General features: G+C 38.1%; 1 protein-coding gene across 4 annotated transcripts; it reads left to right on the forward strand.

Annotated features, from left to right (window-relative positions):
* The first annotated feature begins 19,456 nt into the window (after positions 1 to 19,456).
* On the forward strand, positions 19,457 to 92,719 carry Zyg11b (zyg-11 family member B, cell cycle regulator). Of its 4 annotated transcripts, none has more exons than XM_078026259.1 (15): positions 19,457 to 19,689; positions 41,164 to 41,329; positions 46,325 to 47,079; positions 53,245 to 53,385; positions 55,995 to 56,171; positions 61,851 to 61,915; positions 68,765 to 68,864; positions 69,115 to 69,165; positions 71,183 to 71,344; positions 71,455 to 71,502; positions 74,157 to 74,354; positions 74,476 to 74,528; positions 76,668 to 76,765; positions 78,932 to 78,978; positions 87,255 to 87,394. In XM_078026259.1, exons 1-14 carry the CDS (start codon positions 19,660 to 19,662, stop codon positions 78,952 to 78,954), a joined length of 2,067 nt encoding a protein of 688 aa, XP_077882385.1. In that variant the 5' UTR covers positions 19,457 to 19,659; the 3' UTR covers positions 78,955 to 78,978; positions 87,255 to 87,394. The 4 variants fall into 4 exon arrangements, with proteins under 4 accessions (XP_077882385.1, XP_040144615.1, XP_077882386.1 ...); XM_078026260.1 differs by lacking the exon at positions 78,932 to 78,978 and adding an exon at positions 24,298 to 24,365 and having other exon boundaries at positions 19,458 to 19,689; positions 87,255 to 92,719; XM_013358952.4 differs by lacking the exon at positions 78,932 to 78,978 and having other exon boundaries at positions 19,458 to 19,689; positions 87,255 to 92,719.
* The last annotated feature ends 9,541 nt before the right edge of the window (positions 92,720 to 102,260 follow it).

Genomic DNA, 102,260 nt, shown 5'->3' on the forward strand with positions numbered 1-102,260 from the left:
TTTGAAGATCGGAGACCCTCGGCCTTGGGTAGGATGGCGATAGAAGTCGCCTGCCCTTTGGGCTGTGGGCCAGTCTATCTCCCAAACCCGGCAGCCTGCAGACCTCTCTCGCTGCCTTACTCCCCCACCCTACGCCGAGACTAGGAAAGATTGTTGTGACAGCTGCCATCTCCGCTCAGACTCACGTTTCAAGCGGTGATTACACGTCACATAATCCTCACAAGACCTGCCTGGCCTGGAGCCAGCGCAAAGCATTCAGAAACAGGACTCAATGCAACCTGAATTTCTGCCTGTCTCTGAGGCTTGGGGCCATTCTTTAAAATGGAAAGGACCCTGCTCTCCGAACAAAAGGACTGAGGTCTGGAGAGGAAAGGGCTTTTTCCAGGGCACACCGGAGTTAGTGACAAAGCACGAACTCTCCTCTCAAGGCAGAAAGTTGGGTGGTAATGAAGCCAGATTTACAGATAGGTAGTTAGTGTAGTTAGGTAAATCGGGTCTAATATAGAGTAAGATAAGGAAGATGAGACCATTTTGGAGAATGGAGTCCAGGAAACCAGAGCAGCACCTGGGGACATTGAATTGTTAAAGTCCCCAAGGCCCAGAACCCATCCTATGGAACTGTTAATGAAACAGCTCCCAGCAAGCTGGGAGGTGCTAATCAAACTACCCCAAGTGCTTCCTGCCCAGATTACTTCTCCAGTCCATCTCTCTCCCACCTTTTGGCCTTCCCACCTGCATTCTATCACTGCAAGATAAAAGGAAACAAAGGACATGAATGTGGGAAAACTAAAAGACCTTAGCTATAAAAAAGGGAAGACCTCCCCCTTCCATGGATTCTGCTTTTCGCCTTTGGGTTCCCCTTCTTCCTCTAGGGAGAAGTCTTTTCTGCTATCCTTTAATAAAGGCTTCCACTTTCCACTCTACACTTGCCTTGGGGTGCTTCTCTGGTGTTATACTTCAGCATTCAGGGAAGCAAGGACTTGTCACTAGTAAACAGCGGTAACAGTAACTTTTCCAATTTTATCTTTGCCTCTTTCTGAGAAATACTCTCCAGGTTGCTTGTTTCCTTAGTATAGGAGATAGTCAATTTTACAAGGGACTGAGGATGTAGCTCAGTGGTACAGTGCTTGCAAAGCGTATATGAGGCCCTGGGTTGAATTGCCAATCCCATAGGAAAAAAAGAAAAAAGAAATTAAAAAAGAAAGAAAAGAAAAATGTGTTGTGGGAAATTGGGAATTGGAAAAGTTGTGTTACTTTTCTGTTCTCAATTTTCTTATCTGTTAATCTCCATTCTCTTCACTTTATAGGAATAAATGAGAAATTGGGAAGGTGGTTAGTATAGAGTGGTTTGGAGCCCTACAATCTGTTTTTAACAAGCTCTCCAGGTAATTCTGTTCATGTTTAAGTTTGTGAACTACTGGTATGCAAAGGTTAAGACCATTGGGTATGGGATCACACAATCCAGGTTTCTAGAAGTATCTTGGTTCTGCATTTTACTATTTAGAAGATCTCAAGTAAAGCATTTCACCTACCTGATCCTTAGTTTACGGATCTGTGAAATGGAAGTAAAGGGTGTATCTCCCCAAAAAGGTTGTTTTTTCATTCATGTGACAAAATTTTTTGAGTGTCTATTACGTGGAAGCACTCTTCTAGGTTCTAAGGATACATCAGTGAACAAGACAGACAAAAAAAAAAAAAAAAATCCCTGCCCTTGCCAGGTGTGGTGGTGCATGCCTATACTCCTAGCAGCTCAGGAGGCTGAGGCAGGAGGATCCTGAGTTCAAAGCCAGCCTGGACATTCAGCAAGGTCCTGGGCAACTCAGCAAGATCGTATCTCTAAATAAAATATATTTTTAAAAATAGGGCTAAGGATGTGGTTCAGTGGTCAAGCACCCCTGGGTTAAATCCCTAGTAACAAAAGAAAAAACAAAAACAAACAAAAAACCCTGCCCTTAGGTAGTATAGATTCTAATGAGATTTTTAAATATTAATTAAGATAATTATAATAATTATATATAAAACAATACAACATTGGCATATATCAAGCACTAAGCAAACAGGAGTTATCATTAATGATAGGGATAAGATTTTTGTTTTTGTTTTTGAACAGGGGATTGAACATGGGGGTGCTCAACCATTGAGTCATATCCTCAGCTCTTTTTTATATTTTTATTTAGAGACAGGTCTTGCTGAATTGCTTATTGCCTTGCTAAGTTGCTGAGGCTAGCTTTGGGGACAGGACTTACAAACAAAAAAACGCTTTGTTACACTAAACTGTGAGCTCTCTGGGATCTGCCTCTGATTCGTACCTGTGCCATCAGAATCTAATGAATCTAACATAGGACCTGGTGTAGAATTAGGGCTTGACAAATATTTGATGAATGTATGTACAAAAGTCAGAGATTAATATTAATAGCTTGGAGGGAGTGGGCATGGGGGTACACACTATTCATGAAATCATATGTGTACCTAGGGTAATGTGTACATTACCCTAGGTACACATATGATGGGATGTACATCATTAATGGGATGTACATCATTACCCTAGCCTAGGTACACATATGATTTCATGAATAGTGTGACCTTACTTTGGGTACAACCCGAGAAATCAAAATTTGTACTCCATTTGTGTACAATGAATCGAAGAGCATTCTGTTGTCATGTATAACTGATTAGAACAAATAAATAAATTTTTAAAAATGTTAATATCTCTCTGCATTCTCTATAATCTGTCTTTAAAGCTGACAACTAAACAATAAGCCACAAACTACAATAAGACTTCTCCCCCTACATTTGTATATTTCACTCCTTTGATTTGTTGAAAGGTAACTTTGCCATCATTCACATGTTGTGACAGGTCTGAAATGTAGTTGGTGCAGGGTAAATCTGTGTTAAATGAATAAATGAGCACCTGAAGCAGCATAGAAATATGCCAGAAATAGCATTGAAATAGGGGCCAGAGGTTTCAATTGTAATAACTCCTCTTCTGTCAGTTCTACAGTGTGTGGCTTTGGCTAGATCCATTCTTTTTCAGATCCTCAGTCTCCTAATCTGTAAAATAGGCCTTATACTCTCTACCTCACTCCAAAGCTGGGAGGAGATAGACCAACCTTAATACTTGAGATTTTTTGTTTTTATTTCTTTTTGCAGTGCTGGGGCTTATAATCGAACCCTGAATAATCTGGGGTTGGGGGGAGGGAACATGCTAGAAAGTACTTTTTCACTGAGCTACACCCCAGCCTCAATACCTAAGTTGTGTGTATGTGTGTGTAAGTGTGTGTGTGTTTTGGTACTGTGGGTTGAATCCAGGGATGTCACTGAGCTACATCCAGCCCATTTTATTTTTAATTTTGATACAGGGTCTCATTGAGTTGCTGAGGCTGGTCTTGAACTTGTGATCTTCCTGCCTTAGTTTCCCAAGTGTCTAGAACTCCAGGCCTGTACCACCATGCTTCGCTTCCAGTACCTAAGTTGTAAGGATGCTTCCCCCAACCATAGCCTGTGTTGTCTTATCTCTCAGGAGCAATTGTTGAAAGTAGTAAAGGAGATACAGTAGGAATCTCTCTTCACACTGAAAAGATTTTGGAAATCATCAACAACTCCTTCATTTTTATGGTATGCTGGTCCCAACAATGAAAGGCACTTTCGTTTCTAAAATGCAGAGTTGTGTCATCCCCATTTGGAAACCAGTGGCTACACAATGTGCACATACTTAGCTCAGCATGCAAGGCCCTCCCCTCTAATCCCAGCAGGATCACTTGATACTTTCCCTCCTGTCCTAAAACCCATCGTCTAATTCACTTTACTCCTGTGAACTCCTCAGGCTGCTTTCTCTGGGGCTGTCCTCCCCACTTCCCTCTAGCCTCAGCTCAGACCCTCAAACTCAGTCCTTATCTAAAATGCCTTCCTCAATTTTACAGGTTGACTGTGGGCTGTGGTTAGCTGGCAGTGATCACATCTGCCTCCTGAAGCACTGCAGTCATTGCCTATTTTCTTTTCTTTCCTCCATCCCTCCACTTTTTGTGGTACTAGAGATTGAACCCAGGGCCTAGAACATGGTAGGCAAATGCTTTGCCACTGACCTACATGCCCAGCCCTTTTTTTATTTTTTATTTTTGAGACAGGGTAACTAGGATTATAGACCTGCACCATTGTGGCTGGCTAATACCTGTTTACATTATAAACCTGTTACATTATCTGTTTTATTAATACCTTTTACATTATCTGTTTTATCAGACTTTGAATTCCTTAAGCATAGGAACCAGGTTTGATTTATTTATTTGCCTCCCAGGTTTTAACACCTTGCCAGACACTTTGTAAGTGCTCAATTTATCCCATGTGGCTAATGATTTCTAAACATGTCTTCCAGGGCTGCATTTTCAGTTTGTAAAATCCCAGAGTGTAGGGACTTGTTATTCTCTTCCTTCTCCATCTCACTCTTGAGATCCTAGTGCCTGAGTACAATAGGGATTTGTTCACCACCCAAGCTGACTGGTTCGGTTTGTGATTGCAGCCATTCCCACAATGTGTGGGAGTAGGGGGTGGGGGACCTTTTACTGCAGCATGCTCAGGGAAGTCCAAAAGACCCAACTGGATTGCAAAACCTAGGGCAGGGAAGGGATCAGGTTTCAGGGTAAATTATCTGGAGTCTGGGCTGAGATTTAGTGCCTTCTAAAAAAGCTCACAAGGTTTCAAGCTGTGACTCCAAGTCTATTCCTGAAGCCTCTCGCCTGTACACAGGGACTATTACAGGTAGGTGTTTAGCACATGGGCAAAAATGAATAAATTAATTTGGACTTCTAAATGTAACCAAAAACTGACTGTCAGAAAAAAGCACTTGTGCCTGAAGGGAGTTGTAACCAAATGTGACATAGCATTAAAAATGAAGTATAAACTCTTTACCTTTGTCTATGAACCCTGCAGTAATCTGCCCCAGCCTGCCTTTCCAGCTTCCTTTCCCCTCCCAAACACACTGTATTTGTAGACCCAGAACATATCAGCTGGTTTCATGCTCCACTGCCTTCACACAAGTGGTTCTCTCTACATAGAATGTTCTTTCCTGTTCTAGGAAGTTAGGTAATTCTTCCTTCATATTCAAAGCCCAGGTCAAGTCATACCTCTCCTGGGAAACCTGCTCATGATTCCTCTGTGCTCCAGTAGGCACTATGGTTTTTGTTTTTTTTTTTTTTTTTTTTTTTTGTGTGTGTGTGTGTGTGTGTGTGGTGTTGGGGATGCAAGCCAAGGCCATGTGCTGCACCCCCATCATAGCCATTCTTTGTTGTTTTTGGAGCACTTAACCATTGAGCCAAATCCCCCAGCTCTTTCTGTTTTGAAACAAGGTCTCACTAAATTGCTTAGGGCCTTGCTATATTGCTGAGGTTGGCTTTGAACTTGAAATCCTCCTGTCTCAGCCTCTCAGGTAGCTAGGATTGCAAGTGAACACCTCACCTGGCTAGTCATATTCTTTTTATATTGCCTGTCTTTTCACTCATTAGACTTGATTGAGCACCTTGAGGGCAGAGACTGGATCATAGTCACTTTGTAGTATACAGCCTGACACAAAGGAGAGGTATTGGGTACATAATTCAGTAGAAAGAGTATAGAATAAAAGACTTATCATTAGTTAGGGAATTTGTTACCAATAGAATTTCTAGTGTAGGAAAACCCTCAGTTATATTTGTTGGATAATAAATCATTTACAAGTGTATAACTTCCCAGGAAAGGGCTAGAATAGTAAATAGATGACAAGTAAGGATGCCTGGGAAATTTGAATTTTACCCCACTCCATACATACATGTGTGGCAGATGCATGATTTGTTAGACTATACAGAAGGGTACCCTGGAAATAAAACCCCAAGAAAATATGCATGTAAATTGCTAGATCTGAGTCAGTTGTCAGATCTGGGAGTTAATGTAATTCTCTAATGTGGGGCAAATCACTCCTCTCTCTAAGCTGCAGTTTTCTCATCTGTAAAATGAAGATTATAATGTCTTACTTGCAGGATTGGCAGGAGGATCTTATAATAATAGCTAATCTTTATTTAACAGTTTCATCACCTCAGTCCTGTTCTAAGAACTTGCTGTATAAATATATAGAAACTCAGTCCTTGGTGGACCTCTCTGAAATAAAGTTATTACATAAATTTTTATTTTTTATTTTTTTATATTTTTAAAAATATTTATTTATTTATTTTTAGGTATAAATGGACACAACTCAATGCCTTTATATTTATGTGGTGCTGAGAATCAAACCCGGGTCCTGCTCGTGCTAGGCGAGCACTCTACCGCTGAGCCACAACCCCAGCCCCTACATAAATTTTATAGATAAAGAAATAGCCATTTAGTAGAGCTGTATATAGAGCTGAATATCATGGTGCAGGCCTGTAATCATTGTGACTTGAGAGCCTAAGGAGGAGGATCTCAAATTTGAGGTCAGCCTGATCAATTTAGCAAAAGCCTGACTCAAAAAGGACTGGGGATGTAGTCTAATGGTAAAGAGCCCCTAGGTTCAATCCCCAGTACCACCAAAAAAAAAAAAAAAGAAAAGAAAAAGAAAGAAAAAAGGAAGAATCAGAGATACAGAAATGTCATATAGTTTTATTCTATGGTCCTGTGAGTCAAAAATGTAGAGCTGGGAGTGAAATCTAAGCAGATTGGCTTGCTCCAGAGTCCAGATAGGCTTACTCTTAACAAGTACTATAGTCTATTGCCTACTATAAGATAATTATGTGAAAGGGAAGGAGTCCCCTTAACAGTGCATAACAAATATTGAGAATGATAATTCATCAGTGATGCACTCTTCAGCTACTAGGAAGGCTGAGGCAGGAGGACCCCAAGTTCAAAGCCAGCCTCAGCAACTTAATGAGGCCCTAAACAACTTAGCAAGTCCGTGTCTCTAAAAATAAAAAGGCCAGGGATGTGGCTCACTGGTAAAGTACCCCTGGGTTCAATCCCCAGTGTATCTGTCTGTCTGTCTGTCTGTCTGTCTGTCTCTCTCTCTCTCTCTCTCTCTCTCACACACACACACACACACACACACACACACACACACACACACCATCATTCAGTACCTAAAGTTTGATGAGATGAAACAAAATGGGTTAATATTAAGAGTTAAGTATTGTCTTCCATTCTTTTTTAGAATGCCTTACCTTTCAACTATTATGTTCTTTTTTGATTGGTTTTCTGTCTGAGGTCTGAGCTATTTTAAGATGCCTAAAGGTAAACTGGCTTTGCTTTCTCCCAGGAAACTGGAACAAGTCTTAGCACTGGAGCCAGAGGGCATTTGAGGGACACCAGGATACTATGAAATTAATTCCTTCCAGTTAGGCCATGTTCTAGGCGCTGTCAAGGCTCTCAGGCTCTTCACAGCCTAGGTGGGGAGAAAAACAAAAGGGAAAACAATAGAATCTATAAAAGAAAGCTCATAAAGGATGACTAATTTACCAATTACCAAAGAGTAATTGATCAGGAAAGGCTTTCAGAGGAGGTCACACATGAATGTAGTATTAAAGGGCAAGAGGAAGGTAGTGGAAGAAGGTAAGAAAGGGTTTATTGGCAAAGGGAATGCCATAAGCAAATACACAGAGGCTTGAAATAGCACATGTATTCTAAGAGCTATGAGTAATTCGTATAGCTTCAGCAGAACAGAAAAATATGGAGCGAAAGCATTGATGACCAAAACATAGACAGAGGCCAGATGGGGAAGTGACTCAATTGTTAAATTCAGAATTTGGACCTTGTCCTGTAGGAGATAATACACCCAAACAGGGCTGTAATGGTTACAAAGATAATTTTGATAGCAAAAGTGTGTTAAATTAAAGGCTTGAGACTGGAAATAGCTTTTAAATGCATTAAAAGACTTAACATGATTAGTCATTAGGGAAATGTAAATTAAAACTTTAATGAGATACCACTTCACACACCCACTGTGATGACAATAAAAAAGGTGCTGGTTGAGGATATAGCTTAGTGGTAGAGCGCTTGCTTTGCATGTGAGAGGTCCTCACTACTAAAAAAAAAAAAAAAAAAAATGGGCCCAGTGTGTGTAGTGCACACCTGTAATCCCAGGGACTCCAGAGGCTGAGGCAGGAGGATTACAAGTTGGAGGCCAGCATCAGCAAATTAGTCAGGCCCTAAGCAAGTTAGTGAGACCGTATCACAAAATAAAAAATAAAAAGGGCTGGGGGTGTGGCTCAGTGGTTAAGTACTCCTGGATTCAATCCCTGATACCAAAAAAAAAAAGGAAAATTGAAGAGCTCAAACAGCAGAGAGTTCAGAGAGCTGAATGGGTCACTGAGGTGAAGTTGAAGTCACCCATGTTGTCATAGGGTTACAATAGCCCAGTAGATCTCAAACTTTAAGGCTGACCAGAATCACTTGGAAACCTTATTAAAACACAGGTTTAGGGGCCCACACCAAGTTTCTGATTCAGCTCATCTTTTTTTTTTTTTTTTTTTTTTTTTTAAAGAGAGAGTGAGAAATAGAGCGGCAGAGAGAGAGAGAATTTTTAATATTTATTTTTTAGTTTTCGGCAGACACAACATCTTTGTTTGTATGTGGTGCTGAGGATCGAACCCGGGCCGCACGCATGCCAGGCGAGCGCGCTACCACTTGAGCCACATCCCCAGCCCATCAGCTCATCTTGATGACCCAAGCATTTGCTTTTCTGCTGATGGTGTGGGGACCACACCTTGACAATTGCTATAGTAAAGACTGGGTCAGGTGCCAAGATCTTCTATGAATGTGTTTAGTTGATGACAGCAATGAAGAGGGGGAAACACCGACTTCAAATAATTTACTTAAAATTCAACCCTGACACTTGGAACACTTGGATGCTTCCACTTGATGGTCAGTTCACCTGATGGTCAGTTCTTTGTCCACCTTAGGCACACACTTCTCCCTACGCCATACCAGAAGTTTTGTCAGTCTTCCTCTGTCCTCCTTGGTCTAAAGTCTTCAACTCTGTGTCCTGGAGTTTTGGTTCCTTGTTTTATAGACTACACTGCACCTTGATGTTTGAGTCAGAAATAGCTGGAAGAAACTATTTTAAACTCAGCAACTTCAGGGGAAACAGCAGAGGGTAATGCCAAACTGCTTTCTACCCCCAGAGACTTCACTATGTGCTAAGGGAGTGAAGAAGGGAAAAGGAAAAGATAACAAGAGAGGTCACTTATTAAATGAAAATAGCAGACATATTTCTCAACGAATCTTTTTCACTAAAAGCATGCTTTGTGCCCTTATGTAATTCTCTGAAACACAGTTTACAAGCTTTAGAAATTAATCTTATCTATTTACTCTAAAAGTCAGGCAAATAGGGGAAGGACTTGTAACTTGTAATAAAAGACAAAGCAGAGCATGGTAAAATGTAATCTTACTGGTGACCTTTCCTCAGACTTTTTAGTCACATAAGAAGGCTTGGCATTATCTCTGTATAAAACTCTGTGTCCATTGTTCCTTTTTTCATCAAGACAGACAATTACTTAATTGATTTTATTTTTTGTACCTAGGATTGAATCCAGGGGCCCAGGGATATTTAACCACCGAGCTACATCCCAGCCTTTTTAATTAATTAATTAATTTTTTTGGTACTAGGGACTGAACTCAGGGGTGTTTGACCACTGAGCCACATCCCCAGCCCTATTTTGTATTTTATTTAGAGATAGGGTCTCACTGAGTTGCTTAGCACCTCAATGTTGCTGAGGCTGGTTTTGAACTCACAATCTTCCTGGCTCAGCCTCCTGAGCTGCTGGGTTTACGGGTGTATGCTACCACACCTGACCTTAACTGATTTTTTTTTATATAATTTTATTTTAATTATTGATTTTTTAAAAATATTTATTTATTTTTTTTAGTTATCGGCGGACACAACATCTTTGTTTGTACGTGGTGCTGAGGATTGAACCCGGGCCGCACGCATACCAGGCCAGCGCACTACCGCTTGAGCCACATCCCCAGCCCTTAATTATTGATTTTTATGTGGTGCTGAGGATTGAACCCAATGCCTCATGTGTGCTAGGAAAGTGCTCTACCATTGAGCTACAGCTACAGCCCACCTTAATTGATGATGTTTAAATCATGTTTCTCGTCTTAGGCACTGGGGATAGAACCCAGTGCCTCATTTATGCTAAGCAAACACTCTACTGTTGAGCAACACCCCCAACCTGGAAACAAAATGTGTGCATGTGCCCACCCATTGAAGATGTGCCGGGGATTGAACCTAGGACTAAGCCAGGGCTTACCCACAAAGTTATACCCCCAATTCCCTTGGAGACTTAATTTTTTATTCCATAGTCAGGATTTCTCACCAGCTCCTCCATAAGGTTTTGGAGCCATCATGTGAACAGAATTTCCCATGCACACTCTAATTTCTCATAATTCTTGCAGTCCGTGCTAAATATTTCCTATTTCTTGCTAATGATGGAGGTATAGGTACCTTGGGAGGATCATCCATTTGAGGCCAGCTTGGACAATTTAGTGAGACCTTGTCTCTGGGAGAAAAAAAAAAGTTTACATTATAACGGGTAGACAATTCGGAGGTCAACCCTCCTGACCACTTACACACTCAGGACATGTTACAGACAATCTAACTGAGCTCCAGAGAAAGGAATGATTTGCCCAAGGACCCAGAATCTCAGGATTCCAAATTCTTGAAAGGTCACCAAATCCTACCCACTCTCCACCCCATGTCAGAACCTGGAGTTGTAATTTAATCCTTCTGACTCCTGATTATTCTGAGATAGTATACTTGTGTCTCAGAAGCAGTCTACAGAGGTATAAAATAATTTTGGTTTTTGTTTGTTTCTCAAATTATTCTCACGTGTCTTCTGGAATCTAATAGAAGAGACTAGGAAGGAAAAAATACAGTAAGAGAATGGCTCTCCAAATATCTTCCTGGATCAGCATCATCAGCATCTCCTGGGAACATGATAGTAATGCAAAATCTAGGACCCAAACCCAAATCCAATGGCTTACAAACTCTGGGGGAGGGATATAGTAAGTTCAACGGGTGGTTCTGATAGCTTCTAAAATTTCTGACGCATCACAGTAAAAAGTTAATTTTGCATTAGAAAGATCCTTTATTCATTTGATTTTTTCCTATCCTAGAGAGAATTCCAGTCCCCTGCAAGGCTGTAAGGGAGTGGAATGAGTTCTGATATTAGATTTTTCTCTTCCACCACTGACTTGTGAAGTTTCCTTTCTCTCAGCCTGTGTTTTCTGATCAAATGGAATAATAACACCTCTATCATCCCAGGGAATTGTTGTGAGGCTGGCGGTAGACTGCTTTCTAAAAAATGTCTGTGTAAATTTGAGAGGGATTGCTAGAATTGGTATCTGATGCTGCTTTCAGCCCTTAAAAATCCAGGTCTAATTGCCTGGTGCAGTGGCATGTGTTTGTAGTCCTCATGCCTTGGGAGCCTGAGGCAGGAGCATTGCCATATCCCAGGCCAGTCTTAGCAATTCAGTGGGCCCAAAACAACTTAGTGAGTTCTTGTCTCAAAATAAAAAGCACTGGGGATGTAGTGCAGTGGTAAATTGCCCCTGGGTTCAATTCCCAGTGAGGAGAAAAAAAAAAAAAATCCTATGCTACTGCCTCAGAACAGCCAGCCCATGAATTGGGGGTAGTTCTTTTTGGACACTTGGGCTCTGATGTGGTTTGATGCAGCTCAGCACCTCAAGCTCAGGGAGTGATAGCTGAAATTTCATTGTACTCTCAAAGTTCATGTTCCCCCTTATTAAATTGTTAAGGAGAAACTCATTTATTTTTCACTGGGGTGTTTTTCATTATCCAACAGAGTTCACAAAAGACAGTAGTTCTTCAGAATGTTCCCTCCCTTGAAGTTTCAGGGCACTGAATAGTAAAAATTACAGGAAATCCTGTCTTTCCCCATTTAACTTTTATGAACAAACTGCCTTTTAGAATAGGAATCAACAAGTATCAGATCCAAATTCTTTTTTTCTTTTTTTAATATTTATTTTTTTTAGTTTTAGGTGGACACAATATCTTTATTTTGTTTTTATGTGGTGTTGAGAATCGAACCCAGTGCCTCATGCATGCTAGGCGAGTGCGCTACACTTGAGCCACATCCCTAGCCCCGAGTCCCTATTTTTCATATCCCTAACATTTTGTCAGTCAGCTTCTTTTAGCACCTCTCTGGTGATCAGGAACTTAAACCTCATAAGCAGCCCATTCCATGGGGGAGAACTCTCTCTCATTCTTAGAATGTTCTTCATTTGTTGAATTGAAATCTACTCTCCTGTTACTCTCTTCATAATCACAAATCTTATCATTTAAGCATATAAAGAACTCCTTCAAATTCTGAAAACTGGCTTTTTGGAGAAATAAATTATAATCCATGAATATCCGAGATTTGCTCTTGATTATAATTAGATCAATAGGGCTGGGGATGTGGCTCAAGCAGTAGCGCGCTCGCCTGGCATGCGTGCGGCCCGGGTTCGATCCTCAGCACCACATACAAACAAAGATGCTGTGTCCGCCAAATACTGAAAAATAAATATTAAAGTTCTCTCTCTCTCTCCCTCTTTCTCACTCTCTCTCACTCTTTCTTTAAAAAAAAAAAAAATAATTAGATCAATAGCAGGAATTTGAAAGGACATAAGAGCACATTTTTTTTTAAGAGATTTTATTTGGATACCCAATTTCTTTCTTTCTTTTTTTAAAGAGACAGAGAGAGAGAGAGAGAGAGAGAGAGAGAGAGAGAGAGAGAGAGAGAGAGAGAATTTTATTTTTTAGTTTATCGGCAGACACAACATCTTTGTTTGTATGTGGTGCTGAGGATCGAACCTGGGCGGCATGCATGCCAGGCGAGCGCACTACCGCTTGAGCCACATCCCCAGCCCCACACATTTTTTTTTAATATATATATATATATTTTAGTTGTTGACGGACTTTTATTTTCACTTATTTGTATGTAGTGCTGAGAATCAAACCCAGTGTCTCACGCATGCTTAGGCAAGCGCGCTACTGCTGAGCCACAACCCCAGCCCCAAGAGCACATTTTTTAATCAGTGCATTATAGTTATACATAATGGTAGGATTATGTACTATAATCATACACCATTTATCATTGAATTTAAGTTAAATATATGCTTACTCTGAATCTTTTCTCACAAAATTGAGTTTATTCTAGGTGCAATGGCACTCACCTAAACTTGCCTCGGTGTGCTTCTCTGGTGTTATTCTTCAAGATTGGGGAAGGAAAGACTCGTCACCGGTCAACAGCGGTAACAGATGGACACAATAATTTTATTTTATTTGTTTGTATTTTTATGTGGTGCTGGGGATCAAACACATGCTAGGCAAGCGCTCTACCACTGAGCCACAACCCCAGCCCCTTATTTTATTTTTTGAGGTAGAGTCTGGCTAAATTGCCCATGCTGGCTTCACACTCACCAAGACTAGCCTCAAACTTGTGATTCTCCTGCCTCAGTCTGAGTCTCCAGGCATGCATGTACCACTGCACCAGGCTCTTTTTCTTTCTTTTTTTTTTAACTTTTTTATTTTTTATTTTTTAAAATATTTTTTCTTTAGTTGTAGATGAACACAATGATTTAATTTAATTTATTTATTTACATGCAGTACTGAGGATCGAACCCAGTGCCTCACATGTGAGAGGCAGGCGCTCTACCACTGAGCCACAGTCCCAGCCCAACTTTGTTTTATTTATTAATTAATTTAATTAATTAATTAATTAATTTATTTAATTTAATTTATTTATGTGGTGCTGAAGATCCGAATCCAGCGCCTCACACATGCTAGGCAAGTACTCTACCACTGAGTTACAAACCCAGCCCTCTCATTCTATTTTTTTTTAATCACTGCAGAGTATGCATTATATGGTTGCATTGATATTGATTGGAGGTGTGGCTCTTTGGTAGACTGCATGTGGAGGTCCCCAGTACCTCAATAAAACCTCCAAACCATTTAAGTTGTGTCCAATCTTTTGATATTTTAAATAAATATCATTCATATGCTTGAGCATTTGTGTAGATTATTTTTTTAGAAGTAGAATTGTTGGGTCAAAGGGGATGTGCATTTAAAAATTTGATAAATACTACTGTCTAATTGTCTCCACCGAAGTTATTCCAGGGCCTGGGGAAATAGCTCAGTAGTAGACTGCTTGACTATCATGTGCAAAGCCCTGGGTTCAATCCTCAGAATCACACACCCACAAAATTATTTCAATTTACACTTTGACAGACAAAAGGAAGATACCTATTAAATATTATTCCCTCCTTGTCACACAGTGTTTTACTAGTCTTATAGATCTTTGTTAATTCAATAGGTGAAAAGTAGTATTTCAAAGAAATTCTAATTTGCTTTTCTCTTATTATGAGTAAGAGTGAACAATTAAGAGCCACTTTGTTTCTTTTTCTAACAATTCCTATCTTCTGCACATTTTCCCCCTTGGATATTTGTTCTCACAAATTTCAGCACTGTGTATAAATATGAAAATTATCCATTATTCTAAGATATGAAATGCAAATATATGTACATAGTCATTTATCATCTGACTTTCCTTATGGTGGTTTTTGCCTTATGTTTTTTTTTTTTTTTTTTAATTCCTACATGGCTAAATATATTGATCTTTCCTTTGATGGCATCCAAGTTTTGTTTTGTACTTAAAGAGACCTTACTTGGAGATTATAAAAAATTCTTCAGTTGAGTGGGAATGTAGCTCTCAGTGGTAGAACATTTGCTTAGTGTGTGTGTGGCCCTGGGTTCCATCCCTAGCACTGAAGAAAAAAATTCTCCTATGGTTCCATTCAGCATGTTTGGGTTTCATCTTCTTCTTCTTTAATTTAAACATTTAAATGTTTGATTTATTTGAAATTTATCTTGCTGAATAGTGTGATGTTAAATTTTTCCAGGGTGCATTCCATTATTCTGACACCAATGATAATCCCACCTTTTCCTTACTAATTTGAAATTCTATTTTTTTTAAAGAGAGAGTGAGAGAGGAGAGAGAGAGAGAGGAGAGAGAGAATTTTTAATATTTATTTTTTAGTTCTCAGCGGACACAACATCTTTGTTGGTATGTGGTGCTGAGAATCGAACCCGGGCTGCACGCATGCCAGGCGAGCGCGCTACCGCTTGAGCCACATCCCCAGCCCCCTGAAATTCTATTTTTATCATATTAAATTCCTGTATATATTTGGATGTATTTTTGGATTTTCTATTTGATTTCATTGATTACAAAACAACTGTGACTCCATTCTTTCTTGAGGTCAGAACCTTAACTTTTTGTTGTTGTTCCTAGCAGTTTCTAATTTATATTAACAGTTTCAACTGTTATTAGAGAGTAGTTTTTCCCTCTTTTCTTCCTTTTGCTTGTACCTCCTTAGTTTAGTTGCTCTTAAATATGCATTATAAACAAATTTAGTGAATTTGAACCAATCCCTTGAAGAATCAATTTTACTATCTTAAGAATTTTGTCACCCTTGCTGGTGGTGGCACACACCTGTAATCTGAGTGGCTTGGGAGGCTAAAGCAGGAGGATCAGAGTTGAAAGCCAGCCTCAGCAACTTAGCAAGACTCCCCTCCATCTCTCTCTCTCTCTCTCTCTCTCTCTCTCTCTCTCTCTCTCTCTGTGTGTGTGTATGTGTGTGTGTGTGTGTGTGTGTGTGTGTGTGTGTACATATATATAATTTTTTTTAAAGAGCAGGGGATGTGGCTCAGTGGTTAAGCACCCCTGGGTTGAATCCTTAGTACCCCCCTCCCCCATTTTTGTGTGTGACTCTTTTCACTAGTACCTTATGGTTTTATCTCTATTTTGTTTTCTTTGTGCTTTTTCTTTCTTTGCTCCTGAGGAACCTGGGGATTGAACCAAGGGTCTCAGCCTGTTAGACAAGAGCTATGACATTGAAATACAACTCCAGCCCCCTATCTTTTTGGGGGGTTTTGTTTAGTTTGTATTTTGAGACAGGATCTTGCTAAATTGCCCAGGCTGGGCTTGAATTTGCAATCCTCCTTCCTCAGCTTCCGGAGTTGCTGGGATTACAGGTGCATGTCACCATGCCCAGTAGCATTATGCTACTTTCTTCAGGCAAGGAATTGGGCTAACGATGCTGACAGGTTGCTCCTGAGTTTCTAGTTTTGCATTCTAATAGTTCTTGAGTGTTTCTTGCTTTCCAAGGGTTCACTGGACACTTGTCTTTGACAGTATTATCTTTCTTTTGCTGTATCTCAAATTCCTATCTCAGTAGATATAGTAATTTGAAATTCATAATCGTTTGGAATAAAATCATCAAGCAGGGAGTTTAGGTGGAAAAAGTTAAGTCTAAGTATTGAGCCTTGAGGCACTGAAGTATTTCAAGGTCAGAGAAATAAGATACTCAAGTCAGTTAGTGAGTTAGACTAACCAGAAGAGTGGAACAGCATGGTGTATTCAAGGAAGGGATGATGATGAGCTGTTTTGTTTCAGTGGTCAAGGATAAGGGCACTGAGACAGGACTGTTGTTAGCAAGTGGGCATCACTGATGACCTTGATGGGAGCATTTTGATGGAGTACTGGAGGTGAAAAATGTAGTGGAGAGAGTCCCAGAGAAAATGGGGAAATACAGCCAAGACTTTGAGTTTAGAACAGGCTACCTTTGTGGGACATTTTGTTGTAAAGGAGGTAGAGACACTGAGCTGTAGCTGGAGGGACAACTGAGTCTAGGAAGTAGTTTTCATTTGTTTGTTTTAAAAATGGAAGACATATATTCATGTTGATGTAACAATGGGAAAGAAAAGCCGAAAAATGTTGATGTATGAGAAAGGAATTGCTGGAAAGATATTTTTGAAACAATGAAATGGAATGAAACCTAGAACTTGTGCTCCTCTAAGAAAGACTAGTGATGTCTAAGAATGGTTTGCCCACCAGTTTGTGATAAAAATTCAGAGTAAATATTTAGAAACTTAAAAAGTAACAGCACAGTATAGTTTGTACATAATATAGAACTTTATGTCAGTTTGACAAAAAACTTTTTTTGAGACTGGTCTTTGCTAAGTTACCCAAGCTGGTCACAAGCTCCTATACTTAAGCAATCCTCCCGCCTCAATAGTAGCTGGGAATACAAATGGGTGCCATTAGACAGAAAACTTTTTTGTCTATTGGATCTAACAGAAAAAAAAAAAAAAAAAACAAAACAACTTGACCTAGAGTAGTTAAAGTCATAGAGGTAAAATAGAACGGTATTGGATTGGAAGCTCAGTGGTACAGCACTTGCCCAGCAAGCTTGAGTCCTTGGGTTGGATCCCCAGCACAAAACACACACACACACACACACACACACACACACACACACACACACACACACACACATACACACACACATATAAATGAACAGGGGTTGGGAGAGGAGAGAATGGGGAGTTATTGTCGGGTATAGAATTTTAGTTTTGCAAGATGAAAGATTCTAGGGCTGCAAAGTGGTGATGGTGGCACAACAATGTGAATGTACACTTCATGGTACATTTAAAAATGGTTAGGAGGCTGGAGCTGTGGCTCAGAGGCAGAGCACTTGCCTAGCCTGTGAGAGGCCCTGGGTTCGATCCTCAGCAACACATAAAAATAAGTAAATCAAATAAAGGTATTGTGTCCAACTACAACTAAAAAAAAAATAAATATTAAAAAAAATGGTTAGGATGGAGCCAGGCTTGTAATCCTCCAGCTGGGGAGGCTGTGGCAGGAGGATTGCAAGTTCAAGTCCAGCCTCAGTAACTTACTGAGGCCTTATCTCAAAATTAAAAAAAATAAAAAGACCAGGGATATAGCTTTGTGGTAAAGGACCCCTGGGTTCAATTCCCAGTTCCAAAACAACAAAAACAAAATGGTTATGATGGTGAAAGGAAAACAAAAAAAGCTGGAGGTTAAGGATGTAGCTCAGTGGTACAGCCCATGCTTATGTGCAATTACTTAACATGTGCAATCGCAATGCCCTGGGTTTGATCCCCAGAACCACAAAAAAACAAAACAAACAAACAAAACTCCAAAAATCAAAAAAACTCACTTTTTATAGTAATTAATTTTTATTGTATTTTACAAAAACCCAGGGAGAAACACCTGGGTTTTCAGCCCCAGATAGTTTCAGAACTGAGAAGGATTTGACCTTAGCTAAAAGACAAATATAACCTGGGGATGTAGTTCAGTGGGAAAACACTTGCCTAGCATGTATGAAGTTTGATCCACAAGCACTGAAAACAAACAAACAAAAAAGATTTAATAAAGACTCAATATTTCATATAAGGAAGGGAAGGCAGAGTTACAAATTGGTTGGAAGTCACCATTGGATGGTGGAAATTTGTATATTTTCTCTTTGCTCCTTTCACTTTTCTCAGTGAGTTGGAGGCAAAATCATAAGTTAAATGAGGATGAGGGAGGAAGTGTTGGAGGTTTGAAGAGAGAGGGATATGAAATAGTTACCTAGGAAGGTGGTAACATACATAGATGTAGTAGTGTAGCCAAACACTAAGGGCCCATTTGATAATATTGAAATCAAAGTTAGGGGTGTCAATCAATCAGTCAATGTAGCTTTGGGTTTTCCTCACCCTTTTGGTTTTGCTTCAGGTTCAGGATTGAAGTTTTGATAGTATTAAGGAAGGAGAGATAGATGGATTGGAGAGATGAAGGTAATACTTGGGAATGATTTTCACCACAGGCAATAGAGCCTAAGCTACTAAGGAAGTGAGGATATGAGGGCAGTGAGAAGAATAGTGAAGGGGTAGTAGGATCAATGGATTTGGGGTCTTGGTAGAGTTGAACAGTTGAAATACTGGATGGAGTGAGGAAGGAAGCAAATTGTGGTGGGAAAGTTAGAAATTACACGGGCTGGAGATATAGATCAGTGGTTGAGAGTTCACCTAGCATATGCGAGGCTGTGGGCTCGATTCTGAGCACCGACAGAAAAAAAAAAAGTATTATGATTAGAGAGGTTGCAATTATGTAATTATTGATAATAGAAGGTATGAGCATAAGAATGAGAAGATAAAGAAGGGTGATCTCTAGAGGAGAGGAAACCAGAGGGAAGAATCCTCTAAGAGAATGTTGAAATCACCAAGAATGATGACAACGGTAATTCAATGACAGTGAATCAAATATTAAGATCTTGAGTGAGACCCTGTCTCTAAATAAAATACAAAATGGTGCCTCAGTGGTCAAGTGCTCCTGAGTTCAATTTCCCAGTACCAAAATAAAAACAAAAACGATGGTGAATGACACAGGGGTACATAGGTGACTGAAACAAGCGCTCCAGTCTCCTGCCAAGATGTATGGCTCAAATCTCTTACTGTTTTCGAAGGGACTAGGTAGATTTGAGGGGGCGTTGCCCCTTTAAGGGCCTGCACGCCCAGAGCCCTGAGGTCCAGTTTGGGGCGGGTCCCCGCAGCCGAGTCTGCGCCGGGACGACGGAGGCGGGGCCGGCTCCGGCCAGTCGGGTCGGCGGGGGCGGGGCCTCGCGGGGGGTGGAGTCTGCGCTCGGCTTCGGGCTGCGGCTGCGGCTGCGGCTTGGTGCACTCCTATCTCCTGAGGGAAGGAGGCCGAGGCCTGGGCCGAGCCCGGAGCTGCAGCTCGCTGGAGCCTCCTGGAGCCTCCGCGCCGGCTCAGCCTGGGGGCCGGCTCGGGCCCGGTCCGCCGCCGCACCCAGGACCGAAGCTGCATGCCCGAGGACCAGGCCGGCACAGCCATGGTGAGGAAGCTAGGCCTGCCCTAGCCGGAGCCGCCCGCCAGCCTAGCCCCCGCGGGCCTGCCCCTCCCTAGCCTTGGTGTCCCTCGGACGCCCTTCCCTCACCTAACCCTTTGTGGCCTCACCCTCGGCGTCCAGCTCCTCCTTCCCGGTGCTCCCAGTCCACCTGCTGGGGCGAGCCCCTTCGGGTGACACCCCCTTAATCTCCCTTATTCCCGCTGATACCCTTTGTCACCCTCCAGTGACAGCCTCTCTCGCGTTCTCTTCGCGTCTCCCTCCTCTCCTTTAATCTTCCTTTCTTTCTCCTCTACCATTTTGCCTTTTTGTCTCTACTGTGGTCTTTACCCCTTCCCCCTTCTTCCTCCCCATTTTTCGCTCCTGCACTTTGTTCTCCCTTCTCACCCCTTCACCATTTTATCTCCACTACCCCCTCCTCCCCTTCGTCCTCTACCATCCACATTTCCTTCACATATCCTCGCCGGCTCGTACAGTTGTCCCCATTTCCTTCTACTGGCTTCAGGGGTCTAAGCAGGAACAAATTGAAGGCGATTGCTTCCCAGGAACAGATAGGGATTCGTTGGCTGGCTTTCTCTTTCTCTCTCTCTCTCTCTCCCTCTCCCTCCCTCCATCCCTTCATCTCCTCCCTCCCTCTCTGGAGGGCAGAAAGAGGAGATTAGAGGTATGAAAGAGAGCTTGGGAGCTTCTTTATTTTGTGTCACTGGAAAACCTGAGTGATGGTGTGCTATGGAGTGGTGGAGTGAGGGCCAGCATGCATATTGTGATCTTATGAGAGATATGGCCTTTTGACAGAAATAGCTAAAAATGTTTTGAAATTTTCTTTTCAGTGTCTTAAGTGGAGGTATAGTTTGTGAAATTTAAAAATATTTGTTTACAGACTTTACTGTTATTACTTAGAGTAAATGAATTTGGGGCTGGGGTTGTAGCTCAGTGCCTAAGCATAAGGTACTGGTTTGATCCTCAGCACCATACAAAAATAGAGATATTGTGTCCATTTAGAATTTTAAAAAGAAAAAAAAATTGTTCTTGTTTGGAAGCAGCTACCAAAGGCATTTGAAGACTGAAAAGAAGTGTGGCAATCAGCTTGTGGCAGCCTGATTCCTTCTAAAGGGTTGGTTTGTTTTGCCCTTTCTTGGGAGAGCCTTTTATTTACAAATGTTCTTTGTTTCAAAACAGGTTGAGACTTAAGTTGGCTTTTCATTGAATTGATTACCTGTGGTTTTCTGTACATTTATTGAAAACATTACTACATCACTTTCAAGCTAAATTTTATTTTTTCACTTTAAAACTTCTTTTTTTTTTAATTGGTGGTTCAAAACATTACAAAGATTGCAGAATCACATCGGTTACACATCCACATTTTTACATAATGCCATATTAGTAACTGTTGTATTCTGCTACCTTTCCTATCCTCTACTATCCCCCCTCCCCTCCCCTCCCATCTTCTCTCTCTACCCCATCTACTGTAATTTATTTCTCTCTCGAGCTAAATTTTGATTGCTGTGAAGAATAAGACATTCTAGTCAAAACTCAGTCCTGGTAATCATGTTCTCCTTGGTTAGTCAGTTTCTATTTTCTCTTTATCTGAATTTTAGGAAATGGTTTACTATCAAGTCATTTAACCTATAAACATTTACAAACTCATTGACTGCATTTATAGGTTTTCATTCTCCTGTGTCTGTCTCCATCACACTGTCATTGTGTGCTAGCTTGTTTGTCCTTGTGGAATGTAAATTCTAGCAGCAACTGTGCCTTCTCGTTATTCCCTGTTCCAGGTCAAGTAGATGCTTGATTGATTCACTTTGTGGTCTCATTTTTCAACTTGACATGGATAGTCTTAAACTGAAAATTGAGGCAACTAGTGTACTCCACAGCAAGAGTGAGTTTTGAGAGGGCTGGGGATGTGGCTGAAGCGGTAGCACGCTCGCCTGGCATGCGTGCGGCCCGGGTTCGATCCTCAGCACCACATATAAACAAAGATGTTATGTCTGCCGAAAACTAAAAAAATAAATCTCTCTCTCTCTCTCTCTAAAAAAAAAAAAAGTGAGTTTTGAGAATTTTTTTTTTTTTTAATTTTGAGCCATCCTACCCAAGACAGATGGCTAGATTTTTGAAAGTGTGGGCCTTCCCACTGAGAATGAGTGTATAAGTACAGAGGGAGGAATTATGAACTCTTCTTTGGCTATTTAGGACCCCAAAGTGTCATTTGAGCTGGGCCTGAAAGATGAATAGGATTTATTTATTTGTAGATCATTTGGGAGGGGAAAGAAAGCTTCGCTGTGAATATGAAGTAGAAAAGCTATAGAATGTATTTCAGGAAGCAGAATTACCTTATATAGAATGAAAGGATGTAAGAGTGAAGATATGTATTAGAAAATGAGGCTAGAAAGATATTGTCTTAGTCTTTTCATGTTGCTTTAACAAAATACCATAAAGTGGGTAGCTTATAAACAACAGAAATTTATTTCTCAGTGTTCTGGGGGCTAGGAAGTCCAAGATCAAGGCTCTGGCACATTTGGTTTCTGGTGAGGGCTGTCTTCCTGTTTATTTATTTAAAAAATTTTTAGGGGCTGGGATTGTGGCTCATCGATAGAGTGCTCGTCTATCACGAGTGGGACCCGGGTTCGATTCTCAGCACTACATAAAAATAAAGGCATTGTGTTGTGTCCATCTACACCTAAAAAAAAAAAATTATGAGCTGGCATTGTGGCTCAGTGGTAGAATACTCGTCTTGCATGTGCGGGACCCTAGGTTCAATCCTCAGCACCACATAAAAATAAATAAGTGAAATAAAGATATTGTGTCCAACTGCAACTAAAAAAATTATTAAAATATATATTTTTTAAATTTTGCAATTGTAGATGGACAGCATGCCTTTATTTTATTTGTTTATTTTTATGTGGTGCTGTGGATTGAACCCAATGCCTCATACATGAGAGGCAAGCGCTCTGCCATTGAGCTACAGCCCCAGCTCCTGTCTTCCTGTTTAATAGATGGCATCTTCTACCAGTGTCCTTGCATGGTAAAAGGAGCAGGACAGTTCTAGGGCTTTTTCTTCTTCTTCTTCTTTTTTTTTTTTTTGTGGTGCTGGTGATTGAACCCAGGGCCTTGGACATTTGAGGTAAGTACTCTACCAACTGAGCTTTATAAACAGCCTCTTTAGGGCTTCTTTTATAAGGGTACCAGTTACATTTGTGAGGGTTCTGCCTTGATGATTAATCATCTCCCAAAGGCCCTACTTCCAAAGCTATCACTTTGGGGGGTTAGGATTTCAATATATGAATTTAGGGAAGGCAGATATTCAGACCATATCAGGTATATTAGGCATTATTGTGTTTCAGTCTTTGCATCCAACTAATTCGATTTTTCCTTCCTTATTAAAAATGTTCACACAGTAAGAGTGTACTGGAGCGGTTAAGGGAAGGCAAAATATTAGTTTATTGTGATTTCAGAATTATTTGTGGAGGCTACTTTTTTGTTTTTCTTATACAATATATTTATTAGGCACTCTTAATAGGAGTTGAGTAAATGATTATTACAGGCTTTGCATTTTGGCCAGGCACAGTGGCGGACTCCTGTAATCCCAGCAGCTGGGAGGCTGAGACAGGAGGATCAAGTTCAAAGTCAGCCTCAGCAATTTAGCAAGGCACTAAGCAACTCAGTGAGACCCTGTCTCTAAATAATATACAAAATGGGGGCTGGGGATGTGGCTCAAGCGGTAGCGCGCTCGCCTGGCATGCGTGCGGCCCGGGTTCGATCCTCAGCACCACATACCAACAAAGATGTTGTGTCTGCCAAGAACTAAAAAATAAATATTAAAAAAAAAAAAAAAAAAAATAAATAAATAAATAAATAAATAATATACAAAATGGAGCTGGGGATGTGGCTCAGTGGCTGAGTGCCCATGAATTCAATCCCTAGTATCGGAAAAAAAAAAAGCTTTGCATTTTATATTTTTCAAATGTTTATTACATTGTGTTTTGAATAGTTGAAATATTCAACTATTAAAATATATATATTTTTAATTTTGTAGTTGTAGATGGACAGCATGCCTCTATTTTATTTGTTTATTTTTATGTGGTGCTGCCTCACACAATCAATGTAAAATATGGTCTTTAACCAAGTTTTTAAGAACCACTGGTTTAGGATAATAGCTCTTGCTTTTTATTTATCCATCAGTGTTTATAGAGTTTCATTAACTGTATTGGCATTGGGGATATCACAGATAGTAAAACAAGTGTTATTCTTGACTTTTTATCTTATTTGTGTAATTTTATTATTAAAGAATATCCATTTTATTATTTTTGAAATTTTATTTTTATTTTTGCCATATTGGGGATTGATCTCAGGGCCTTGAATATGCTAGATAAGCACTGTCCCACTGAACTGTAGTCTTAGATTAATTTTTAAATGTGAAGAGTTTTAAATGTGAAGAGTACTTTTTTAAAATGATAAGAAAGAAATTTTGACATCATGGAATAGGATAGTCAAAGGGTAGCTTCAGGCAGGCTCAATCTTTTTTCTTAATATTTATTTTTAGTTGTAGATGGACACAATAAATTTATTTTTTTTCATTTTTTATGTGGTGCTGAGGATCGAACCCAGGGCCTCGCACGTGCTAGGGGAGCGCTGTACTGCTGAGCCATAACCCCAGCCCCCAGGTAGGCTCAATCTTTAAAGTAGAGAACTGAGATATTAAATTATAAAAGTTGTGTTATGGAAAGAGTAGTTCAGATAAGAAAGAAGAACATGTGCAGATGACCTGTGGTAGTATTTTTTCTAGACTGTGTAACTGACATGTCTTGGAATTCTTAAATCAATTGTTCAGGGAAACTATCTGGCCTGCCTACCCCTCAAAAAAAAAAACACAAAAACAAAACCCAGGTCACACTCTCTCTATTATGTAACTCTTCTTCATAGAATATATATCAATTGTAATTTTATATTTCTTGCTATGATTATTTGACTAGAGTCTATCTCCAAATCCAGAGAGTATAAAAATCTTTGATACAAAGATAATTTTTTTGATCAGCTGCAAGGGCCAGGGGATGTTACAGCACTGTGGTTACAGTGGTTAAAAAAAGACTTGTGGCTGGGGGAGGGGATAGAAATAAACAAATCTATTAATATACAGAAACAATAAACTAGGATAAGATATAAAGTCTTGTTGTGTGTGTGTGTGTGTGTGTGTGTGTGTGTGTGAACTATTTTAGATAGAATGGTTAGGCAGCAACAATAGCAAATATTTATTCAACATGATTGTACTGTGTACTGTTTTTTGTGCTTTATATGTTTTATTTGTTAATTCTCATGGTAACCTATTAAGTTAGGTACTTGATCAGTGAAGGTATATACCATGTTTATTTGGCCCATCATTGCATCTTCAATACCTATATAGTGCCTGGTGCTCATATAAGAGCTCACTAATTATTTGTTATTTTTGTTTTTTCTGTCCCCCCCCCCCCACTTCTTTAAATTTTGAGACAGGGTCTCATTAAGTTGCTCGGGCTGGCCTCAAACTTGCTGAGGATAGCCTTGAATTTGGGATCTTCCTGCGTCAGCCTGGCTGGGATTACAGGCTAGAAGGGGACATTTAAACTGCCTGTGTGTGTGTGTGTGTGTGTGTGTGTGTGTGTGTGTGTGTGTTACTAGAGATTGAACCTTATGCATAGGAGGCAAGCATTCCACCAACTGAGCTATTTCCCTAGCCTATGAACTGCTGGTTTTAATAGTAAATGAAAAGCTTTTTTTTGTATATGTGTATGTGTGGAAAGGACTATTATAAACAAGACGATATTTTAGCTAGGTAAAAGTTTGGGAAAGAAAGCTATTACTGGGAAAGGGACAAGCTTGAGCATGGAAACTGAAACAGAAATAGAGTAAATTTATTTTGTTTTAATAGTCTATTTTAATAATTAATAGTTAATATAGTTATTAAAATAATTATTTTAATAGTCTTTTAATAACTATTTTAATAGTCTATTAAAATAAATAAACTTTGTGAAATACCATATATTCCAGGCATGATGGATTCTAGGAAATATGTAACTCCAGCATTGAGGGTACAGTAGATTAGGTGAGCAAGTCAGATTGTGGAGGAACCTTGACTCATAAACTACAGAGTTTGGGCCATATTGTAAAGATCCTAAGTACCTTAAAAGCTTTTTTTTTTGTATATGTGTGGGTGTGTAAAGGAATATTATAAACAAGAAGATATTTGAGCTGGGCATGGTGGCACATGCCTATAATCCCAGCAACTTGGTGAGGCTCTAAGCATCCTAATGGGACCCTGTCTCAAAATAAATAGTAAATAAAAACAATTTTTAAAAAAGGGGGGGCGCTGGGGATGTGGCTCAGTGGTTAAGTGCCACTGGGTTCAGTCCCTGGTATCAAAAAAGGGAAAAAAAGATATAAGAATGATTATTCATAAACATGGTCTGGAATGGGATAGTTATTGTACTACTTTAGATGAAAAATAAGTGTGAGTTTTTATCCTCAACTTGTTATAGTAGTGGTGATTTAAATTAAATAACTAATAATTAATATAGTTATTAAAATAGTATTAAATGTTGAGTATTTAATAAAAATTTTAATAAATAAACATATTTAATATAAAAATATTAAAATAGGAAAGAATATTAAAAAATGAAGTCCAGGGTTGGGGTTGTGGCTCAGTGGTAGAGTGCTTGCCTAGCATGCATGAGGCACTGGGTTCGATCCTCAGCAACACATAAATATAAAATAAAGATATTGTGTCCACCTATAACTAAAAAATAAATATTAAAAAAAGAAAAGAAAAGAAAAATAAAGTCCAAAGATTTGGCACATTACTTTTTAGCTAAGTGAATTTTCCATAGAGACATCACAGTGGAATTGTAGAAAAAGTGCAGAATCATTAATAATGTTGCAATTTTGCTCAGTGATCTTTAGTTTTCATAAATCTTCAGGTTTTCATGAAAATATTATAATAAGTTTACTATATGAAAGTCCTTTCCAAACAGTAGGTTTCCCAAAAGTTATGTATTAGAAAATCAGCAATTCCTAACTTTATTTATCAGTATTAGTACTTTTTTTTTTTAGGGGTTGCTGATATCATTATCCTGTAATGATTGAGTATAGATTATATTAAAGATTAATCACCTTGTGAAAAATACACTGACTCTCCTGCCCCCCCCCCCCCGCCCCGCCCCCCCAATCTATGCATGTAGAAAGCTGAAGGTCAAGCAAGGGGTAGTAAGTAATCTGTTTTAACAATACTCTCTTATAATGATTGAATTCCAGGAGCACATCTTTGGCACCTTCTCAGTATGCAGTATTTGCCTAAGGCTTCAGAGTATGGAAGTTATTTAGAGACAAGAATTTGTCCATGAAGAATATATATTCCTTGTTGTAAAACAAGGCATACACAGAGAAACCAACAAGAAAAGAATTCCCATTCAACAATAACCTCTCCTGGGGGTTTGTATCAGGGCTTTCAATTATTTTTTTTTCTTATGGTAGTGACATTTTAAACTAAAAAGATGGAGGTTAGTATTAATATCAGTAAATGTATTCTTTAAACTGCCAAAAGGATATGCACATGGAGAATTCATAAATAAATAGAAATCCCTTCCAAGCTCATGCTTTTGAATGATAGATCTGAGACATGTGACTGTAGCGTGGGTCAGTCATTCAAAAGCACTAAAGGGGAAATATCCTACAATAAAAATCTGATTAAATTTTCTTCTTAAAAAGCATTTATACAATTGTATATAGAGATTAAATATTAACACTGGTAGTATTCTATATCTCTCTTGACTCTACTTTCAGGTGTATAGTTTAATTTATTTGCAGACTCAATTTCTGAGTTAAATAATGATTCTACACAGGTAGTTGTTTTCCATAGATAATTCTTATACATGGAAGCAATTATATATGCAAACAGAATCACTTCCTGTTTCACTAAAACTTACAAACAAGACTCAACTACTCCTTTTCTTAGTTACTTTAGCCATTTTCAGAGTAGCTTGGGTTGAATTTTTCTAGAAAAAGTTATAGTTTTTTAAAATAAAATTCTACTCTGTTACTGTTTATCAAATCTTTTTTGGATTTTTGATTTTGAAATGTTAGTGTCTGTCAAATATTGTTACTTTTTATTCCTTTTTATTAAATTTGTTTATTCTAGAAATCATAATTATTCATTTCCAAGAGCATATTTTGTATAGTTTTTATATGATATGAGAAAGGAATTTTTACATATATAAGTAAGTATTTTTTAAAAATTTGTTATGGTGTGGGGATTTAACCCAGGTCCTTGGGTATGCAGAGTACATGCTCTACCACTGAGTTACAGCCCTACTTTATTTTTAAATTGTACACATAGTTTATTTATTATATATTAAAACAACTTTCAGCTTTTTCTTGTTTAACAAATGACACATTATCATAAAATACAGCATTATTAGATTTTAAATGAATATATATTTTAAATATGTTACTACAGTAGACAATAACTGATTATTTATTTATTTTGTGGTACCGAGGATTGAACTGAGGGCTTCACACATGCTAGGCAAGCATTCTCTACTGAGTTATATTTCCAGCCTATTAGAACTGACTTTTTAAAAATTTAAATTTGAGAGTTAAAGGTATACCTCCATGGTTGAGTATGTGTTTACAATTTGCAGCCCTGGATTCAATTCCTAGCCTGCCCATCCCCACAAAATAAACCTCAAAAACATAAGTTTATAATTCTTGCATTTTTATACTTAAAAAAGTCAACAAATTTTTATAATTGTTCTGTTTTGTTTGTAAATGACCAAAAAAAAAAAAAAACCAAAGAAAATTTGTCTCCCCAATAAAGCTTTTAAAGTATGAATATTTTACTTACCATGAATAAAAATTCAAATTGAACATAATTATTGGCATGCTTCTTACTTATAACAGAAAAAATACTGATATCTTGGTGTTTTACTTAAGAATCCTGATCAGGGATAATAAATATAAATAAATCCAATAAATATATTTATTTATTCTTTCATTTTCATGTACTTAGTTATTTTTATAGTGATAGAGATCAAATCCAGGACCTTGTACATGCTAGTAAAAGCTCTATCAGTGAGCTACACACACCCTAGCCTCCTCTCTTTTCTTCTTTTTTTATTGGTACTGGGGATTGAACTCAGGGACACTCAACCACTAAGTCACATTCCAAGCCCTTTTGTATTTAAAGACGGTCTCACTGAGTTGCGGAGGCTGCCCTTGAATCTGTGGTCTTCCTGCTTTAGCCACCTGAGTTGCTGAGATTATAGGCATGTTGCCACTGTGCCTGGCTCAAACTGTTTTTTAAAGAAGGAAATTTTAGGTGATTATTTTATCAAATATTCAGAAATAGATTGAAATAAATATCAATATTGAATCCAATGATAAGCCTATAAAACATCTATGAATTGGGACATGCTGGTTAAAACATTGTTCTTTTCATAGGTTTTGAAGTTGCCTCTTAAAAGCACATTTAACTAGGAAGTGGCAGAAATAATAGTCATTATTTGCATAATTTAATGCTAATAATTAAAATTAAAAAACATTACAGGCAAAATTCTTGAATGTTAGACAATTAGAAGAGCTTGAATTCATGCAGTAGCTTTCATTTAGTGACCATATAGTGTATCTAGGGATGTGCTAATTAATCTACAGAGTTCTCTGAGGTTGATGATATTTTTTTCATTGCACACATAAGAAATCAAGGCTTTGAAAAATCGAGTAACCTTCCTATAGTCACAGCTATTCAGAACTTGATTCAAACACTGATTTTTCTACTGAATGCAAAAAGGAATGTGGTGCATGCCTGTAATCCCAGTGCTTCCAGAGGCTGAGCTAGGAGATCTCGAGTTCAAACCCATCCTCAGCATTTTATTGAGGCCCTAAGCAACTCAGCAAGACCCTGTCTCTAATGAAATATAAAAAAGGGCTGGGGATGTGGCTTGGTGGTTAAATGCCCCTAGGTTCAATCTCTGGTACCAAAAAAATACTCTGATTTTTCTGACCCTTAGCCAATGTTATTTCAAATACCATGGACTCCATGAGTTGTAGAAATCTAAACTGAAATGAGGCATTTAAAATATTTTTAGCATTGTTTTATTGTAAAGATAATTCATATTTATTGAAAGAAAATTGGTCAAAAGGGTATACAATTTTATGGTTCTTTTTCCATGCTGTCAATCGCTATTTTTTTTAACATATATGTATTTTTTAGTTGTAGATGGACACAATATCTTTATTTTTAGGTGGTGCTGAGGATCAAACCCAGTACCTCACACGTGCAAGGCATGGTTCTACTACTGAGCCACAACCCCAGCCCCCCTCAACTCACTTTTATAAAGCACTTTTATCTATGTCTTTAGCATTTAAGTATTTCTTTGACAAATTGTATGCTACTACTACTACTACTGCTGCTACTTTCATACTAATTGTGATGAAGACTATCATACTAGAAAATGAAATGAAATTTTCCTATAGTAACTAGGTGAAAATGGAAATAAGAATGGAGACATTGCATTTTTCCTATGCAGAGTTTTAGGTTCATCTCTGGTCTGAAGCAGAGGACTTCACAAAGAGATCTTTTTGACACTGAAAACTTGGGAGACAGGATTGAAGTTACTTTCAGAATATATTAATTGGGTGTGGGGAAGCAAAAAGTTGGTAGGAATAGTTTCTTCATCTTTTTTATCTATAAAAATGACTATGATTGGGGAAGGTGAGGGTAAAGAGTTAGATCATACTAGGGCTTTATTAGATGCGTATTTCTGAAAGCCTGACTTGGTTGAATCAATGGTAGAAAATACTAGTTAAAAGAAAAAAAAAAAAGCCAGGTGTGATAGTGCACATCTGTAATTACAGCTACTTGGGAGGTTGAGGCAGGAGGAAAGGGCTAGGGATATAGCTCAGTGGTAGAGCACCCTGGGGTTCAATCCCCTGTATGAGGGTGGGGAGGAGAGCGCTGCAGGTGTAGCTCAGTGGCACACTTGCTGAGCATGCATGAGGCCCTGGGTTAGATCCACAGTACTGTAAAAACAAAAAACACATAAACTAAGAGATTTCTCATGGTGTACTGCAGTGAAGAGTCAGAGATGTCTAATATCTAGTTTTTAATTAGTACCTATGAACTTAGATGACACATGACTACCTTTCGGTTCTATTTTTTAACTTCAGGGCTAGTCTTGGGACTTAATATTTCTCTGGGTTTATAGTCTCTTTTTGTCAGAGCAAATATGTACTTAATTATATCTAATAGTAAATTTGTATTTGACTGTTTACTCATTCATTCAGTAAACATTTAGTGCCACTGTTTAATAGGCTGTATTTTAGGCTCTCAGACAATATCAGTGAAAAAAATGTATTTTCTTCCCCCATGGAGATTATAGTTTATAATAATAGTTATATATTTATTTATTTTATTATTATTTTAAAAACATTTATTTTTTAGTTGTAGTTGGTCACAATACCTTTATTTTATTCATGTATTTTTATGTAGTGCTGAGGACCGAACCCAGGGTCTCGCAGGTGCAAGGAGGCTTGCGCTCTACCGCTGAGCTACAACCCCAGCCCTAGTTAACATTTATTGAGCATGTAATATATGCCAGTACTGTTATAAATGTTTTGCACTTAGAATTTGTTTAATTCTGATAACAGTCTTATGATATATGAGGTGCAGGGAAATTAAGTACTTGGCCTAAAGATATATTGTTTTGTAAATGGTAGAGTTGGCATTTTAATGCAGGCAGTTGGAGTCTCAAGTCCACATTCTTCAACACAGTGTTAACACATCAGTTAAAAACCTTCCTCTCATAAAATTATCATTTGTAATCCTTGTAGTTACCTGGTTTCCTGCCCAGTCTTTAGGAAAAAAATCATTCAGGATGCCAGGTGTAGTGGTACATACCTGTAATCCTGGTGACTCTGGAGGCTGAGGCAGAAAGATTGCAAATTCAAGGCTAGCCTGGGCAATTTAGTGAGACCCTGTCTCAGAATAAAAATAAAAACATGATGAGAGTGTAGCTGGGTAGTAAAATGCCCCTGCGTTAAATCCCTAGTATGCATTATATACAGAATTACTAGGAGGAAAAAAGAAAAAATTACTCAAGAGGGACTGGGTGTAGAGCACTTGCTTAGCATACAGGAAGCCCTAGTTTCAGTCCCCAGCAACACATAAAACAAAGAAAAAAGGAATGCAAAAAAAATAAAAAGCCATTGTATTCAATTGGAGGACTTGTCAGTCTTAGGAATGTTTCAGTAGAAGATGACAGCTAGAGCCTGATTCATATTAACTGAAACTGAGACCACTACATAAAACCAGGATCCTAAAAGACCCATACTTTTGGTGAAAAGGAAGACTAAAAAAGTATCTGCCTGATGGAGTGGGGAGACAAAGTTTATTTGCCATGAGATGGATTCTGGATGGGAAAAAAGTTTTTTTTTGTGGGGGGTGATACCAGGGATTGAACTCAGGGGCACTCAGCCACTGAATCACATCCCCAGCCCTATTTTGAATTTTATTAAAGAACAGGGTCTCAATGAGTTGCTTAACACCTCCCTGTCAGCATTGCATAGGCTGGCTTTAAACTCTCTAGCCTCCTGTCTCAGCCTTGGAGCCTCTAGGATTACAGGGGTGCACCACCACTCCCAGCTTTGGATGGGAAATTTTTAAAGATTTTACAACCATGAAACTGCTGTCTTACGTATCTGAGGTTTGAATTTATGTTACCTGTGCAAAGTAGTGACTACTACGAGGAGAGGAAACACTGATTAACTGTTTTGTTAGGTATCGTGCTGGGGTTTTACACACTTCGTCTGAAATAGTTCTATGATAAAATGTTTTTGAGGGGCTGGGGATATAGCTCAATCGGTAGAGCGCTTGCCTCGCATTCTCAAATCTATTTGTTCAATCACCAGCACACACACAAAAAATGTTTTGGGAAAAAAAATACTTCATTTGGACAGAGGTATCATGAGATTAATACTTAACTTTATCCCCATTCTACAAAGGCCATAACTGAGGGTCAGAAAAGCTAGATAATTTGCCCAGTGTGACAGTACTATGATTCAAATCTGGTTCTAGTACTCTTCCTACTAACTATAATATGTCTAGAGAAGTCACTTTATTTTTGTGCTGTAGTTTCCTTATCTGTAAAATGATGTTTGTGTGTTTGGTACTGGGAAATAAACCAGGGCTTCACACATATTAACCAAGCACTGTACCTCTGAGCTACATCCCCAGTCCTTTATTTTATTTGAGTCAGGGCCTCACTAAGTTACCAAGACTGGCCTCAAACTTGGGATCCTCTTGCCTCAGCCTCCTGTGTAGCTGGGATTACAGGCATGTGTCACTGTACCTAGCTGTAAAATGAAATTTGTAATACTTTTTCTTTTACTTCATAAAGTTATTTTGAGTATCAAATGAACTAAAAGAATCTGAATCACTAATATCATCTATACAGAGTATTTTTCCTTATAACTAACCAAAACATAGGTCTCATTATGCAAAGATTCGGAAGTCCAAAAGGTCTTTCTTTGAAGAATTAAGGAAAAAAGGTTTTGTTTTTTTAAAGAATTAAGGAAATTTTATAACCCACCCTTCCTTCCTTCCTTCCTTCCTTCCTTCCTTCCTTCCTTCCTTCCTTCCTTCCTTCCTTCCAAATTTTTTTTTTAAGAGAGAGAGATTTTTTTAATATTTATTTTTTAGTTTTTCGGTGGACACAACATCTTTGTTTGTATGTGATGCTGAGGATCGAACCTGGGCCGCACGCATGCCAGGCGAGCGCACTGCCGCTTGAGCCACATCCCCAGCCCATTCTTTCTAGATTTTTGAGATAGAGACTTATTATGTTGCCCAGACTGGCCCTGAACTCACTGTCCTGCCTCCTGCCTTAGCCTCCCAAGTAACTGGGACCCCCACCCAGCCCAGCTTTATTACATTTTATATGTTTCCTCAAGTAGTATCAGGAAAAATGAGAATTTCTTTTTGTGATACTATTCCCCCCGCCCTTTTTAATTTTAATTTTTAAAATTTTGAGCTAAGGTCTCATCAGATCATCAAGACTGGCCTTGAACTTGTGATCTTCCTACCTCAGCCTTTCGAGTCATTGAAATTACAGGCATGTACCACTAAATGCAACTAAGAAATGAGTTTTGAGACAGATAATCCATTCAGTAATTGACTGATTCATTTAACAAATAATTTATTTGATGCATATTATGAGGCTTCAGTTTCCAAGTGTAAAGATAACAGATCTATGGGACTCTCTTTGATGTCATCAGACCAGTCTGTAAAAGTAAACAGTTTTATAGTATGTAGTTGAGTCCCAGCACCTGCCCCCCCATCTCTTCACTTGGTAGAAATGGATGGGCTATACTCACAACGTTGAAATTCTTGTTTCCATAGCTCTGGAAATATACTAACAGAATGAAGTTTTAAAAATACAGGCCTGAGTATATAGCTCAGTGGTAGAGCACTTGCCTCTTCTGTGTAAAGCTCTGGGTTCCATCTCTAGCACTGCAAAACAAAACCAATCAACCCACCAAAAAATTACATAACTAAATCTCGGGGGAGTGACTGAGAGTGCCTTTAGTTGAGTGTGTATAAATGACTACATACTTCAAGGAAGGAGCCTATAAGAAGACTGAGAAAAGGGTGGGGGTCTGCAGGGGAAGTGTAAAAGAAAGCCAAGAGCTGAGCATGGTGGCACACACCTGTAATCCCAGCAACTTGGGAGGCAGAAGCAGGAAGATCACAAGTTCAAGACCAGTTCCAGCAATTTAGTGAGTCTCAAACTAAGAAATAAAAAAGTCTGGGGATGTGATTTAGGATTAAATCCTCAGTAACGCCCTCCCCCCGCCCAAAAAAAAAAATGACTTCTGATGTCTCTCTTTTAGTTTAGTAATTTTTTTTCTTTTCCTTCAAAGCTCTTCTCTGTGATATTCGAAGTGAGAATATATGTATATTCCTTGTTTTAATAGGAGACAATTTTTTATTTGCTTATAAGTTAACTACTTACATTATGACCAACGTGGTCTAGTTTTAGAGCATTGTGGAACATTATCCTCTAACCAAAAACTATTTTGAAATAACTCAAGTTCTTAATTTGGATTTTTTGAAATGCTGTGAAGAGAGTTCTCAGATGATACTTTTTCATTTCCTATCAATTTCCTCACACATCATCGCCACCTCCTCTAATCCTCTGTGTTTCTCCTAAAAACTCCTCTAATACTCCTTTTTTATTGTGTCACAGTCTATGATTATCAGATTGTGAAGGCTCCTGGAGAGTGTAAAATTATATCAGAAAAAGGTATAAGAGCAGTAGTGAGAAGTTACCTTATGACCAGTTTAGGGAAAATAAAAGTGTAGGGGTATGTATATGTGTGTTATACATATATACACTTTCATTCAAAATTAAAACAATTTTATTGAATCTACTGAGAAAAATGTTCTGACTAGTTTGAATATATATATTATTAGAAAATGTTGTCACCATTGACACTGGTTTTGGTTTCTAAAGTATTTTACATTTGAAAATCAGAAAAATGAGTAAGTGAATGCAAGCTTTTTTCATTTCCACAAATTTTATTTTTGTTCTTTCACCATTTTAATAATTTGATGTATTCAGAAGACAATTTGAAACACATATGTAAACCATGGAATATAAACAGTTGTATAAAAATTAAACCCAGTATCCAATTTAAGGAATTAAACATGTTAGTTGGGCATGGTGCTGCATGTCCCAGCAACTCAGGATGTTGAAGCAGGAGGATTGAAAGTTCAAAGCCAGTGTCAGCAACTTAGTGAGGGCAATTTAGTGAAACCCTGCCTCAAAAAAAGGAGGGGAGGCTGGGGATGTGGTTCAGTGGTTCTGCTCTTGGGTTCAATCCCTGGTACCAAAAAAAAAAAAAAAAAAAGAAAGAAAGAAAAGAAAAGAAACAGAACATGTCTAGTGCAGTGGTGCACACCTATAATCCCAGTGACTTGGGAGGCTGAAGCAGGAGGATCCCAAGTTTGAGGATAGTCTCAGTAACTTAGTGAGAGCCTGTCTCAAAATGAAAAATAAAAAGGGCTGGGAATATAGCTCAGGAAAGTGCCCCTAAGTTTAATCCTCAGTATACAAAAAAAAAAAAAAAAAAAGAACATGACCACTACCATTTTTACTATGTGCCTCCTTCTTCTATGCCACTTCTTTATACCTTACCCCAAGGTAACAACTTATTTTTTTTTTTTAAAGAGAGAGTGAGAGAGGAGAGAGAGAGAGAGAGAGAATTTTTAATATTTATTTTTTAGTTCTTGGTGGACACAACATCTTTGTTGGTATGTGGTGCTGAGGATCGAACCCGGGCCGCACGCATGCCAGGCGAGTGCGCTACTGCTTGAGCCACATCCCCAGCCCGACAACTTATTTTTAATCTTGCTTTTTTTAAAAAAAATATTTATTTTTTAGTTGTAGTTGAACACAGTACCTTTATTTTATTTATTTTTATGAGGTACTGAGGATTGAACCCAGGGCCTTGCATGTACCAGGCAAGCACTCCATGCTGAGCTATAATCCCAGCCCAATCTTACTTTTCTTTATAGTTCTACTATATTATTTAATGTACAGATTAGCTTTCTAATCTTACATTCTAAAGTAAGCTAAAGCTTATCATTTCCTATCCTGTACAGATGCATAATTGAATCCCACTGCCTATAGTTTTTTATTACTGCATATAGTTTTTGTTTCATTTTGTAATATTGAAGATTAAACCCAGGGCTCTCACCACTGAACTGAACTACATCTTAAGCCTCCCCCTATCCCCACCCCCTTTTTTTAAAAAAAATTTTGAGACAGGGTTTTTCTAAGTTGCCCAGGTTGAACTTGTGTTGTTCCTTCCTAAGCCTTCTGAGTCACTAGAATTACAGGTGTAGGCCACCACACTATTATTAAATCTATGTTCTGAAAAATTGTGCCAGTTTACACTTTGACCAGCAATATTTGAGAGCATTAATCTGGGTAAACTTTATTTGAATAGTTTCACAATAACCAGGGTTACATCATGTTCTAGAAAACACCATGTTAACCAAAAATTAAAATAAAATAAAATTAAATTAAATTAAAAAATGGACTGCATTGTTCTCTCATGCTGGAATCATTTCTGTTGCCATAGGATATCTTTTCAACTATATTGCTCAGGGACCTTCTCACTCTTCATCTTATACTTAAGGTATTTATTTGTAGAGCTTAATTGCTTTTTTTATTCACCACAGGAATTTATCTTTTCATAGGACTGAGCTGTACCATTTCTTTACTTACCAATTTTGTCATTGAGATCATGGAAGTACTAATTGTTATTTTTTTATTTGAAACAGTTTTAGATTACAAAAAGTTGCAAAAGTAATGAAAATAATTCTCATCTAGCATCGACCCAGATTCACCAAATGCTAACATTTTACTACATATGCTGTAACATGGCCTATTTCTTTTTACACACATGCATTTATTGTTTTCCCTGAGTAAGTACTATTTTAAATCTTAGATATAGTTTTTTTCTCAACTTCTTCTATCCTTTTCCTTCTTTAGTTGAGAGAACCTTATAGGTAAGAAAATGGATATTGCTATTTGGAATTAAAGACCTAGGATCAAGGCACAATTCTGTCACATTCCAGGTAGATAAACTTGGGTACATTATTCGTTATCTTCACATACAAAATGATGTCTGATCCTTGTGCATTGGGGCACACCTATGATCCCAGTGAATTGGGAGGCTGAGATTGAAAGCTTGAGGCCAGCTTCAACAATTTAATGACATCCTAAGCAAATTAGTGAGAGCCTTTCTCAAAAAATAAACAGTCTGAGAATGTAGCTCAGTGGTAAAGTATCCCTGGGTTCAATTCCCAGAACCAAAAAAAAAAAAAAAGGTGTCTTGTTGGACATGGTGTTGCACACCTATAATACCAGCTACTTCGGAGGCTGAGGCAGAAAGATTGCAAGTTTGAAGCCAGCTTGGACAGTTTAGCAAAGCTTAGTCTTTAAAAAAAAAAAAAAAAAGTGTGGGGGGGCTGGGGATGTTGCTCAACTGTTGCTCAGTGGTCCAAGTACATGTTCTGAGGGTAAGCTTTCATTTCTCTTGGGTTTATGCCTAGAAGTAGAATTATTGGGTCATATTTACTGTGCTTAACTTTTATTTTATTTATTTATTTAAAAAATATTTTTTTGGATGTTGATGAACCTTTATTTTGTTCATTTATTTACATGCGGTGTTGGGAATTGAACCCAGTGCCTCACACATGCTAGGCAAGTACTCTACCATTGAGCCACAGCCCCAGCCCTTATTTTATGTTTTAAATTTTTTTTAGTAGTTGATGGACCGTTATTTAATTAATTATTTATATGCGATGCTGAGAATCAAACCCAGTGCCTCACACATGCTTAGGCAAGCTCTCTACCACTGAGCTACAACCCCATACCTATGCTTGTTTCTGAGAACTGGACAGATAGTTACGACATTTTATATTTTCAACATCCTTGTATGAGGGTTTCAGTTTCTCCATATTCCTGGTCAACACTGATTATTGACCATATTTTTATTATAGCCATTCTAGTGGGTATGAAGTAATATTTCATGTGAAGAGATTTGATTTGCATTTTCCTGATGACTAATGATATTAAGCATCTTTCATTGATCATTTGTAATATTTATTTATTTATTTTTGTGAGGCTGGTTCTCCTAAATTGCTTAGGTCCTTGCTAAGTTGCTGAGGCTGCCATCCTCCTGCCTCATCCGCCCCAGTTGCTGGCATTACAGGTGTGCACCACTATATGGTGGTCATTTGTAATTCTTTGGAGTAGTGTCTATTTAGAACTTTGCCTATTAGGTTGTGTTTAGATTACTGAGTTATAAGAGTTGTGGCACTTGCCTAGTACATGGGAGGCACTGAGTTTGATCCCCAGCACCACATAAGAAAACTAAATAAACAAAATAAAGGTATTGTGAACATCTGCAACTAAAAAGTTAAAAAAAAAAAAGTTCTTTGTTTAATTTGGATAGAAATCCCGTATTAGATAATGATTTATTACTGCCCCCCAAGTGCTGGGGATTGAACCTAGGCCTTGCACATGCTAGGCAAGCATTCTACCACGAAGCTACATACCCAGCCCTCCTTTTACTTTCTTTATGATGTTCCTTAAAGCACAGAAATTTTTAATCTTGATAAAGTTCAATGTATCTTTTTTTTTCCTTTGGTTGTATTTGCATTTGATATTATAAAATAAACTTTTTACTATACTAAAGTCAGGAAGTTTTATACCTACTTGTTTTTAAAGAGTTTAATAGTTTTAGCTCTTTAGGTGTTTGATCTATTATGAGGTAATTTTTGTATGTGGTGTGTTATGGGGACTCCATTTTCATTATTTTGCATGGGTGTCCAGTTGTCCCAGGGATCATTTATTTAAAGGCCTATTCTTTAGTTCACTGGAATGGCTAGGTACCTTGTTGATAATCATTTGACCCTAACTGTAGGAGTTTCTGGACTTTAAATTCTACTCCATTGATCTTTGTGTCTGTCCTTATGCTAGTGCCAAACTGTTTGGTCAATGTAGTTTTTTTGTTTTGTTTTGTTTTTGGATAACATAGTTTTGTAGTAAGTTTTGAGAATGGCAAGTGCCAGACCTCCAACTTTGTTCTTCCTTTCTCAGATTACTTTGGCTATTCTAGATCTCTTGCATTTCTGCATGCCAAAAGCATTTTAGTATCAATTTGTCAATTTCTGCAAAAATGGCGGAGGGGTTGTGATAGGAATTGTACTGAATGCCAGATCAGTTTATCAGTATTAAGTCTTCTATCTATAAATCTGGAATGCCTTTCATTTTTTAGGTCTTTAATTTCTTAATTTTTCACTTTTATTAAAATTTATTCCTAAATATTTTATTGTTTGGTACAACTGTAAGTGGAATTATTTCCTTAATTTCATTATAAGATTGTTTATTGTAAATTTGTAAATATATAGTAATGCAAAAATAGAGGGTTCTTTTGTTGTTGTTGTTTTTAAATCTTGTAACCTGTGATGTTGTGAACTTTTTTTTTCCTGGTAGCTTTTTAAAAATTTATTAGGTGGTTGTGGTTGTAACTCAGTGGTAGAGCACTTGCCTAGCATGTGTGAGGCACTAGGTTCAATCCTCAACACTACATTAAATAAATAAATAAATAAAGTTGCACAATAAACAAACAAATACATAAATAAATAAAGTTGTGAAAAATATTTATTAAAAAGGGTCCATGGTGTGGATGAACCACGTTTTATTTCTAATTTCTTACACATGACAGCAGAATGCATTTCAATTCATAGTACACATATGGAGTATAATTTTTCATTTCTTTGGTTGTGCACGAAGTAGAATCACACCATTCGTGTCTTTATAGATGTACCTAGGATAACGATGTCCATTTCATTCCACCATCTTTTCTACCCCCATTCCCCCCTTCCTTTTCCTTTCTCCCCTTTGCTCTATTCAAAGTTCCTCCATTCCTCCCATGCTCTTTCCCTACCCCCTTATGGATCAGCATCCGTTTATCAGAGAAAACATTTGGTCTTGTGTTTCTGGGATTGGCTTACTTCATTTAGCATGATACTCTTCAAATCCATTCATTTACCTGCAAATGCCATGATTTTATTCTCTTTTAATGCTGAGTAATGTTCCATTGTGTATATATATATATACACCACATTTTCTTTATCTATTCATCTACTGAAGGGCATCTATGTTGGTTCCACAATTCAGCTATTGTGATTTGTGCTGCTATAAATATTGACGTGGCTATGCTGTTTTTAAGTCCTTTGGGTATAATCTGAGGAGTGGGATAGCTGGGTCCAATGGTGGTTCCATTCCCAGTTTTCCAAGCAATCTCCATATAGCTTTCCAAATTGGTTGTACCAATTTGCAGTCCTACTGGCAATGTATGAGTGATAGTTTAGGAAAATTAATCTACTGTGCTTCTGAGGTCTTGACTGATCACCCCTGAATGCTTAGAACCCTTCAACAATTTATACATAGTACCTAATGTGTCCACTGTTGTAGTACTGGAGACTGTGTATACATGTTTGTTTCAGTGTTTCTCTTTTGATTCTGAGAACATAGGTCACATATTGTGTTCTGAACCCAGGAGTGCTTAACCACTGTGCCACATTGCCAGCCCTTTTTATTTTTTATTTTGCGACAGTGTCTCACTAATTTGCTGAGCCTGGCTTTGAACTTGAGATATTCTTGCCTCAGTCTCCCAAGTGATTTGAGATTATAGGTGTGCTGACATTGCTTCCAGACACACATTGTATTCTTTCTTACTGCCTAACAAAGTATCTACTGTCTATGGCTTGTTGAATGAGTAAATCAATCTTTTGTTCTGGACTTTTCTGGAAACTAACTTGTTCCTTTTTGTGTTCCATGTTTCTTCCTGGGCTCCAAGGAGGAGGCATCTCCCTATTCCTTACTTGATATCTGCTTGAGTTTCCTGACCACACACCTTGAGAAGTTCTGTTCAGCAAGACAAGATGGAACATTATGTCTGCAGGAACCTGGAGTATTTCCACAGGAGGTGGCTGATCGACTGCTTCAGACCATGGCATTTCATGGTAAAAAACAAAAACAAAAACAAAACAACAGAAAACAAAAATTATGTGCTAATAATTGGAATTGGATTTTGAAGTATTATTGTTGACATTAAATTATTTTCTTAGAAATAACACTCCAGATAAGCCCAGTTCTAGAAAAAGGAATTCATTTATTTTTACTTGTCTTGACTCTTAACTGTGTAATTTATTTAGTATTATTTTTTCGTTGTAGATGGACACAATACCTTTATTTTGTTTATTTGTTTTTTTATTGGTGCTGAGGATTGAACCCAGTACCTCATACATACGAGGCAAGCTCACTACCACTGAGCCACCTTAACTGTAATTTAGGAAAAGTATTTTTGTTTTCTAATTTTGGCAAGTAGCTTTTTTTGTTTTGGTTTGCTTTTCTTTGAGAAACCATTCTTAGGTCAGAAATAACTTCTCTAAGTCTACAATGTTCATTTATAAGTCTAAGGAATAAAATACCTTACACACACACACACACACACACACACACACGGTATATAAATATATATAAATTTTAAAAAAATATTTATTTTTTACTTGTAGGTGGACACAATACCTTTGATTTATTTTTATGTGGTGCTGAGGATCAAACCCAGTGCTTCATGCATTATAGGCAAAGACTCTACCTTTGAGCCCTAACCTCAGCCTTATATAAATATTTTTTTATTGTAGATGGACCTTTATTTTATATATTTATATATGGTGCTGAGGATGGAACCCAGGGCCTCACACATGCTAGCACTATACCACTGAGCCACAACCCCAGCCCCAATACCTTATATCTGAATTTGACAGTGAGAGAGTCATAAGTATTATGAAAAAATGATTTTTGTTTCTGACTTTTAAAATGGAAAGTTGACCAGGCACAGTGGCATAGGCCTGTAATCCCAGTGAGTGAAGAAGCTGAAGCAGAAAGGTCACAAATTAATGCCAGTCTCTGTCATTTAAAGAGACCCTGACTTAAAAAAAAAAAAAAAAAAAAGCCAAGGGCTGGGGCTGTAGCTCAATGGTAGAGCACCTTCATAGCACATGTGAGGCACTGGGTTCAATCCTCAGTACCACATAAAAATAAATAAATAAAAAGATATTGTGCCTGTCTACACAACAACAACAGAAGCCAATCCAAAAACCTAAAGGCCGAATGTTTTCTCTGATTAGTGGATTGTGATCTATGATGAGGGTGGGGGCAGAGGCATGGGAAGAATGCAGGAACTTTGGATGGGGCCAAGGGGAGGGTGGGGTGGGGTTAGGAGGATAGGAACGATGATGGAATGAGATGGACATCATTACCCTAGCTACATGTATGATTGCACAAATGGTGCGTCTCTACACTGTGAACAACCAGAGAATTGTAATGTTGTACTTCATTTGTGTATTATGAATTAAAATACATTCTGTTGTCATATACAATTAAACAGAACAAATAAAAAATTTAAAAAAATAGATTGGGAAAAAAAATAGATTGGGAATGTAGATGTAGCTCTGTAGTACCCACCTCCAAAAAAGTTCTGAATTATTTAACATCTTTGTAAAAATCATATCCATCTTGAATTGATTTAGTGTGAATGCAATTGAATATGCAAATAAAACTCCGTCTTGCTAGTTCATGTCAGAACTTTAAAAAGTTGTTTCATAAATTTTCTTGTGTTTGAAATTTTTCATAAAATAGGAAAAAAACAATCATACTATGAAAACTGATAATACCACTGGGCCCAATGGCGCATTCCTGTAAATCCCTGCCACTTAGAAGGTTGAGACAGGAGGATCACAAGTTCATGGTCAGCTTGGGTAACCAGATTCTGTCTCAAAGTAAAATAAAATTTAGAGAAGGAGTGGAGATGTAGCTCGGTGACAGAGTGCTTGCCTAGCATGTGTGAGGTCCTGAACTACTTCTGAAACAGTACTGAAACTACTTCTTTTTTTTTTCTTTTTTAAAAAAATTTTGGAGGGCTGGGGATGTGGCTCAAGCGGTAGCGCGCTTGCCTGGCATGCGTGCGGCCTGGGTTCGATCCTCAGCACCACATACAAACAAAGATGTTGGGTCCGCCGAAAACTAAAAAAAAAAATAAATATTAAAAAAATTCTCTAAAAAAAAAATTCTCTCTCTCTCTCTCTCTCTCTCTCTCTCTCTCTCTTTAAAAAAAAATTAAAAAAAATTTTTGGAAATACCATGCATTTTCTAATAGCATTTTGATTTTAGAAAGTACTTAACATGTACTCTTAACATTTTTTTAAATTTATTTGCTGGGCACAGGGGCGCACACTTGTAATCCCAGCAACTCAGGAGATTTACAAGCAGGAGATTTACAAGATTGAGGCCAGCCTAAGCAATTTAGCAAAATCCTTTCTCAAAGTTAAAATAAAAAAGGTTGGGGATGTATCTCAGTGGTAGGGCATCTCTGAGTTTAATCCCCAGTAACAAAGAAAAGCAAAATAAAACAAAAAAAAACTATTTACCCATTTAATGGATTGATTATACTGATAGCAGTCTTCATTAAAATAATTATGATACTAAGGGATTTTATATATTAGGATCTATGATTCTGTTGTCATAGTCTTTACTCATTGTATCAATACCCCTCTTCTCTCCCTCTGATCATCTTGCTCTGCTCTATTGGACTCTTTCTATTACTATTATTATTATTGTCATTGTTATTAGTTTAATGAGTGCATTATAAATATATGCATGTATATGTGTGTATAGATTTATTGTGGTGTATTCATATGTGGACAATAGCATACATGGATGTAGCACTTGGTAAATTTTGTTCATGCCCGCCCCTCTACCCTCCTTCTCAAATTTTTTCCCTATACTCTGTTGAACTCCTGAAGCATATTCATTTTTTTTTTTTTAGTCATTGATGGACCTTTATTTTTGTTTATTTATTTGTTTATATGTGGTGCTGAGAATTGAACCCAGAGCCTCACATATACTAGGCAAGAGCTCTACCCCTGGGCTCTACCCCAACCCCTTCTTTTTTTTTTTTGAGTACTGGGGATTGAACCTAGGGACACTCAACCACTGAGCCACATCCCCAGCCCTATCTTATATTTTATTTAGGGACCAGGTCTCACTGAATCGCTTAGCACCTTGCTGTTGCTGAGGCTGGCTTTGAACACACGATCCTCCTGTCTCAGCCTCCTGAGCTGCTGGAATTACAGGTGTTTGCCACCACGTTCAGCATTGATTGTTAGATACATAAAATCTAATCTTGATTCTCTGACAGTAGCAAATTAAGAACTGCAAATCTGAAGAAGAAAGGCTGCCAACTAGTAACATAAGTGATTAGTATGACAGCAAAGTATCATTTAGCAATAATTTTTGGTCATAGGAAAAGCTAGATGAGTCTTTGTTTTGCTGATGTTCGAAAGAATGCAAAGATAGACTGGGTGAGATGGCACATGCCTATAATCCAGTGATTTGGGAGGCTGAGGTAGGAGGATTGCAAGTTTGAGGGTTCAGTCCACTGCACCACCAAACAACAAAAACAGAAAAACCCACAAAGATATTTAGGAAAATTTCCTTCAAATATAATTAATGGCATTTATGTAGTATTTTAAGTTTTAGAATTTTTTATGTACACTGTATTATTTAATTTTCATAGCAATCCCTGTGATGGAAATATAATTATTCATATTTTGTGAATAAGGAATTGTTCAGTGTCAAATATCAAATAGATATTGGAACTGATTTGAGGTTCAAACCCAGGCTACTTATTTATCTTGTCCAGCTGCTCATTTACCCCATCTCTTAGACTACCTTTTATTGTCATGACTGTTACTTATTTCATAGTAGATGCTGTTTAGTTTACGTGATATTGTTGAGATATGGCTCCAAAGTATCTATTGATTGGTAGGCAAGTAAATCTCTAAGGGACCTCAAGAAATTTCTGTGTCTACTTGATTGGCATTCATCTGACAGTGAGGGTCTATAACTCCTAACCCCTCTTAATAAGGTTTCAGGTGTAGCTAGTGGTTTAATAATGAATTATAGACATTATGTATGAGCTAAGTATATGGGTTTGTATAATAATATGTTGTACCAATTTAAAGGATAGGTTGGAAATGAAGTCCATTGAGGGTTTTGTTCCATGTCTCCTAGTATCCAAACTTTAACCCTTTAAATTTACACTCTTTATTTTTATTTTATTTATTTGTTACTGGAGATTTAACATAGGGGTACTTTAACACTGAGCTATATCCCCAGCCCTTTTTCTTTTTTTATTTTGAGACAGGATCTCGCTAAGTTGTTTAGGGTCTTTCTAAATTGCTGAGGCTGGCCTTGAACTTGTGATCCTTTTGCCTCAGCCTCCTAAGTTGCTGGAATTATAGGCATGCATCACTGCACCCAGCAAATTTAGTTCTTTAGAACCTGAAGCCTTCTCATTGCCGTAGCAGGAGAAGCTAGCATGAAAAACTATGCACTGGGTCTCAGGTGCTTCAGCTTACACACCATTGACCAGAATTAGCACAAGTTCCCTCCTAAGTTCTCGGGAGGGCTAGTATGTATAGCTGTCTGTCTATGGGTCTAGAAAGGTGAGGAGAAACAGATGTTAATAGATATCAGTCATGTTTACCACAGTCTTGAATCTGCCACTTGCTACTTCCATGATTTTGGAAAGCCTCTTTCTTTTCTTTTTTTTTTTTTAATATTTGTTTTTTTAGGTGTAGATGGACACAACACAATACCTTTATTTTTATGTGGTGTTGAGGATCGAACCTGGGTCCTACCCGTGCTAGGTGAGCGCTCTACTGCTGAGCCACAATCCCAGCCCCTGGAAAGCCTCTTTCTGAGGCCTATTTTACTCATTTGTAAATTGTAGACAATAATATTCTCATATTATTATAGACAAAAATATCCTCACTGAATTGTATCAAATGAGATACAGTTGAATGGGGGAGCACATTAGAAATGTTAAGTATGATGGAAGTTTTAGCTCTTCTTAGCTGTTTTTCGAAGTTAAAATTCTGCTTGTTTTTCCGCAGGTCTACTGAACGATGGAACTGTGGGTATTTTTAGAGGCAACCAGATGCGTTTAAAGCGAGCTTGCATTCGCAAGGCAAAGATCTCTGCTGTTGCTTTCCGGAAAGCCTTCTGCCACCACAAGTTAGTGGAACTTGATGCCACAGGTGTGAATGCTGACATCACCATTACAGACATTATCAGTGGGCTTGGCAGTAACAAATGGATCCAGCAAAATCTTCAGTGCTTAGTGCTGAACTCATTAACTCTCTCCCTTGAGGATCCATATGAGCGGTGCTTCAGCCGGCTTTCTGGCCTTCGAGCTCTAAGCATCACCAATGTTCTCTTTTACAATGAAGATCTGGCTGAAGTTGCCTCATTACCAAGATTAGAGAGCCTGGATATTTCTAACACCTCAATCACAGACATCACTGCCCTCCTGGCCTGCAAAGACCGGCTCAAGTCTCTAACCATGCACCACTTGAAATGTTTAAAAATGACAACTACCCAGATACTGGATGTTGTTCGGGAACTAAAACATCTGAATCATCTTGATATCTCAGATGATAAACAGTTTACATCAGACATAGCTCTTCGCTTACTAGAACAAAAGGATATCCTACCCAATCTTGTCTCCCTGGATGTTTCTGGGAGAAAGCATGTGACAGATAAAGCTGTTGAAGCCTTTATACAACAACGGCCCAGCATGCAGTTTGTAGGTTTGCTGGCCACTGATGCTGGTTACTCTGAATTTCTCACAGGCGAAGGGCCTTTGAAGGTTAGACCTTAAAAATGTATTATTTTTGTCAAGCTGACCTGTGTCTTGGTGGTATAAGACTCTATTAAGATGACTGTCTGATACATGAAATACATTCATGAAATAGGGTATGTATAGTAAAGCTTACTTTAGAGTCAGAGTCCTAAGAAAAAGTCCAGCTTTCTTGCTTCATGATCCAGAGTGAGTTATAGCGTAACCTCTCTGTTTCTATTTCCTTATTTGTAAAATAGATACTATTCCTACCTTGCAGTATTCTTCTGAAAATTAATAATTGTAATTGTGAGGCAGGTACAACTGCTCATACCTCTAATCCCAGCTACTTGGGATGCTAAGGCAGAAGGATTGCAAGTTCGAGGCTACCCTTGGCAATGTAGTGAGATCCTGACTCATAATACAAAGTATAAGAAGCTGGAGATGAAGTTCAGTGGTAGAATATCCTGGGTTTAATCCCAAATTTTGGCCAAAAAAAAGCCAAGTGCAAGTCATGTAGTAGTTCCTGGTTAAACATTAGGTCTTACTATTATAATGTTTATATATTTTGAACCATAACAATATATCATTCCTAATGGATCACTTCAATGAAACTAAAAATACCCCTTATTAAATTGAATACCCAAAGGTAAATTAAGTTCTCTGAAGAAATCTCCATAGTAGAAGTGGGAATTTTTTTTTGTTTGTTTGTTTTGGTTTTTTTGGTACTGGGAATTAAATTCAGGGGTGCTCTACCACTGAATTACATTGCAAGCCCTTTTCTATTTTTATTAGAAAAATAGAGACAGGGTATTGCTAAATTGCTCAGGCTGGTCTCAAACTTGTGATCCTCCTGCCTTAGCTTCCTGAGTTGCTGGAATTACAGATTTGCAATACCATGCCTGGAAAACTTTTTCTTAAGGTTTCTAATGTCTAATAGTTTAACAAACATTAGTTGAACTTGGTACAGCTTGGGATTCAAAAATGAATAAAATACAGAATCTGCTTCTAAGGAATAGTGGTGTATGATCACAAATATGTTTATACATTTTATTCATTTATTTATTTATTGGTACTAGGGTTGAACTCAGGTGGGTTTTACCACTAAGCTACATCCCCTGTCCTTTTTTCTTTTTTTTTTAATTTTTAATTTTGAGACAGGGTCTAGCTAAATTGTGTAGGGCCTAAGTTGCCAACGCTGATCCTTGAACTGGAATCCTCCTGGCTTAGCCTCCCAAATCATTGGGATTATAGGTATGTGCTGCCTCACCCAACTATACATTTTTATTTTTTTAAACTGTGTAAGTAATCTACACAATACCCAATACTGTATATGGGAATGTTTAGCAGAGAGAATTGGTTTAATTTAAGGCTTTTCTGAAGAATAGAGATCCTAAGGGTGAGTAGCTTGACAGTATTCCAGGCAGAGAGAATAATGTATATAAAGGTGAGACCCTGGAATCAATATTTTTTTAAAGTTCCTTAGGTAATGAACATTCAACCAAAGTCAAGAACCACTGTTTAAGGACTGAGGATGTAGTTCAGCAATAGAGCACTTGCTTACCATGTACAAGGCCTTTGGTTCAATCCTAGTATCACACCCACACAAAAACACTTTTTATAGATATATTTATTTTTTATAAATCTATACATATTTATTTGTTTTTGTGGTACTGGGGATTGAACCCAAGGATACTCTAGCACTGGATTCAGTGCTGGACTATTGCAGCCTCCAGAGTTGCTGGGATTGTAGGTTTGCACCACCACACCCAGGTTGATTGTTAGGTCTTATACCTATATTTCCTGGAAAAATTTTTTTAGCACCCAAACAGATATAGAGCTAAACATTGGGATTTGCAGATTTCCAATGATTCTCAGGAGTTATGAGCCATAGTTTAGTACTAAGTAATCCTGGAAATAATACAAAAGGGGTTTCGGGCATGTTGGTGCATGCCTGTAATCCCAGTGGTTTGGGAGGCTTAGATAGGAGTATCATGAGTTTAAAGCCAGCTTCAGCAACTCAGTGAGACCCTGTCCCTAAATAAAATACAAAATAAGGCTGGGGATGTGGCTCAGTGGTCAACAGTGCCCCAGAGTTCAATCCTTGGTACCGGAAAAAAAAAAAAAAAACAAGGGTGGTGGGGTGGGGATGTGCTCAGTGGTTAAGCACCCCTGGGTTCAATCCCTGGTACAAAAAAAAAAAAAAAAAATAGAAAAACACATAAAATCAAAGGGGGCTTGGGGGTTTAGCTCAGTGGCCGAGTGCTTGCACAAGGCCCTGAGTTCAGTCCTTAGCCCTGGGGGAAGAAAAAGAAAAAACCAAGGGGCTAGGGGCATAGCTCTGTAGTAGAACCCCACTGTTCAGTCACCAGTATTATGAAAGAAAGAAAGAAAAACAGATGTTGGGGGGATGTCTAGCTTTTGAATGCTAGTCTAGTGGAGAGGAGACAGACAAATTTAAAAATAGCTTTTTTTGCCAGGTGCAGTGGCAGATGTCTGAATTCCCAACTACTCAGGAGCCTGAGGCAGAAGGATGGCAAATTTGAGGCCAGCATCTTCAATTTAGCAAGACCCTATCTCAAAAATATAAAGGAAAAAGGGTTCGGGAAGTAGCTCACTGATAGAGCACTCTTGGGTTCAGTTCCCAGTTTAAAAATAAAAAGCTTTAATATGGTTATGTGGAGTACTATAAGAAAATTTGTTCTTTTGTCTCTGGTGAGATGGTGAGTGCCTGTAGTCCCAACTATAGGCTATGGGTATAGCATAGTGGTAGAATATGTGCCTAGTATGACGTTCTGGCTTCAATCCCCAGCACTGAAAAATAAAAATTGTTTTTAGTATGTAAGAAAATCTGTTGTAAGTGTGTTAAAACTTAGTTTTAATCCATATATTAGTAAGGCTTAATTTAGTGGCTGAGAATTGTTTCTCTATTTTTAAAGAGTTTGAAAAAACTAGTATACAAAGATACTTTTTTGTGGTAGTTCTTTTTTTAATTATTATTTATTTGTTCTTCTACTTTTATTTGTACATGACAGCAGAATGCATTTCAATTCTCATACACAAATAGAGCATAATATTTCAATTCTCTGGTTATACACGGTGTAGAGGTGCACCATTCGTGCAATCATACATGTACCTAGGCTAATGATGTCCATCTCATTCTACCATCTTTCCTACTCTCATAACCCTTCTCTACCCTCCCCTTTGCCCAATCCAAAGTTCCTCCGTTCTTCCCATGACCTCCTAAGATACTTTTTTTCGGGGGGGGGGGGGCGCACTGGATGTTGAACCCAGGGGTACTTAATCACTGAGTCATATCCCCAGCCATTTTTATTTTTCAAATTTTGAGATGGGGTCTCACTAAGTTGCTTAAGTCCTCACTAGGTTGCTGAGACTAGCCTTAAACTTGAAATCCTCTTGCCTTAGCCTCCCAAACTGCTGAGATTACAGGCAGGTGTTACCATGCACAGTGGTACTTATTTTTTGATCTAGCAAATGAAATTGATTGAAGATGATCATAGTTTTAGGAACCAGATTTCACAGTTTGAGGGTTTATTAGTAGCTAGAGGAGTGTTGATCACTAAATAAAACATGAAATTGTTTAAAGTTTTTAATATTCCAGTAATTAAAAGTTCTTTAGTTTTGTATTGAAATGTAACATGAGGTTGTAATTAATATAGGAAATTTACAAAGTGGTTGAAACAACCAAATATGAGTAAATGAAGTTCAACTGAGATTATTGTTAAATATTTTACTTCTTGCAGTCTTTTTCATTTCATATTTCAGTGTGTTTCTGAACCTACAAGAAAAAGTTCAGGGTGCTTCAAAAAGAACTGAACAAACTGAAAAATTTTATCACTGCTTATTTTATGTGAATACGCAGTCAAAATCAATTTTTTTGTGTGTATTATGCATAAATAGAAACTCTAAAAGTCATTTTGTAGCTTGGCGTGGTGGTGCATACCTATAATTCCAGTGAAGCAGGAGGCTGAAGTAGGAGGATCACATGTTTGAGGCTAGCCTCAGCAATTTAGTGAGACTGAATCTCAAAAAATTAAAAGGACTAGGGATATAGCTTAGTGGTAAAGCACCCCTAAGTTAAACCTCTAGTACTGAAAACAAACTAAGTAAGCAAATAAATAATAACAAAAGGATTGGGGATATAGCTCAGTGGTAGAGTGCCCCTGGGTTCAATTTCCAAATGTGTTTAAAAAAAAAAAAAGAGAAATTTCCATTGTTGTCTTTATAATATTAAAAACACTTAATGTGTACCCTTGTGTCACTTGGCATATGTCAGTCAGTATTACAGTCCAATTCATTTTAGACCTTTGTGGTATATCATTTAAATGGTTGAAATGTCACCTATGATACATTCTTTCATTTCTTCAAAGCTGCATTTTTCCAGTATGAATATCTCATATATGAAACTTAGTTATTGAGTTTAAGTATTTGATTATTTTTGTTGTTATTATTTTTGGTGCTAATGCAAAAAATTGTTATTTTTTTCTGTAATATTAACAGCTATTGGAGCTCAATTCCTAGAACTATTAATTCACTGGGGATTATGGTGATATTTTAGTCTTTTTTTTTCCACTTATAGTTGGATTACTTTTACAAGAGCCACTTCCTGTTATTTATATTTGGTAATCCAATGGTACCTGAATCACAGTTTAAGATAAGTATGTTAACCTGTATAAATAAAAAATTCCTACATAGACTTAATTTTGAACAGACCTCTTAGAGAGCTTGAAAAATCTGGAAAATTAATAAATTTATTTGATGAATACCTATTGTGCTTATTTTGAGCTAAGCATAATGCTAGACATGGGGCACAGTGGTGAATGGGTCAGTCTAGTGGGATGATTATAATAGCTATGAAAGAGATGACTTAGATCAGAAGGTCTCTAAAGAAGTGATTGAGGGGCTGGGGTTTGTGGTTTAGAGGTAGAGCGCTTGCCTAACATGCATGAGGCACTTGGTTCATGCATCCTCAGCACCACATTAAAAATAAGATAAAGGTATTGTGTCCACCTAAAAATTAAATATTAAAAAAAAGAAGTGATTGAGTTAGGAAGGATAAATAGAAATTAGTCAAGCAAAGAGAGAACGGAAGGTTTCAGAGTTTATTATTATTTATAATGGTATTTTGTTGAGAAAGAGCTTAGCTTAATGAAAAATTAGAAAAAGGGTTGATGCTGCATTGTGAGCAAGGGGGAAAGAGTTACATTAAAAGGCAGGTAAGTGGTCTGGGAGTATAGGCCCATGGTAGATTGCTTGCCTAGCATGCATGAGATACATAGGGCCCTGGATTCAATCCCCAGCACCCGTTACCCCTGTAAAAGAGGCACTGGGTGTGGTGGCACACACTTGTAATCCCAGCTACTGTGGAGGCTTGGCAGGAGGATCACAGGTTCCAGGCCTTGGTAATTTTTTTTTTTTTTTGAGAGAGTGAGAGAGGAGAGAGAGAGATAGAGAGAATTTTTAATATTTATTTTTTAGTTCTTGGTAGACACAACATCTTTGTTGGTATGTGGCGCTGAGGATCGAACCCGGGCCGCACGCATGCCAGGCGAGCGCGCTACCGCTTGAGCCACATCCCCAGCCCCAATTTTTTTTTTTTAAAGCGAGAGAGAGAGAGAGAGAGAGAGAGAGAATTTTTTAATATTTATTTTTTAATTTTAGGCAGACACAACATCTTTGTTTGTATGTGGTGCTGAGGATCGAACCCAGGCTGCACGCATGCCAGGCGAGTGCGCTACCACTTGAGCCACATCCCCAACCCAGGCCTTGGTAATTTAACAAGACCCTGTGTCAAAAATAAATAAATAAAAATAAAAAAGTCTGAGGGATGTAGTTCAGTGGTAAAGTGCCTTTGGGTTTAATCTTCAGTACCACACAAAGAGGCAGATAAGAACCTCATGGCATGGTAAGGCCTTATAAATAGTGTTAAATATCTTGAAATTTATTTTAGGTACAGTACAGAAAATTTTCCCTATAGGTTTATACTTGGTTCTGAGCCTATTTAATGTACATCTCTTTAGGATGACTATTCAGGATAGGTTAGAAAGTAATCATTCCCATTTGTTTCGTCTTACATGACTATCCTGGATGTCATCTTTAGAGTGGTTGTTTAGATAGAGAAATGTAGAGGGTTGAAAAGAAGTCTGAAAGTTAATCTTTTGGTTGTGTTCAAAGGTGTCTGGAGAAGCCAATGAAACTCAGATTGCAGAAGCACTGAAGCGGTACAGCGAAAGGGCATTTTTTGTCCGAGAAGCTCTATTTCACCTTTTTAGCCTGACTCATGTGATGGAAAAAACAAAACCAGAAATTTTAAAGGTAAGAGTTTTGAAAAATTTGAAACTATCTCCCTGGTAGATGAGGATTTTCTAAGAAAATTTGCATTTAGTCTTTAATTTTTATTTATAATGGAATTAAAGATCTGTGATTTCAATTATTAGCTATAAATGAAAGATAGCTGCCTAGTGTAATGGAAGTTTTATAAAGGTCTCATTAAGAAATGTAAATGCTTTCTAGTAATATTCAACTGCCTAAAACTAGAGATCATGCTGACATTTTATCACAAGCTCTAGTAAAAAATGAAAATAATCTGGGCACTGTGGTCCATGCCTGTAATCCCAGTGATTTGGGAGGCTGAGGCAGGAGGATCGCAGATTCAAAGGCAGCCTCATCAACTTAGCAATACCCTGTCTCAAAATAAAAAATAAAAAGGGCTCTGTGGATGTGGCTTAGTGGTTGTGTTCCTGAGTTTAATTCCTGGTATCCCCCGCCCCCCCACCCCCCAAAAAATGAAAGTATATGACTGGAATCAGTACACTGCATTGTATATCAGCCTTGTATTGCTTCCCACTTAAAGAATTTTTTTAGAAATGCAATATGAGAATTCCTTAATGCATTTTTTATGCCATTTTCCTATGCAACTTAGTAAGACCCTTTCTCAAAATGAAAAATCAAAAGGACTGGGGATGTAGCTCAGTGGTAGAACTCCCAATCTCCGGTACCAAAAAAATCTGAAATGAAAATCACATTTGTGACTAGGCACGGTGGTAGAAGCCTGTAAACCCAGTGACTTGGGAAACTGAGACAGAAGATAGCAAGTTTAAGGGCAGCCTGGGGAACTTAGCAAGACTCTATCTCAAAATAAAAAATGAAAAGGCTGTGAATATATTCAGTGCTAAAACACCCCTGGATTCAATTCTCCAATACTATAAAAAAATTTTTATTTGTGAATCTCACAAAGAAATTTAAATTTGATAGGGATAGATGGGTACATGAATCTGCATTTTAATAAACCCTCAAGATGTTTTCTTTTTTCTTCAGTACTGGGGAGTTGACCCAGGGCAATCAATTTCTAAGCTACATCCCCAGCCTTTTTTTATTTGGAGATAGGTTCTCATTAAGTTGCCCATACTGGCCTCAATCTTGGGATTCTCCAGCTTCAAACCTCCAAGTACCTGGGAATACAGGTGTATGCCACCACACCTGAGAAGCCCAGAAGATATTTCTTTCTTTCCTTTTTTTTGTAGTTGGACAGCATGAATTTATTTTGTTTGCTTATTTTTATATGTGGTGTTAAGGATTGAACCCAGTGCCTCACATTTGCCAGGCAAGTGCTCTGCCACTAAACCCCAGCCCCAGTACCCACCCATTAAGATATTTCTAATGCACATTGAATTCTGAAGAATAGTGAGTATAGGACTATATTATATTTAATAACTTCTTTTAATGAGCACAACAATCTGAAGAAATAGATTTTATCATTTTGCAGATTATGAAACTGAAGGTCTAGAAGTTTAAGTAATAATAAGTCAGTGGCAGAGCCAGAACTGATTTGAATTCCTAACTATCTTAAATTTTGAAAATGTGGTGCTTGGATAGGAACCGGTAACATTTCATTCCTTAGTATATTATCCTCAAAATTTGTCAGTCCCTCCATAGATACTAGAGGATATTGGTATATGCATTGTATATGCATTGTCTTTTTTTGGACATACCCATTAATTAAAAAAAAAATTCATTTATTCATGAAACGAGTAGAAATTTTAAAATATAGGTGTTTTGTATAATGAATTTTGCTCCAAAAGATAACAAAGAAAAAAGGTGATAATTGACTAAATAGAGTTTTGTTTGCTTTGTTTTCTTAAGAAGTGAAAAATAGTAGCTTGTTTGTATGGTCATATGAATGACCTAGCACAGAAAGAAAAAACTGATATAGTTGTCAGAGATCAGCTGAAGTGATATCTTTGAGCAGAAAAGAAGGGAATGATTTAGCTTATAAATAGAGACATAAACTTTAAAGAGAAGCCTAAAAAGATCATTTATGGTAACAGTAAGAAGGTTGCATATGTATGTCTGTGTGCAGGTAAGAGGGTAACATTTAGTAGTGAAAATCTGAAGTTCTTGCCTGATTGCTTCAGTTTTCTTAGTATAGTTGAAAACAATGTCTTCCACTGATAATGAAGAATGGGGAGGACTTGGGGAGGTTAAGGAGAAAGGGAAAGGTGAGGAATAGTTGTCTAGGCCAGGAGGAAATGAATGGATTTTATTGTATTACAACTTCAGCAGTGTTCTTCTCAAAGAGGGGAAAGTTGGGAATTGAAGGTACAATTTGTCACCATTCAAGTCAGTGAAAATTCATTCACTGCTTTCCATATAGTAGGTTTTAGGATTACAAATAGATCTTATTACATGTGTAGAAAAGATCTGCTATACAGGAAAAATCTCTAGATACAAAGAACTGGATATCTACCTTGACTAAGTGAGCAGGAACTGTTTGTGAGTAATTTCTAATATCCTAGGCTCTTTGCACACGAGGATAAAAAACATAGTTAAGACATCTTTGAAATTAGTATAGATCAATGAATTAAATTTGGTGTGAAAAGGGCTTGCATTTATAAGGTAAATTAAGAGAACTAATTATTTTTCAGCTTGTAGTTACTGGAATGAGAAATCACCCTATGAATTTGCCAGTGCAACTGGCTGCAAGCGCCTGTGTATTTAATTTAACCAAGCAGGATCTTGCTGCAGGAATGCCTGTTCGACTCCTGGCTGATGTAACCCATTTGCTGCTCAAAGCCATGGAACATTTTCCCAATCACCAGCAGGTAAGCTCATGTGAATTCCCATACAAATAAGCCTTTTAGCTTCTCCTTTTACTCATCTCCTACCTCCATATAGTTCAATTTAACAAACCAAGGCTAGGAGCTCAAATACTTTTTGAAACAGTACAGTAATAAATTTGTGGTATGAATGGGTATAGGACAATAGAGAAGTGAACAAGTGAGGCATAAATTCCATCCTTAGAATCTATATATTGGGGGAAATAGTGCAGACCATACAAAACTCACCTTCATCTAAATCTTGAGTTTTAATAATTTCAGTAAATAGTCATGGAGGATTTATTTTGGACTAGGCACTGTCAAATACTGAGATATAGAAATGAGTAGGAGAGCTCGGCATGGTGGTGCATGCTGTAATCCCAGCAGGTATGGGAGGCTGAGGCAGGAGGATTGCAAGTTCAAAGCAAGTCTCAGCAATTTAGCGAGGCATAAGCAACTCAAGAAGACCCTGTCTCAAAAAAGTATAAAAAAGGGCTGAGGATATAGCTGAGTGGTTAAGCACCTCTGGGTTCAACCCCCAGTACAAACAGAAACGAGTAGGACATATGTTTTCTTTTTCTAGTTGTATAATAGACCAAATGACATGTCCTATTCTCAGGATAAATACTAAAAATGGTACTTGAATTATTTAGCTCTTTTGAAATTGAGCAGTAAGTGGCATATTAGTAAAACAGCAAAAACAAAACTCAGAGGCCCCAAAACAAGTAAAAATAACAGCCTTAAACTGGTCACTGAACTATTAAAGCCAGATTCACTTATTGAGAGCAGTTGCCAAACAAGAGGAAATTTAGGCTTTGGTTTTCATAGCCTCTAGAAAGCAAATGACAAAAGAAAGACCCCACACATAAATCTCTTACCACCCCACCAAAAGGATTTGCCCTTAGTAGAAGAAAGCTAAGAATAAACCTGTTTGTTTTAAACAAGATAATAAACTCAAAACAAAGTAGAAGGAAGGAAATTATAAAAAGAGAATAAAAATTGGGGCTGGGGATGTGGCTCAAGTGGTAGCGCGCTCGCCTGGCATGCGCACGGCCCGGGTTTGATCCTTAGCACCACATACAAACAAAGATGTTGTGTCCGCCAAAAACTAAAAAATAAATATTAAAAAATTCTCTCTCTCTCTCTCTCTCTCTCTCTCTCTCTCTCTCTCTCTCTCTCTCTCAAAAAAAAAAAAAAGAATAAAAATTAATGAAAAAACCCACATGTACCATTGGATTAGAGAGGGTTAACAAAGCCAAGAATTATATATTTGTACTTGTTAATAATAATAATAAATCATTGGCAAAATTGATCAAGAAAAAAATGAGAAGATTTAAATTAAAAAATTAGGATTCAGGTATGATGGTGCATACAGTAATCCTGGGTATATTGGAAGGCTGAGGCAGGACGATCAGAAGTTTGAGGTCCACATAGACAATTTAGCAAGACCTTGTCTCAAAATAAAATGAAAAGGATTGGGGATGTAGTTCAGAGGTAAACATTCCTGGATTAAATCCCCAATACAAAAAAAAAACACCAAAACCAAAAAACCTCCCAGGTGCACTGGTTCATGCCTGTAGTCTCAGCAATTCATGGGAGGCTGAGGCAGAGGATCATAAATTTAAGGCTTGCCTGGGCAACTTGGTGAGACTCTGTCTCAAAGTACAAAATAAAAAGGACTGGGGATGTGGCTCAGTGGTAAAGTGCCCCTGGGTTCAATCCCCAGTATTTAAATAAATAAATAGATAAGTTTTGTTTTTTAAAGTAAGGGACTGCTAAACACAGTGATTCCTCTCAGGGGAAATGAGAGTGAAACAAGGGGAGGAAACAGATTTTGTAAATGGTCCTATTGGTGATACATTTGTTTTCTTAAACTGAGTGGTAGGTACACAGGTATTTGTTGTATTCTTATTCTTTAAAGAAAAATTTTTTTTAGTTGTTCATGAACCTTTATTTTATTCATTTATTTATATGCGGTGCTGAGAATTGAACCCAATGCCTTACATATTCAAGGCAAGTGCTCTACCACTGCGCCACAACCCCATCCCTGTATTGTTACTCTTTATGCACCTGTTACTCAAAGTGCGTTCTGCCTATTGCCTTTAAGGTTTTTAGTAATACAGAATCTTGAGCTCTAAGCCACTGAATCATTCTGTAAAGATTTGCAGTTGATTTGTATGCATGTAACATTTGAGAAGCACTGCTTTATACCCACATACATTTCGTAAGTATTTTTCTGTATTCAGTATTAAATAATAACATTTAAAATGATTTAATTTAGTGGAGTGTGGTGGTACATGCCTGAAATCTCAGCTACTTGGGAGGTAGAGGCAGGAGAATTGCTGGAACTCAGGAATTCAAGGCCAGGGTGGGCAAGATATCAAAATCTTGTCTCAAACAACAAATAAAACACCTGTAATTAAATGTCACGGAAACTTGAGGAAAATTAATAGTTCTACCAGCTAGATTGGTGTGTGGACAAAGATACATGACAAGACTTCAAAGAGATGGTGACATTGAAATCCCTTTTTTTTTTTTTTTGGTACCAATGATTGAACCCTTGACCCATATCCCTAGCACTTTTTTTTTTTTTTTTTTGAGACAGGGTCTTGCTAAGTTGCTTAGAGTCTTGCTATGTTGCTGAGGCTGACTTTGAACTGATGATACTCCTGCCTCAACCTCCCAAATCTCTTGGATTATCGGCATGTGCCATTGTCCCCGGTGAAATCCTATCTTGAAAACTAGATGGGATTTCACATCTGAGTAAAACAGTGGAAACGTATGTGAATGTGCAGGCCATTCCAGGAAGGCCAAGTTGCTTGTGACCAGAGTGTAGGAAGAACAGTGTAGGGTATAGCCAGATGACTAGATTGGGTAAATGCCCATATAGAAAATTCTTGAATACTTGAAATTTCAAACCATAGCCCCAGAAGCCCAAATTCTAGCTGAGTAGAACTTGAAGAATACAGCAAGTGTCTTACCTCTCGTTTGCCTGTGGTGCTTTTCAGAAGTAGTAAGACATAGATCCACTGAAGCTTTTTCTTCTATTACCAGTTTAAGCCATTAGTTTAGTTAAACTTCATGTCTTTTTATTCAATTCAGAATTTGTGTCCCTGGGCCAAATTCTACAAATTCAAACACAGGAACACATAATGTAGCACAGTGCAGCAAGTACCAAGATAGAAGTAAGTATAGCATGAGCATTCCTAATATGAAAATCCAAAAATCTTTTGAAAACCCAAATTTTTGACACTGATGTGACGCTCAAAAAGTTTTGGATCTTGGAGCATTATGGATTCTGTATTTTCAGATTAGGAATGCTCAATTGTTAAATTTTAAGCAAATATTCCAAAATCTGAAAAACTTTGAAATCTTAACCATTTTTTGGAACCAAGAATTTCAGATTTGAGCTGTTCTACCTATAATGCTGAGGACACAGAATAATCATTTAGGTCAATTTGAAAATTAAGAAGTCTTCCTCAAAGATGTAATATCTGCCTTGAGCTGAATTATGAAAAAAAATTAGGAGTTTTCCAGGTAAAGGAGGAAGAGGTATGGGCTTTCCATGCAGAGTTAATTGGAATAGCATTATTGTCTCTCTTATTTCAGTGGATCCTGTACAAATTATTGTTTATTTGGGGAGAAAAATGAGAAGAAAGGTGACATAGGAGGCAAGGTACCTGCTACTCACTCATGTGCCAGATAATGATTCAGATTTCAGGGGAGGTAACTCAGGCCAAGTCTTTCCTATCACCTTGACTACTTGTAGTGAATATAGAATTTCCTGAGAAACTCTCTTAATTAATTATTCTTATACCTGACTTGTTCAGTGTCATTTATCTGAGATTAGTGCTATTTTGTCTTTTCTGTGAAATTCCTCCTATCTCGATACATCTTCTATGAAACAAGTAACATCTTGATTTTATATCCGTTTTGCTGTTTCTTGACTAGCTTTAAATAGCCCATTAATCTGAGTTTTGTTTTCTGTGATTGAGCTCTTTATATTGTCTTCTTTAGGTAAGAGGTCTCCCAACTGACTACAATGAAAAATTTTTAAAGTATTAAAAAGTCACTTTCCCAAATTAAAAATTAATTAGTGCATACGAAATAACAAATTTTTTAAACCCACACCTTAAAAGTTATTATTTTGCTTCACAGGAATAACCTGAATCACCCTTCTGTTATGATGGTGTACTTTTACTGGTTGGTGAATGATTCATATTTTCATTTACTCTTGTTTAATGGTACTAGTCTAAACTTAAGACAGAGCCAAGTATATCAGTCAGTCTTTGTTTAAAGGCCAAAGTGTAAAACACTAGCCCCATATATTCTAGGTTAGAGTTAGGCTATCATCAAAGCAGGCTGGCTTGCATTTCTTGATGCTATATCACCAGGTAGAATTTTCAGCCATCATTTTTTAAAAAAAATATTTATTTGTATTTGTAGATGGACAGAATGCCTTTATCTTATTTTATTTATTTCTATGTGGTACTGAGGATTGAACCCATTGCCTCATGCATGCTAAGCAAGCGCCCTGCCACTGAGCTACAGCCCCAGCCCTCAGCCATCATTTTTTTTTTTAAAAGAGAGAGCGAGAGAGAGAATTTTTTAGTATTTATTTTTTAGTTTTTGGCAGACACAACATTTTTATTTTATTTTTATGTGGTGCTGAGGATTGAACCCAGTGCCCCGCGCAAGCCAGGCAAGTGCGCTTGCAAACAACATCTTTCTTTGTATGTGGTGCGGAGAATCAAACCCGGGCCGCACGCATGCCAGGCGAGCGCGCTACCGCTTGAGCCACATCCCCAGCCCCATCAGCCATCATTTTTGTCATATTTTCCATTTCAGAAAACAAAAAGACAAGGTTACTTGATGGACTACATGAAAGGAAGAAAATTAACTGATATTATTGTGTTTATATTCTATTTCTCCTATAATGGAAAAAGACCAAAAAAAGTGCTAATAAATTTACATGGGCCCAGTGAAAGTCCATATTTCAACAATAGAGAGGCAAAGGAGCTGGGGATGTGGCTCAGTGGTAGTGCACTTGCCTTACTTGTGCACAGACCTGATCTAGATTTCCAGCACCACAGAAACAAAACAAAACAAATAGATGGGCAGAATGAAGGTTGTAAGAAGTAACTAGTATTCCATCAGTTTTCTTCCTTTTCTAATAGAAGATAACAGAGCTGGCAGGCATGGTGTTCCAGCGGAAGCTGAGGCAGAGGGGTCCCAAGTTTGAGGCCTGCGTCAACAATTCAGCAAGGCCTTGAAGAACTTGGTGAGACATTGCCTCAAAATAAACAAATAAATAAATAAGGCTGGGGAAGTAGCTCAGTGGTAAAGCACCCTTGGTTTAATCCAAGTATCCCCTCCTGCCAAAAAAAAAAGTTAAGAGTTCTTCGCAGTGGCACACATTATTACATAATTACACACATCTGTAATCCAGCTACTTGGAAGGCTGAGACAGGAGTATATCAAATTCAGGGCCATCCTGGGCAGTAAAGTAAGACCCTATATCAAAATTTAAGGACTGGAGTATAGCTTGGTGATAGAGCATTTGCCTAGCATGCATAAGATCCTGGTTTCCATCCCCAGGACTCCCTCCTAAAAAACTAAAAACCAAATAAGCAAATAAAGAGTGATGTTTTATTTAGGATGTTTTTTCTTCCTTTGATTCTTTAGTTACAGAAGAATTGCCTCCTTTCACTTTGCAGTGACCGGATCCTTCAAGATGTTCCATTTAACAGGCAAGTGATAGCCATAAAAATTAAAATTTGGAATTTTAGAATTCTGTCTTGGGTCATTTCTTATTGGTTAGGATATCCTTGAGGTAAGATTAATTGAGTAGATGGAATTGTGGTTGACTCATTTAAAGAATGCTTAATCTTTCTCAGATTTAATGCTTTTGACATTCGCAAGAGCTTATTGGCCCTTATTTTATAATTTTTTTTTTAAATTTTTTTAATGTTTATTTTTTAGTTTTTGGCGGACACAACATCTTTGTTTGTATGTGGTGCTGAGGATCGAACCCGGGCCGCACGCATGCCAGGCGAGCACGCTACCGCTTGAGCCACATCCCCAGCCCCTTATTTTATAATTTTTAAAAAATATTTATTTTTTAGTTTTAGATCGACACAATATGTGGTGCTGAGGATCCAATCCCAGTGCGAGCACTCTAACCACTGAGCCACAATCCCAGCCCCCTTTATTTTATATTTATAAAATAAATTATATTGGTTATAGTTTGCAAAGTATCTACATAATATTGTATGCTATTAGTATTATTATCCCCATTTAAAAGCTGAAGAGCCAGGCTGGGCACAGTGATGCATGCCTGTAATCTTAGTGACTTGGGAAGCTGAGGCAGAAGTATCACAAGTTCCAGGCCAGCCTTAGCAACTTAATAAGACCATGTGTCAAAATAAAAAGAAATGTTTGGGCTGGAGATAAAGCTCAGCTGGTAGAATGCTTGCCTGGCATGCATAAAACCCTGGGTTCAATCCCCAGCACACCCCCCCAAATAATTAAAAAATATTAAAAAGGACTGGAGATATAGCTCAGTGGTAGAATGCTACCCAGTACTGGGAATTGAGCCCAGTACTGAAAAAAAAAAGAAAGATGAAGAAACTAAGTCTTAGGTTCAGTGCCTTGCCTGTGGTTTTGTGACTAATGATGACTGCAATGCTGGAAAGACTCAGGCCTTCTAGTTCTTTTCTCTGTAAAAAAACCTCTTTATTATTATCATTATTCAGTATTAAATTATGGAAGAAACATTTTAAGCAGAGGCTAATGGAAGCAATGTAATCGGATTCCATTACATGTAAAAGGGTATCTTGTTGTCTTAAGTTGTACTTTGGGAGTTTTAACAGTGATTTTTTTTCCCTTCATTTTACTATTTAAACATTCTTTTAATGATGGCATTTTGAAAAGGAAATTTATGACTTAATGAAACACGTTTTTTGAGCGGGAATTTTATTGAGATTTATTTATTTATTTATATTTTTTTTAAATCTTTATTTTTGTATTTGTAGTTGAACCCAATAACTATTTATTTATATGTGGTGCTGAGAATCGAGCCCAGGACCTCGAACGTGCGAGGCGAGTGCTCTACCACTGAGCCATAACCCCAACCCGAGATTTATTTATTTTTGATACTGGGAATTGAACTCCTGGGTGCTTACCCGCTGAGCTACATTCCCAGCCCATTTTTAAAATTTTATTTAGAGACAGGATATAAGTTACTGAGAGCCTTATTAAGTTGCTGAGCCTGGCTTTGAACTTGTGATCCTCCTGCTTTGGCCTCCCAAGCCATTGATCTCCCAAGCCATCACAACCAGCCATGATTTACTTTTATTTGGATATAGAGTACACTGTTATCTGGTATGGCTAAGGGATATGAGGTATTGCATCTATTATTGGAAGTAAATATTTGTATAAAAATATAACTATGTATATTACAATCGGGTAGATTGCTAATTTTATTTTATGAACACTGAACCTCTATGCCTATGGTTGAAATGAAATCAAAGGTGGGAAAGACTTTCTCACTCTCCTAAAGAAGATTAAAATTTAGCCCAAGTACTGGCAAGTTTTTTTAAAGAACCAAATTATAAATATTTTAGGCTGTGGGCTATAGGGTCTCTATTGAAAAAACTTGACTCATTGTAAAGAGCAGCCATAGACAATATGTAAACAAATGAGTGGGATCAGTTCCAACAAACTTTATAAAACAGGCAGCCTGGCCCACAGGTTATAGTTTGCCTCCCTCTGTTCTAGCCAATGCATCGTGCTAGAATTGAGCTTCTTTGTGGCCAGAGGCTGTGACTGATTCATCTTTTTGTCTCGTGTGTGTGTGTGTGTGTGTGTGTGTGTGTGTGTGTGTGTGTGGTTTTTTTTTTTTTTTTTTTTTGGTTTGTTACCAGTGATTGAACCCAGGGGCAGGGGCACTCCACTGAGCCACATCCCCAACCCTACTTTGTATATTATTTAGAAATAGGCTTTTACTGAGTTGCTTAGTGACTTGAAGTTACTGAGGCTGGCTTGGAACTTGAGATCCTCCTGCCTCAGCCTCCTGTACTGCTGGAATTACAGGCGTGTACCATCGAACCTGGCTCTGGTGTGTGTTTTTGTTTTTGTTTTTTAATATTTTTTTAGATGATGATGGGCCTTTTATTTTATTCATTTATTTATATGCGGTGCTGAGAATTGAACCCAGTACATCACACATGGTAGGCAAGTGCTGTACCACTGAGCCACAACCCCAGTTCTGTCTCTAGTGTTTATGTGAATATTTAATGGATGGGTGGATGAGTAACTAAATGAGTATAACAAGAGACAGAAGTTTTCATAGAAGAGATCTTGGAAAAATTCACTAGAACCCCAAGCAAGGAAAGAAAGGTGATATGTGATTGGTGATCATTGAAACTAAGCTCATGCATACCTACAATACAAGCTACTCAGGAGGCTGAGGCAGGCCTGGGAAACTTAGTGGGATTCTTGCCTCAAAATAAAATAAAAGAGCTGGGGAGGTAGCTCAGGTTGAGCACTTGCCTAGCATGTGCAAAGCCCTGGGTTTAATTCCTAGCGCTGGAAAAAAAAAAATCTTCATGTTAGTGATGGCACTTGATATAATAATAATGAACGCGTCACGCACCATTCCCAAATGTTTTTCATATGCTTAGTCAGTCCTTACAACAATCAGTAATATTGTTATTCTTATGTTCATTTTATAGATGAGGAGACAGGCACAGAAAGGCTTAAAAACAAGTTCAAGGTAATGAAGATAATAAGTAGAGTAGTATAGATTTAAATCTAGACTGGTGGGCTGGGCATGTGGCTCAGTGGTAACAGTGTGGCCTAGTGTGCAGGGGCCCTGGATTTGATCTCCAGTACTGCAAAAAATAAAATAAAAAAACAAACAAAAACTATAAATCCAGGCTGACTTCAGAGTCTCTACTTTTTATATCCATAATATATAAATAGTTTTAAAGATAAAGTATGATAGAGTTGTTTTATGTTGGAGAAATTGCATGAATAAAAGCACAAAAAGAGTAAATAATAATAATAATAGTAAAAATTAACCTTTATCAAGAACTTATTATGTCACAAGTTTTGTACTAAGTTTGTGAGCTTGTATGTGATATTAGTATTATTTGCATATTTGCAGTGCTGAGAATCAAACCCTGGGCCTTGCTTATACTAAGCAAATGCTCTGTCACTGAACTATATCCCAGTCCATGTGATGTTTAATCCTCACAGCTACCTTATGGAATGTTTTTGTTGTTATTTTACAGATAAAAATATTGAAGTTCAGAGGAATTAAGGAATTTACCAGGGTCCCAAAATTACTAAGTGATAAAACTGGTATTCGAATCCGGGCTGACTCCAAAGTATATGATGTTCTTAATGATTTGACTGCATTGCTTTACATGATAAAATAATTCATTTTATTATTATCATTGAGTAACTGGAATTCAAAACCTGGCTTCAAAATCTATACACTTAGCTGGGCATGGTAGTGCACAGCTGTAATCCTAGCAACTCTGAAGGCTGAGGCAGCAGAATCACAGTTCAAGGTCATTATGGCCAATTTAGTGAGACTCGACTCTCAAAATAAAAAGGGTTGAGGATGTCCCTCAGTGGTAGAGTACTTGCCTAGCATTCCTGAAACCCTGAGTTTAATCTTTAGTAGCAAAAAAAAAAAAAGAAGAAGAAGAAGAAGAAGAAGCAGCAGCAAAGATTTGAAAGTGTAGATCCATCCTAGAATTCTAGAATGCTATACAGTAGCAACATCATGCCTTAAGTTCTGTGACAAGTTTACTGCTAACATGCAGTCACAAACTGAAGGGAAAGCAATGGAAACAGAACCACCTTATAAATCTAAAACTGCTGGGTTGGAGTCTACTTTGTAATCCTAGGGGCTCAGGAGGCCAAAGCAGGAGGATTGCAAGTTCAAAGCCAGCCTTAGAAATTTAATGAGGTCCTAAGCAACTTAGTGAGACTGTGTCTCTAAACAAAATATAAAAAGGGCTGGGGGTGTGGCCCTAGGTTCAATACCTAGTACCAAAAAAAGAATGCTGGGTTGGGCTGGGCTTGGCACAGTGGCACACACTTGTAATCCCAGTGACTTTGGAAGCTGACATAGGATGATTACAAATTCAAGGCTAGCCTCAACCGCTTAGTGAGACCTTGTCTCAAAGTAAAATATAGAAAGGGCTGGGGATATACCTCAGTGGTAAAGTGTCCCTGGGTTGGGGAAGTAATAATACAGCTCAGTGATAAGGGCATTTGCCTAACATGCATGAAGCCCTAGATTGGATTCTCAGTTCCACACAGCTATACAAATAAAATAAAATATACCTGCTCAGAGATGGCCTTGGGAATAAAAGGAGGTAACATTAAATGAGGGAAGTTGCAGAACATCAATCTCAATATAATCATTCAGCCAACATGTATGAAACACTACTTATTTGTTAATCACTGTATTGGGTATCTGGCATAAAGGTATAAATAGGATATGGTTCCTTTCCTCAAGAACCTCACAAGCCATTGGGAGGACTCAGGTGAGTCTCTGGATGATTATGGATCGCTGAGTGAGTTATAAACAAAACACTAAGGGTTTGAGAAGTCAACAATGACTTACTGGGCTGGGAATATAGCTTAGTTGGTAAAGGGCTTGCCTTGCATGCACAAAACCCTGGGTTCAATCCCTATTTCAAAATATATCCAGAATTCTACAATTTTTCTCTACTGACATTTCTACCCAGACTAGACTAAAAGTGATTTTCTTTTTCAATTATTGTACTAGCTTTTGAACTGCTCTCCTGCTTCTGTCTCTTGCCTTCTGATGCTCATTCTACACATAGCTAATAGAGTAATCCTATTAAAAAACATCAGTGAATTGGGCCTGGTACAATGGCACATGCCTATAATCCCAGTGACTTGGGAGCCTGAGATAGGAGGTTTTCAAGTTTGAGGCCAACTCAGCAATTTAGTGAAATCTTATCTCAGAATCAAAAATAAAAATGACAGAGGATATAGCTCTTTGGGAAAGCATCCCTAGATTCAATCCACAGTACCAAAAAACAAAATAAACCATCAGTCAGTGCCTGTCATATCTGTACTCAGAAAGCTTCCATGTCTTTTTATCTCATTCAGAGAAAAAGCTAATTCTTTTTTTTTTCCCCCACACTGTGGATTAAGCACACATGCGAGGTGAGTGCTCCACCACTGAGCTACACCTCTAGACCTATTAACTTTTTATTTTGAGACCAGGTCTTATGCTATGTTGCCTAAGCTTGCTTCAAACTTGTGATCCTCCTGCCTCTGCCTCCTGAGTAGCTGGGATTAAGGTATGCACTACTGTCTAGCAAGCTAATTTCTTTCTTTTTTTTTTTTTTTTTAATTTTCTTTAGTTGTAGGTAGACAATAAATAAAACCTTTTTTCATTTATTTTTATGTGGTGCTGAAGATTGAACCCAGTGCCTCGTATGTGCTGGGTTTTAGCTCTACCACTGAGCTAAAACCCAGGTCAAGCTAATTCTTTACTAAAACTCTTTATCTGGCTCCCCTGTTACTCATCTCTGACTTCATCTCAGAGTCTTGCCCTGCTTTTCTCTGTTCTGGCCTCACTGGCTTCCATGCTATTTCTCAAAACCTCCAGGTACATCACAGTTCATGTCCATGTATTTCCTCTCTATCCTGAATGCTTTTCCTTTTACATTAATGTAGCTTGCTCTTATACTTCTTCAAAAAGTTAAAAAGGCTGTACTTACTAAGTGTCCGTAAATAAAATTTCACCATTTCATATCTTCTCTTTCCCTGCTTATTATTTTTTGTAGTATATGCCATACCATATATTTTATTTATTTACCTGATTTAATGTCTTTTTTCTTCTTCCCTAGATATAAAATCTATGAGAAGGATTTTTTTTTTTTTTTTTTTTTTTTGGCTTTGGTCACTGCTCTATCTCTACCACTAAGAACACTCTGGAACAAAGCAGATTTTCAGTAAATGTTTGTGAATTAATGAAAGTTCCTATTTTTGCTATGTGCTATGAGGAGCCCAGAAAATGCTTAAATTAACACTGTGGTATAGGTAGGCATGGTAGCACACGCCTGTAATTACAGTGGCTCAGGAGGCTGAGCCAGGAGGATCTTGAGTTCAAAGCTAGCTCCAGCAATGGCAAGGCACTAAGCAACTCAGTGACACCTTGTCTCTAAATAAAATTCACAACAGGGCTGGGTATGTGGCTTAGTGGTTGAGTGCACCTGAGTTCAATCCCTGGTACCAAAAATAAAATAAAATAAAAATAACAAAGTCCCTGTAGTATAGAAATATAAAATAGGTGATAATTCTAGAAGATGAAATGCACTTTTGACCATATTTTCCAAATTGTTAATTCTTTATAAAATATCAGAATTAATAAGGCATCATCTAGAAAACATTAAGTGTAATTGTTTATTCCCTATCAGTTAAGAGGAATTTTCACTTTCTGATTGCACCTACTTCAGTTATAGCATCAATTCCCAGCTAGAGCTCTGAAACTAATTATGGGCCTCCAGAATTAACTCATGAAACCCTATATGTGTTTTCAGGTTTGAAGCAGCCAAGCTTGTCATGCAGTGGCTCTGCAACCACGAGGATCAAAATATGCAAAGGATGGCAGTTGCTATCATTTCCATCCTAGCTGCCAAGGTACCTCAACTCCTGGCGAATAATTTTCTATAGGAAGTTGTTTCCCATTAAAGTTACCATCTGCCCCCATCCTCTTGAGTCCTAGAAATATCATTAAGCCTCTTGGCCAGCCTACTTATTCAAGCTGCATTAAATATTCGAGAATTCCAAGTTGGTCAGATATTTTGGCTTTAGAGTCTATTAAAATAAATGGTAGTAAACTCACACTATTAGTTTTTGGACATTTACTTTGTCTTGTGCTTGTTTCTAGCTTTCTACAGAACAAACTGCACAGCTTGGTGCTGAGCTCTTCATTGTCAGGGTAAGCTCATTATCTCCTCTCTGCAGTCTACTAGATGTTATTTATTTTTCTTATTTTCAGGCAGTGTTTTGTATCTTCTGACTGTATACACATATATACCTGTACACATGTGTGTGTGTTTTTCTGGTATTAGGGTTTGAACCCAGTGATGTTCTACTGCTGACAGAGTCTCACTAAGTTGTCTACGCTGGTCTGGAACTTGTGATCCTCCTTGTCTCAGCCTCTTTTTTTTTTTTTTTTTTAAATTTTAATATTTAGTTTTTAGTTCTCGGCGAACACAACATCTTTGTTGGTATGTGGTGCTGAGGATCGAACCCGGGTCGCACACATGCCAGGCGAGCGCGCTACCGCTTGAGCCACATCCCCAGCCCCTTGTCTCAGCCTCTTGAGTAGTTAGGATTCTAAGTGAGCACCACCATGCCTAGCTTGGTACTGGGGACTGACTTCAGAGCTTTTACATGCTAGGCAAGTGCTGGTCTACTGAATTACACCCTCAGCCTCTATTTTTTTAAAACAATTTATTATTTCTTCTTCTTCTTCTTTTTTTTTGGGGGGGGGCCGGGTACCAGGGATTGAATTCAGGGGCACTCAACCACTGAGCCACATCCCCAGCCCTACTTTGTATTTTATTTAGAGACAGAGTCTCACTGAGTTGCTCTGTGCTTCTCTTTTGCTGAGGCTCTGTTTGAACTCTGATCCTCCTGTGTCAGCCTCCCTAGATGCTGGGATATAGGCGTGCATCCCTGCACCTGGATTTTTTATTACTTCTTTTTTTTTTAATGTTTTTTAGTTGTGGATGGACCTGATGTCTTTATTTTTTATTTGTTTATTTTATGGTTTGCTGAGGATTGAACCCAGGGACTCACGCATGCGAGGCAAGCACTACACCACTGAGCCACAACCCCAGCCCCTTTATTACTTCTTAATGGATGTATTCATTTATTTTCAAGAAGCAACTTCATGCCTTAACAGATGGAGAAAGCCCTAAGTAAGATGACCTAGATTCTAATTTGTAATCTTACTTGTGAATTTTAGGCAAATTACTTGAACCTTTGGGGCCTACATAAGCATTAAGATCCTGGGGCCCTACATAGTAATAAGATCCTATCTATCTGGGTTATGTGGCACATATCTGTAATTCCAGTGATTTGGGAAGCTGAGGCAAGAGGATCACAAGTTCAAAGCTAGCCCCTGCAACTTAGATAAAACATGGGCTGGGAATATGGCTCAGTGAGTAAGCACCCTGGGTTTAATCCCTGGTACAAAAACAACAACAACAACAAAGTCCTATCTAGCCCAGTGTGTTAGTGCATGCTTGTAATCCCAGTGACTCAGGAGGCTAAGGCAGAAGGATTGCAAGCTTGAAGCCAGCCTCAGCATTTAGTGAATCCCTATCTCAAATAAAAAATAAGATAGGGCTGGGGGCTGGGGTTGTGGCTCAGTGGTAGAGTGCTCGCCTAGAAGGTGCAAGGCCCTTGGTTCAGTCCTCAGCTCCACATAAATGTAAAATAAAGATATTGTGTCCACCTAAAACCAAAAAGTAAATATTAAAAAATAAATAAATAAATAAAAGGGCTGGGGTGTAGAATGGACCTAGATTCAATCCCCAGTACTGAAGGTTTAAGAAAAAAAAAAAAAAAAGTCCTGCACCTATAATCCCAGTAATGCAGGAGGATCACAAGTTCAAGGCCAGCCTGGGCACTTTAGAAAAACCCTGTCTCAAAATGTTTAAGAAAGGACTGGGCCTAGGTATGCTGGTGCACTCCTGTAATCTCAATAACTTTGGAGGCCGAGGTAGGAGGATTGCAAATTCAAGGCCAACCTGAGCGTCTTAGTGAGATCCTGTCTCAAAATAAAAAGGGGTAGGGATATAGCTCAGGTTTGGAGCACTTGCCTAAAATGTATGAAGCCCTGGGTTCAATCCCTAGCACCAAAAAAAAACAAAACAAAACAAAAAAATCACAAATTATAATGACAATTCAATAATGAAAAATTAATTCTGTTTTATTTCTTTTAGCAACTTCTTCAAATAGTGAAGCAGAAAACCAACCAAAATTCAGTGGATACTACATTGAAGTTTACTTTGAGTGCACTTTGGAACCTCACAGATGAATCCCCAACCACTTGTAGACACTTTATTGAAAACCAAGGCTTAGAACTCTTCATGAGAGTTCTGGAGGTTAGAATGAGAACTTGGTCTACTGTTTTAACATTGATTTACTTATTTATGCATTTATTTGTTATATTTGGTTCTTTGGGTAATTACAGGTTTCCCTTTCTTTGTTACAGTCTTTCCCAACTGAGTCATCCATTCAACAGAAAGTTCTAGGACTTTTGGTAAGATATAAACATTTCCTGTTAAATTCCAAGCTATCTTTGTTTCCTTGTGGGGGAATACATTGAAAGCTGCTGCCGAACAGGTGATGGGAGCACATGCCAATAATCCCAGTACTCAGAAGGCTGAGGCCAGAGAATTGCAAATTCAAAGGCAAGTTGGGCAATTTAGCAAAACCTTATCTCAAAAAAAAAGGGTGGGGTGCTGGGGCTAGGGATGGATTGTGGCTCAGTAATAGAGCTCATGCCTCGCCTATGTGAGGCACTGGGTTTGAGTGTCAGCACCACATAAAAATAAATAAATAAAATAAAGATATTGTATCCAACTAAAAAAAATATATATATATATTTTAAAGGCGTGGGGCCTGAGATTTGGCTCAGTGGTAGAGCACCCCGAGTATAATCACTAATACGCCAAGAGAGAGAGGAATTGATATTTCTCATGTTTGTTCTTTCTCCCCTCCCTTCTCCTGTCCTCTCCTTCCCTCTCTCCTCTTCTCTTCTCCCCTTCCTTCTCCTTTCTTCTCTTCTCTCCTTTTCCCTCTTCTTCTCTCTTCTCTCTGTCTGGAGTACTTAATATTGAATTCAGGGATTTGAGCATGCTGGGTAAGCAAGCAATCTACCATTAAGCTACATCCCCAACCCCTTTTTAAATTTTATTTTGAGACAGGGGGTTACTTAGTTGTCCAGGCTAGCCTTGAACTTGCAGTCCTCCTGCATCACCCTCTGGGTGTTATGGCAAGATTGCAATAAATCACCAAGTCAATCTTAAAGCAGGAGATGGAACCATCTTTATTCACCAGCCCACTAGTTGACTACAAGTTAAAGAATGGTTACTAATATCTAGACAATCATTCTTTGACAGGGTACATTGTCCAAGAAAAATGGGAATCAAAAAGAGAACAATTTTACATTGCATAAGAATTGCCATTTTGTATTGCCAAACATGCTATCCTAAGCAACTGTTGATGGGTGTAGAGGCAGGGTGTTCCCATGGGAAAAGCATTTCTTACATGACAAGGAGTCTCAGGGTAAAACGGAGTTATGTTTGGTTATTTCCCATATATCCTGGCCCATAACATTGGCAAGAAATTACCACAAAGTTAGCAATTTTTACAGTACTTGGAATTGAACCCAGTGCATTCTAAGCAAATATTCTACCAGTGAGCCACATCCCTTTCTTATATATATTTTTTTCTCCTCATGCTTATGTTCTTATTTTATCTTGAGTAATATTTATAATAGCTCTTTTAAATCTTCGCCAGAAGTATTGTGTATCTCAAGTGGAGACCTTAATTCTGCCCTGGCAGGTTCTTGACACTGCAGAAAGGAATTTCAGTATGTATCAAAGAGGCACAAGCAGAGGTTTATTTAGAAAAAGTAAGGAGATTTACCCAGGAAAGCAAACAATAGAGCAGGATATGCATTCAAAGCACAGGGAGTGTAGGCACTCAAGAGTGAGATGCCAGCTGGCTATGGTAAAGCATGCCTGTAATCCCAGTGACTCAGGAGGCTGAGGCAGGAAGATTGCAAGATCAAGGACAAGTTTCAGCAGTTTAGTGAGGCCCTAAGCAACTTAGTCCCTGTCTCAAAATAAAAAATAAAATGGACTGGGGATGTGCTCTGAGGTAGAATACTGGGTTCAATTCATGATATAAAACAAAACAAACAAAAAAAGTGAGACGCACTTTTGGGGTCTTAGGCTTCTTCTTTTAAGGGAAACTTTGTTAAGTGTTGAGCATCAGCCTAATGAGCTCCATTCTTTTGATCAAGGAACAGAGTCGTTCTGGGTGATCTGGTTCTTTAGAATCTTTAAGTTGAATTAATAGCACTTAGTCTGTACCCATGTAATAGCTTTTTAACATTCTCTCTTTCTCTCTCTCTGCTTCTCTTATTCTGTCTAAAAATACATTCTGTAAACTGACAAGGTATATAGGCTCTATTTAACTGAATTTACAGTACCCTAAGATTTATTGGACCTTTATTTAAAATTCAGGCCTGGAGGAAAACAGGTCTGGCAAGTGAAGGAGAGAGTGTTCGTGCAGGCTTTATTTGTTTATTTATTTATTTTTAATGTTTTTCTTTGTAGATGGATATAATACTTAAATTTTATTTATTTATTTTTATGTGGTGCTGAGGATTAAACCCAGTGCCTCATGTATGCTAAGCAAGTGCTCTACCCCTGAGCCACAACAATAGCCCCTCATGAGAGTTTTAGATTTAAAATTATAGTTTCTTTTTCCTTCCCAGTTTGTCTCCTTTCTAGCCATCCTTCCTTCTTCTATTCTAACTCAGCCTCATGGCATTTCACCCCATATCATATAATTAGTCAGCCAAAGATTTGAGGGTACATCTATACAACTCTGTCTCTGTGTATGTGTCTGACTATTGATACTCACTCTCTCTTTCCTTTCCAATACCCTGTTTTACAAAATTTTGAAGCTTGGCTACCCTGAATTACAACTTCTGCCTTCTCAACTCAACAAAACAGCAAGGTTCTCTTTGGGTTCATTGTAATCTGGAAACTGCACCATTTGAATACTTTTCTCTCAGCAGTCACCTTCTGGCATTGTTTGTTGTTCAGTGTCTGAAGACAGTTCCCTTAACCACTTAGTATGTGTATTGCATTAATTTTTATATATTATTTTTTTTCCCAGAACAATATAGCTGAAGTTCAAGAATTGCATTCTGAATTAATGTGGAAAGATTTTATAGACCACATCAGTAGTCTCCTACACAGTGTTGAAGTGGAAGTCAGTTACTTTGCAGCTGGAATTATTGCACATTTAATATCAAGAGGAGAACAAGCTTGGACATTAAGCCGTAGCCAGAGGAATTCTCTTCTTGATGACCTGGTAGGGTCATTTTTCATTTTCTAGAAAAATTACATATTGGTTAAACTATCAGAGTCTTATAATATGATAATGTGATATTAATAATTATTATAATTCTTCCTGTATGTCTTATGTCTTCTAGCATTCAGCTATTTTGAAATGGCCAACTCCAGAGTGTGAAATGGTAGCATACAGGTAATTAACATGATAATTAGTAAACGACCAGTGGGAGCACTGAGGATATAGCTCAGTTATTAGATTGTTTGCTTAGCATGCCTGAGGCCCTTTGTTCCATCCCAAGCAACACACACACACACACAAAAAAAAAAAAAGATTAAAAAGCTAGTGACCAAAGCTAGTGTCCAGCTGGGCGCAGTATAATCCCAGTAGCTCTGTAACCCAGTGGCCCAGGTGGCTGAGGGAGAAGGAACACAAGTTCAAAGCCAGTCTCAACTAAAGTGAGGCACTAAGCAACTCACTGAGACCCTGTCTCTAAATAAAATACAAAATAGGGCTGGGGATATGGCTCAGTGGTCAAGTGCCCCTGAAATCAATCAGTCATTTTTCATACTTCAAAATTACCTCTATTAGATGTATAATTTTTCTCTTATTAGTACTGGCTTTAAAAGAAGCAAAATTTTGCGTGGTGTGGTGGCACACCCGAGGAATCCCAGCTACTCAGGAGGCAGGGGCAGGAGGATCAGAAGCTCCAGGCTGTGAGATTCTGTTTTAAAATAAAATAGATGGGCTGGTTATATATCTCAGTGGTAGAGCACTCCCGGGTTTAGTCTCCAGTACAATTAAAAAAAAAAAAAAAGTAGCAAAATATTTGACATTTTTCTGTCACCTATACATTAATCATTCTTTCTATATATATATAAGTCCCAAGGATTTGTCTCTATATTTTTTAGTTGTAGTTGGATACAATACCTTTATTTTATTTATTTATTTTTATGTGGTGCTGAGGATTGAACTCAGGCCCTCGCACGTGCTAGGCAAGTGCTAGGCAAGTGATCTACTGCTAAGCCACGACCCCAGCCCCTGTCTCTAATCTTGGAATTCAAAGATGACCAAGACATGGTGCTGCACACAAGAATCTTATACTCTAGTGAGGCAGATCAAGTGTGAATTTTATATAATTCACCATTATGCTAGATGTGCATAGAATGTTATAAAATTAAAAATAAGAGTCCTTAACCTTATACTGGAAGATATTTAAAGGAAGTGAATTACTACTGAGTTTTGAAAGATACTTAAAGTTGGGCAAGAGATTTTTTGATGAGAAAGCAATGTGTGAATACACACAGATCTGAAACAACATGATAGCATTGACAGAACTAGAAGTAATACCACATTTGTTCAGGAAAACTATAATAATTAAAGTGCATACTGAATTCCTAACTCTTTATGAAAATTTAGTGACTTGACAGCCAATTTACTAAATTACCCAAAGTATTCCTGGTTGCTGCCTTTTATTCTTTTCTCTCTTTCTTTTTTGAACCAAGGACTGAACCCAAGGGTGGTTAACCACTGAGCCAATTCACACTTTTTATTTTTTATTTTGAGAGAGGGTCTTACTAGGTTGCTTACAGTCTCTCTAAGTTGCTGATTTTGAATTTGCAATCATCTGGCCTCAGCCTCCTGGTTGCTTCTTAATTTTTTTATGACTGATTTTTTTTGTCTCTTCGTAAGTGCTAGTGCTGCCAACATTTTTGACTTCCCAATTTATGTTTTACCCATTTTTGTGAAGACCAGTAGAAATAAAAAAGCTGATTCTAGACCTTCAGAATATTCTCAATTAGTTATAGCCTAACTTATCCATTTCTTAATTTCCAAATCAACATCCTTTAATGTTCAAAATGTGTATTTTAAGACCAAAAAAAGTGTTTTTGAAAGATTTTTTCCCCTCTTTTGATTCTGTGTCCTAATCACCTTTCATGTTCTATACCAAGATATATCTAAATGCAGTCTTTTCTGAAATTAGTCTAAGACAAAAAAAAGATGTTCTAAAATTCATTTATATTAATTTAGAATTAACAAGGTGAAATTTCTAAAATGAAAGGTTTAGAAATTACCACTTAGAAAATAACACTACAAGCCGGTAACCCATGCCTGTAATCCCAGCAGCCCAGGAAGCTGAGGCAGGAGGATCGAGAATCCAAAGCCAGCTTTAGCAAAAGCAAGGTGCTAAGCAACTCGGTGAGAAAAATATGAAATAGAGTTGGGGAGGTGGCTCAGCGGTTGAGTATCCCTGAGTTCAATCCCTGGTACCAGAAAAAGAAAATAACGCTACATATAGAATGTAACTTTGATTCTTTTCTTTTGAAATTTTAGATCCTTTAATCCATTTTTCCCACTACTTGGCTGCTTCACAACACCAGGAGTCCAACTGTGGGCTGTTTGGGCCATGCAACATGTCTGCAGCAAGAATCGTATGTATCAAAAAAGAGAATTACAGTTTTCCTTTTCAAGTGAAATTCTCCTTTCACAGAAACCCATTTCTCATTTGTGTATTGTAGTGGGTTGTAAGGACACTGACTTTTAAAGATATAAGAGAATTTGAGGTTATAAACTAAAAGAATCTTTTAGAAGGAGCTTGGCAATACTGAATGATAGTGCTATAATGGAGATACTGTTCTGACCTCATGGAATTTAAAGATTAAGAACGTATAGTGAAGGCTGGGGTTTTAGCTCAGTGGTAAAGCATTTGTGGCACACTGTGTTTGATCCTCAGCACCACATAGAAATAAATAAATAAATAAAATATAGGCATTGTGTCCACTTACAACTAAAAAAATATTTAAAAAAAACAACAATGGGGCTGGGGATGTGGCTCAAGTGGTAGTGCGCTCGCCTGGCATGCATGCGGCCCGGGTTCAATCCTTAGCACCATATACAAACAAAGATGTTGTGTCCGCCGAAAACTAAAAAATAAATAAAAAATAAAAAATAAAAGAATACAGATCAGTATAAAAACAAACAAACAAAAAACCTATAGTGAGTCCCATTTGTTGAATAAAAGATCCTAAGTAGGGTCACTGCTATTTATCAAACATTCCAGTGCCTAATCTTTATTCACCCCAAATTTCATTATATAAGACATTATTGTTAGTACCTATTATCCCTGGAGAAACAAAGTATTTTTCTTTTCATTCATTCATTTATTTTTTTTCCACATTTTTGTTTACGCATTATAATTGTACATATTGATGGAATTTGTTGTTACATATTCATAATGCACATGCATAACAATGTAATTTGGGCAGTATCACTCCCCAGCAGTTCCCCACTCCTTCCCTGTTCATTTATTTATTTTAAAACATGGAGTCGTTCTGTGTTGCCAGGCAGGCCTCAAACTCCTGAACTAAAAAAAATTCTTCTGCCTCAGCCTCTTAAATAGCTGAGATTATAAGCATGTGCTACTATGCCCAGCAAAATGGCAGCATTAAACAGAATATGTGTGTGTTTGTGTATACTGTGTGTGTATACACACAAATATAAATGTTTTTGCTTTTTTTTTAAATATTTATTTATTTATTTTAGTTTTTGGCGGACACAACATCTTTGTTTGTATGTGGTGCTGAGGATCGAACCCGGGCCGCACGCATGCCAGGCTAGGCTAGCGCGCTACCGCTTGAGCCACATCCCCAGCCCCTATAAATGTATTTTTAAATCTTTTTTTTTAGTTGTAGATGGACATAGTATCTTTATTTATTTATTTTTATGTGGTGCTGAGGATCAAACCCAGTGCCTTGCATGTGTGAAGCAGGCACTCTACTGAGCTACACCCCAGCCCTATAAATATATTTTTCAAAGGAGTGTGTGTGTGTATGTGTGTGTGTGTGTGTGTGTGTGTGTGTGTGTGTGAGTGTGGTGCTGGGATGGCTCGTACATATTAGGTAAGCACCCTAACCCTAAGCTCTATCCGAGCCTCCGATGCAACATTTAGGTCAGGTTTCATATCATTCTTTGTTTGTTTGTTACTAGGGATTGAACCCAGGGGCACTTAACCACAAAGCCACATCCCCTGCCCTTTTTATTTACAGACAGGGTCTCACTAAATTGCTTAGGGCCTTGAGATTGACTTTGAATTTGTGGTCCTCCTGCCTCAGCCTCTGAGCAATACCACACCCAGCCATATTCTTATTTCTTGAAGGTTGTAATATAATTACCTTGAGGTGTGGTGGCAAACCTGTGTAATCCTAGCTACTTGGGAGGCTGAAGTAGGAGGATCACAAGTTTGAAGCCAGTCTCAGTAACTTAGTAAGACCTTGTCTCTAAAAAATCAAAAGGACTGGGATTTGGCTCAGTGGTAAAGTATGGGGGTGGGAGGTCTACATGAGTTTGCATATGGAATGGCTCCAAAGGCTCACGTGTTCCCTAATGCTGCAGTCTTCAGAAATGGGGCTTTTGGGAGGTGACTAGGTCATGAGGGCTCTGACCTCATCAATGCACTAATAATTTGAATAGATTATTGGGAGGTAGTAGAAACTGTAGAAGATGGGATGTAATCACATACTGTCTGCTTCCTGGCTATCATGAGCTGAGCATCTTTTCTCTGCCAAGCATTTCCACCATGTCATTATGCCTTACTGCAGGTCCAAGTAATAAAGCCAGCTGACCATGGACTGAAACCTCTAAAACTGTGAGCCAAAATAATACTTAACTCTTTTAGTATTGTTTTTGTCAAGTATTTTAGTCTCAGCCACAAAAAGGTGACTCATACAATGAGCTTAAGAACAGATAACACCAAAAGGAAAAATCAGTGAAATTGAAGATATAACAATAGAGATGGTCCAAACATAAAGTTGGAATACATAAAAGAAGTATTTTAGACCTCAGTGACCCTTGGTACAACATCAAGTGTCTTAAGTGTAATTTGAGTCTGACTAGTGGAAAGAGGGAGAACAGAAAAAGATTGGAAAAAGCGATAGTAGCAAATACTCCAAATTTGATTGAAACTAAAACCACATATTGAAGAAACTCAACAAAGGCCAAGTAGAGTAAATTGTAATAAAATTATAACAAAGCTCATTAGAATCAAATTACCGAGAATGGTAATGGAAAGAAAACATTAAAAGGAGTCAGTAAAAAGTCATGTTATATGCCATGCACAAAAGTATCTTGAAATGAGTGAATGAACATAATAACATCAAAATGGATGAGATGGATGTGATAAAAGAGGGAAATTTATAACATTAAAAGTCTATATATGGGAACAGAGATGTATAGTTCAGTAGTAGAGAGCCTATCTAGCATGTATGAGGCCCTGGATTAGATCCCAAGCACTGAAACAATAACAAAAATACAAAATGTCTACATAAGAAAAGAAGAAATGTCTCAAATCAGTGACTTCAACTTCTACCTCAAGAAGCCAAAGAAAAAGGGGGGTAGGGTGGGGATAAAGAAAAAAAAAGCCAAAAAAATGAGTTAGACCTATAATCCCAGTGGCTCAGGAGGCTGAGGCAGGAGAATAGGCAAAAGGGCTGAGGATGTGGTTCAGTGGTAAAACACTCCTGGGTTCAATCCTTGATGAAAAAATGGGGGGGGGGGAGAAATTTAAATTTAAAGACATCATAAACAGAGAAAGAAATAACAAGAATCAAAAAAGAGGGCTGAGGTTGTGGCTCTGCCATAGAGTGCACATCTAGCATTTGTGAGGCCCTGAGTTTGATCCTTAGCACCACATAAAGATAAATAAATAAAATAATGGTATTGTGTTTAACTACAACTAAAAAATAAAAAAGGAAGAACAAATTTGGCTTATATTATCTGACATATATTAACCTGTAGTAATCAAGATAGTGTCAGGCCAGGTGCTGGGGTGCATGCCTATGATCCCAGCAGCTTGGGAGGCTGAGGCAGGAGGATCTTGAATTCAAAGTCAGCCTTAGCAGTTTAACAAGGCCCTAAGCAAGTCAGCAAGACCCTGCTGATAAATAAAATACAAAAAAGGGCTGGTGATGTGACTCAGGGATTGAGTACCCCTAGGTTCAATCCCTGGTACCGCCCCGCCCCCAAAGTGTTGAGGCATAAAAATAGATAAAAGTAGGACATGCCTGGTGGTGACTGGGGAGGCTGAGGCAGGAGGATGGCAAGTTTGAGGTCAACCTCAGCAATTTAACGAGGCCCTAAGGAACATAGTGAGATCTCGTCTCAAATAAAAACACCTGGGGGCCTGGGTTGTAGCTCAGTGGTAGAGCGATTGCCTTGCATGCATGAGGTCCTGGGTTAGATCCTTAGCACCACATAAAAATAAAGATTGTGGCCATCTGCAACTAAAAAACAACAACAACAACAAAATAAAAACCCAAACACCTGGGGATATAGTTCAGTGGCAAAACGTCCCTGGGCTCAATTCCCAGTAAAGAAATATAAAGAAGAAAGAAAAATAGATTAATGAATCAAAACAGAGAATACAGACATAGACATATACATATAAAATTAATTAAATTTTTACATAGGTTCAAAGCAGTTTGTTGGAGAAAGGAGTCTTTATAACAAATGGTGCTAGAACAACTGGATATAAATATGTAAAAAAAATTGAACTTTGATTTATACCTCTACTACATAAAAGAATTAGCTCTAAATTGATCATAGAGCTAAAAATAAAACCAAAAAATAGCCTACCGAGTGTAGTGGTGCATGCCTGTAATCCCTGTGGCTTGGGAGGCTGAGGCAGGAGGATCATAAGTTCAAAGCCAGCCTCAGCAGCTTAGTGAGGCCCTAAGTGACTCAGGGAGATCCTGTCTCTAAATAAAATGCTAAAAAGGGCTGGTGATGTGGCTCAGTGGTTAAGTGCTCCTGTATTCACTCCCTAGTACCCAATCAATCAATCAATCAATAAATAAATAAAATTAAAGCACTAGAATAAAGCATAGTGGCATGCCTACAATACCAGTAGTTTGTGAAGCTGAAGCAGAAGGATCAAAAGTTTCAAGGCCCTGGCTGGGGATGTTGCTCAAGTGGTAGCGCGCTTGCTTAGCATGTGTGAGGCACTGGGTTCAATTCTTAGCACCACATAAAAATAAAATAAAGACATTGTGTCCACCTAAAACTAAAAAATAAATATTAAAAAAATAAAAAGTTCCAAGGCCCATCTTGGCTACCTAGTAAGACCTTGTCTCCAAATAAAATAAAAAGGACTAATGATGTAGCTTGGAGGTAGAATGCTCCATCCTTAGTACCACAAAAAGTAAAAGTTAGTCACTATGGGTCTGGATTCCGCCATTATTTGAATGTTTATAGGCTTCCTTTCCTAGATCAGGAGCCCTAGCTTTCTGTGCTACACAGGTGCTGAAAAAACCATAGTGTCGCGAGGGGGCAAAATTGTGACATATGTAGTACAGGGGAGAAATAGAGAATGTCTGCGCGCTTCTACCCCTTTCAATGCTTTATTCCCTCAAGTTACTCAATACAATTTCACTCTGGATTCTTAATCAAGAAAACAAAAATTCTTAATGCTGGGCACTGCAATAGATATAATCAATTCACAGCAAACAATTCTAGATTAATTAATTCACAGCAAACCATTCTAGATTAATTCTAAGCACTGCAAGCACACTTAATCATGATAGGCTAATGACAGACTTCCCTCTGTGTGCTAAGGTCAAAAGTCTCAAGCTTTAGGCTATAAGTCCACTAGATACACACACTCAATCAGACCGAGGAGATCAGGTCCAGAACCAAGGCAGGCTTTTCCTGGCCTGGAGGGACAACTGGTTGAGGAGAGGGTCCTAGGGAGAAGTTGTGGCTCTCACCAAGGTCCAGAGGAGGTGGTAGAATTTGAGAGCATGAGGATCACACAGAGGATCAGGAAACGATGATAAGTGATGGGATGTCAGGTCCTCATCAGGCTCTCCAGTTTGAGTACATCCTTGTTTTGGCTGGCTAAATCCCTGTTCATTTGCTCTATTATTTATACTAAATTTTGGGGCTTTGACTCCCCTTTCAATCCTTATCAGCTACCACGGGATTTCTCCATGACATCATTTACCCTTGTGTCAGAAACATCTGGTCTTGTGATCTCCACCCTGATCTCGCCTTTCTCACAGCCTGCCAGGGGCCTCATGCCCCACTCTATTTATCAGGGTGAGGGGAAGTTTGAGACTGTACTGGAGGGATCTGTTGGATGTGCCTGGTGAAACTGGAGGTTTCAAACAGGAGTTTTTAAAGTAGAATTGCTTAGGCTCAGGCTTAGGGAGAACACTAAGCACCCTGAAAGCCAGGAAATGGTAAAGGTCTATGTGTATATCAATGTGCCACTAGCCCCGCAAGTTCACAGCTTATGTGGTGAAAACTGGGATAATAATCAGAAGAGAACCCCAACTCCATTTGTTGTGTTCCTACATGAGAGAAGCTGTGGTTTTTAGGGTCCTCAGTTTTTGTTTCTCCTGAGGATTTTTTTGTTTGGTTGATTTTTTGTTTGTTTTTGGTAGTGGTGTTTATCCACTGATCCATATCCCCAGCCCTTTTTTATATTTTTTATTTAGAGACGGGATCTCACCAGTTTCTTAGGGTCTCATTAAATTGCTGAGGCTGGCTTTGAACTCTGATTCTCATACCTCCTGAGCTTTTTAAATGTAGATGAAGTAGTATCTCAAATCCAGAACCCAAATTTGAAATCTAGAATTCCTGCATAGCTCTTCAAAGGCCAATCTGTCCATATTTCCAAAGCCAGGGTTCCTGTTGTGATGGGCAAAAGGTGCGACTTATCCAGTCCAGGGGGAGAAATAAAGAATGTCCACATGCTTCTGCCCTTTTCAATGCTTTATTCATTCAAATCATTCAATACAATTTTACTCTATAGGTTTTTAATCAAGAAAATGACAATCTTTAATGTTAGGCATTACAATAAACATAATCAATTCACAGCAAAAAAATTCTAGATTAATCAATTCACAGCAGACAATTCTAGATTAATTAATTCTAAGCACTGCAAACACACCTAATCTGACAGGCTAATGACAGACATTCCCTCTGTGTGCTAAGCTCAAGTATCAATTCAAAAGTCTCAAGCCTTAGGCTTTTAAGTCCAGCAGATGCACACTCATTCAGACCGAGGTGATTGGGTCCAGAACCAAGGCAGACTTCTCCTGGGGTAGAGCTGAAAGCTGGCTGAGGAGAGGGTCTTAGAAGTTTCCATTCTCACCAAGGTCAAGATGTGGCTATAGAGTTTGAGAGTGGTGAGGAATATGCAGAGGATCAGCAAATGATGATGTCATCCAGGTCCTCATCAAGCTCTCCAGCTTGTGTGCATCAGTGTAGGTTGACTGAATGTTTGTTCCTTTGCTCTGTTATACTAAATTTGGGGGCTTTTGACCCCCGCCTTTTAATCTTTATCAGCTTCCATCATTTACTCTGAGGTTAAAATATCTGGTCTGGTGGTCCCCACCCTGATCTTTTGTCCTTTCCTTTTTATCAGGTGAGGACAGCCTGCCAGAGGCTTCACTCTGAGTTTATCAGGGTTGTGGGGAGTGACTTGTTTGTGCCTGAGGGCAATACTGGTGGGCTCCTCGGTTTGGTGTGCCTAGTGGGATTGCAGGTTTCACGCTGGAGTTTTTAAAAAGTTTATAAAGAATTGCTTAGGCTCAGGCCTAAGGCCATCCTCATAGTTTCCTGTTCACAGTAAATGATAATAAAATAGAATAGATAGTAAAATGACCAGGCAGTCAGGATAATGGGCCCCATTTTAGGAATACCTTTAAGGCTTATTTCAAATGTAAAAAACCTGGAGGCTGACTCTTGGGAACACCTTCAACCAAATCCTTTGTCCCAGGGATGAACCCAGATGGAAGTTACTGGAAGGAGGATGGTCACAGATAGGATGGAAGAGAACCCAGATGGTGGCCAGGATGCTTTTTTCAATATCTATTTTAAATAAATTTTAGTCCATGCTCTGCCCAAAACCATATATAAACTCCTAAGCTGGCACACCACCATGAGTTTTTCTGCTATCATTCCCCCCTCTCTCATGGTAGGAATTTATCTCTTCTTACTTAAAATCCTACTCTGTTTACTCTTTAAAAACAAGGGGTGGGGGGCTGGGGATGTGGCTCAAGTGGTAGTGCGCTTGCCTGGCATGCATGAGGCAGTGGGTTCCCTCAGCACCACATAAAAATGAAATAAAGATATTAAAGAAAAAAAAACGAGGTGGGGGCTGGGGTTGTGGATCAGTGCACTTGCCTCCATTGTGTAAGGCACTGGGTTCAATACTCAGCATCACATATAAATAAATGAATAAAATAAAAGTCCATCAACATCTAAAAACAAAACAAAAAAAGTAAAAGTAAAATAAATACATAATAAAAATGGCTGGGGTTGTGTAGTTCAGTGGTATAGTGCTCCTGGGTTTAATCCCCAATACCACACACACACAAAGTATGCTGATTTAAGGAAAAACATGTCAATTGATGCATTAGAATCGAGAATCTAGGAAAATGCCATAATTCTATGGTCAGTTTATTTTCAACAAGGCTACGGAAACATTGGGAAAAGAGCAGGCTTTTCAACAAATGAACTCCAAGTGGATTATAAACCCACCAGTAAGAGCTAAATATATAAAACTTTGTGAAGGAAATATAACTATGAAACTTCATTTAAAAAAGAAAATTTAGGCCAGCCTGGGTGTGGTGGCACACCCTTAATACCAGCAGTTTGGGGGACTGAGGCAGGAGGATCATGAGTTCAAAACCAGCCTTAGCAAAAGCAAGGTGTTAAGCAACTCAGAGAGACCCTGTCTTTATATAAAATACAAAATAGGGCTGGGGTTTTGGTTCAGTGGTCAAGTAGCCCTGAGTTCAATCTCTGGTACTCCCCACCAAAAAAAAAAAAAAGTTATATCAGGCACAGTGGCACATGCCTATAATCCTAGTGGCTTGGGAGGCTGGGGGAGGAGGATAGCAAGTTTAAAGCCAGCCTCAGCAATTTAGCAAGACCTTGTCTCAAAATAAAAACTAAAAAGAAGGGCTGGAGATGTATCTCAGTGGTTAAGCACCCCTGGGTTCAATCTCTGGCACCAGAAAAACAGTTTAAAAAGTGCATATACAGGGAGGGGGCGAGTTGTGGCTCAGAGGTAGAGCGCTTGCCTAGTACATATGAGGGGCTGGGTTGGATCCTCAGCACTACATAAAAATAAATAAATAAAATAAAGGTATTGTGTCCAACTACAACTAAAAATAAATATATTTTTTTAAAACGTGCATATATAACTATGTAACAGCAAATCACACCAATATGTATGCACCAATATAAAAATGGAAGAAAGGAAAAAAAACAGAACAAAACTTTACAACCTTGAATTAAGTAATGGATTCTTAGGACATCAGAAATACAAGTAACAAAAAAAAATTTAACAAAACAAAAACCACCTAGATTGTTTGGATTTAATAAAAAATTTTAGGTCACTGTGATGCAAAGCAGACTAAAACATTTGTCTTCAACTGAAAACACTTTCAATTACAGCATCCAGTTGCATTTTTCCCCTCTTATTTGGAGACTCTCTGAGAGAAGGGGTTATGTTCACATAACACAATCTTATAAGAAAGAATAATACAGTATGGCTTAAAATACAATTTAATTAATTGGCATTCCTATGCTTCTATTTTCCCCCACTCTTCATCATCATCATCATCATCATCATCATTATTTTTTTAGCACAGGAGTTAGAACCCAGGGGTCTTTACTACTGAGCTATATCCCCAGGCCTTTTAATTTTTTTTATTTTGAGACAGGGACTCACTAAATTGTTGAGGCTGGTCTCAAATTTGTAATCCTTGTGCCTCAACTTTCTGAGTTGGTGGGATTACAGGTATATACGACCAGGTTGATCTCCCACTTCCATTATTAAGCTGTGTAAGTTACCATTTGTGAATTAAAAAAAAAAAATTAGCACTAGGCATTGTGGCCTATAATTTCAGCTACACAGGAAGCTAAGGCAGGAGGATCACAAATTCAAGGTTAGCCTGGGCAATTTAGCAAGACCTTGGCTCAAAATAAAAAATAAGAAAGGGCTGTGAGTGTTCAATGACAAAGTGCACCCTTAGTTCAATCTCCAATACTGAGAAAAAAATTTTAGTAATACTTTTCTTACTTATGATTTTGGGTAAGACAGGTATCCAAGAAAGATAAGACTTGTAATTCTAGTTCTTTTTATTTTCTTTTCCAGATTGTCTGTGTCTTGAGGCTAGGATAAAAAAGACTTTGGATTTATTTATTTGTTGTATACTATTTATGTTTGGGCCTTTGACCATAGACATAGTATCATTATATATATATAGTGGTATTCGTTAAGTTGTATCATCATGTAGTGGTCAATAATAAAACAGCTGAAATGGGAGCTGGGGGTGTGGCTCAGTTTTTGAGCCCTTGCCTAATGTGCAAGGTGTGAGATTACTAGATTCAATCCACCAAAAAAAAAATCTAACTGTAAATGCAAAAAGATCCTAAGAACTTGTTTTTTGTGGGATAATTTGTGTTTTTAATAAAGCTTTCTTGCCAGGCTTAGTGGCACCTTCCTATAATCCCAGTGAATAGGAGATAAGGCAAGAGGATCACAAGTTCAAGACCAGCCTCAGCACCTTATTGAAGCCCTAAGCAACTTAGTGAGACCCTGTCTCAAAATAAAAAATAAGCATGCCTGTAATGCCAACAGCTCAGAAGGCGGAGGTAGAAGGATCACAAATTTGACTCCAGCCTCACAATTCAGCAGGCCCTAAGTAACTTAGTGAGACTTAGTCTAAAAATTAAAAAAAAAAAAAAAAAATTTAAAAGGGCTGGAGATGTAGCCCAGTGGTAAAATGCCTCTGGGTTCAATCCTCAGTACCAAAAAATAAAATAGGGCTGGGGGTATGACTCAGTGGCTAAATGCCCCTAGATTCAATTCCCAGTATCAAAAAAAAGTTTTCTCTTGTTTTCTTTCAGCTTCAAGGTATTGCAGCATGCTGATTGAAGAAGGAGGGCTGCAGCATTTATACAACATCAAAGAACATGAACAGACTGATCCCCATGTTCAACAGATTGCTGTGGCCATTCTGGACAGCTTAGAAAAACACATTGTGCGCCATGGGAGGCCACCTCCCTGTAAAAAGCAGCCTCAGGCTAGACTAAATTAATATCCATAGATTATTGGATCACTGAACCACAGGAATTTGTGATTGGTTCATTTGGAATATCTTACCCTCTGTGGTGTTTTGGGGGCGTTCTGTGACAAGATTCATAAGATCAGTTTGGGATTGATAATGTACACTACTGCCCATGTGAACAGTCTCTAATTTGTCTTGTGATTTTTAACTAATGAGGCAAGAAAGGTCTCTTCCTTCATCATTGCCTTTTAGGAAATTTTCCACATCTTTCAGTGTTTGAACTTACCTGTGCTTGAGATTCTATAAAGTTTTATGATAAAGTTTGCACGAACCCTTAGGCCAGATTCTTCTGATCTCAGCGTCCCTTCCAATCAATTTGCAGCTTCCCATGAGCTGTTAATTTCTGGCACTGCTTCACTTGTAAATTTTATACTGCTTCTGTACAAAATGCCTTTATTCTCTGTGTATCTTTTATAAGATGTCCTTCTTAGTATGAAAGAATGGAAACCTAAGTTGTCTCCTTGTGGAAGTTACTCACTGTAACCTGGATGGCTAACAGAAAAATATTTTTAGAGGCCTGGGGATATTTCTCAGTGGTAGAGCGCTTGCCCAGCATGTATAAGGCCCTGTGTTCAATTCCTAGTACTACAAAGACAAAGAGAAAGAAAAAGAAAAGAAGAAGAAGAAAAGAAAGAAAAATATATTAGGAAGAAAAACTACTAAGGAAGAATAGAGGTTAAAAATTGGGAATTGCTTTCATGGTATAGTTTTTTAAATGGGCCAGGCTATCCTTCTGGAGACCATCTGTCTTGAGGCAGTGAGCAGAAGCTGGTTTTCTGTATTTATGGCTGCAAGTATGGACTGCTACTTCCTGTACAGACTGCAGGTTACTCTCAACAAATATTTCCCCAAATATCTCAGTATAAAATATTATAGCATTCTGTCTAATTCTCCATTATGTCATAATGTGAAAATGTGAATTTTTTTACAAAGTGTCTCTGGTTCAAACTAGCCATTCTTTCCCCTCTATTTCAAAGTCATTTTTGTTCAGTGGAATAGTGACTACTTGTGGTATTGACTTACTCAGTTAAAATACAATTGACAACAGTAAATTTTGCCACAAAAAGTTTAATTTGGGCTGGGCGTATAACTCAGTGGTAGAGTGGTATTTAGTTTGTGCAAGGCCCTGGGTTTAATGCCCCCCCCAAAAGGTTAATTTTCTTTTGTTCATATATATGTCTTCTTAATGTGTTCATGTTGGAGAAAAATGTCCATATCTCACTGCCAAAAATGCAAGAGAAGAATTAGGTTATTGTTAAATGTTTAGATACAGTGATTATAGTTGCTGTGGAGAAAAGGAAATATTTTTGATGGATTATTTTTTAGACAGTTGCCTTTTCCTTAAGATAGTTGACCCAGTATAGTAAAGAATTATCATTATATCAATAATTGCACTTAGGAGGCAGCAAGTTGCCTGGAAACGTAAATTCCATTTAAATTTTCACTTTGAGATAAGGTTCTTCTGTAATCTCAGATTACTACTTTTTTTTTTCATAGATGGACAATGTTTTCAGTAGAGATTTTAAATGGGATGTTTAAATTGCAGTATTTTTTCCAAAGGTATTTTAGCTTAGAAAGAAGCTGGTTTGATAATATGCTGGTAACATTTTTGACACACATATTTGATCCACTATCACAATAATCAGCTTTGAATTTTTCGAAGTTTCTTCATGGGAATGAAAACTGACTTATATTAAAAGAAAACAAATATTTACAACCACTAAAAGCACATTAAATTGTGTTTTAATTCTAACAATTGGCTTAAAGGAATTTTTTTAGGTATAAAGTGAATTTTTAAAGTTTTCTTTCCTTATTTCTCCTTCTCATTCTTATTTTTGTTATTTTTTATTTTATACTGGGATTGAACCCATGGATGTTTTTACCACTGAGGTACATCCCAGCTCTTTTTGTTTTTCACTTTTGAGACAGGATCTTGCTAATAAGTTGGTTAGGGCCTCTCTTAAAGTCCTGAGAATGGCCTGGACCTTGGGCCAAGGGATCCTACTGCCTCAGCTTCCCCAGTCACCAGAATTATAGGCATGCATCTCCATACTTTGTCTCCTTTTTTTCTCAGTGTCTAAGGCAAAATTTAGAAAATAGGATGACCTGCAATAACTTGAAAGTTGCTAGCTCTGTTGACCATTTTCAGGTCTGTTTTATGTACTGAAGGGAAATCCTGCCTGAGAAATTTGTCTTCAAATTTGTTTTACACTGTTCAAGGCAACTGTGTATGTTCCCTGTTAGACTATTGATAGGTTTTTATTTTTACAAATTGTTTTCAGAAATGGCTAAAAAATGTACAGAAAACAGTAAATCCCTTCTTTATTCAGAATAAATATGAAGACTCAAAAAATATTTAAAGTTAAATTTACTATTTTTAGTAGTAGCCAGATCTGAGTCTTAAAAGCAAAACAAGCACATCTCAAATATATAAAAATTTTGGTGCCTTTCTGGTTGGGATGGTTCTTAAAATTTTGTATATAATTAAGGCATAGAATTAACTGTAAGATCTTGAATCTGGTTGAAATATAATGGATGTATATATTGAAATTATGAGGTATAACTGGAGTCTCTACACAGTATTTATGAGGCTTCTTTTTTGTAGCTGTAGACTAGAATGTACCAGTACTTGGTACCTTCAAAGGTTACCTTTTGGTGACTTAGAGGTGCTGTTTCAAGCACAGCTTAGACTAGAGTTGAACCACTCAAATCATTGGTGTGTTCAGATATTATACATCAGTAGATCAGTTTAGGAGCAGCAGCAAGGTTTGGATCTACTAAAGGAAATGGAATTAGACCTTTTAGATTATAATGGTATGTGTGGGTATCACTGAGTAAGACAAGAAAGAAGTAGAACAAATTTTATTAGGGATCTTATTCTTTGTATCAAGTTGTGCTATAGTCTTTATATTCTAAAAAGCATTTCTTTTGGGTTGAGGGCATAGCTCAGCTCAGTAGTTGAACGTGTGCTTGGCATGTACAAGGCCTGGGGTTCAAGCACCAAAAAGAAGAGTATTAGTTTTTTTTGTTTTGTTTTGTTTTTTTTCTTTTTTTAGTTAAAAAAGAAGCATAAATCAAGTACTAATGGGGGTTAGTTTATTCTTCAACCATACATGCAATGGCTACTGATCTAGGTTGAGGATTTTTATAAAGCATATCAGACCCATAATTCCTGGAGTTGACCATAAATATTGCTGCTTGTCATCCCTGGGTGGATATGCCATTACTAGAAGGGGATTTCCCTAGGTGGGGGTAAATAAGGTTGCTATGGGAATTTGCTTTCCTGATCTCTTTTATTTTCAAACTTCTGAAGAATCAAAGATTCATATTTTAAACTATTAATCCTATTTGTCTAGTTTAGAAAGTTGCTCTTACATATGAGTCCTTTTACATTGACCTGTTTTTCTCCTAGTCATTTTAGTTTCGCTGTGTTTTTAATTATGCTATTTATCAAAATAGCATCGGGCCATCTTCCATCCTCTTTGAGCAAATCTTAATGAAAACATTATATGCACCAAATTGGGGTAAATTAATGAACCAAAAGTTTGGCTTAGTGTTTTTATTTATTTTTTGTTTTGTTTCATTGGGCTTAGTGTTTTAAAATGCATTCCCCCCCCCCAAAATAAAAAAAACACTGTGTAGCGGTGCTCAAGGAACAGAGGTAGGAGAAATGTACTGTTTTATATATTTAAAAATGCACCCCACTCCTGCCCTCTCATGTATGTTTACATATTTGGTTTTTGTACAACATTAAAAGGGGTATAAACAGTATTATTTAATTGAAGGCATAAGTTAAAGACAGTGTCATATTATCAGCTGATGTGGGCTTTTTCAGTTTTATCTGTTGTTATTTATTGGGGGACTTTGTACAGCTAGGGCTTCAAAATTGCTCTGAGACAGCTTTCAGATATGTTTGCAAACTTTGGTTTCTTAAATCCACTGTAGCAGTTTTGAATGATTTTGTTAATAAGGGATGTTAGTCTTTACCATTTGCTGAGTGTTCACATTTTTAATTTTCAGTGTTAACTGTTTGTTTTAGGAATAATGTAAAATCAACGTTTGGTGATGAGAGTAGTAGTATGATAGGAAAATGCTGATTGGGCTTTAAATGAGTGATTGCTTTATTTACTTAGTGTTTCATAGACTTTGCATGACATGGTATACTCCTAATTATGCATTCTTTTGTTTCCAAATCAGTCTTAACCCAAGATACTTTTATGTTAACTGACTAGTGGCCTAAAAAAGAACTTATTCTGCTTGTTTGTCCCCTGCCCCACTCTTTTTTGGTAAGTTATGCAAAGATTAATGCTGTTTCTTATTACTCTGAATGGAATAAGAGCTCTCTTGGACAGCATAGCCTAACTTTAAAGCCAGACAGGAAACTATTGTGATGATGGTAGCATACACCTGTGATCCCAGCTACTCTGAAGGTGAAACAGGAGGGTCATAAATTCAAGGTCAACATCAGCAATTTAGCAAGATCCTGTCTCAAAGTGAAAAATAATGGGGATGTAGCCCTGTGGTAAAGAAACCGTGAGTTCAATTCCCCATGCTGTGGGGAAAAAATTCAGAGCTGGGCATGGTGTACACTTTCATAATCCCAGCTATTCTGGAAGCTGAGGTGGGAGAATTAGCTTGAGCCTAGGAATTGGAGGCCAGCCTGGGCAACATAGTGAGACCCTGTGTCAAAAAAATTATGGAAAGTCAGAAATCTAGTTCATTAATAGTATGTGATTAATTTTGGCCTTACTATGGGTAAAATTGTTCAAATTGGGTTCTTGTGAATTTATTTAATCAGCTTTTGAAGCAAGTAACCACTTAGCTAGTGAAAGCTGAGACACTTTATTGAGAGCATTTTTCCCTCTAAAAATAAGAGACTGTGAAGATTAATACTCAGATAATCTGCAACAATACAAGTTTTTTAAATCCTTGATTTATATAGGATTCCCTTTATCAAATCCTCACTGACTTGTATGAGAAAAGCTATCTTTTGCTTGAATTCTGATGAAATAATTTAGCTCCTTTCAAAGGATATGAAAAAATTGATTGGAATGTGTAATGTGTGTACATTTTAAAGACTCCATTATCTGGATTGGAGGCATTGTTTTCATTATGGCCAGATGAATGGGAGTATTCTGTACATGAATCATGCTATGTTTTAAATCAGGACATCACTTAAGTATTAATGTGTGTACAGATTTTTGTTTTGGATTTTTTTTTCCTAAATAAATGTTATAAATTTTATGTAAAGTGTGTCTTGTCTACTTTGCTTCTAGTCATTTGCTTTAAAATTTAACATTAATGCAACTGGGTGTGGTGGCTTACACCTATAATTCCAGCAGGTTAAGAGCTGAGGAATGAGGACCTCAAGTTCATGGCTGATTCAGAAAGTTAGGAAGGACCTAAGCAATTTAGCAAGAGCCTGTCTCAAAATAAAAGAATAAAAAGGACTGGGAATATGACTCAGCATCCTGAATTCAATCCCCAGTACCAACAAATAAATAAAATAATATTAATGCAAGTTTTGGGTTCTGGGCTCCTTAGTGATCTACTTGCAGCAACTGCTTTGTGAAAAAGGCTATATAGTTTGTCAGGCATGGTGGTGCATGTCTCTAATCCCAGCAACTGGGGAGGCTGAGGCAGAAGGATAATAAATTTGAAGGCAGCCTCAGCAATTTAGAAGACCCTAAGCAATTGAGCAAGGCCCTGTCTCAAAAAGGGCTGGGGATGTGGCTCTCTCATTAAGTACCTCTGAGCTCAATCTACAGTACCAAAAAATAAAAAATAATGGAGAAGAATAAAGGTTAAATAAAAATTATTTAACAGTATATTTGAAACCCAGTTCACAGTGCTTAATCCAAACTGGACACCTATACCTGGTGATATAATTGAGATAATTAATTGGTATACATTGTTTGCTGGGCAAGGTGGTGCATGCTGTAATCTCAGTGACTCATGAGGCTGAGACAGGAGGATTGCAAGTTTGAGACCAGCTTCAGCAATTAAGGGAGCCCTTAAGCAACTTAGTGAGACACTGCCTCAAAAAATAAAAAGGACTGAGGATGTGGCTCGGTGGTTAAGCACCTCTGGATTCAATCCCCACTATATCCACCCCCCCTAAAAAAGAACTATCTATGGAGAGAATGTTTAAGTACATTTAGTGAGAGGGATTACCAAAAACACAAAGTATTTGTGATTTTTGTTTCAGAACCTTCATTTATAGTTAAGTCTTAGGTAAATCGATTTGCCTAAGTCATAGAACATTGATTGTAGCAACTCCAATTCTCATTTCCTATACAGTGGATCCCACCCCACCATTTTATAACAGGATAACCTGATATTTCTTAGATCTCACAGAATGTGATTAATCGTCAAATGAATGCTACAGGAAAGAATAACGTACCAAGGAGATTGTCCTCAAGAATGACATTATAGAGCAGCATTACTATTTAGATTCTGTACTTACATACAATCATTAATTAAAAAAAAGTCACTACAGAGGGGCTGGGGCTATAGCTCAGTGATAGAGAGCTTGCCTAGCATGCGTGAGACACTAGGTTCAATCCTCAGCAACACTGTCCATCTACAACTATCAAAAAAAATTTAAAAAGTCACTACAGAAACTACTACTTCACTAATAAAAAATGAGATTAGATTTGTTAGGGTGATTGTAGAGCTTATTCTGGGTTTTTTTGTTGTTTTGTTTTGCAGTATTGGGGGTTGAGCCCAAGGGCACTCTACCACTGAGCTATATTCCCAACCCTTTTAAAAATTCTTTGTCTTGAGATAGAAGTCTTACTAAATTATCCAGGCTGACCTCAAACTTGGAATACTTCTGCTTCAGCCTCTCAAGAAGCCGGGATTACAACTGAGAGCCATTGCCCCTGTTTCTATGGCTATATTTAACCAAACAAGCTGGGCTTAGTGGGGCACACTTTTAATTGTAATCACTTGGGCAGCTGAGGCAGGAGGAGGTTCAAGGCCAGCCTCAGCAACTTAGCAAGGTCCCAAGCAATTTAGGCAGATCTTGTCTCAAAAAATTTTAAAAAAGGTGGAGGAGGTTTTTCAAGATGGTGGAGTAGAGGAGGTCATTTTCCTGGCTGTTCTGTGGAGTGAAACCAAGAAAGCAGACAGCCAGCTCCTCAGCAAGATGGGTGAACAAAAACAAACAAACAAACAAAAAAATGGGGGAACTTTACTGGAATTTAAAACTAGACATTCAAAGCAGACTGAGGACTCAGGAGGTTGAATATAATAAAAGAAGGAAGAGGGCTGGGGTTGTGGCTCAGTGGCAGAGCCCTTGCCTAGCATGTGAGGCACTGGGTTCAATCCTCAGCACCACATAAATATTTATTTTTATTTAATAAATATTAGATAAATGTATTATGTCCATCTGCAGCTTAAAAAATTAAAAGTTTAAATAAATAAATAAAGGAGGAAATCCTTAGTGGCACAGCCACTGCCTTGGCTGGGCCAGAAGCACAGCCAGAGAAGTCCCTCCCTGAGCATAATGGAGGGATAAGGGGAAAAAGGAACCCATATATTTAGGAGGCCTGAGGAGTGTCTGGGTCTGGAGCAGTTAGAGATCAAGGACATTGTCTGACAAACCTGAAAAACACACTGCACAATATCTATATGCGGGAAAGAAGCTGCCACCTCTCTAGCAGTGTGCAAGAACAAAGGAAGGAACTATTTTGCTGGGCTGGCAGCTGAGGGGGCTGATTCCTGGCAAACCTGAGTGTGGGCCAAAATATAGGCCCAGTAAACACACATTGCACGACGACAGAGTGTGCTTAAGTGACCCAGAGAGAATCAAACAGAAAGAGGTTTACACAAGGGACAACTGGTTGTGGAAAGCCACTGAGCTCTACCTTTCCCCATCCAATCTGATTGCTTGCAGGACTCCCTGGGAGAGACACATCTGGCCGGGAACTCAGAAGGGTGGGAGCAGATTGGAGACTGAACCCAAGACCAGGAAATGTGGGGTCGGAAGATGAAGTAGGGGATTAAAAATTGGGTCCTCCACCACACAAGTGGAACCTAGGGGAGATCCAGTGTGAACCAGCAAATACTGGGCACTGGAGGTACACTTTTTAAAAAATCTTCAGACCAATTAGCATTTGGCGAAGAGCCTGGAGCCCAGCTGAGAATATTTTGAACTCCAATGGAAAGAATTCTTTTAACTTTTCATCAAAATTTTTTTGTTCTTTTTCTGTTTAATTGTGACCTTAATGGTACATGGTAATTTATACATTCTCATTTTTTCCTCTCATTTCTAGCATTTTTGAAGCCAGTTATTTTTCATGGATTAGTTTTTTGTGAACTCAAATTGTTAAATCATGATGCAAAGAAAAGACCACTGACTCCAATTTTACATCAAATTAAAGCAAGCTTGTAATTCCAACTAGCTGGTACTGTCTCTCCTGAAATCTGTGGGATGGAAGACAGTACTCCAGCTTGAGCAGAGTTTTATAGCCAAATAGAAATCCTAGTATTTTACAGAAAACAGAAATAAATCTTTTATAACTTTTGACAAGATGGCTCCTGATCTTAAGAGAGATTTATACTGGGTTCATCAGAATGTTTGATTAGTATATTTTAGTTTTGTTTTCTGTTATCTTATTTTTAAAATTTTTACTTTATATATAAAGTAAAAATCTCCTTTATTCTGCTAATAGTCAATCTCTATTGTTATTTCACTTTTTTTACTTCTTCTTTCCTTTTACTTCATAATCATCACATACTATATCATTTATGGTCTATCCCTGTCCACCTTTTGAAATTATAAACCCTTTTTCAAACCTGCTGTTTTTTTTGTAGGCAATAACATATTATTTCTGTTTATTGTGATAATTAACATTGTAGACATCATAGTAGGAACTGTTTGGTTTAATGCTGTATATTGTTTGCATAGGTGGTTGTTATTATTTGTCTGCCCCTAAACAGTGAGGTATTGGAAAACTTCAGGGATACTAAGTCCACAGGGTAAAAGTTCTACTGCCTGAGATCCACACTGTTAGATGGGTAGATACAAAAACAACATGAAAAAGCAAGGGAACAAATTGCCTCGAACAAACCAAGATACTCCAATAACAGAATCCATTGACACCACAGGCGAAGACGTGTCAGAGAAGGAATTTAGAATGTGCATAGTTAAACTGATCTGTGAAGTAAAGAATAGTATAAGAAATGAAATCAAAGAGAAAACACAGGAAGTGAAAGATCACTTCAATAATGAGGCAAAGATTCTGAAGAAAAAAAATAATAACAAAGCAGAAATCCTTGAAATGAAGGAAACAATAAACCAAATTAAAAATTCAATAAAAAGCATCACCAACAGACTAGACTACTTGGAAGACAGAACCTTAGGCAATGAAGACAAAATATATAATCTTTTTTTTAATATTTATTTTTTTAAGAGGGAGAGAGGAGGGAGGGGGGAAAGAGAGAGAGAATTTTTTAATATGTATTTTTCTGTTTTCGGTGGACACAACATCTTTTATTTTTATGTGGTGCTGAGGATAGAACCCAGTGCCCCGCATGTGCCAGATGAGCGTCCTACCGCTTGAGCCATATCCCCAGCCCAATATTTATTCTTAAGTTTTAGGTGGACACAATATCTCTTCTATCAAGTGAAACTGCCAAGTCAGAAGTTTTGGTCAGTTTAAGCTGTATAGATCTTCCTAACCTCTGACACAGGTAGGATTAATATTTGCTAACATAATTATAAAACCCTAAGTAACAGAAATAAAGGGTTCTCTACTAGACATAGAGGACATAACCAGTAAAATTTTACAAGATCAGATGACATTGAGTAGCTTAGCTACATCTCATGGGGATGGACACCTGCAACATTAAAAGTTAAATGTTGTGTTTATATTCCTGATAACTTTAAAGATGTTTTTTAAAAGAGAGAGAGAGAGAGAGAGAGAGAGAGAGAGAGAGAGAGAGAGAGAATTTTTAATAATTATTTTTTAGTTCTTGGCGGACACAACATCTTTGTTTGTCTGTGGTGCTGAGGATCGAACCCGGGCCGAAAGCACGCATGCCAGGCATGGGTGCGCTACCGCTTGAGCCACATCCCCAACCCCAACTTTAAAGATGTTAAAGATTTACATTCCTATAGAAAGGCCTTGTCCACTCTGGCTTTATTATGAGAACAGCTTCTCAGTCTTCACAACTCCTGGTGAGACAATATTAACTTCTGTTGTCTTTATGATATTCATTGACATGTTCCAGAAGCTGCAATATTTGTTCAATACTCATGTTTTTTGTTTCTCTCTTTTAGAAGAACCTATCCCCAGAGGACTTTACAATGTGTTCTTCCCCAACCAGATTTTCAATCCAACCTAACTTCAATCCAACCTGACTTCTAAAAGGGAATTACAAACTTCTTGCCCCTTCTGGCGAAGCAGCCAGGTGGTCATTACTCCTTTTCCTTACAGTAGTACAAAGTTCCTAAAATTAGAAAGGGGGGAATAAAACCAGAATTAGATGGACAGACAGAGTAGATAGGTAAATTGAGTCAGGTCAGATCAAGGAGGCCAATTTTAGGTAAGTCTGGAAAGTTGGAGACAGTCCCCTGAGTGATTAAAATTCCTTCAGAGCTCTTCCTCCACCCTATTAAAGATTTGAAAGGGACACATAAGACAAGGGGGGAATTCCATCTTAAGATTGGGAGCCATCTTGTCAAAAAGTCATGAAAAGTTAATTTCTGTTTTACTATAAATTACTGCGATTTCTAAACTTGTTTGGAATTCCTGACTGTGGGGAGCCATTCTCACACATGACTGGGCAACTCCCAGTTTGGGTCTGAGGCGCTCTGGCTAAACTGTGTCGGAGCTTTCCCGACCCTCTCCTGGTGAGAGAGCCTGTCCATGTGGGGGTGTGACTGATCACTGACCCTGACCTTGGAGTGCGGCCACCCTCAAACTTCATTGGATAGAATTCTCCCCTGAATTTCTTGTTCCCCAATAAAAGGCTACTCCCTGGCATGCTCCCTCTCTCTCTCTCCAGCTAGCCCTGAGTAATCCTTGCTGCCCTACCGGGTGGTTCGAGGTGGAAGTTCAGAGGGAGAGCCGTCTCGGACCTGGTCATAGAAAAAGGTAACTGAGTCTGTGTGTTTTATTTTGATCTCGCTAGCTAACTTTTATGCCAAGAACCTCTTTAAAGAAACCAGTGCGCTGGTCGCGTGGTGGAACCTGACTGTGCCTTGAACTCACCCATGCCTGGCTTTCCCTGACCAGATAACAACACTTTCTAAAACCTTAGTTAGCGACACCTCATAAATTCTGATGTTGGGATCTGAATTTACTCCCTACCTTGAAATATCATGCCATGTAGATCATTAATCTACTATCTGCCTTTGTATTATGCTTGTCAAAATCCTGTTAGCTCTAAGTTCTCAAGACACCCCCCTTTGCAACTTTTTGTGCTATAAAACCTTGTTCCCAGAGAGCTGGGGTATTGATCTCTAGCCTGGGGTTTTTGGGAGAGACAGTCCTGGTCAGCTCCAGTGTACACAAATACAAGCTTGCTTTAATTTGATTTAAAATTGGAGTTGGTAGTCTTTTCTTTGCAGTGTGGTTCAACAATCAGGAATTTTCCTTGGTATAATTTGCAAGGGCTGGGGATATGGCTCAAGTGGTAGCGCACTCGCCTAGCATGCGTGAGGCACTGGGTTCGAATCTCAGCACCACATAAAAATGAAATAAAGACATTGTGTCCACCTTAAAAAAAAAAAAACAACTAAAAGATAAAAATAGAAAAAAAGATTTGCACATGCCTGTAATCCCAGTGACTCTGAGGGTTGAGACAATTGCCTCAGCAATTAAGCAAGGTCCTAAACAATTTAATGAGACAGTCTCAAAAAAAATTTTAAAAGGGCTGGGGATGTGGCTCAAGCGGTAGCGTGCTTGCCTCGCATGCATGCGGCTCGGGTTCGATCCTTTAAGGATTTTTTTTTTTTAAAGATAGAGGAGAGAGAGGGGGAGAGAGAGAGAGAGAGAGAGAGAGAGAGAGAGAGAGAGAGAGAGAGAGAGAGAGAGAATTTTTAATATTTATTTTTTAGATCTCGGCGGACACAACATCTTTGTTGGTATGTGGTGCTGAGGATCGAACCCGGGCCGCACACATGCCAGGCGAGCGCGCTACCGCTTGAGACACATCCCCAGCCCCAAGAGATTTTTTTTTGAAGTGCTGATTACAGGACTTTGTACATGCTAAGCAAGCACTCTACCAACTGAGCTATCTTCCCAGCCCAGTCGTATTTAATTTTTAATTCATTAATTTCAATAAATAGCCCAGTGGAGATGGTACATGCCTATAATTCCAGCTACTAGGGAGGCTGAGGCAGGAGGATCACACATTTAAAGCTAGCTTTGGTAATTTATACTCTCAGCAATTTAGCGAAATCCTATCTAAAAAAATAAAAAAACTCAGTGCTCAGTGATAAAAGTACCCCTGGGCTTTATCCCCAACACACACACATACACATACACTTTATTAAATTTTCCTTTTATTTGTCATTAAGCTGCAAATTCTTTTTTTTTTTAAATTCTAATTCGCTATACATGACAGCAGAATAAACTGCAAATTCTTAAAAAAAAAAAAAGTTCACTACTTAATCCCAACTACTCAGGAGGCTGAGGCAGGAGAGATCAGGCAGGAGGACTGCAAGTTCCAGACAACCTGAACAATTTAGCAAGATTAAGTTTCAAAATAAAATGAAAAGAGTTGGGGGCATAATTCAGTGGTAGAGTTCCTGTCTCACATACAGAAAGCCCTGGGTTCAGACCCCAGTACTAGGGGAGAGAGAGAGAGAGAGAGAGAGAGAGACACACACACACACACACACACACACACACACACACACACACACGATAAAGTAAATATTCCTGGAAAACCCATTGAACATATTAGAGGAGGGAAAGGAGGGATCCAGAGAATGGCAGAGTGATGGAGTGCCTCAGATCTGGCACCTTATTCTATTTCACTGTCTGGCACCTTATTCTATTTCAACAGTGAAGCAATTGATGCCTATGAAGAGATAAAGACTTCTTGAAGGTCCGAGAGCAACACAGAATCTTTTCCTTTGGAAAACATCCTATCTGTTTGAGAAGACAAAAATAACACATAGGCTGTTAGTATGTCTTCTCAGTATTCAAAATTCTGTCAAATTTGGCCCTGGGGGTGGTGGTGCTGAGCTCAGCTATTTGGTGGGGGGCAGGAAGATGGCAAGTTCAAGGCCAGCCTGGGCAATTTACAGAGACCTCTCTTAAAATAAAAAAAGATAGGGCTGGGGATGTGGCTCAAGCGGTAGCGCGCTTGCCTGGCATGCGTGCGGCCTGGGTTCGATCCTCAGCACCACGTACCAACAAAGATGTTGTGTCCGCTGAGAACTAAAAAATAAATATTAAAAATTCTCTCTTTCTCTCTCTCTCTCTCTCTTTCCTCTGTCACTCTCTCTTTAAAAAAAAATATCTTAAAAATAAATAAATAAAGAAAGAAAGAAAGAAAGAAAGAAAGAAAGAAAGAAAGAAAGAAAAAAATGGTTGAAGATGTAGCCACTAGTTTTGGTAACCTGGGTTGGGTTTCCTCAGCATTGGTGGTGGTGGTGACGGGGAACACCCAATCCCCAACCAAAAACCCATCAGTTTCTTCTTTTGGAAAATAAGCTAATAAAATGGTATGCAAATTCTGTTGCTGGACGTTGTCTTGGTTAGTAAGCCAGATGTGATGGGATTTAGAGCACAAGCCCATGGGTTGCCCTTAGCTAAGAGTACAGTTTTTAAGAGGAAGGAGGGGAAGGCAGAGTGTTTACAGGTAGGAATGCTTCCCCCATATCAGTCTGAGGCACAGTTAGATTCAACCAAATCTACTTTATTAATGTTCATCACACTTCAGACACACACCCTAAGTCCTAACTGAGTCTACACCCAAGAGTCCAAGACACTCACCTCTGATGTGTCTTAAGTCCAGGTCGCTAGAACTCCATCCCGGCCTGAGGAGTCTGGTGCAGGGTAGGCAACAGGGACCGGAAGTGTCATGTCGCCTCTCTATCTAGTCCCGCGGGCTCCCAAAGGCTGGGCTTTTAAGTCCTAATTCAGTTGTTCTTCCAGCTGATAACTGGGTGAACTCTGGGGTCTAAGCCCCGTGTGGATTCTTATATCACTATCTTAAATTCTGCAGTTTATCTAAGTTTTGCAGTTCACATTACATCATGGACATAATGCTTACAGATTTTAATTTAACACACACACTAATTAAAATACCCACAGTCAATAATCGTATAACATTTTCTGGTACTCATATCAGAGCTTGTGATATTTTTTGGTTTTTCAGTAAAAGAAAAGTTACTGTGGATGGGGGAGGAGGTGTTTGAATTTTAGGAATGGAGGACACCAAATAGCCCACTTTTTAAAAGAGGAGGAGTAATCGTTAAAGGAAAGCATTTTGCAAAGTTATTTCTACATGAAAAGTAATTTTAACCTTTGAATCCACTCATCAAGGACTTGGTCAAGTAATTTTAACATTTGAATCTACTCATCAAGGACTTGCATTGTGGTGTTTTTACATACATTATTTTATTTAATCCTCACATTAACCTTTTGAGATAAAAGCATTCTCATCCTATTCTACTAATAAGGACGTTAAGCTTCAGTACAAAAAAGAATCTTGACCAAAGTTCACAAATTAATAGACGGCTGAGTTAGTATTCCAACACAGGACATATTTTTTTCCTTAAATCAGCTAAAGTATTTTAATCTACTAGGTTTCTTTCTTG

Source organism: Ictidomys tridecemlineatus, chromosome 11 (assembly GCF_052094955.1).
Source record: "Ictidomys tridecemlineatus isolate mIctTri1 chromosome 11, mIctTri1.hap1, whole genome shotgun sequence".
Taxonomy (NCBI): Eukaryota; Metazoa; Chordata; class Mammalia; order Rodentia; family Sciuridae; genus Ictidomys; species Ictidomys tridecemlineatus.

Bases quoted from the DNA above. Each gene is read 5' to 3' on its own strand.
- Zyg11b (XM_013358952.4), top strand. From the start codon at position 19,660: ATGCCCGAGGACCAGGCCGGCACAGCCATG. The intron at 53,386-55,994 runs GTAAGAGTTTTG...ATTATTTTTCAG, and splicing joins CAAAACCAGAAATTTTAAAG to CTTGTAGTTACTGGAATGAG. The intron at 74,529-76,667 runs GTAATTAACATG...TTGAAATTTTAG, and splicing joins TGTGAAATGGTAGCATACAG to ATCCTTTAATCCATTTTTCC.